Raw genomic sequence first — 123,039 nt, forward strand, 5'->3', positions numbered from 1 at the left:
ACTTGACGAATGAGTCACAGGCTCTACAGTGACCTTGAAAGCACAGGGTATTACATGAACTTACCAACCTTAATGACAACATCCTCTATTATTTCTTCAGGGACCACTTTGGTTTTATCTACCATCTATAACACAACTAAATTGGTCCTTGACTTTCCCAAACCCAATGATTTAAACATGGTAAGGGAATTCAAATTGATTCTTGCCCCTAAATAACTCAAAGCTTAAACAACATCACTTTCACCTATTTGTATGGGGAGGGTAAAACTCCAGGTTCCTTGAGTTTTTTTTCGCATCTTTCTCATAATCATAAAATTGCACTCTTGAATAAGTTATATAGTCTTGATATCATCTAGCATCCTTTTATTCATCACATATCCTTTAGATACTTAGCGTATTTAGGCATTTCCTATGAAATATTTTAAAAAAGAAAGATTAGTATGAAGTTCTTTGAATTTGTCAAAGATATTTTTAAAAGAAGCATCCTCTTTAGCATTTTTATGCTTTGGAGGGAATGGTGTGTGGTCTATTTATAGGTTTCTCAGTTGACATTTCATTTGGATACTCAGACTTCTCTTTTTTGTCATCTTCTTTGGATTCAACTTTCTTTTTAGTTTGCTTAAGTATGAACAACTCTTCTTGCACCACATGATTTTTCTTTGGAAGTGAATCAATCAAATCTAAATCACTCCTCAAGGTGATTTCCATAAATTTCTTTGGATTTTGATTTGTATCACTAGGCAAACCCCCTTGAGGTCTTGTATTTTTTGCTTGAGGTAACTAATCCATTTGTTTCATCTCTACAACCATTTGTTCTAGGTTTTTCAAAAAAAATCAAAGTCTCTTCTATATTTTTAGAGAAAGTGTTATTTTGAATGCCCTGCTAATACTGAAGCTACTGAGGTTAACTCTGATTATTGCCCTGAAAGTAGTTGGACAGACTGTGTCGGTTATGATTATTGGCATTACCATAATTCTGATTCTTTTTGTACATTACCTATAAAATCAATGGACTTCAAATTTGATCCACATAAATCAGTAGAGTGACCAATACTATCACAAATTTCACACCAAGACTAAAATTTTTAAACCACATTTATTTAGGCCTAGGTAGATCCATACTCAACTTATTGAATTAAGTTATTACCTATTTCTAAAAAGTGGCCAATTATGAATCCAATGTTATGCTACTATCTACCTCGATCGTACCTATAGGATTATTCACCATACTTCTAGATACATCTCCTGCCAGTCTGTATTACCTTGTGTGATATGGTTATAGAGAGTATACAACTCATTATAGGTTTTCTATAAAACTTGACCACCTACTGCTGATTCTAGCAAAATCTATGTGTTATGGTTAAGATTTTCAACAAAAATATAAGTTAATACCTTATTTGTCTATTGGTAATGTTGGGAATCTCTAAGATGATACTTGAATCTCTCCCATGCATGATAGAGATTTTTTCATTTGGCTTCTAGATGAAACTTAAAATCTCACTCCTCAAACTTGTAGTTTTTCCATATGGAAAAAATTGAATAAGGAACTTCTTTGCTAAGTGGTCCCAAGTTGTGATTTAATTTGAAGGTTCTACCTTCAACCATTTCTTTGTTGAACCTAAGAGTGAGAATAGGAAAAAGGTGAGCCTCACATTATCTGTGGAGACTGTTGTTGGAATGAATGTGTCACTAATCAATATAAAATTTTTAAAGTGAAAATGCGTAGAATCATGTGGAAGTCTTGTAAATTATCTGCTTAGGTGCAGTAACAGCATCGTGTTTTGTTTAAGCTCAAATCTTCCTCCTGTATTTGATGAACAAATAATGACGGTTACATTAGTTACACGAGGGATTGCCACTTTGTGCACTGTCCTACGGGATAATTGTTCATCACTTATTGATAAAGGAATGATCTCTCCTTATTGAACTTGCAGAATCGGATAGAAAAGCGCTACTGCTTACCATAATTGATGCAAGCGTCGCGTAGGTTCATCTTCTTGTTCAACTAATTCCCTTGCTCTTGCTAGCTTTCTTAATATTCAAACCTATACTAGCAAATTTAGTAGCTAAGATGAAGTTGTTAGCACTTATAAAAAAATAGTAAGACTAAAAATTAGAAAGTTGTCAACTGTTCCATAAACTTATTGCGTCTAACCATACACATTACTGTACGTAGGTGTGCAAGGGATAAAGTGGATCTTGCAAGCCGAATATCTATTCCACAGGGACTTGGTATTTAGTAGACAATCTAATTCAAGTATTACTATTAAAGTTAAATAAGTGTGATCGGTAACCAATGAGAATTTGAATTTTGTTAGATAAAGGTAACAATGAACAATAACGAAAATTAAAAGTGTTTTAAATAATAATTAGGAGAGTTCCAGGGAAAAGTCATCTTGAACAATCATGCTAAGCTATGCAATCTCATTGATTAAGTTATGGTCACGACCCAAACTATCAGATTGTGAGAACCCCTACTCTAATCCATATAGATAGGAGAACTCCTTATCACTCATTCAACATAACTTGAGGAAAACTTTATTAATCAAAACTAATCAACTAACAATACATAAAAAAACTATCTTAGTATCTAGTCTAAAGAGGTACAAGAGCTACTAAGAGAAAAGTATACAAGATAAAACTTCCAATAAGAGTGAGAAAGTAACGCAACGGTAAAGAAACCATCATTGATTCCTAAAAAAGACTATACCTAAAAGAGAGTATAGTAAGCATAGCATCAATATGAATCACACGTACTAGTAAGCCTCATCTATTTACAAACATCAGGTTACCAAAATATAACAAAACTATTAAAAGAAATAAGAATGCTCTTAACTGCATTATCCCACCTCAAAAGGTTACTTTACACCCCCGCACTAACCTCTGTTCATAAATCCTGAGATAACACTTTATTCTTTTTCCATGACAAAAACCACCAAGCCTAGCCTTACACTGATAATTGACATAACTCCTAGAGGATAACTACAACAAGGGAAAAGCCCAGGTCAAAATACTAACAAATCACCAATCCTACCAGGGCAAGGCACACCTGGGCATATGACCTGTCTACTCGACTTCCAAGTTATCAAATTACATTCATCCCATAACTATATATCTTTCCCTCTTATCCCACTAACATAGAACTCTTTAATCCATCCCAAATTCATATGAACTTCCATCACCAAAGGTAACCTAATAAGTCAACCCTAATAAGAATTAAGAATTAAGTGTAGGTGGTTCGTACTTATTAAACTATAATGCCCTAGGTTATCCCATACCCAAGCCGACATACACTCAGCATAAAAGCAACAATCAACAACTAGGATTAGAATCATATGTCGACCAAATATCACCTAGTCATTTTCAATTAAGCCACACCAATACATGTAAACAATTATATAGTTAAATCATAACCAACTCAAAAACCCTGACTGTAACTATATCCAACATATGAATAGTACACAAATAACATAAACTCTTAAATATGTAAACATATATCAAGCATATAAGCATAGTCCTCGATTCACTTATGGAACCATCAAATTCACCTAAACCTCATAGAACCATCAAATTCACCTAAACCTCATACATGCATAATATGAGTGATACATCCACCCTCTATATATGACCTGAAGGGGACAATTATTGTCCATGTACTAAATCCCAAATATGAGCGTCTTCCAGCCTTATTTCACCAAGAACCTATGAGAACATTCTAATTACTGAACATTCTAAATTTAATAAAGAGATAAGTCAAGTAATATTAAAACCATTTACATTAACCAACCAAACAAATAACATATGAAAATTATGTTGCCTAAAACTACACCTCCAAGAAGTATAATGTAATCTCTATAAAATATATCACCCAACAAAGGTTAGAATCAAACCCACAGGGAATAGGCAAAAAAATCTCGCAAGAATTTGTTTAAGTAGCCAAAAAAATACAAAAAGTAAATGGGGGGATTTTGTGAGAACGGTATCAAAAGTAACAAATCTTGGTTTCTTTGGTTAAAATAAATATGAGAAGAATACTAGGATAGTGTTCCCCTATAATGACCCTTCAGGTCATTTTCTATATTTCTGCTTATTTTTATTATTAGAGCTTTTTCATAGCTGCCCCAAGTAATTTATGACTTGCTAGGACTGATAGTTTGGTCACCGTACAGTTCGTTTGGTTTTTACAGCCAATTTCCTATTTAGAAGTCTTTGCTGGTTACCAGGCAAAAACTTTAGTAAAATAGCCTCATATAAAAATTTTGACTATAAAAATACCTCCAAAATATTGATCTTAGGATAGGTAGACCTTTGCTTTGAGTCTCGAGACAGTCAAGCTCATTTTGACATTTTGGTAGGAAAGTTGAGAAATTGAAAATATAGGTTTAGGACCCATATTTGGTTGAAACGACCTCGAATGGAAATTATAAGTTTGTCATAGCATTTAGAGCATTGAATTTAGTATGATTACATAGTTTGTTTGCATATACAGGATTCTGAATGAATATTGAGCACCTAATAGAGCCCAATTTGGATTTGGAAAATTTGATACACCAGGTTTTCTGGTGCACTGGGATAGAGGCACTTTGGACAGCGATCGTGAATCACTTTACAGAGGAGAAGCCATGATTTTGAAGTGATTTCATGAGCAGAAACCACGTGTGCAGTGCCAAAATGGTGTGATCCCAGGTTTAGGTCCACGATAGCAGGACCCGAGTACGTGGTATAGGTATAAATAGGCCCCAAAGTTGAGAATTCAATAATTTCTCACCCCATTCTTGAGAGCATAAAAACTACATAGTGTGATAGATTAAATTTGAGAATTGTGGGTGACTTAGAAGCTTGATTATTATTTATTTTTGTGATTATCTTCCCATTTGAGGTAAGAATTCATCCTTTTCCTTGTGAAACTTCTTGATTTCTTACTCAAAACCCTAAAATATCTACTTTTACCCATTTTGAGGGTAATGATTCCTTGAGCTTTGGAGTATGTTGGGTTGGTTTTGAAAATGCAATTTTTGTAAGTGGGACCCACATGGGGTTTTGATATAATTCTTTGGACCAAAAGAACAACAGTGCAATACGGGTATTGATATTTTTATACTAACGAGTAGAATGTATTTTTGATAGCTTGGAATCTTTAGAAGGCCTCTTAGAAGGGAAAAATGGTGATTTGCTGGTTCATTGAGCTTTCTTCGACATCGTGTTAGGCTAGATATATTCCTTGTTAGATTGAGCTATCTCATAGTATTCTTATGATATTATGTTATATTTGAAATCGTAAAGTTGAAACACTTGACTTGTTCCTCGTGGCTTAGGTGAATTGGACTTCATTACTCATGTTTTGAATGAGAATTCCTTAGATTATTCAAGGTAGATAAGAATGATTTAGATACTCATGATTAGGGTAAATTATCCTTAGTTTCTTGCGATATTAAAGGTTTCCATAGTTTCCATTTGACTTAGTTAAAGAGCTTAAGAAGAATCTCTACCTTAAGGATAATTGTCGCTTGCTATACATCTAAGAGTGCATTTAGATACCACAGCCTAGTTTGGGGCAGTATTTAACTTATAATGTAATTCAGGGATTTAGAAGTGGGCCCTTCGACCCACTTTAAGTCAAGATTGATGATTACTTCTTATACGCTTATTGAATACCTAGAGAATACCTTTTCACAAAATATTGAGGAACCTTAGCACGTGATGGTTATGGTGATGAGGATATTAAAGCTATGCTCATGGACTAGTTAATTTGATTATCGATTATATTATGTTAAGGCATTGATTATGCTATGTTAAGTGGTTGGTTATGCTATGACTAACCTTTGGGTAAGGCCATGATAAACTAGTGTGTATGATTTTAAAAAGGCCTTGATGATGATGAATGTTAAGCCATCACCTATGCCATTGATAAGTTTTGCATATGATATTGCTTATGCTTATGCTAAGAAATTATGCTAGTAATCATGCTAGAAAACATCCCTATTGATGAAATTAGAAATTATTCCATGAATTATGTTAGAGATCATGATTATTGATTATATGGGGAGTTATGCTATTAATTATTCTTGAAACCATGATACTTGATTGTATGATCACTTATGTTATTAATTTTGCCACTAACTATGATGATGTGGCTACTGGTTTGAGTCAGGATATTATGATTATATTTATATTAATACCAGTAACGACCGGGGTATATCGTGATAATATATTGATACCTAGCTAGGTCGGAGGATATCGTGATAATATATTGATACCCGACATGGCCAGTGGATATTATGATGAAATAGTGATACCCAATAAGGTTGGAGGATATTATGATGATATATTGATATTCGATAAGATCAAAGGATGATTATAATGATATATATTTATACCTGACAAGGCCGGATAATAACTATAATAATATATACCTAGCAATGTTGGAGGATGTTTATAATGATGCATTGATACTCGACAAGGCCAGAGGATGACTATATTGAGATACCTATGTGTACATCTACCAATTTGAGTCTGGCTATGACCTATATATGGCAATTATATACATACATATATATATATATATATATATTATTTAGGTATGATATTGATATTAGGGATACTGGTTATTCCCCGCATGCGTTACATATTTATAAAGTGGTATAGTTGATGATTAGATCTAAATATGAAATAGTGATGGATATTGTTTAAGTGACAAATAATGACAAGTTTATAATCAAGGATTAGTTGGTAAATAAGGTTAGTGGATAAATGATGGTTATCTAAGAAATGGTGATTAGTGATTATGTGGTGAATAGTTGTTTAAATGAGGACTAGAAGTTATATAATGACTATTTATTAAATGAATTAGTTAATAAGAAATTGTTAGCCAATAGTTGGTGACTAGTGAGTATCGATGATAAGATTGTTAAATGATGGTAACATTATGAAATCTAGAAACATTATTAAATGTTTGTAATTGATCTAGTGGTGATAGATTATGGAATTCTCTACTTCTACAAAACCCAGAATCTCAAATTAATAATCACTGTAAAATCCAAGATCAAAAGTTGAATCTCAAAATCAATATAGTGTTGTGAATGTAAAGAGTGTGTAAAGTAATACAAAGACATCAAAAGTGTATTTATATACATCAGAACCCTAAAAATCAAAACCAAAACAAATAAGGAAAACTGGGTCGGAGACTGCTTACGAATCTACTTATGGGTTGTAAGTGGTACTATAGACCCCTAGGTGGGTCGTAAGTGTCAGACCAAATTAGAAGGCTACAAAACACCACCTACAACGACACGTTCAGGGGTCGTAAGAGGTACTTATGACCCATAAGTGACCCCATAGTAACCCTCAGATAATTCTTCAAAATTTCGTTTCTCAGAACACGTTTCTTCTAATGCTTACGAGGCCACTTACAGAGACCATAAGTGGTACTCAAGGACCGTAAGTGGGATATTTAGCATACTTCACTTTCTTTTATTTTTTTCATCTCCAGAACCTAGTTTTCTACAAAACAAACATAAAAACACATCATATCTAACAAAATTGACCTAAGCACTTGCATATTTTTTTATTTTAAGCATCGAAAGTGACATGAAATCATGGCACATGAACACCCTCAACTTAGAACGTCTGTATGTCCTCGGGAAACAATCACATAACAAAACAACATAATGCTAAACTAAGAGAAACCTAAGGCACCTATGGCAGTCAACTCAATTTTAGCTTAAAATATTTCCACCTCCTATTTCCAACTTTTCAAAACCAAGTGTGTTGATCTACATAGCTCAATAATGTGACACAAAGGATTCAAACTTATGGCATTATGTTAGAAACAATCAATCACGCAAACCTACAGTATACACTACCCAAACAAATTAGTAACCATCAACACAACCCATGTACCCTCACAAAAAAAAGTTCCGATCTCATAGTGTGATCATACATGTCAATACAGTGACAATATTGAGACACTCACACTCATAAAAGAAGTTCCAATCAATGTGCATAGAATACAATAGGCTTGCCCTTATTTTCTTTACCTTAGCCTTTTAGACTGTTGAGCTAGGATCACTAGAGGAATTTATTTGGCTTGTAACGTAGGCTTGGAGGCTAGTATGGTACATTTGGAAACTAGTGACTCACCCTCCTCGACATGATAATTACACTTAGGGTCCACTTCTCAACTAATTTCTTTTTATTTCTCCGTTATTTCTCTCTTTTCTCTTTTATTGCTTATTAAGGTTAGGTGCAGTTTCATTATTCTCTTCTTTATTTTTTCCCACAGTTCCAGTTTTAATATCAATCTTCAGAAGTCAAGACCGTGTGGTACAGTCGTCTATCTCAATAAGGAACTCAGATAGTTCCATTGATTCATGGAACATCCCGTCAGATAGGCTTAGCCTCATATACGGATGCTTACTATCATATTTAAAGATCTCCCATTAGAGAGGCTTGATCTCAGTCTCAGATCATGTTGAATATTCTTATTATTAGATTTAAAGATCTCCCGTCAGATAGGCTTGGTCTCCTTCTTAGAATTTGTTAAGTATTCTTATTGTCAGATTCAGATATAATTCTATTTTCTTATCATTGATAAAGCTTCCGATATTATCTGTTAGAAAAGTTAAATATCTAATTCTGTCGGTTGAAAGAGGTAATCTCAGAACTCAGTCTTTGATATAAGTATACTCAGATCCTCAGTTATCAGTAGCAGATGAGTCAGTCATTCAGTATCTCAATGATAGTAGTGAGTTTAGCTCGCATTAAAGCGGTATCCAAGGTCAAGCCTCTAGAGTTGTGATGATTATAAGTATGATTTATGCATTCTTGTATGTGTGCCTATTTTCGTACAGGATTCTCATAATCATTTAGGTTATACATATTTTGCATGCATGAGCCTTTGCATTTAGCCTTACCCCATCTACATACTCGGTATATTTTGTGCTGACGCATTTGTGCTATGGTGTCTCATTTGGCACCATAGGTTTAAAGGCACAGGACCCAGAGTATCATCAGCAGATCAGTCCCAGTTAGCAGCAGTAGCAGTAAGTCCTCTTCTTTCGAGGATGAGTTTCAGTTTTCTATTATTGTAACCAAAATTTTATTTACTTTCAATTGACGGAGTTAGTTGGGGACCTATCCCATCAACTCCACAGTTCAGTCAGATTAAAGGCTTTTTAGACGAATGTATTATATATTATTCAGTTTTATATTTTAAGTATTTATGGATGTGTTGAACCTTATGGCCAGTTTCTATATTTATTCTAGATATTATGCAGTGTACAGGTACAGATATCAGTAAAGGGTTATCTTGTGGTCCTTCGGGGTCACAAGCACCGTGTGACATCTCAAGATAGGACCTCAGGGCATTACAGGGACCTAGTTATTTAGATTTTTAGCTTGTTAGAGTAGTTGATTCAGTATATCCAGTCAGTTGAGTCAGCTGGGGGTTTGTCCCAGTGGTTCTCTAGTTGTTAGTAGTAGAGGCTTGTCAGACTGCTAGACATAATTCAGATTTCCAGTATTTATTTTCCAGACTTTTGAGTCTAATAATTTTAGATATTTTGTTTATATAATTTTAGCTTAGATTAGACAGACTTCTGCATTGATTATAAATTTATATTTTTCCATTATGAGTTTCAGAATTAGTATAAAGCTTACATGGTTAGCTTGAGGCTACTCATATTCTTGTACACTGTGTGATGTCTCGGGACCCATTTTTGGGCGTTACAAACTTGGTATCAAAGCCTAAAGTTATAAGAGTCTTAAGGAGTTAGACAAGCCACATTACGTAGAGTCTTGATCATAGGTGTGAAGCGTGCCACATTTATGAGCAAGAGGCTACGGGACATTTTAGGAAATCATTCTTTTCTTTCATGATCTATCGTGCTTACAGTGTATAAATTCCCTCACTGTTTTACTTATGCATTCACCCCCATATGCTCAGTACATTCCAGAAGTACTGATCCACATATATGTCTAAGTGCTACATTATTTAGTAATATAGGTTTAGGTGCTCAATTTCAACAACGTGAGTGATTTCGAGCACCTTCATATACATCCCGATAGTTGGTGAGTCCTTATAGTTTAGGGACCTAGTTATTTAGTTTTTCAGCTAATTAGAATAGTTGATTCAGTATTTCCAGTTAGTTCGAGTCAACTGGGGGTTTGTCCCAGTGGCTCTTTAGTTGTTAGTAGTAGAGGCTTGTCAGAATGCTAGATATAATTCAGATTTCCAATATCGATATTCCAGATTTCTTAGAGTCTAATAATTTTATATATTATGATCAGATAATTTTAGCTTAGATTAGACAGACTTTCGAATTGATTATAAGTTTTTATTTCTCCATTATGAGTTTCAGATTTAGTAGAAGGCTTAAAGAGCTAGCTTGAGGATTCTCATAGTCTTGAGCACTGTGTGAAATTTTGGGACCCATTTTTGGGGCATAAAAACTTGGTATCAGAGACTAAGGTTATAAGAATCCTAGGGAGTCAGACAATCCATGTTATGTAGAGTTTAGATCATGGGTGTGAAGTGCGCCACATTTATAAACAAGAGGCTACGGGAGATTTTAGGAAATCATCCTTTTGTTTAATGATCTATCGTTCTTACAGTGTCTTTATCTGCTTTAAATTTGTGCTTTTACATGTCAGTTGAATATGCCTTCTCGCCGAACTAATGCACGCAGGAATGATAAATAGCCACCCCAGCCTGCTGACCTTTTGAATGAGAATGTATCCCATGCTGAATTTTGGGCTACCTTTCAGGCGTTAGCCCAAGCTATGACTGCCAATATTCAGGGAAACCATCAAGCAGCAGTCCTACTTTAGCAGAATGGTGATTTAGCACCAGCCAGAATTCGTGACTTTATGAGAATGAATCCTCCTGTGTTCTTTGGACAAAAAATAGGTGAGGACCCATAGCTTTACTTAGATGAGGTGAGAAAGATTACCCAGATTATGCATGTTACTGAGGAAGAGAATATAGAGTTGGTATCCTATAGGCTGAAGGATGTGGCGTATGATTGGGTAGTTATATGGAAGAATGGTAGAAGTGAGAATGCAACTCTTATGAGTTGGAAAGTGTTTCAGGATGTGTTTCTAGAGAGTTTCTTTTTGCATGAGATGAGAGAAGCTAAGGTAGATAATTTTATGAACCTGAGGCAGCGCACGATGACAGTAAAGAAGTACTACCTTAAGTTCAACCAATTATCTAAGTATGCCTCTGATACGATGGTTGAACCTAGGCCGAGTATCAGTAAGTTTGTTACTGGAGTATCTAGTTTGGTAGAGAATGAGTGTATGACAGCCATACTTAGAGGGGATATGGATCTTACTAGGCTGATGATTCATGCTCAACAGATTGAAACAGAAAAGTTAAAGGAGAGAGAGGGGAAAAATAAGAAGGCTAGAACTAGGCAGTTTAATTATGGCCAAACAAACTTTGGAGGGGGAAATCGTTTGTAGTTTCAATGTCATTTGTCTATTCCAGTGCCATCTTCATCCAGTACTCCCACCCCAAAGCTAGGCAGGAGCACTGGGGTAAGACTTCTATGTCCATATCTCAGAATAGTATGAGTGGAAAACCCAGTTATCCTTCATGTGCTAAGTGTGGTAAGAATTATCTTGGTGAGTGTTTGTTGGGATAAAAAGGTTGTTATTATTATGGTAAGTTGGGACATACAATCAAAGAGTGTCCTCATGCTTAGCAAGGGAGCAGAGATGTTCGTCCCTAGACTCAGGCTACTAGCGCACCAGCTCCTTGAGGTGATCCAATCCCTCCTCAGGGCGCATCATCTAGTACCGGTGGCTATTAGTGCCAGAATTAATTTTATGCTTTACCATTCTATCAGGAGCAGGAGAGTTCACGAGATGTTGTTACTGGTATGATTCATGTCTTTTATATTGATGTTTATATATTGTTAGACCCAGGGTCAAATCTCTCTTATGTGACCCCACTAGTTGTAATAAATTTTGAAGTAGGTCCTGAAAAGCTCCTAAGCCCTTCTTAGTTTCTACCCCAGTGGGTGAGTCAGTTGTTTCCAAATAGATCTATAGAAAGTGTTCTATCACTGTCCTTTATAACATCATGTTTGTAGACTTAATAGAGCTAGATATGGTTGAATTTGACCTTATTCTGGGCATGGATTGGCTTCATTCCTGGTATGCATCTATATACTGTCGCACCTAAGAGGTGAAGTCTCAATTTCCAGATGAGCCAGTCTTTGAGTGGGAAGGTAATTCAGTGTCTCCCAAGAATCATTTCATATCCTATCTTAAAGCCAAAAAGTTGATATCAAAAGGGTGTATCTATTATCTAGTTTGATTCAAAGACATAAAGTCTGAGGCTCCAACAATTCAATATGTGCGAGTAGTTAATGAGTTTCCTGATATTTTTCTCAAAGATTTGCCAGGGGTACCTCCCAATAGGGAAATAGAATTCGGTATTGACTATTATCTAGATACTCAGTAGATCGTATGCCTCTAGCTGAGCTTAAGGAGTTAAAAGAGCAGCTTAAAGACCTCTTAGATAAAGGTTTCATAAGGCCAAGTGTTCCATGTATCCTTATTGAAGAAGTGTATGGACGATTCAGCTATTGTAGTCTATCTAGAAAGCACAGACATTCAGAATAGCCTTTCATACGAAGAACTTCCTATAGATATTCTTGATCAACAGATCCGTAGACTAAGGAACAAAGAAGTTCCCTTGGTCAAAGTTCTAAGGCAATATCATTCCGTTGAGGGTGCTACTTGGGAAGCAGAAGCAGACATACAAACTAGGTTACCTCACCTCTTCTCCACAAACTCAGATTTATCCTAAGGTAACAGTTTTCCTTATCCCAGTTCATTTCCAATCTCAATATCTAACATATGATTATCTTTATGTCAATTCATGCATTTACAGATTATTTCAATCATATATTATATTTTAGATTCAGTCATACATCTTTGTTTCAGTTGTGAATTCCAGCATATAGTCTCGCTTCCTCAGTATCCTCGATTTAAATAATCTCATTTGAGGATGAATCTTCCCAAAGGGAGATATTGTAATACCCCATACTTTTCTTAGTCTCGTTTAGCTCCTAGTGTGTCAAGGGTCAACTGCAAAAGTATATAACTCTTGATACGTGTACAATTTTCTAGATCTAGACCTACCAAATTGTAGAGGATTAAATCAGCTTCCCAATTATACCAATTTCACCTTAATTCTATACTCGGGTGAGAAGTTATGTCACTTTTTATGAAAGACAATGGGTTAACACTATACCACCGCATCGCGGTGGATGGCAAATTCACAATCATCATCTTTTCAGTAAAGCAACACAATTATGATGCATCGCAGTGAACCCCAAAATCCCCTTCGTCCTTTTTCAGTAGCTCACCACGATTGGCTAGTGTCGCACCTGAAATCGTGGTGGATCCTAGCACCGCATCACAGTGGAGTGCAAAATGGCACTCATTCTTTTCTAGTGATGCAATGCGATTATGCTGCATCGCGCCATGGTGCAGAATGGCACTCGTCCTTTTCTAGTGAGCCACCGCGATTGCATCGCATTGAGCTGAGGCTCAAAATCGAGATTCCAGTTTCGAACTTAAAATTTCAAAGGGAAATTTAGTCTTTTCCCGAGCCCCCAATTCATGAAAAACAAAGAACTAAACCTACTCTAAGCATATTACAATTACTTTTCATCAAATTACTCTCCAAGAAACCCTAGAACATCAAATTTCGAACCTCAAGAAATCTAAATTCCACCATTCTTTTTCCAAGATAACCCAAAAATCAAGATTCCCAGTTCAAGATCTTCAAGAACCAATCTTCCAGAGCACAAATTGGAACTCAAAGTTCAAGCTTCTTCATTCATTCATTAATTAAGGTATGTGGGGTTATGAACAAGAATAATCCTTTCATCCTTGTGCCAAAAATTAGTTTTAAAGTTAAATTTTTCATGAAATTATATGAATTTCAGTTTAGAGTTTATACCCACTCATCACTATTCAAAGATTATGACATTCAAGTGATTTAGATGTTGAATTGCATGTCCACTTTCGTATTTTTATGCGTATGCCATTAATTTCTTGATTTAGAATTGAATTATCAATACTTTCATTACTAAGCATGAACTTTATGATGATTTGATATGAATTTGATGCATGGGTTATTAAGACCTAGTTGAATATTGATATTTCAAGAATGAAAATGCTTTAAGCACCCTGTGATTAGTTATTTTCATATTTTGATAAAAATTTGACCTTTTGATTTCAGCTTAGATATGGAATCCACTTTACAGTTTTAATTACAGTTTACAGTAACCAAATACACAAGTGGTCTTCATTATAGACCCTTATACTAGTTTTAAATATGGATTTCCTTCAGAATGAGCATACATATTAAAGAGAGTAGTATTTAGCACCGAGTTGGGTATGTTCACATGCCCCAGAACTACGAGCCAATGTAGGTTTAGATTATCAGATTTTTCCTATTTCTATATAAATGGCAGTTATAGATGTGATCACTTAGCTTAGGTTATACTCATTGGCAAGAGTATAACACCTCTCCCCAATGTGAGGTTTTCCCATAAGGGAACTAGACGTTGAACACTATGATAGCTCACATAGTGTACGTTGGCTAGAAGAATCTTCCTACAGAAAAGAGTAATTCTAACAGAAAATAATAATAGAATAGCTTTTAGAAACTAAGTGTAAAGACTCACGATTTTATTCAGATGTTGTTTTACATAAGACATTAGCAACTATATTTTAGATTTTAGTTTACAAATACAGAGATGAGTCTTTTTACACTTAGCATATATGATTTAAAAAATAGATTTCAAGTACATATTTAGAACTAAGTATGGTGGCTCACAGCATTCATGTAGTATGTTTTATCATTCATGATTTATGATTTTAGCTTTCAATTACACAAGCCTAAGTTATCCATTATTACATAGCATGCATTGTTTGTGAGAAAAATATATATAGTCCCTCACTATTTTTTTATGCATTCTCCCCATATGCTCAGTACATTCCAGAAGTATTGATCTACATATATATCTATGTGCTATATTTTTTAATAATGTAGATTCAGGTGCTCAGTTTCACTAGCGTGAATAATTTTGAGAATCTCTATCTACATCCTGACAGGTTGTTAGTTCTCATAGTTTTGGGACCTAGTTATTTAGTTTTTCAACTTGTTAGAGTAGTTGATTCAGTATCCCCAGTCATTTCGAGTCAGCTGGGGGCTTGTCCCAGTGGCTCTCTAGTTGTTAGTTGTAGAGGCTTGTCAGACTTCTCGACATAATTTTGATTTCCATTATTAATTTTCCAAACTTTTGAGTCTAATAATTTTAGATACTATGTTCAGATAATTTCAGCTTAGATCTGACAGACTTCTGCATTGATTATAAGTTTATATTTCTCCATTATGAGTTTTAGATTTAGTAGAAGGCTTACAGGGTTAGATTAAGGCTACTCGTAGTCTTGAGAACCATGTGACGTCTCAAGACCCATTTTCGGGGCGTTATAATTTTTTGTTTTCTTTTCTTCTTTTATAAGCCCTACTAGTTTCATTATCCGTCTTTCTCTTCTTCTTGGAACCAGGTCCCTTAGATGTCTGTTAGCTTTTCATAGGATTTCTAGATTTCATTTTGAAGACTTTTGTTTTCAGTCTCTCATATTGTTCTTTGGACCATTCAAACTTTCTTTCACACTGTCAAAGGGGTTATGTGTTTTCAGGGATAAATCTTAATTAGAGAGGTGAGTTAAGAAAGAGGTTTGTCTTTGTATAGTTGAGTTGGACAGGGTCCTTGGAGTCAATTCAAGGATGAATTTGATTTTAATTTTGCATAAGACTAGTTTTCTAACATGGAAAGAGAGAGAGGATGTGGTCTTTTCTAACAGAACAAGAAAAAAAAAACATGCACATTCATAATACTAACCTAAGAGATGGGACCAGGTCCCTCTCTTTCTTTAAGTGATTTCTCAAATTTGTTCTTGTGTCATCTATTTTCTTCCAATATTGATCCCATGGTGTATACCTATACAGGTATGACACTGGGTTAGACTAACAAATACATACTTTACCAAGGATACCTGTCTCCTGATCATAGCCAATTTTGTGGGGAACTACTAATTCACATGGTAGGTTAAGTCATTTTGATCAGTACTAACTTCAACCCATTCTTCACAAATTATTCCTTATGAAGTGTCTTAGTAAAGATATCTGCTATATGATCCTTAATTTTGCAAAACATCATGCAGATTGCGCATTTTCTCAACACTGTCTCTTAGGAAGTGATAGCTCACATAAATGTGCTTAGTTCTCTTATGCGGCACTGGATTATTGGTCATATTTAGTGCATATGTGTTTTCACACATTAGAGGTATAGTGTTTGATACAATACCAAAATCTTTTAATTATTGCTTGATCCATAGCAGTTGTGCCTAATAAGAAGCAACAATAACATATTTAGCCTCAACAGTAGATAGAGCAAATTTGCTTCTTAGATCCCAAGAAGACTAAGGATGAGCCAAGAAAATGTTCTATTCTGGAATTACTTTTTCTATCTACCAAATATCCAGCATAGTCTGTGTAACATCTCGTATTTTTTAGCTCGACTTTAAAATATCATTCTCCCGTCTGGTGACTCTAATCCCATGAATTTCTTTTGAATAAACATGTCATAATACTTATCCTAGTGTGTGAAATGATTTCGACGTGAAAAATGTTCATAAGAATCGCTTGGAATAAAAGTCGAGCTAAGGTCCTTTGATTCGCCTATAGTTTGGCATTCGATTCTATAAGGGTCTAATTGAAATGTGTATAAATTTTTATATACATAGAATTTTGCATCTCAAGACATACCAAATTGTAGATAATTGAATTTGCTTTCCAACGATACCAATTTTACCTTAATTCAACACCCGAGCAAAAAGTTATAGCCATTTTCTTGAGAAAGGCAGTAGATGCGCACGATTAGTGTGCGACGCATACTCCGTCATATGTACCTATTTCCCAGGTTATTTATTTATATTTTTAAGGGCAAAAGGGTCTTTTCCTCCACCCTAACTCATCCATAATAGATAATTAAAGCCATGGGGAGCATTATCTGCCCCTTTATCCATAATTTCTCTCCAAGCCTCCCCCGCGAACAAACCCTAGGTTCATCAAATTCATGTCAAAGCTTTAAGCAATTGCCAACAATTCTCATAAAATCAATAATCAAGGTATGTTACGTGTTCATTCTTAGGTTTCCTTCCACCTTTGGAGTTCAAGAACCCTTTTCAAAATCTCAAGTTAATAGTTTCAAGAATTACTTGTATCAATTGGTTTGTTTTCATATTCATGTTGCTAGTATGGGTTTTCAATTTAAGATTTAATTATAGTTTTTATGAGTATAAGAGATCATGTATGTAATTATTGTAATCCCCATATGAAAACCCTTGAATTGTGAATTGATGATTGTAGTCATGATGCATCAAAATGTTACTCATGCCCAAGTTTAAGATTATGCCTCCTAGGTGTTTGACAAAATGCTTAATTGAGTTAATTGTGCATTTGTGATCCCTTGGTGACCCTACTGTTGAACTCATGCCATTACTACATGTTTAAATATCTATCATGCTAGACCTATGCCTTGAAAGTATTTGTTAGAATGCCTATGTGAATTGAATAGTGTAATTATAAAATATTAGCAAGTGTCCCTTTTCATGTACAAGCTCATGACTTCCAAGTGTTTTGACAAAATGTCTAAGTGATTGCAATGTGAACAATTGACTATTGCCATGTTTTCAAGTATTAACATGTTCTATTAGTATTGATGCTATCGAGTCCTAGGGGTTTTCAATACCTGACAATCTAGTTATTTACCCAAAATTACAGTAGCTACAAGATAGTCTTAGTAATGTCACGAATAGTAAAATTCAGTCAGTTACAGAACTCAGTGAACTCAGTCTAGTTTAGTCAATTATTACGATCAGTAATAGTTTAGTCAAGCCTAGTACAGTCTAGTGATCAGTTCAGTGTCCTTTTAATTGGAAGTAAAATTCAGCACTGAGCGAACCCAGGGATAGGGGCATTCCTGCCAGCATAGGGTTTGACCCTTAGTAGCAGTCCCTGCGTTATAGAACTACGTAGCCAGTGTAGGATAAGATGTCTCCCTGCCAGACTAGGGTTGACGCAACCATACATATAAATTATAGATCTTCCTTCTAGATTAGAGTTTACCCAGCCCTATTAGTATCCCTTGGCAAGGTGCTAACACCCTTCCAACTGGGGTTATAGATTAGACCCCAACTCAGCTTATACCGAGGTATGTTAATTAGATGAACACTACCACAGTAACAGTTTCAGTTCCAGACTTAGTATAGAACTTAGTTTAGTTCTATAGAATCAGCACTGTCAGAAACAGTCACCCAGTTATCAGTAATTCAGTTATCAAAAATCTTAGATATCAGTCACTCAGTTATTAGAATTCAGTATTCAAATTCAGTATGATCCCAAATACAATATATGTGTATAGTATTATATACTCAGTATTTACAGTAGTCTCAGTTATCCACGTACTCCAATTCAGTCATGTTCATATCATTCAGTCAGTCATCATCTCATGTATATAAACCCATGTATATAAGCCTACCTAACTTAGCATACCATTAAATTCAAAGTACTAATGTACACCTTTTATTTTGTGCTATGATGTTTTATATCATAGGTTCAGACGTATGAGCTCCAAATTGTACTTAGCAGTTCAGATTATTAGCAATGAATACAGTGGTGAGTCCTCATATTTTAAGGACTGAGTTATTTTTTTAGTATTTCAGTAGACTTATTTTATTCAGTTGTTGGAGTCAGTTGGGGACTTATCCCATCAACTCCCCATTCAAACTGTTAGAGGTTTTCAGACTAAATTATTTCAGATAGTTGTTTAGATTTCTTTTCAGTTACATAAAAGTTAACTCCCTCGTCCTATCTCAGCCTTATAGGTATTCTCATGTCATTACATGTGCTCAAGAAATCAATTCAGTTCATGAGATTCAGTTCATGTATCATATTTTAGAATCAGTTATACAATCCTATTTTCAGTCATGCATGTTTAGAATATGACCTCAGTTACCTTCATACAGTACTCTCAGTCTAATCAGTCTCATTCAAGGACGAATATTCCTAAGAAAGAGATAATATAACACCCCATATTTTTGTGCTAGAGTTTGAAACATCATTCTAATATGTGGTGACTCTAATCTAATGAATTTCTTTAGAATAAACATGTCATGATCCTTATACTAGTGTGTGAAATAATTTTGAGGTGAAAATGTTCATAAGAGTCGCTTAGAACAAAGTCGAGCTAAGGTCCTTTGATTTGCCCATAGTTTAGTGTTCGATTCTACAAAGGTCTACTTTGAACATGTATAACATTTTATATACATAGAATTTTGTAGCTCAAGACCCACCGAATTGTAGATAATTGAATTAGCTTTCCAACAATACCAATTTTGCCTTAATTCGATACCCGAGCAAAAAGTTATAGCCATTTTCGTAAGAGAGGCAGTAGTTGCGCGTGATTAGCATACGACGCGTGCTCCGTCACACCCACCTATTTTTCAGGTTCTATTTTACCATTTTAAGGGCAAAAGGGTCTTTCCCCCACCCTAACTCGTCCATAGCAGATAATTAAAAGCCTTGGGGGCATTATATTCCCCTTTATCCATAATTTCTCTCCAAGCCTCCCCCAAGAACAAACCCTAGGTTCATCAAATTCAAGTCCAAGCTTCAAGCAATTGCCAAAAATTCTCACAAAATGAACAATCAAGGTATGTTAGGTGTTCATCCTTGGGTTTCCTTCCACCCTTGGAGTTCAAGAACCCTTTTCAAAATCTCATGTTAATAGTTTCATAAATTACATATATCAATTGGGTTGTTTTCATGTTCATGTTGCTAGTGTGGGTTTTCAATTTAAGATTTAATTATAGTTTTCATGAGTATAAGAGATCGTGTATGTAATTGTTGTAATCCCCATATCAAAATCCTTGAATTGTGAATTGATGATTATAGTCATGATGCATCAACATGTTATTCATGCCCAAGTACAAGATTATGCCTCCTAGGTGTTTGACAAAATACTTAATTGAGTTAATTGTGGATTTGTGATCCTTTGGTGACCCTAATGTTGAACTCATGCCATTACTACATGTTTAAATTTCTATCATGCTAAACCTATGCCTTGCGTGTGTTTGTTAGAATGCCTATGTGAATTGAATAGTGTAATTATGACATGTTAGCATGTGTCCCTATTCATGTACAAGCTCATTACTTCCAAGTGTTTTGACAAAATGTCTAAGTAATTACAATGTGAACAATTGACTATTGCCATGTTTTCAAGTATTGCCATGTTCTATTAGTATTGATGTTATCGAGTCCGGGGGTATTCAATACTCGACAATCTAGTTGTTTACCTAGAATTACAGTAGCTACAGGATAGTTTTAGTAACGTCATGAATAGTATAATTCAGTCAGTTATAGAACTCAGTGAACTTAGTCTAGTTCAGTTAGTCATTATGATCAATAACAGTTCAATCAAGCCTAGTACATTCTAGTGATCGGTTCAGTGTCCTTTCAGTTAGGAGTAGAATTCAGCACCGAGCGAACCCAGGGATGGGGTTATTCCTGCCAACATAGGGTTTGAACCTTAGTAGCAGTCCCTGCCTTACAGAACTACATAGCCAGCGTAGGGTAAGATGTCTTCCTGCCAGACAAAGGTTGATGCAACCATACATATAAATTATGGGTCTTTCTGCCAGATTAGGGTTTTCCCAGCCCTGTTAGTATCCCTTGGCAAGGTGCTAACACTCTTCCAACTGGGGTTATAGGTTGGACCCCAACTCAACTTATATCAGGGTATGTCGGTTAGATGAACACTCCCATAGTTACAATTTCAGTTCCAGACTCAGTATAGAACTCGGTTTAGTTCTATAGAATCAAGACGATCAAAAACAGTCACCCAGTTATCAGTAATTCAGTTATCAGAAATCTCAGATATCAGTCATTCAGTTACCAGAACTCAGTATTCAATTTTAGTATGATCCCAAAAATAGTATATATGCACAGTATTGCATACTTAGTATTTACAGTAGTCTCAGTTACCCACATACTCTCATTCAGTCATGTTCATATGATTTAGTCATCATCTCATGCATATAAACCCATGTATATCAGTCTTCCTTACTTAGCAGACCAGTATATTCAAAGTACTGACACATACCTTTTTTTTGCTCTATGATATTTCATATCATAGGTTCGGATGCATGGGCTCCATATCGCACTTAGCAGTTCAGATTATTAGCAGTGACTACACTGGTGAGACCTCATATTTTGAGGACTGAGTTAGTTTTTTAGTATTTCAATAGACTCATTTTATTCAGTTGTTGGTGTTAGTTGGGAACTTATCCCATCAACTCCCCATTCAGACAGTAAGAGGCTTTCAGACTAAATTATTTTAGAAAGTTATTCAGTTTTCTTTTCAGTATTACGTCAGTATTTCAGTATTGGTTTTCAATGTTTTGAACCTTATGGCATTTTAGTTATACTTCCACATATTACAGTATTACTATTCAGTGCTCAAAGCAGGTACCAGTCATGGGTTAGCTTGTGGTCCATCGAGATCGTAAGCATCGTGTGACGTTCGGGGTATAGACTCGGGGTGTTACAGTCAGCATCATCATATCCTACTAAGTCAAAACTGTCTCCTGATGGATAGTATAGGACCAAGTCTTCTATCCCCTTTAGATATCTAAGAATTCTTTTTGCAACTTTCAAATGGGACTCATTTAGGTATGCTTGAAATATGGCACATATTCCTACACTGAAAATAATGTCAGACCTACCTAAAGTGAGATATAGTAAGGATCCAATAATCCCGTTATCTATTATCTCATTCACTGATGGACCTAAACCATCATTGTCCATTTTTGAGCTAGTTCCAATTGGGGTATCAATTGGATTGGCATATCCCATATTATACTTCTTCAGTAGATCCTTGATATACTTCTCTTGACAAATCATTGTCCCTTGAGAAGTTTGCTTAATATGCAGGCCTAGGGAAAAGCTCAATTCACCCATCATACTTATCTCAATTCACTCCCTATTAGCTTAGCAAATTCTTCACATAGTGATTTAGAAATATCTCCAAAGATTATGTCATCAACATATATCTGGACAATCAATAGGCTTCTACCTCTGGTCTTTAAGAATTGAGTATTATCTATTTTTCCTCTTTTGAAGCCATTTTCTAGGAGAAACTTTAAGAGTTCTCATACCAGTCCCTTGGTGCTTGTTTCAAACCATAAGGAGCTTTATCTAATTTTAAGTACATGTTTAGGAAAATCTGCATCTTTCAAAACTGGAGTCTATTTGACATAGACTTCTTCTTTCAAGTTTCCATTCAGGAAGACACTTTTGACATCCATTTGAAAAAGTTTGAATCCCATGTATACAGAAAATGCCACAAGTATTTTGATTGCCTCTATTCTTGCTATAGGGAAAATATCTCATCATAGTCAATCCCTTCTTCCTGGTTATGACCTTGAACAACCATCCTTGCCATATTTCTATTGATAGTTCCATTTTTATGTAGCTTATTTCAATACACTAATTTTGACCCAATAATTATTCTATCAACAGGAATGGGGACCAAATATCATACTTTGCTTCAAAATGATGAAGTTCTTCTTGCATTGCATTAATCCAATCAGCATCTTTCAGGGCCTATTTTACATTCATGGGCTCAATTTGGGACAAAAAGGCTGAAAATGCCATAATTCTTGGCTTGAGCTCTAGTTTGGACTTCTGTTTGCAAAGGTATAGTCAGATTCTCAAAAGGGATGAGAGGACTTGTGTCTCCAATTTTTCCTTCAGAGATTGATACAACTGGGACTAAATCCTTATGAATTTTGACTAGCTTTCTCTAGTTGTTCTTCCACTGGGGTTGGGATCTGTGCCTGATTTTTTGGATCACCATCAGTTTCATCATTCTCATCTGCATTATTTATCGCTTGATTATCATATTTAGCAGTATCACTGTAATTCCCTAAAATATGCAAATCAATATTAGCGTCATATGGCTCTTTGGTAGTTTCATGATAAATTTTGATGTCAATTAAGGTCTCAAATACGTCCTAGCTATTAGGCGAATCAAAACATTCCTTACCGATTGAATTCTTGGGAAGGATATTGGTATAAACACTGAATTCAGCCTCCATTTCACAAAAATACATTCTTTTCTCTCAAATTCTCTCAAGAACAAGAACAGGGGTTTCAAATTCAAGATCTAAATCTCAAGAATTCTTCCATCAGTCTTCCCAAATCAAGTATTAAGGTATGTCATGTGTTGACTCATGGGTCTCTTTCACCCATGAAGCTCAAGAATGTCTTTTCAAAATACAAGATTTGTGTATTTATGAACGTTCATGATTTAAATAGAATTGAAATTCATGTCATGATGTTGTGGGGTTTTGATTCATGTTTTAAATTACATATTCCAATGATTAACCCTAGTATATAAAGATTTGCTTAATAATCATGATAAACCCCCTTCAATTTACAAGTTTATTGATGTATCCATGATTATTAGATGTGTTGATGATGGTATAACCAAAGCATGCTCCCCATGTGTTTAACTAAATGCCTATGTGAAGGAAAAGTGTCATACTAGTATAATAATATTAAATCTTCATTCATGTACAAGTTTATGCACGTCAAGTGTTTGATGAAATGTCTTAGTCAATGAAGTATGGATATATGTATAGCCATTGTGGTGATTTAGAACTTGTACTTCATGAAATATCCAACTTATTATATTATGGATTGTGATGTTGGTCATGTATTCAAGAAAGTCATGCTTTGTCAGTTTCTTCCCATCGAGTCCTGGGGGTACTTATACCCAAAAAATATAGCTGTGTCTAGAGTTAGTGTCATGTTTTCATGATATCCTCAGTCAATCCATGATCCATAGAACTCAGTCAGTCATGTGATTCAGGAAAGCTCAGTAATACAGTAATCTCAGTACTATTTCGTCAGTCAATGAAAACTCAGTTAATTCAGTCCAGTTCAGTTCAGTAATCCATGTTCAGTGTCTATTCAGATGGGAGTAGGAATTAGCACTGAGTGAATCCAAGGATGGGAACACATACTGTCAGATGAGGGTGTGATTCTTAGAAGTCATCCTTGCATCCCAGAACTATGCACTAGCATAGGTTGAGACATCAACACTTTCATATGAGGGTTGTTGAGGTGGATAAACATTGTCAGATGAGGGTCCCACTATTTTCTTTTGGGGCACTGTCAGATGAGCTTGTCCTTACTAGTGGCGCGGTGTTGACACCCTTCCAATTGGGGTTACAGATTGGACCCCAACATAGCTAGATTGCATTATTTATGGCATGTTTGTTAGATAACTACTTCCCATAGTTTAAGTTACAAATCAAGGCTGTCAGATACAGTTATTCAGTCTCAGCAATAGAACTCAGATAATTCTACAGAATTTAGGATTGTCAGATGCAGTTACCTCAGAATAGAACAAAACTCAGCTAGTTTCATCAGAAACTAGACTGTCAAATACAGTCGCTTAGTATTTGTTATTTCAGTTGTACTATTATCAGTATCTTATGTTATCAGTACTCAAATTTAGTAAGTATGTTATTATGAACTTAATTATAATTATTATATATTCACGCATGTATTCTCATATTCATTTTGTTCAGTCAGCTATTATAGTTCATGCATGTGAACCCTTTGCATTCAGCCTATCTCACATGCATACCAGTACATTCAATCATACTGACGCATTTGCGTTATGGTGTTTTATACCATAGGTTCAGAAGCACGAGCTCCAGAGCATCAGTAGCATTCTAGTCCTCAACAGTCAGAGTCAGCAGTGAGTCCTCATCCTTCAAGGACATGAGCATTATCTTATCATTGCGGTACTTAGTTTATTTCAGTAGTTAGAGTTAGTTGAGGACATGTCCCATCATCTCCTTATTCAGACAGTTAGAGGTTTTTCAAACTATCATGTTCAGTTAGTTTATTAGTTTGTTTTAGGTATTTTATACCTCACACAGATGTTATATTTTATTAGATATTGTGTCTCAATTTTGAACCTTACGGTCTTACATCTTTTATTTCCATATTTACACAGTATATTATGCAGTGTTCAGGTACAGATATCAATCATGGGTTAGCTTGTGGTCCTTTGAGGTCATGAGCACCGTGTAGCATTCCGGGTACCAGAGTTATGGCGTTACAAACTTGGTATTAGATCCTAAGGTTCAATAGTGTCCTAGGAAGTCTAAAAGCTGCATCTAGTAGAGTTTTGTACATAGGTGTGTTGCGCGCCATATTTATGTACAGCAGGCTATAAGATATTTGAGGAATAGTTTTCCTTTTTTCAGTATTTATGTCATCCCAGTGAGCATAATCTCAAGATAATATCTTAGTCTAATCTGTTTCTCCATTTCTTCTATAGAACGTGCCTCCTAAAATAAGAAATGAGAATCAGTCAGCCCCTCAGCCCGAAGTTCTTTTGGGCAAACATATTTCTCATGCAGAGTTCAAAGCTGCATTCACTACTCTTGCTCAGTCAGTTGCTGCTTAGAATGAACGACTAGTTATTGTTCTGACCAACCCAGTAGCTAATTCAGTGCAGCCAGGATTTGGGACTTCAGCCGAATAAATCCTCTATCCTTTCTTGGGTTTAAGTCAGATAAGGACCCTCAGGAATTCATCGATCAGGTTCAGAAGATTACAGACATCATGGGGCTTACTCCTAGTAAGAGTGCTAAGCTAGCTACACATCAGTTGCAGGATGTTTCCCATACTTGGTACAAGCAGTGGAAGTCAGAAAGATCAGTTGATACAGGACCTATAGAGTGGGAGGAGTTTGTCACCACATTCTTAGAGAGGTTCTTTCCCCTAAAGCTGAGAGAAGCTAAGGTATTAGAATTCATCAACCTCAGGCGGGGCATGAAAGAGTATTCTCTTAGGTTTACTCAATTAGCCAGATATGCCCCTCATTTGGTTGTAGACAGTAGGTCCAAGATGAGTAAGTTTATTTCTGGGGTGAATGATAGTGTGGTTAATGAGTGTAGGTCTGCGATGTTGAATAGTAATATGAATTTAGCCAGGCTTATGAATCATGCTCAGCAGATAGAGGATCAAAAGATTAAGATGAGGGAGAAGCAGAATAGGTAGTTTCAACTTTGCCCAGCCCAAATCAGAAAGAAGAAACCATTCTCAGTTTCGTCCTAAGTTATCAGTTCTAGCTCCTTTTTTGGCTAGTGCTCCAGCTTCTAAGTTCAGGGATGGTAATAGAGATAGGGTACCAGGCTCTAAGTCTCAGAGCAGTGTCAGCAATACCTGAACTAATCCCCTTTGTTAGACATATGGTAAGAACCACAAGGGTGTTTGCAGAGCTGGCAGCAATGTTTGTTTCGGATGTAGCAAGCAGGCCACAAAGTCAGAGATTGTCCTCAGTCAGATTATCAGGGTCAGTAGAACCGCTCCTCAGCTCAGTCCAATCGTCCAAATTAGTAGGGTGCCACTTCCAGTGCTACTAGTGGGCAACGCCCAAACAGACTTTAACCTCTCAAGTCCTGACAGGATCAGAAAAATTTTTCTGATGTGGTTACTAGTACGTTACAGATCTTTCACTTGCATATTTATATTTTGCTAGATCCAGGTGCTTCCTTATATTTCGTTACTCCATATAAGTAGGCAATTTCGGAATCAATCCTGAAATTATAGAAGAGCCCTTTTCAATCTCTACCCTAGTAGGTAAGACCATCATAGCCCAATGGGTATACAGGAACTGTCCGATTATGATATTTCAGAAAGTCACTTCAGTAGACTTAGTCAAATTAGAGATGACCAATTTTGATGGCATTCTTGGCATGGATTGGCTTCACTCCTGCTATGCCACAGTCGACCGCAGAAATAGAATAGTCCAGCTTCAATTTTTGAATGAACCTATCCTAGAGTGGAGAGATAGTACTTCAGCGTTCAGAGGTCAGCTTATTTCCTATATCTGGGCAAGGAAAATAATGTCTAAAGGATGTTTCTATCATCTTTTTTGAGTTAAGGACACTAGTTATGAAACTCCCAACCTTGATTCAGCTCTAATCATGAATGAATATTCAGATATCTTTTTCAAAGATCTTCCCGAAATTTATCCGAAAAGGGAAATAGACTTTGGCATTAATCTTCTTCCAAATACTCAGCCTATATCTAATCTGCCATACAAAATGGCACCAGCAGAACTCAGAGAATTGAAAGTGCAGTTGGAGGATCTCTTAGATAAAGGGTTCATCAGGTCCAGCATGTCCCCGTGGGGTGCACCAGTCTTATTCATGTGCAACAAAGACGGTTCTCTCAAAATATGTATTGATTACCGTCAGCTTAATAAAGTCATGATCAAGAATAAGTATCCACTTCCCCGTATTGATGACTTATTTGACCAACTTTAGGGTGTCAGCTATTTCTCTAAGATAAACCTCAGATTAGGTTATCATCAGCTCAGCGTCAGGGAATGTGATGTTTTAAAAATAGCTTTTCGAACTCGGTATGGTCACTTTGAATTCCTAGTCATGTCCTTGGTCTTACTAATGTCCCAGCAGCTTTCATAGACTTGATGAACCGGGTGTTCAAGTAGTACTTGGACATGTTTGTCATAGTCTTCATAGATGATATTTTGGTCTATTCCCGCAGTAAGTGTGATCATGTAGACCATCTCAGATTCTTAGAGATCATCAGCTGTTCGCCAAATTCAGTAAGTACAAGTTTTGGATAAGGTCAGTAGCATTCCTTGGTCATATTATTTCTGGTGATGGCATTAAGGTTGATCCTCAAAAGACCGAAGCGGTAAAAAACTACCTCGTCCTTTATCTCTATCAGATATCAATATTTTATTGGGTTTGGCTGGCTATTACAGATGGTTTGTTGAGGGATTTTCTTCTATTGCATCCCCTATGTCCAGATTGACTCAGAAAAAGTTTAAGTTTTAGTGGTCAGATCCTTGCGAGAGGAGTTTTTAGGAGCTGAAGACTCGACTCACCTCAGCTCCAGTCCTAGCTCTTCCAGATGGTTCAGATGGGTTCGTAGTATATTGTGATGCATCCAGAGTAGGTTTGGGTTGTGTCCTCAAGCAGCATGGTAAGGTCATAGCCTATGCCTCTAGACAGCTTAAACCCCATAAGAAGAATTATCTGACTCATGATCTTGAGTTAGCAGCCATAGTATTTGCCTTAAATATTTGGAGGCATTATACATACGGTGTTCATGTAGATGTGTTCACAGACCATAAGAGCCTTCAGTACGTATTCTCTCAAAAAGATCTTAACCTCTACCAAAGAAGGTGGTTAGAGCTCTTGAAAGATTACGACATGAGTGTCCTTTATCATTCAGGCAAAGCCAACGTAGTGGCCGACACTCTCAGTAGACTTTCTATAGGTAGTGTTGCTCATGTTAAGGACAGTAAGAAGAAGTTAGCTCAGGAAGTCCATCAACTTACCAAACCAAGTGTTTACTTAGTCGATACAGAGGAGGGTAATGTATGGGTTCAGAGTAGTTTAGAATCATCTCTAGTTTCTGAGGTGAAATAAAAGCAAGATAGAGATCCCACTCTAGTCAAGTTGAAAGAGTTAGTCAAGGATCAGAAGGTTGAGGTTTTATCTCAGGGGGAGATGGTGTTCTTCATTATCAGGGTTATCTATGTGTTCAAGATGTAGATGACTTGAGGCAGCAAATTCTTGCAGAAGCGCATGGTGTGTACTACTCTATTCATCCAGGGGCCACAAAGAAGTACCATGACTTGTGGGAGATCTATTGGTGGAGTGGGATGAAAAGATATGTTGCAGAGTTTGTAGCAAATTTCTCTACATGTCACAAGGTTAAGATAGAGCATCAGAAGCATAATGGTCACATGCAAGAGTTTATTATTCCCACCTGGAAATGGGAAAAAATAAACATGGACTTTGTGATGGGTTTGCCACGTACTCGCCGTCAGCATGATTCAATTTGGATTATCATAGAAAGGATGATCAAATCATCTCATTTTCTTCCAGTTCATACATCTTATTTAGACGAGGACTACGCCAAACTTTATATTAGGGAGTTTGTCAGATTTCATGGTATTCTATTATCCATTATGTCAGATAGAGGTACCTAGTTCACCTCTCACTTCTGGAAAGCATTCCAAAAGGGTCTTGGTACCCAAATTCATCTCAGTACAGTCTTTCATCCCTAGATAGATGGTCAATCAGAAAGAACCATTTAGACCTTGGAGGATATAATAAGGGCATATGCAATTGATTTCAAGGGAAGTTCGGATGACCACTTTCCTTTGATTAAGTTTTCATACAACAACAACTATCATTCTAGTATTCAGATAGCTCCATTCGAAGCTTTCTATAGTAGGAGATACAGATCTTCAGTCGTTTGGTTCAAAGTTAGTGAGGCCTCAGTCATAGGCCCTAACTTGGTATTTGTTGCCTTAGAAAAAGTTCAGTTGATCAAAGAGAGACTTTGGACTGCTTAGAGCCGACAGAAGTCTTATGCAGATATATGCAGAAAGGATCTCGAGTTTAAAATTGGTGACTTTGTCTATCTAAAGATCTCTCCCATAAAGGAAGTGAAGAGATTCGGCAAGAAGGGAAAGCTTAGTCCCAGATATATTGGTCCCTTCAAAATTCTCAGTCGCTTCGGTAAAGTAGCTTATAAGCTCGCATTACCTTCAGATCTAGCCTCAGTTTATCCAGTCTTCTATGTCTCTTTGCTCAAGAAGTGCATAGGTGACCCAACAGATGTAGTCCCTATTCAGAGTATAGATGTTTAGAAAAGTCTCTCTTATGAAGAAATTCCAATCGAAATCCTTGAATACCAGATTCGTAGACTAAGGAACAAAGAAGTCCCTCTAGTCAAAGTTCTTTGGCAAAATCAGTCCGTTGAGGGAGCTACTTGGGAAGCAGAAGTAGACATGCAAACCAAGTACCCTCACCTCTTCTCCGCAAACTCAGACTCAGCTCAAGGTAATAATTTTCCTTAAGCTTATTCAGCATCATGTTCAGATTTCCATTATAAACTTGGTACCAAATACCATTACATATTCAGTCATGCATTCATGTGTCAGCTCAGTCATGTATTCATGCATCAGATATGCATGTTCAAGATGATAAAACCAGCTTATTAGTTATGTCAATCATGAAATCATTCTTCAGTTGTGCATGTCCAGTATATACTTTCAGTTATCATTTCTCTCAGTCTAATCGGTCTCATTCAAGGATGAATATTCCCAAGGGGGAGATATTGTAATACCACAAAAAATGCAAATCAATATTAGCGCCATATTTAAAGATTATGAATAGTACATAACGGTTCTTTGGTAGTTTCATATCAAGTTTGATGTCAATTAAGGTCTCAAATACGTCCTAGCTATTAGGCGAATCAAAACATTCCTTACCGATTGAATTCTTAGGAAGGATATTGGTATAGTTAACTTCAAACGAGCATATCTCTAGTTAGTTTATGAATTTTTGAGCTCATGAACCATCAACAGATAAATAATTGAATTATCTTTAAAATGATACTAATTTCTCCCAAATCCAATATCAGAGCAAAAAGTTATACCCGTTTTACTCCAGCATGTTAGCCTGGCAACAAAGTGACAACATTAGCTAACGGCTTATCACATATCTGACGACTTATCAGCTAATGTCGTCAGCCTTAGGCAGAAAGTCATAAATTCCAGCATCAAGTGATGACTTGAGCTGACAGCTTATCACATATATGACAACATCAACCCAATGTTGTCAACCGTAGAATTCAACATTTTCCAAACGATTTTGGATGGGTATTTTGGTATTTTCCATTCACCCCAAAGATCCATAAACACTAAATTCAGCCTCTATTTAACCAAAATACATTCTTTTCTATCAATTCTCTCAAGAACAAGAACAGGGGTTTCGAATTCAAGATCCAAATCTCAAGGATTCTTCCATCAATCTTCCTAAATCAAGATCAAGGTATATCATGTGTTGATTCATAGGTCCCTTTCACCCATGAAGCTCAATAATCTCTTTTCAAAATACAAGATTTCTGTATTTATGAACACTCATGATTTAAATAAAATTGAAATTTATGTTCATGATGTTGTAGGGTTTTGATTCATGCTTTAAATTACACATTCCAATGATTGACCCTAGTATATGAAGATTTGCTTAATAATCATGATAAACCCCCTTCAATTTACAAGTTGATTGATGTATCCATGATTTTTAGATGTGTTGATGATGATATAAACAAAGCATGCTCCCCATGTGTTTGACTAAATGCCTATGTGAAGGAAAAGTGATATATTAGTATAATAATATGAAATCTCCATTCATGTACAAGTTTATGCACGTCAACTGTTTGATGAAATGTCTTAGTCAATGAAGTATGGATATATCTGTAGCCATTATGGTGCATTAGAACTTGTACTCCATGAAATCTTCAACTTATTGTATTGTGGATTGTGATGTTAGTCATGTATTCAAGAAAGTCATGCTTTGTCAGTTTTTTCCCATCGAGTCCTGGGGGTACTTGTACCTGAAAAATATAGTTGTGTGCCAAGAGTTAGTGTCATGTTTTCACGATATCCTTAGTCAAGCCATGATCAATAGAACTCAGTCAGTCATATGACTCAGGAAAGCTCAGTAATACAGTAATCTCAGTACTATTTCATCAGTCAATGGAAACTCAGTTAATTCAGTCCAGTTCAGTTTAGTAATCCATGTTCAGTGTCTATTCAGATAGGAATAGGAATTAGTACCAAGTGAACCCAAGGATGGGATCACATACTGTCAGATGAGAGTGTTATTCTTAGAAGTCATCCTTGCATTCAAGAACTATGTAGCCAGCATAGGTTAAGACATCAAAACTTTCAGATGAGGGTTGTTGGGGTGGATAAACACTGTCAGATGAAGGTCCCATCATTCTCTTTTGGGGACACTGTCAGATGAGGGTCACCCATAGCTTGTCCTTACCAGTGGTGCAGTATTGACACCCTTCCAATTGGGGTTACAGATTGGACCCCAACACAGCTATATTGTATTATATGGGGCATGTCAGTTAGATGACTACTTCCCATAGTTTCAGTTATAGATCAGTACTATCAGATACAGTCATTCAGTCTCAGCAATAGAACTCAGATAGTTTTATAGAATTTAGGACTGTCAGATGTAGTCACCTCAAAACAGAACAGAACTCAGCTAGTTCCATCAGAAACTAGACTGTCAGATACAATCGCTCGATATTAGTTATTTTAGTTATACAATGATCAATATCTCATGTTATCAGTACTCAGATTCAGTAATTATGTTATCATGAACTCAGTTACAGTTATTATGTATTCACGCATGTATTATCACGTTCATGTTGTTTAGTTAGTTACTATAGTTCATGCATGTGAACCTTTTGCATTCAGCCTACCTCATATGCATACCAGTACATTCAATCATACTGACGTATTTGCGCTATGGCATTTTATACCATCGGTTCAGAAGCACGAGCTCCAGAGCATCAGTAGTATTCCAGTACTCAGCAGTCAGAGTCATCAGTGAGCCCTCTTCCTTCGAGGAAATGAGCATTATCTTATCATTTCAGTACTTAGTTTATTTTAGTAGTTGGAGTTTGTTGGGGACATATCCCATCAACTCCTTATTTAGACAGTTAGAGAATTTTCAGACTATCATGTTCAGTCAGTTTATTAGTTTGTTTTAGGTATTTTATACCCCACACAGATGTTATATTTTATTAGATATTGTGTCTCAGTTTTGAACCTTATGGCTTTACAACCTTTATTTCCATATTTACACAGTATATTATGTAGTGTTCAGGTACAAATATTAGTCATGGGTTAGCTTGTGGTCCTTCGGGGTCATGAGCACCGTGTAGCATTTCGGGTACCAGATTCGGGGCGTTATAATCACCCCTTTGGAAAGGAATAAGTTCTTCAACTTTTGAATCTTCACCCATCACCTGGGTTTATTTGATTTTCAGACTCATTAAATATCACATGAATACTTTCCTCAACACACAGAGTTCTTTTATTGATGACTCTGAAAGCCTTTCTTGTTGAAGAGTAGCCTACAAACACTGCTTCATCACTCTTAGAATCAAATTTTCCCAATTCTATTCCCATTATTTAGCATAAAGTATTTGCATCCAAATGGTCTGAAATAGTCTAGCCTAGGCTTTCTATTGAATACTAGCTCAAATGGAGACTTATTCAGAAGTGATCTAATTACACACCTATTAGTCACATGACAAACAGTATTTACTACTTCAGCCTAAAAACTCTTAGGAGGTCCACTATCAATTAACATAGTCCTAGAAATCTCTATCAGTGTTCTATTTTTCCTTTAAACAACTCCATTTTGTTGTGGAGTTCTGGGAGTAGAAAAGTTGTGACTTATTCCATGCTCAACACAAAATTCTTCCACTTGAGGATTCTCAAATTTAGTACAATGGTCAGACCTAAATTCAGTAATTTTGCAATTTAGCTTTACTTGGATTTTCTTGGCAAAAGCCACAAGAACCCTATATGTTTCATCCTTGGTTCTTATAAACATTGTACAGGTGAACCTGGAGTAGTCATATATAATAACCAGCACATATTTCTTCCCTCCTCTACTTGGGACTTTAATAGGTCCATATAAATCCATGTGTAGTATTTTAAGAGGTCCGAAAGTACTTACTTATTTCTTCAATTTGAAGGAAGATCTGGTCTTTTTGCCTTGAACATAAGCATCACAAACTTTGTTGTCTGGAAAATTCAGCTTTGGCAAATCACGGACCAGGTCCCTTGAGATAAACTTATTTAGCAAAGAGGAACTTACATGTCCCAGTCTTCTATGCCATAAATCAACATCTTCACTTTGAGCTCTTAAACAAGTTAATTCCCCATCAACCATAAACTCCAGATCGGCTATATACATATTCTTGATCCTTTTGGCTTTAAGAATAATTCTTCTAAATTTCATGCTTGATATAGTACATCCATCAGATGAGAATTTTACCTTATTTACTTTGTCACAGATTTGAGATACACTTACAAAACTATACTCAAGGCCATTCACATAATACACATCTTCTATTGTATGATGAGGTGTTTTCCTAATCTTTCCAACACATTGGATATACCCCTCTTTGTCATTTCCAAAAGACACATCTCACCCTTAAAGTAAGGAAGCGAAAACAATCAACCCTCCCAGTTATGTGTCTTGACCAACAACTATCTATAAACCAGTTTTGGGTGGCATCCCTTTTTTCTAATAGATTTTCTTCTTTATCTTTGGTAGTGGCCATTAGAGAGTAATAGAAACCTGAGATTTTTTACTTCTCACTATGTTTCAACATAAAACTATCTCCATACTCTTTGTCTTTCTCAGATTTATTTAAGGAGTCTTCCCATGCAGCCAACACTTTCTTTATGATACAGTTAGCTGCATTCTTTTCTATTGATTTTTTAGGATTTTATCATTCTTTAGCATTTGGTAGTTTCTCATGAATGCTACAGAGCTTCCACCTTTGTGACAATCTTTAATTTTACCATTTATTTTGCTAAGCTGACCACCTATTTTTATAGCTCTAACAATCCTTGTTGCCAAAATTGCAACATTAGTGTCTTCTTCACCTGGGTCAGACTCTAAAGCCTTTAAAGTCATGAATCTCTTCTTTTTTTCCTTCCTTTTTTCCACCCCTAGTTCAGTTATAGCAGCCATGATGACCAGAGCACTCTAAGTATTAACCTTTTAGACTGAACCTGGCTCTGATAACAATTGTTAGAATGCTTGGGGGTTGCGCCACATAGTCAGGGACAAGTTTTTCAAGGTCAATATCACGCAATAGAATAGTAAATAACCAGGAATTAAAAAAAAGTGTAGGAAATGTAAAGAACACAAGATTTAATGTGGAAACCCTTTTGCTTAGGGGAGGAAAAACCACGGCTTGAACCCACAAGCTCAAAAGAGTCCAGTATAACCAACCTCTTGATTACAGACTCGACTATGAACCTAACTCTAGGTTCCTACTACTTGCAATACCACTATTACAAGCCCACCTTAACACCTATTCCAAGATTCCCTCAAAACTGGTTAACTATAACCAGAAAATAGATGAGGCAACTCTATCTAAATTGTCCTCTCAATAAAAGAAAACACTACTCTTATATCATGAGTAGTTCAATTATAAATCAAGACACACTCAAGATACTTTCTAAATCAACACACACATATGCTAAAAGAGCTTGAGCAATATCAGATATAGAGTTTTTTGTCTTTCTCTTTCTTTAGCACTCTTTTTGTATTTGCAAAAACCATCTGATGAAAAAACCTTTTTTTCCTTATGTAGCTGGGTAATGCTTTGGGCTGAAATCTCATTGGACCAGGGGTCCTATTCAGTACAAGCAACACCTGCACATTTGTTATATAAGAGGATAAAACTATGCAGACAAACTTGCTAGTTGTATTGTACCATGCACATTCAGGGACCTGGTCCTTTGAAGTTAGTTGCTTATCATCAAACCTACATACAGCATAATATATCACATATATTGCAATATCACACCTAGATAGAATATAAGTACGTATTATATCACATATAAGTAGAATAAGAGAGAACATTTATATACAAAATCATCAAATACAAGTAAAGGAAGAATGACAAATACATAGATAACAAGTCAATAAAGCAATACAACAAAACAAAAACACAATAAAGTAAATGTAATGTATATAATGATGATGATGATGATGATGATGCATGAGGTCTCTGCACAACCTTAGGATCATCGCACAATCCCCATATACACCTATGAAACTAAGGCTTCCCGACGTAGGACCTATTAGGGGTTTATCAACCCATCTACAATCCACATATATTATATCTCTTTTTTGGCACATCCCTCGGAGAGGGGTTTAAGAAGATATTGATAGTGTTACTCAGGTGTTGCTATGGTAGTACCAATGTTTCATGAATAAGTATGTAATGCTCACACCCAATCACAATGAGTATTTCCACAACCAACCACATGATATATTTCCATGACCAACCATAATAATATATTTCCACAGTCATGTGAGCCAATATCCGCTCATTGTTTCTATTTCATCCATGAATTTTCACATGTCTCATATGTCAATAAAGTATGACCATAATCATAATACACCAATGGTAACACATTAAATATTTTAACAACATAATAAAATTATTTTCAATGTATTTAAGCCTATCAATATCATATAGGACCCATATAGTCACACATATATCTCAATTTCGATAATTACATCACATATAGGCCCCACACGGGTACAACACATAGATAAATATTTTTTCATAATTATTTCCCACCCATAACATGCATTATATACCATCATTTAATACCCAAGACAGTCTAAAGAGTTAAGCCATAACCTACCTCAAAAGCCGAAATATCGCAGCCAAAACTTTACTCTCAAAGCCTTACTCCTCATGAATGATCCCAAACTCTACTAGAAATATCAAATATAGAATCTACGCATCAAAACAAAACCAATGATACCCATACTGACTATTTTTGGTTCAAGGTCAAAACGGACTCCAAAATGGCTTTTTGAAAAAAAAAACAAAATCATAACTTTACTTCAAAAACCTATTCCCTATATTTTTAGGAACCTGCAGCTAAAAACTCAAAGCAAATCAAGTCAAAGACGAGGTTCAAATTGAATAAAACCTATTTTTAAGCTTTAGTGGGTAAAAATCTTTGAAATTCGAATTAAAATCAAGAATCAAAGTTGTTTTAAAGGTTAAATTGATGAAAAACAAGTAATTATAAGAGAAAAATAATATTCAAGTAAAATTGGAGATCAAAATCAAGCCCTAAGATTTTTAGAGTTTTGAGAAATTAATCAAGAAATTTCTAAGAAATGGAGTAAATTCTTACATTAAATCAGTATTAGAATCAAGAAATAGATGTTAATCTAGCTTCCCAAGTTCCCACAAGCTTCACTTTTAACATCTCACTTTATTTTAGGGTTTAACTCTCAAGGGGCATGACGAAAGAATGAACAAAATGAACCCAAAAAGGGGTAAAAATCTGCTATATATTGTAGACAAATCTGCACTATTATAGATTTTTTTAAGTCCAAACAGACTTCGACGGGGTGTCCGGGATTCGTTTGGAGTCTAATATATAAAAATGAACTAGGTAAACACATAAAATTAGATGCTCCAAACTCAACGGAGATATCAGATTTTTAAAAAACGTTATTTTCACAAAGTTGACCCCCGAAACACAAAATCATAAATTTTTAAATCGAGGGTCGAAATGAGATTTTAAAAGCCGTAAAATCACACCAAATATGTTACCACCCTAAAATTGACATTTCAGGTCTTCTACTAAACTTGGATTTTCCATCCAAGGTCGTTTCGACCAAATATGGGTCCCACACCCATATTTTTAATTTTTTAACTTTTCGACCAATAGGTCGAAAATGAGATTGGGTGCACTGGGACCCGAACCAAGGATATACCTAACCTAAGATAGATATTCTGAAGCTTCTTGCATAGTCCACTCAGCCATCCATTGCACAGATCAAAAGATATCCACATAAGTCCGAAATAAGGCTCTCAAAGCTATCAAAAACCAGAATATCGCATAAATGATATCAAAATGCATTGAAAACTGTGGCAATCACCCCCACACTCTAGAAGTACCATAATGAAACTAGAGGGACGGGTAAAATAATTAAATCACTCAAAATTATAAATTTTACATATTTTATTAAATTTTTAGGTCGTTACATGAATTTCCCTATGTGTTTTTTATAAAGAAAACAACATTAGAGTTTATTGTACTTGCTGTCTATGTCGATGAGATAAACCTTACTAGAACTCCAATAGAGTATTAAAATACAATTGATTATTTAAAGAAACAATTTGAGATAAAAGATCTTGGAAGGATAAAATTATGCCTTGGTTTGCAAATTGAGCATTTGAGAAATGATATCTTTCTCCATCAATCTACTTACACAATAAAAGTGTTGAAAAGATTTTATATTGATGGAGCAAATCCATTAAGTACTCTAATGGTTGCTCAATCACTAGATATGAATAAGGATTCATTCCAACCTTAAGAAAAGAATTAGAAACTTATTGATCCTGAAATACCATATCTTAGTGCAATTAGTGCACTAATGTATCTTGCAAATACTATAAGGCCTGACATAGCCTTTTTGGTCAATTTTTTACCAAGGTATATAAAACATCCCAAAGTTTGGGCCCTTGAAAATTCTTTGAGCTTTGAGCTCACTACCCTGTTACGACTCGCCCTATGAGTCATAGGGTGTCCTGATGAGTCGTTGGGATAAGTAATAACAAAATCATGTAAGTTTGTACCATGATTTTACTCTGAGTATGAGTGTCTTACTATGAGCTATAGGGATTTGCTATGAGTCATGGGGTGTAAATCGTAGGGTGTCCAGTGTATAAGCCAAATAGGTTCTGTATTAATTACGACTGGGCCCTACAAGTCGTAGGGTCCCATTACGAGTCTTGTGGATGAGTAATAAGGTTAGTAGTGTTGGGTTCTTTGGTGGTTCTGCCCTGGTTACGACTCGTGGTGACGAGTCATAAGTAGCGGTTACGAGTCGATGGTTGACTCTTAGTCAAAGACAACCTTTTTTCAACTTTTAAGTTAAGGGCATTCTAGAAATTTTCCTTCTTACCCAACTTGAAAACCACATCTTATAACATCATTAGGGTGTCATTATCACTCAGAAACAAATCAAAGTAAATTATCAACACTCTTAAATTTCCCAAGGTCAAGAACACTTAGGGTTTTCAAGAGGTTGATCGATTAGGGCTTTTAAGGGTGATTTCTCTCTGTACATCTTACTATTTCAGGCATATAACTCTTCCTTCATTTTTAATTTTTTAAAAAGCATATGTATTAAAGTGTTATTCATATGAAATTTTTTTGGTTTTGAAAACAATGGTTGTGAGTTTTGAATATTTATTGTTGAACAATGTTTTCCCATAATTTAATTGTGATTATCATGCTTTTAATATGGTTTTGAACTTGTGGGGGCATGGGTATGGTAGATGAATTAGGGAATTGTGATTTTCTCAAACTGTGACTTTTAAAATGGTTATGACCCCAACTCATAGTGTGAAATTGGTTTTGAGTTATAAGAAAGGTGGGAATTTATAAAATTGAACTAGTCATGAACTATTGCATGATATAAAGAGACATTTGAAAATACAATGGCGTGGTTTAATAAACAAAGAGAATCAGTGTTCCCCCACTTTGTATTAATGAACAAAAGGAGTTATTTTCCCCAAGTTAATGGAAAACTATCTTGACATATTGTTGTTACCTTACAAGTATAGTTGGTATGATGATATAAATAATGTATGCCTTAATGTGAAATATGGTTCATGATTGGAATTGTGTGATAAATGTTTTAGTTGGGCTCTAATAAGGGTTGTGTAGCTGAGTCGTAAAAATGGAGATTTGGGTGACCAACACTGGAAATGCATTTATCGATGTAGGGGTTAAAGTAACCAGGGAGGTTCGAGTCCCCCTTATTATTATTTCATGATTAGGGAGGTTTGAGTCCCCCGTAATCATTACATGATCGGGTTCTTAAGTCACCTTAGTATATGTTGGTAGGTTTGAGTCCCCCGTATGCATATATATGAGATTATTCTCCAGTTTGTGAGGCTACACGCACTGATGCTCGAACAGGGGGTGAGAGTTGGGGCCCATATAGCCTAAGGGTACTATCATATGACAGTTGAAGGTTAAGATTTTAAAGTACATACCAAATCATATTCTCTATCCCGACATGATAAGTATATATGTATTTGCATATGGTTATTGTGTATTGATTGATTTGATTTGAATTGACAACATTATTTTATCTTTATTATTGAGTTACATGCTAGCGTTCACCCTGCTAACTATCTTCGGATATTGTATCCCCATGCAATGCAGAATTTGACCATGTTTCTACTTCTCTTGCTCAGTGATTGTGGAATAATCGAGAGTCGACTTGAAGTGGTGAGCTTCATGCTATAAAAGGCTCTATTTTAGGCTTATGTTTTCCTTTTGAGTTATAGACTATTGGATATTATTTTTGGCTATAGTTGGGGGCATATCCCACAGTTTAGTCATAGTCAGTTTTGGTTCACTCTTTAAAAAGCTTTGTTTGGACTATTATGGTTATTGGATGGTATCGAATGATAATTTGGCTGATCGTCGGTGGTTGTCCATGGACATGCATTGAAATTTTCTTAAGCTATTGCATGCTATCTTATTATATATTTGGAATTCATCCGACTTTGAGGTGTATTGGGTTTGGGTTAGTTAGGTGCAAGGAGTGATCTTCGATTCATGTGGGACTTAAAATACCCGATAAGGCCAGGCACTAGTTTGGGTTACGTCAAGGTGGTATCAGATCCTAGGTTTGGTGTCATTGGGTGTCCAATAAAGTCGTGTCGAGTATAGTATCATTTATGGGTGTGTATCACGTCATACTTATAATGGAGAGGCTACGAGGCATTTAGGAATATTTTCCTTTCTTGTTGTCTTATTTTAAGCTATAGAGTTTGAGGTCTTTAGTCTCTCTAATTCCCATGTGTTTGATTTTCAGATCATGCCCCCAGATGATCTGAAGCTCATGGAAACTCTTTTATCCTACTTAAGGACAATACTGATGGGACACGTACTGCTTATGGGGTCTAGACCTGGTCTAGAGGTATAGTTCCTGATCGCCTTTCTAGAGTTCCACCGATCCCCTCTAGTCATCCTTGATCTCCTTAAGCTGATGTGTCGAATGCAGAATTTTATTAGTCTATTCATATGTTGGCTCAGTTGGTATCTTCTCAATCTGAGTGTGTAGCTTCTATTATTCCATCTTCTGTGGCCACAAGGGTTAGCCAGTTTATGAGGTTGAGTCCTCCAACTTTTACTGGTGTTAATATTGAGGAGGATCCTTAAGGTTTTATAGATGAGATAGAGAAGATCTTTCGGGTTATGCATGCTACTAATGTGGAGGGTATGGAATTCATTATCTATCAATTGAAGGATACAATATACTAATAGTACGAGGAATAGGAATAGTCTAGGGGAGAGGATATTGAATCCGTACTATGGGATGATTTCTCTAGTGCTTTTCTAGACTATTTTGTTCCTTAAGAGTTGAGGGAGGTGAAAGCGGAAGAGTTTGTTGATCTGAAGTAAGGCAGGATGACGGTCAAGGAGTATGCTTTGAAATTCCATCAATTGTCCCGATATAATCCTGAGTTAGTATCTAGTATAAGGGCTAGAATAAGGGAATTTGCTTCTGGATTGTCCCATGATTTGGTTTTAAAGAGTAAGGTTGCCTTGTTGAACAAGGATATGGACATCTTTAAATTGGTTGTGTATATACAGAAGGCTGAGGAAGAGAAGAAAAAATAGGGGAAGATAGGTGAAAGGCAAAATAAAAAGTTTAGATTTTTTATTAAGGTGAAGGTCAGCAACCGATGGTAGAGATAGTAAAAAGTAGTCTAAAAAGAAGTAGGAGAGTTCTGGTTCCTCCTCTATAGATAGTGATCCTTATCTGAAGTCGTCGGGTAATTGTCTTTCTTAATATGATAGTGGGTTTAGGGCATAGGGTGCCCAATCTCAGGCTGGTGGGGCTCAGTTAGCTCCATCATATCCTTCTTATAGATTTTGCGAGCAGGCGCACCGTAGGTTTTGTAAAGAAGGGAGGAACAGGTATTTTAAATATGGTTAAATTGGTCACTTACAGAGGGATTTTCCTTCTAAGGTTGCTTTAGGGGTAAATAAGATTCTTGTTGCTACTTCATCAGCTCTTGTACCAAAGGGTGTTTCTTCTATTTCTAGTACTAGCACTAACTGGAATCGTTTGTATGCTCTTGCTACCCGCATGGACTTTGAGGCATCTCCCAATATCGTCACTAGTATGTTATGACTCTTTTCTCGTGATATGTATTGCTTGCTTGATCTAGGGTCTACTCTTTCTTATGTGACCCCATTTGTGGTTGTATATTTTGGTTTTGATCCTTAGTGTATCCCTGATCCCTTTTCTATTTCTACCCTAGTGGGCGAATCTATGGTTGCTAAGAAGAGTCTATAGGGGTTGTGTAGTATCTATTGGTGGCAGAGAAACTCTGGTAGATCTGATAGAGTTAGACATGGTTGATATTGGTATCATATTAGGGATGGACTGGTTGCACTCGTGCTATGCCTCTTTAGATTGGCGAACTCATAAGATCATGTTAAAATTCCCTAATGAGCCAGACATTGACGGGGAAAGGGGTTCTTTAGTGCCTAAGAGAAGATTATATCGTATCTTAGATCCTGAAAGTCGATTTTCCAAGGGATGTCTTTATCATTTGGTCCAGGTTAAAGATTCTAACTCGGAGGGTCCTTCCTTACAATCCGTTCTATGGTTAATGAATTCCCCAAGGATTTTCCTGACGAACATCCTGGTATCTCTCCCGATAGAGAGATTGATTTTAGGATTGACCTTGTTCAGGACATAGAGAGATTGATTTTAGGATTGACCTTGTTTAGGACACTCGTCCAATCTCTATCCCTCCTTATAAAATGGGCCTGGCTGAGTTGAAGGAGTTTAAAGAATAGTTGAACGACCTCTTTGACGAGGGATTTATCCATCCTAGTGTGTCTCCATGGGGTACTCTTATTTTGTTCGTGTGTAAGAAGGATGGTTTCCTTCAGATATGCATCGATTATCACAAGTTGAATAAGGTTATAGTACAGAATGAGTATCCTCTTTCTTGGATTGATGATTTATTTGACCAGCTTCAGAGTGCTAGATGTTTCTCTAAGATTGATCTTCAGCCAGGTTATTGTCAGTTAAATATTAGGGAGGTGGATATCCCTAAGACTGCTTTACGAAGTTGGTATGGTCACTATGAGTTCCTAGTCATGTCTTTGGTCTGACTAATGCCCCAATGGTATTTATGGATCTCATGAATAAGGTTTTTCATCAATTTTGGGATTTTCTCATCATTATGTTTATAGATGATATTCTGGTGTACTCTAAAAGTGAGGCGGATCACGTCGACTATTTTCGTATCGTGTTGCAAACCTTTAATGATCAGCATTTGTATACTAAGTTTACAAAGTGTGAGTTATGGTTAGAAGTTGTTACTTACCTGGGTCATGTCATTTCTAGTGGAGAGATCATGGTGGATCCACAAAAAGTTATAGTGGTTAAGAAGTGGCCTTGGCCCATGACATCCAATCGATATTTGGAGCTTCTTAGGTTTAGCCGATTACTATAGGAGATTTGTGAAGAGTTTCTTGACTATAGCTGCTCCACTGACTAAGTTGACCCAAAAGAAGGTGAAGTTCTTATGGTTTGATGCCTGTGAGGGTAGTTTTGAAAAGTTGAAAGATAAGTTAATTTCAGCTCCAGTTTTAAACCTACTCGAAGGTAATGATGGGTTCATGGTTTATTACGATGCATCTCATGTGGGACTTGATTGTGTATTGATGCAACATAGTAAGGTGATGGCAGTTGAAAGCTGACGAGAGGAATTATCTGACTTATGACTTGGAGTTATTGTGGAGTTCACATTGAAGATTTGGCATCACTATTTGTATGGGTTCTATCTAGATATCTTTTCTGAACATAAGAGTCTGCAATATGTGTTCACCCATAAGGAGCTGAATCTCAGGCAAAAGAGATAACTTGAGTTGCTAAAAGACTATGACATGAGTCTCCATTACCATCCAGGTAAAGCTAATATGGTTGTTGATGCTCTTAGCAGGTTGTCCATAGGAAGTCTAGCTTATGTGGATGAGTACAAATGGTAATTGGTGAAAGATATTCACTATTTATCTAACCTTGGAGTTCGTCTCTTGGACTTTGAGAATGGAGATATGATTGTGCAAAAGGTGGTGCAGTCCTCTCTTGGCACTGAAATAAAGGAGAAACAAGTATTGGATCCTGTCTTAATAAAGATTAAGGGAGATGTGGGACATCAAAAGGTTGTAGCTTTTGAGATTGGTGGCGATGGTATCTTGAGGTACGAAGGCAGATTATATGTTTTCAATGTAGATGGGTTGTGGAAGAGGATCTTGGTTGAGGTCATGAATTGCGTTATGCCATTCATCATGGTTCGACGAAGATGTATAATGATCTTAAAGAAATTTATTCGTGGAATAATATGAAGCGATATGTGGCCAATTTTATGGCTAAATGCATGGTGTGTCAACAATGGAGGTCGAGTACTATGGCCTGGAGGGTTGTATCAAGAAATTGAGTTGCCTGTGAGAAAATGGGAAGTGATTAACATGGATTTTTTTACCGATATTCCTCTATCTCAGAATCAGTTTGATTCAATTAGGGTCATCATGGATAGGATGACTAAGTCTGCTCAGTTCTTGCTAGTGAGGACTAATTATTTGGTGGAGGATTATGCGAAGTTATTCCTCTAATAGATTGTGAAGTTGAATGGGACACCTGTTTCATAAAGGTTTGGGAACTAAGGCAAGCTTTAGTACTGATTTCCATCTGCAGTTGGATGGGTAAGAGAAAAGGACTATTCAGAAGCTGGAAGACACGATTAGAGCTTGTGTGATTGACTATGGTGGTAGTTGGGTTGATCATTTGCCTCTTGTAGAGTTTGCGTATAATAATAACTACCACTCTAGTATTAGTATGCCTCCTTTGAAGGTCTTGTATGGTAGGAGGTGTAGGCCTCTCATCGGGTGGTTTGAAGTTGGTAAGGCTGAGATGTTTGGCCCGAATTTAGTTCACCAAATGATGAAAAAGGTCAAGGTGATTCAGGATAAGCTTAAAGTTGCACAAAGTCGCCAAAAGTCTTATGCGGATGTGAAGCGAAGGGGGTGGATTTAGTGTTGGTGATTGGGTGTTCTTAAAGGTATCTCCCATGAAGGACTAATGTGATTTGGTAAGAAGGGGAAGCTTAGCCCCCGATATATTGGTCCGTACTTGGTGTTGAATAGGGTTGGTAATGTCGCGTATGAATTGGAGTTTCCTTCTAGTTTGAGCTCTATTCATTCGGTATTTCATGTTTCGATGTTGAGAAAATACGTGGGTGATCCTTTGACAGTTGTTCTTTTAGAGGAGGTAGGTATTTTGGATTCCTTATCTTATGAAGAAGCCTGGTTGAAATTTTGGATCGATAAGTTTATCAATTGCGAATGAAGGACGTAGCTTCAGTAAAGGTTCTATGGAAGAACCACAAGGTTGAAAAGGCTACTGGGGAAGCTGAAAAAGACATAAAGTCCAAGTAACTATTCTTGTTTTTTGTTTCGGATAATCGTGCTTAAGGTATGTGTATTCCTTGACATCTTTGTTTTCTGACTTTGTTAAATAAAGGAGTGATTTCCTTAGCATCTTTATTTTCTGCCTTTGTTAAAGATAAAAGTAGAGGTATGTGGAGTCAATTCATGCTAATAAATGCCTTGTCCCATCATTCAAGGATGAATGATCCAAGTGGGGAAGAATTAAAACACCCTAAATTTTAGGCCCTTAAAAATTCCTTGAGCTTTGAGCTCACTACCCTGGTTACAACTTGCCCTATGAGTCGTAGGGTGTCCTGATGAGTCATTGGGATAAGTCATAACAAAATCATGTAAGTTTGTGGCATGATTCTGCTTTGAGTACGAGTGGCTCACTATGAGCGTAGAGATTTATTATGAGTCGTGGGGGTGTAAATCGTAGGGTGTCCAGTGTATAAGCCAAATGGGTTCTGTATTGATTACGATTGGGCCCTACAAGTCATAGGGTCCTATTATGATTCTTGTGGCTGAGTCATAAGGTCAGTAGTGTCGGGTGCTTTAGTGGTTCTACCCTGGTTACGACTCACGGTGACGAGTCATAAGCATTAGTTACGAGTCGATGGTTGACTCATAGTTAAAGACAACCCTTTTTTAGCTTTTAAGTTAAGGGCATTCTAGAAATTTTCTCTCTTACCCAACTTGAAATTCACGTCTTATAACCGCATTAGGATGTCTTTACCACTCAGAAACACATCAAAGTAACTTTTTAACACTCTCAAATTTCTCAAGGTAAAAAATACTTAGGGTTTTTAAGAGGTTGATCGATTAGGGCTTTCAAGGGTGATTTCTCTCTATACATATTACTATTTCTGGTATGTGACTCTTCCCTCATTGTTAATTTGTTAAAAAACATATTTATTAAAGTGTTATTCATATGGAATTATTTTGGTTTTGAAAACAATGATTGTGGGTTTTGAATGCTTATTGTTGAAGAATGTTTTCAATTATAATTATTCATGCTTTAAATATGGTTTTAAACTTGTAGGGGCATGAGTATGGTGGATGAATTAGGGAATTGTGATTTTCCCAAACTGTGACTTTTGAAATAGTTATGACCCCAACCCATAATGTGAAATTAGTGCCAAGTTATAAAAAATGTGGGAATTTGTAAAATTGAACTAGTCCTAAACTATTGCGTGATATATAGAGGTATTTGAAAACACAATGACATGGTTTAATGAACAAAGGGAATTGGTGTCCCCCCACCTTGTATTAATGAACAAAGAGAGTTGTTTTCCCAAATTAATGAAAAAACTGTCTTGCTATGTTGTTGTTACCTTGCAAGTGTAGTTGGTATGACGATTCCAACAACGTATGCCTTGATGTGAAATATGGTTTATGATTGGGATTGTGTGATAAATATTTTATTTGGGATCTAATAAGGGTTGTGTAGCTGAGTCGTAAAAGCGGAGGTCCAGGTGATCGATACTGAAAATCATGTTTGCCGATGCGGGGGTCAAAGTGACCAGGGAGGTTCAAGTCCCCCTTATTATTATTTCATGATTAGGGAGGTTCAAGTCCCTCATAAATCGTTACATGATCGGGTGGTTAAGTCACCTTAGTATATGTTGGGAGGTTCGAGTCCCCCGTGTGCATATATATGAGATTATTCTTCGATTTGTGAGGCTACACGTACTAGGGCTCGACCAGGGGGTGAGAGTTGGAGCCCATGTAGCCCGTGGGTACTATTATATGATAATTGAGCTACACAATCTAGGTTAAGGTTTTAAAGTGCATGCTAAACCTTAGTTCCTATCCCGGCATGATATGTATATATGTATTTGCATATAGTTATTGTGCATTGGTTGATTTGATTTGAATTGATAGCATTATTTTATCTTTATTCCTGAGTTACATACTAGCTTTCACCCTGCAACTGTCTTTGAACGTTGTATCCCCATGTAATGTAGGATTTGGCCATACTTCTACTTCTTCTGCTCTGTGATTATGGATTGATCGAGAGTCAACTTGAAGTGGTAAGCTTCCATACTTCAGAAGGCTCCATTTCAAGATTGTGTTTTCCTTTTGAGTTATAAACTATTGGATACTGATTTTGGCTATAGTCGGGGGCATGTCCCGACACTTTAGTGTTATTCAGTTTTGGTTCACTATTTAGAAGGCTTTGTTTTGACTACTGTGGTTAGTGGACGGTGTCGGACTATCGTTTGGCTAATCGTCGATAGTTGGTCATGGACATGCATTGAAATTTTCTTAAGTTATTGCATGCTATTTTGTTATATGTTCGAAATTCATCTGACTTTGAGGTGTGTTGGGTTTGGGTTGGTTAGGTGCAGGGGGTGATCTCCGATCTACGTGGCATTTGAGATGCCCGACACGGTCAGGCCCTAGTTCGGGTCGTGTCAGTATAGTTTTGCTCCTATTTGGAGACATTAGAATGGGATCAAATACATATTATGTTATCTAAAAGAAACTATCGATATGAGTTTATTTTATTCTAAAGATTGTAGTTACGATCTTGTTGGTTATGCTGATGCTGGGTACTTATCTGACCCGTATAAAACTCGATCCCAAATAAGTTGTATGTTTATATGTGGGTGTACTGTCATATCTTGGAGATATATAAAGTAGTCTAGCATAGCCATCTCATTAAACCATGCTGAGATTACATCTATTCATAAAGCAAGCCAAGAATATACGTGGTTGAGGTCCATGATACATCAGATTCGAAAAAAATATGGTTTGAACTATGACAAATCCCATAATTTTATATGAAGATAATGCAACATGCATAGCGCAACTTAATACAAGATTCATAAAAGGAGATAGAACAAAACACATTTCACCAAAGCTTTTCTATATACACGAGCTACAAAAGAATAGTGAAATTAACGTGCAACAGATTCGTTCTAGTGACAATATGGTTGATTTATTCACCAAGTCTCTTCCAACTACAACTTTCAAAAAGATGGTGCACAAGATCGGGATGTAAAGGAGTTAATACACGAAGTACTTTTTTTTCCTTACAAGATTTTATCCTACTGAGTTTTTCTTGTAAGGTTTTCAATGAGGCTTCCTAAAGACGTATTGTCTATCAATTACACATTCAAGAGGGAGTGTTATAAATGTATTACTATTTATTGTGAATGTCTATTTTACCATATATAGTAAATGTCTATTTGTGGAATAGTTAGAAATCTAACTTTTGGGACGATGATAGTTTTTTCCTATAAATAAAGGGATTTTCCATTGTTGTTATTCACCCTCAAAGAAATAAGAATCACATTTTTCTCTCGATTCTTCCTTCTTTGCTTTATATTTCATAACAATTGCTTAGGAAACAGAGAGAATAGAAAAGCGGGGACCAAATATACCTTGTGGCCTGTGGGTGGTAAAATTATAACTCCTAAGTCATCGAGCATTCGACCATGAAAATTTTAAAAATTTTCATTTTATTTGAAATTGAAATTTGAGTTGAACTTGTGTTTGACTACAAATTTTAGAATAAGTATTTAAATTTAAATGTATTCTTTAAAAATTGATATATGAAATATAATTTAAATATGAAATATAATTTAAATGAGATTATTTATGAAAAAAAAATTTTAAAATCTTTGAAAAAATTTTGTGTGTTTTCTAAATTTTAAATATAATTTGAAGCTATATTTAAAATTTTCATCGGGAAAATCTTCAAATAAAGTGAACTTTGTTTTGGAAAAAATAGTGAAAGATTTTCATTTAAAATAGCCCTCTCTCTCTTTTTATTTTTAAATAAACAAAAAATAAATCCAACACCTTATCCTCTTCACTCCTAAAAATATCAAAACTTCCATCAAATTTCCGTTAGTGTTCCTCCGTCTTCTCCCCGCTTCCACCGTAATAATTTTCACGTAATGAAGTCTCACAGCCTAACTGGAACTCATACATTTCCTTTTTATCCATCTCTTCTTCCAATTCGCCATACAATCACCAATGTCACCCATTACAATCAGTTTTCCAGACGCTTCACACGGTCTCGTCTCTGCAAAACCCCAAGCTTTCAGGTTGCTATCTCACATGTTGTGTTATAATACTCACTTCGTTCACTTTTACTTGTGCAATATTTCAAAAATTTTAGTTGTCATTTTTAACGTTTCAAAAAAAGATAGATTGTTTTTTTTTTTTTTTCATGTTTTACTCCTAACATTAATTACTTGTTTTCCGAATTATTTCTCAATACCAAAGACACATACATCAATGGATAAGTGGTGTTTTAGCTTTTTTTTTTTCTTTTTGGTTTCTAAATAAGTGGTATTTTAGATTATCAAGAAGATATTAATTGTGTTCTTCCAATTTTATCAGTGTCTTTAAATCAAGAGAGTTTTATATATCAAGAAATTAACATCTTTTTCAAGGTATTAAGGGTAAGTTAGTAAAATTATTTTTTGTTTTCTAGGAATTAGTAGTTTTATATATCAATCCCTTGGTTGGCTTTTTTCCTTTTGAAATGAGTTCTTGATTTTTTGTTTTTTACATTGTGCTACATAAATCTTGTTCTTGGGACCCTTCAGGGTAAGTCCGTAGAGCTGGTGAAGATTCTTAAAAAGAGGAGGATTGATATTACGTGTGTTTAGGAGACTAGGTGGGTAGGATCTAAGGCTAGGGATATGGATGGGTACAAGCTGTGGTACTTAGGGAGTGAACGGCGTCGGAATGGAGTGGGCATCTTGGTGGATGAGGAGCTTAGAGGTCAGGTGGTGGAGGTTAAGAGGGTCAGTGATAGGCTGATGAAGATTAAGTTGGACATTGGGGGTTTTACGCTGCATGTATGTAGTGTTTATGCGCCGCAAGTAGTCTTGGAAGAGGAGATAAAAGCGAGATTTTGGGAGGATTTGGACGAGGTGGTGAGAAACGTGCCTAGCTCGGAGAAAATTGTCATAGCAAGGGGCTTCAATGGGCACATTGGGGTCTTACCGGGAGGCTATGACCTGTGCATGGAGGTTTTGGTTCGGTGACAGAAATGGTGAGGGAGCTGCTCTGTTGGATTTTGCGAGGGCCTTTGGGTTGGTGGTAGTGAAGTCGAGCTTTCCGAAGAAGGAGGATCACCTGATTACCTTCCGAAGCGCGATATCCAAGACTCAGATTGACTTTCTGCTGCTTAGGAAGGGGGATAGGGTGTTATGTAAGGACTGTAAAGTCATTCCGAGTGAGCATCTTTCGACCCAACACAGGCTTCTAGTGATGGACTTGTCTATCAAGAAGAGCAAGACGAGAAGGGCCGGGGAGGGTCGACCTAGAATTAAATAAGGTGGCTTGACGCAAGTTAGTGCTCTGGAGATAGGGGAAAAGGTGGCGGGAATGAGGGTGTGGGAGTGCAAGGGGGACGTGGATGTTATGTGGGATAGGGTGGCCAACTGCATCACAAAGACTGCTAGGGAAGTGTTGGGTGTTTCGAGGGGTCAGGCAGGACGTCATAAGGAGGATTGGTGGTGGAATGCAAAAGTGAAGAAGAAAGTAGAGTTTAAGAAGAGGGCGTATGTTAAGTTGATTGAGAGTAAAGATGAAGAGGAGAAGCGAGAGAATCGGGAGGTTTACAAAGTAGCAAGGAAGGAGGCTAAGTTAGCAGTTATGGCTGCTAAGTCAGCAACGTTCGAGAGATTGTATGTGGGGTTAGAGGAGAAAGGCAGGGAAAAAAAGTTGTATAGGCTTGCTAAGGCTAGGGAGCGGAAGGGTCGTGACCTCGATCAAGTGAAGTGTATTAAGGGGGAGGATGGTAGTGTTTTGGTGGAGGATGTTCACATTAAGAAGAGATGGAAGGAGTACTTTCATAGACTTTTGAACGAGGAGGGGGACAGAGGCATTGAGTTAGGGGAGTTGGAGCACTCGAAGGAGAGTCGTGATTTCAGTTACTGTAGGCGTTTTAAGGTTGAGGAGGTCAGAGAGGCGATTCGTAGGATGCGGAGGGGTAGGGCGACGGGGCCTGATGAGATTTCGATGGATTTTTGGAAGTATGCTGGTGTGGCAGGTTTAAGGTGGTTGAATGATATGTTTAACGGCATTTTCAAGACCGCGAGAACGCCCGAGGCTTGGAGATAGAGTACGATGATTTCGTTATATAAAAAAAGGGGTGACATTCAGAGTTGCAACATCTATAGGGATATTAAGCTGTTGAGTCACACTATGATGATTTGGGAGAAAGTGGTTGAGCGGAGATTGAGGAGGGTTGTGTCCGTTTCGGTGAATCAGTTTGGATTTATGCCTGTTCGCTCGACGACAGAGGCAATCCACCTGGTGAGGAGATTGGTGGAGCAGTATAGAGAAAGGAAGAAGGATTTACACATGGTGTTCATCGACGAGGAAAAGACGTATGATAAAGTCCCGAGGGAGGTTCTTTGGAGATGCTTAGAGGTGAGAGGTGTCACGATGGCGTACATCAGAGCTATTAAGGACATGTACGATGGAGGGAAGAACCGGGTGAAGCCGACAGTAGGAGACTCAGAGCATTTTCCGATCGAGATAGGGTTGCATCAGGGATGACTCTTAGTCCGTTCCTTTTTGTGTTGGTGATGGACGTGTTGACGCGGAGTATTTAGGGCGAGGTGCCTTGGTGTATGCTATTTGCGGATGATGTAGTGCTGATTGATGAGACGCGGGGGTGAGGGGTGTTGTAAACGACAAATTGGAGGATTGGAGGCAAACCCTTGAGTCTAAGGGGTTTAGGTTGAGTAGGTCCAAGACGGAGTATTTGGAATGCAAGTTTAGTGACTTGAGGCAGGAGGACGAAGTGGTGGTGAGGTTGGACTCCCAGGTGTTTGTAATAGTTTTAAGTATCTTGGGTCTATGATTCAGGGGAATGGTGAGATTGGTGAGTCGGGATAGTTTTAAGTATCTTGGGTCTATGATTTAGGGGAATGGTGAGATTGATGAGTCGGGATAGTTTTAAGTATCTTGGGTCTATGATTCAGGGGAATGGTGAGATTGATGAGGATGTCTCTAAACGTATTGGAGCAGGTTGGATGAAGTGGAGGATCGCCTCGGGAGTGTTGTGTTATAAGAAGGTGCTCCTTAAGCTTAAAGGCAAATTCTATAGAGTAGCAGTTCGTCTGGCCATGTTGTATGGAGCGGAGTGTTGGCCAGTCAAGCTCTTCCACATCCAAAAATTGAAGGTAGCAGAAATGAGAATGTTGCGTTGGATGTGTGGGCTTACTAGAGTGGACAGAGTTAGGAATGAGATTATCCGAGAGAAGGTGAGAGTGGCTTCGGTGGAGGACAAAATGCGGGAAGGAAGGCTGAGATGGTTTGGACATGTGATGAGGAGGGGTGTGGATGCCCCAGTTTATAGGTATGAGAGGCTAGCTTTGGATGGCTTCTAGAGGAGTAGAGGTTGGCCAAAGAAATATTGGAGGAAAGTGATTAGACATGACTTGGAGCAACTTCAGCTTACTGAGGACATGACCCTAGATAGGAAGGTGTGGAGGTCGCGGATAAGGATAGAAGGCTAGTGTGAGTGTGTGGGTTGTAGCAAGCAGTCAGGAGAGATCTTGTGTAGCCGGGTTAGTAATTCTAGGACTGTGTACATAGGTGTCTTTGGTGTGTGAGTGTATGTTATTACTAGGTGGGTGTCCTATTTCTTTTTTCTTAGTTCCTATTTTCTCTTTTCGTGTTGCTCTTATTTCTCGTATTTCGTATTTCTCTGATTTCTATTTTGTTATTTCTTATTCCTTATTTCTGTTATGTCATCCATCCCCTTGTTTACTATTCCTTATCTTGAGCCGAGGGTCTATCGGAAACAGCCACTCTACTTCTTCGGAGGTAGCGGTATGGATTGCGTACATCTTACCCTCCCCAGACCCCACTTTTTGGGAATACACTGGGTTTGTTGTTGTTGTTAGGAATTAGTAGTTTGCTAATAATAGCACTTATTTAGGAACAAAGTGGGTACTTGCATTCCAAGTCATTTCTCTATACCAAAGACTTATATGTCAATTAATATGACCTGTGGTAAAATACTTTTATTAATAATTTTTTCTTAAGGGGTACAAAGTGCAAAGTTCAAAGTGCACTAGCAACTTTTTTCGTAATGGGTTTCTTTTTCTAATTCTGGTGTTTTGTAAATGTAAATGTAGGTCGTTCGTTGTTCAATGCAAGAAAACGGAATATTGGAACCAGAGGATGCAGCATTGTTGATTTCGACGTGCATTACTCGCACTTTGTCACCAGCATTGACTTTAAAACAAGGATTGGAAAAGATTAAAGAGGCTGTCGAGGAGCTTAAGGCCAAGCCTCCTTGTTGCTCTAGTGGCATGTTTAGATTCCAGGTACTTCAAAAATAAAAGGGATCCTTACACAAATAGCGAACAGATTTACTGTTTACATTTTCTAGCCGGTATACATATTATATACTGAGTATATCCGATCATACACATATTATACGTGGATTATACAATATATTATATACCCGTCAGCTATTTTTAGTTTAATCAGCGGGTGATTGACTATTTAGGTTAATTCGTCAAAACAAAAGGCTCCTGCTATTTTCGTTCTAGTTATTCCTTTGATTCTAGTGAACTTTGTGTAGCGATTATAAAATGCACCTTAATTTAGGTAATGTGCACCTGTGAAGGAATTTTAGAAATATATGAGGAATAATAGCTGTGATGCTCCTAGGCTGATCTTATTGCATAATTAGTCTTAGATAGCAGCAACTAAACAACTTTACTTATTTAACTGTCCATTCGAGGGCATCCACTTAAATAGGGGATATAATGATGGTTAGCATAGTCGTCACGTCGCTCAAGGATGCCATTAAAATCTAGAAGTGATCCAAAAAGGAAAATAGAAAACTTATTAAATTTCTAATTTATGTTATCATATGAGTTCTTTTAAACTAATAATGTTTATGGGTGCATTATATGCATGTTTTCTTTGTTAACTTTTAGTGTCTAGTTGATGATATGTTGTTTGGGACATATACTGCTATGGGGTTACATAGTAGTGGGACCTATTCCGTACAGACACTCCAACATGCCAACACGAGTGCATTCATGTTTCAATGTTTTTATTTTTTATAGAGTTGGTCTTTTTTCTTGATTAGTGAGAGGATGATTGCTTATATGTAGGTTGGTGTTCCTCCCAGTGCAAAATCTTTGAATTGGTTTTGCTGTCAACCCGAGTCATCAGGGGTATTTCCACAATTTTTCCTTTCCAAGGAGAGGGAAAACCCATCATGTAAATCATTTGTATCGAGTCATGCTCGGGGGATCTTTGGAATTGGTGCATCAATAAACTTGAAGGGATTTTCTTCCACTAAAGAGTATGGTGAATTTGGAAGGTAATTTCTAACCTTCATCATGTCTTCAATTTCAGCTCTGACATAATTGACTAGTTACGTTCCTTTTGCAATTTTGCACTTCTATGCAAATCAGACTCCCATGGGTCGTTTTATATGAATCCAACTTGATGAAGTAAAGCGGAATTAGAATTAATTATTGGTGGGAATGGAGCAACTTGAGGTTCCATTTATTTTTTTTCCTCAAAGAGGTTGTGATATTTTAAAATCAATTATGAAGCGGAAATGGATGCAAACAAGTAAATAACCTCTTCCAAACGGATTACACTTAGTGAAAGTTTAATGGAGGAAATTCTTGTTTCTTCACTGTTTGAGGAACTTGTATGAATGGATGTATGAAGGAGAATGAGTGTTCCCTATAGACAATTGAGGCGACACGTCTTTGCTTGAGAAAATTCCTTGCTTATCATGCGAAAAGGTCTATGTTGATGATATCGTTATTACCGGTGATGATCAACATGATATCACTAATTTAAAGCAACGTCTCTTTTACCCTTTCCAGATCAAAGACCTCGGTTTGCCGAAGTATTTTCTAGGTATTGATGTTGCTCAGTGTAGATCAGATATTGTTATTTCTCAGTGCAAGTATGCCTTAGACATTCTTACGAAGACTAGAATGATAGAATGTAGATCCACTGACACTCCTGTGGATCTGCATGCTTAACTCTTGCTAGGATAGGGGGAGCCACTTAGTGATCCCGGAAGATATAGGTGGTAAGTTGAATTATCTCACAATGACTAGACATGACATTTTTTTTTGGGTGTGTTATAAGTTAATTTATGGAATTGGGATGCAATTGTCCACATTCTGCGGTATATAAAGTTAGCTTCAACCTCCAGGTAAAGGATTAGTCTTCGAGGATTGAGGCCTTGAACAAATTGTTAGATATAGAGGTGCTAATTGGGCAAAATCACCTTCTGATAGACATGCTACATCCGCATATTATGTTTTAGTAGGAGGTAATTTAGTGTTCTGGAAGAGTAAGAAACAAAGTGTTGCTCAATCTAGTGCAAAAGCAGATTATCGAGCAATGACTGTTGCAACTTGTGAGCTAGTTTGGATTAACCATTGCTCAGAGAACTAAAATTTGGAGAAATCATTTAGATGGAACTTATGTGTGATAACCAAGCGGCCTTTCATATAGTATCAAATCCAATATTTCATGAGAGGACTAAGCACATTGAGATTGACTCTCACCTTGTCAGCAAAATAGATACTCCGGAGATATTGCTACAAAATTTGTGAAGTCAAGTAATCAGCTTGTAGATATTTTCGCCAAGTTCCTCACCGGTCCTCGTATTAAGTACATATGGCTTGTATGCACCAGTTTGAGAGGTGTGTTAGATTAGAAATAGGATTTGTATATAGTACCGTATGTAATGACTAAAATATAGTGTCTATAAATAGGACTCAATTGTAACAATGTAGATACACAATTCAATAATATTTTTTACAATCCACTAGAGTGAGTTACTCGATGACCCCTACATGAATAAAAAGCTTTGATTTTTCCCACAGAGCAGAGTAGTTACTCAATAGGATCCTTTGAAGTTGTTCTTTGTATTAACAAAGTGCTCTATTAGATGAAATGCCATAAGAGACGGAGATATTGAGGTGGGGATGGGGGTGGGTAAGGCGTGGGGGGAGCATGCAGTGGTCTCTGACACCCAACTCTCTACATCAGGTGGTTATCACATTCTAATGGCAGAAACTCTGATTATGTCCTTGTAATTCCAGAATTCTGAAAATTCTGATTTGCACTTTGGTGTTGTTAGTAATCAAGTTGAAATCAGTTATAAGGGTTAGTTCTTGACTCATACCCTCAATGAAGTGCGCCGGTTCCTCTCTTACCCCTCTTTCTGTATTTGAGAAGAAAATTGCATGTGATTCAGATATCAATTAAGAAAGAGGATGAGATACAAATATCATGATTCGGCACTTTACAATCATATGAACTGTGTAAATTTTCTGTTCATCTTTAATAGACATCACAGATTAATATTACACTGGTGCTGCTGCAGATGTTGTGCTGTTGAATCAACACCAGTGGTGGCTTATGGGTTTTTGAACCTAAGTTTTGATACAATATCATCCTCCATGATGCAAGAAGCTGGGTTATTCTACTTTTTCGTACCCCAGGTAAGTGAGATCTTCTTGCATAGCCATGGCTTAAGCTTGAACCTTGAATATTCTCTCCGTTCTATGTAATGTTCATTGCTCTTTGTGTGTTGAAATAATATCACCTTAGATTGAACTAGCGGAGTTCGAAGGTGCTTCTATCTTATCTGCAATGGTGGCATGGAATGACTCTTGTATATGTACCTTTGAGGAGGCTCTTCAAGCGTATGAGTCATCACTTTTGCAGGTAAGATTCTATTTCCATGTAGTGTCTGCGACTTTTAGACTTCAGGTTTTTCTTCAGTTCAGCTGTAGCTTGAGAGTTTTTCTTTATCCTGGGATATCATGGTCATCTCTTTTCTACTCAACTATCCTTCCTCTCGAAGTGTAGCAGCCATATTGAACTGGTTCAAAGAAAAGGAGCAATTGTGAAATGCTAAGTTCATGAGTTACTATATGCAGAGGCCACCTTAAAGTAATTTCTCAGTGCTCACACTAACTAAAGGAGAGTTAGGAAAGCAAATATGGATGCTTATGCCACTTGCAACGAGTTTTGTCTCAAGTCAACTTTCCCATTTAAGAACCTTACTTTCATGGGATTAAATGTTCTTTCAATCTGGCCGCACCTTGTGTATTTTGTGTCATAACACGTAATCTAGTTGTGTTCTACTACTACTGAGAAGTCTGTCCTAGTAACAAATAATTTCTTCCATTTTCTTCCTGAGAAGGTAGATAATCTGAAACCCATGTCTCTCCATAACATCTAGATTAGAAACTGTACTTTTGGTTTATTATAAGGAAATAATGTATCATCAAGTAAAAGGAAATAACAAGGTGAAAAAGGAAATTATTACGTAGTACCTGTTGTTGGTGGGAGGTGGTAGGTATCCCGTGGATTTAGTCGAGGTGCGCGCAAGCTGGCCCGGACACCACAGTTATAAAAAAAAAAATAATAATAATAACAAGGTGAAAAAGGAAATTATTATATTTTTAATTCCTCGTCTTATTATCTTATGCCTTGTGTATATTTATTTCAACAACCATAACAGTAAAAGTTTAAAGAGATATCAGATTTCACCTATGTTATTTGTTAAAGGCTTAAAGCATGTTTTTCCTAACTATAAATGACAACTTTCTTAAAGCATGTTTTTCCTAACTATAAATGACAACTTTCTAATATATCAGAACACAAGTCACATCAAGATGAGGGGACCTCCTGCACATCGTTATAGGGGGTATCAATCAATAACTATTACTCAATCCTAAACTAGTGGGATTCAGACATCCGCTCCGCCTTATTCCAGCCAATTTAGTCCTATGCCGGTAAATAATTCATTTTAAACTGAATCAAGGATACTCTAAACCTAAAAGTTCTCTAACTCTCAAACATATCCCTACCTAATATAATTTAAGTGTCAAAACAGTTGAGCCTTAATACCTACTAGGTATCGCATACATTAATCATTTGCTACCCTTGTACTGGTCTTAGTTAAAGTAAGGTCGAAGTTTAGTTTGGCTACAAAAGGTGTGCGTTTGATCTCACACATTTGATGAAGTTTGGGTGAAACTAAGTGGAGGTCCGACCACTATCGACCTGAGGCGCCAATCAGGAAAGTAATAAAGGGACATTAAACATAATTCTAGAAGGGCCTTCTACATTTATTTGGGAAACTTACAGGTCTTTCGAGGTAACTTCCAACACGACAACATACTCAGTGTAATCCCACAAAGTAGGGTTTGGGGCGGGTAGAGTGTACACTGACTGTACCACTACCTTGGATGTAGAGAGTCTGTTTCTAATAGACCCTTGGCTCAAGAAAAAAGATAGTCGAAAGCAGTAGAGAGAAAGAAATAACGGAAATGATAACATCCTGGCAAAATCCTATAGACAAACCGACAAACGTCCTAAACAATAGGCATAACAAGATGCAATGATAATCAAAGTGTGAAAACCACAAACAGAAATAATGCCAAACTCAAAGAACAAGAGATTACAAGAGAAATACAACTCATAGTATAACTAATATTAAAGAAGAATAAGCGAGACAACCTGACAAATCATCCTAACTCCCGTACGTGAGATTTTAATCCACCTTGTCCACCTTTGGCACTTTAGCCATCATAGCATTGCATCTATGAGGTGGTGACTTTGGAGGTCTATGTAAACTATAGCTAAAATTGTCAAGAGATTCATCTGTCTGGTGATCAATTCTAATCTTGTCCAGTTTTGTGTGGCTGTAATATATCTTAAAATATGTTGGACCTCTAGTGTCCTACATTCATTCTCGTATTGGTGGAATCACAACTCTAGCACTTTCCCTGCATTGGGTATCATACCAGGGATATGTTTTTGAAGATAAATCTATGTGACTAAATATGACCCCTGTTGCTCTTGTTATCAGGAATTGTTCATAATAAACAGAACATTGGATGTGTCTGGTTTTTCAAAAGCCCAATAGTATCTCTTGAGTATTGTTATTTTATATCTTATCATGTTATGTGCAACTGATATCTTCAACCTTTCTCAATTTCTTCAGGCCGAACGTAACTTTAGTTCTGTAGAAGATGGATGCTGCAGCAATCACATTGATGCGACTATTAGAAAAATCCATGTAAAGGAGGGACAAGTCCAAATGGTAATAATAAGTTTTAAGATAGCACTATGACAAAGGTGTATTGCCTAGGAAAGGAGAGAGTGGAAATGATGGAAGAACCAGCTAATTGCCCGGACCCCTTTGAGAAAATGCAATAATTTCATGTTGGTTCTTTCCTTCGTAAGGGTTGAAAAGGGAAAACATTTTTTAGATTTTAGAAAGATTGCAAAAATGAGGGAATGTGTGAGTCCACATAACTTCCTTTTAACTAATACTCTCCAACTTCTCTTTTGCTAAACAATGTGAACTCTTTCCTTCCATTTGCTTTCTCTTGCTGCTCCCGTTTCTTCCAATTTCCAGCTGAAGCACACCATAAGGTTCTTGCTCAAAACTCTTCCTTGTTTCTCCATCTTTACAAATTCTTGTCTACTCTTCCTTGATAAAGAACAATTGTGTACATTGCATTACTGCTTTCCAAATGTGCTTTCTAACAGTTAATGTTGCTAGAATTCTTTTCTGCACTGGTAAACTCTTAATTTGAAAAAAAAAAAAAAAAACGATTCTACAGATTGATGGTTATTCCATCATGTGACCGTTGATCATGAATATCAACACTTCCACTCATGTTTTTGCTTTAAAAGATCACTGAGAAGTTCCTTTTATAGGTATATGGGAATCTTCACAAACTTTTTGGAAGATACGTTGAGCCTGCTGCGGTAGAACTGGTATCCCCTTTATCCTGGTAATTGTTCTTTCTTAGTTACTTTTCATGTCTCGTGCTTGAGATTCAACAAGAAATGATCTTTCCCCATATTTGTTCCGTAAAAACTAGAGAACAAAAAATCATGTTCTTTCACTCATGAGCTGTGCTTTGTTTATTTATTAATTATTTTCTCTAATTGTATTTGCTTCACACAGAAAGATGCCTCATGCTATTCCAGCCAGTTCGTTGCGAGACTATCACCTGCTTTTGCAATTTCGAATAACATGGTATGTCAGTTTATGAATATCGTCAGTTAGAGACTTTTGTATGAATATTAGATTGCACGTGCTCTGTTTCTTTTATTTTTTCTACTTCTCTGTGCTAAATATGGTGCTGCTGCATTAGTTGCAGATCATGTGCATAGGTTTGTTGTAACTTGGCAATGATTTGGAATGATGAATCTCTTTAGATGAATGTGCTTCTGACTAAAATTCTAGCGAGATTATTTTTGGAGAATATGAATTTCTTTTACTCTCTGGTTAGTCAAGTAATGTTTATTTATATTATGTTAAATATGTCATAGTACCATTAAAGCCGGGTGGTGGTGGTGGTGGGGGCTTTCGGTAAAGATCGCTACAAGAATTCAAGCATAACGATTCTGGAAGATATATTTCCAGCAGATATGATGCCGATGATGTTGTCTTTGCTTGTTAGCTAATTTGGTGATTTAGCACCGTTGTGATTCCACATCAGTATCCCTCAAATAAGTTAACCTCGGAACAGGTTTACAACAGAAGTACCAAAAAACAGCTAGCTCGAGTTGTCAAAAGAATTTCCATAATTTTAACTTGCCAAAACAGAATAGTTAGCTTTTGGTTTTTTATAAGGTAAAAAAAAAGGCGGTTAGCTATTGTTCTCCTCTTAGTTAGCATGTGTTAGCATCTAAATGTCCTGTTACAACATGTGAGGAAGTAGGTTATATTTTTCGGTATGCTCTCTTTAGATGTCCTTAGTTCGAGGTAAATGAGAAAAAGCTCAGCAGTAGAATCTAATGCTGGGTCTTACTTATCCTTTTGACTTTATCTAATCCTGTATTAACCAAATGAATATTAGTTTGCAAAATATTTATGCCAAAGAGACGATCATTTTGGTGAAACATCTTTGTATTATGTGATAAAATTTTTTTGTTCTAAACTCAATCGGATTACCTACCGAAAATTTTCCCTCGTATCACCCCAAGTTCTTATAGGCTATTGCAGATGATTTTGGCCTGAGCAATTTGACATGAACAAAGATCCCATATTTGAACCCATTGAACATATTTGAACTGGAGCACTCAGAGGAGTGTCGGGATTTTAGCTATTGTAGACGTTTTAAGGTAGAAGAGGTTAGACAGGCCGTTCGCAGGATGCGAAGGGGTAGGGCGACGGGGCCGGATGAGATACCGGTGGAGTTTTGGAAGTTCGTTGGAGAGGCTGGTGTAAGGTGGTTGACTGGATTGTTTAATGAAATCTTCAGGATGGCAAAGATGCCCGAGGCTTGGAGGTAGAGTACCATGATCCCTCTCTATAAGAATAAGGGGGACATTCAGAGTTGCAATAACTATAGGGGGATTAAGTTATTGAGTCACTCTATGAAGATCTGGGAGAGAGTGGTCGAGGTGAGGCTGAGACGGATAGTGTCTATTTCGGAAAACCAGTTTGGATTTATGCCTGGCCGCTTGACGACGGAGGCAATCCACCTGGTACGGAGGTTGGTGGAACAGTATAGGGAAAGGAAGAAGGATCTGCACATGGTGTTTATCGACCTGGAGAAGGCTTACGACAAAGTCCCCAGGGAAGTGCTTTGGAGATGCTTGGAGGTGAGTGGAGTACCGCTGGCATATATCAGAGCAATTAAGGATATGTATGATGGGGCGAAAACCCAGGTGAGGACGGCGGGAGGAGACTCAGAGCATTTCACGGTCCTGACAGGATTGCATCAGGGATCTGCTCTTAGTCCCTTTTTGTTTGCGTTGGTGATGGAGTAGTTCTGATAGATGAGACTCGAGGGGGTGTGAATGACAAATTAGAGGTGTGGAGGCAAACTCTTGAGTCTAAAGGGTTCAGGGTGAGCAGAAGCAAGACAGAGTATGTGGAATGCAAGTTTAATGACGTGAGGCGGGAGAATGACGTAGTAGTGAAGCTGGAAGCACAGGATGTATGTAAGAGGGATAATTTCAAGTATCTTGGGTTCGTGATCCAGAGTAACGGTGAGATTGACGAGGATGTCTCGCACCGGATTGGGGCGGGATGGATGAAGTGGAAGCTCGCGTCGAGGGTGCTGTGTGATAAGAAGGTGCCGCCCAAGCTTAAAGGCAAATTCTACAGGGTGGTAGTCCGTCCGGCTTTGTTGTATGGAGTGGAGTGTTGGCCAGTTAAGAACTCCCACATCCAAAGAATGAAGGTGGCAGAAATGCGGATATTGCGCTGGATGTGTGGGCTGACTAGAGGGGATAGAGTTCGGAATGAGACTATCCGGGAGAAGGTTGGTGTGACTTCAGTGGAGTGCAAGATGCGGGAAGCCCGATTGAGATGGTTCGGACACGTGAAGAGGAGGGGCATGGATGCCCCGGTCCGTAGGTGTGAGAGGCTAGCGTTGGATGGTTTTAGGTGGGGTAGGGGTAGGCCGAAGAAGTACTGGGGTGAGGTGATTAGGCGGGACATGGAGCAGTTATAGCTCACCGAGGACATGACCCTAGATAGGAAGGTCTGGGGGACGCGAATTAGGGCAGAGGACTAGGGCCAGTTTGGGTCGCTAGTGTAGAGAATTATTTGGTGGGGGTTTTATTCCTGTTATGATTCCGTGTTCCGTGTTCCATGTTTTATCACGAATCTGTGTGCTTTCCTCTGCTTTCCTCTGTTTTATATTACTTATGGGTGCCGTATTTATGTTATGTAATCTGCTTCTGTGCTTTACTATGTGTTTGTGTGGTATCTCGTGCCTTGAGCCGGGGGTCTATCGGAAACAGCCTTTCTACTTCTTTAGAGGTAGAGGTATGGACTGCGTACATCTTACCCCCCCAGACTCCACTAGGTGGGAATACACTGAGTTTGTTGTTGTTGTTGTTGTTGATTACTGAAATCCGTTGATTCAAAGATTCCATACATATTTTTTCAAAAAAATAAAATAAAATATGTTGATTCAAAATTTCTCTATCTTGTAGTGACCCAAATAATTTTTCATATAGAAAGCTTCTTTTGTATCTTCCATCTTTTATGTTTTGTGATTTTCAAGTTCGAAACGGAGATGATTTTGCCATTTTCCTTGTGTCGTTCTTCTAGTCCATTTGGTTACTTCTGTATTCCCCTTTCATTTGAAGGCCACTCTCATCCGTCAATTGAGGTAGTCTTTGATTCATCGGAATGCTCAGGACTGATACACTATTACAATTAAAACCTCTAAAGGACCTATTTTTCAGTTGTCAGTCATTAGTTTGTGAGTCTCTCCTTTATTTCTATATTGTTCCTTTAAAGCTAATGTTGACGGAGCTTTTCTGATATTTGGTTAAGTTTTCTGCTTTTTTCAGCATCATGAGAGTTGTCACAATTATTCTAAATGTTTGCTTTGGCGATACTTTTCATGGACCTGATTTTAATGTTATGTTTCCCCACTTTGTGGGAATACAATGGGTATAATGTTGTTGTTGATTTTAATGTTACGTTTTCCATTTCAAAATATGTTTGTGTGCACTATGAACAATATGGACCCTTTTGATAGGTGACATTTCTGTCTGTATCCATGTAATTGGGTGAATTCATGACTAGTAAAATTATATGCAACCTCTATTGGTGGGGTCTTCCTTCTCTAGAAGTTGATGCTTTATGTCTAGTTGGTCTTTTTGATGTTATGTTCATCTGAAAACCTTCGAGATACTATTTTGGGCCGTTACTGTTTTTCAGCATGGACAGAATGATTACACACAATTTATTTGCCGCTTGAAAGATTGTGCAAACATCAATATCTTGTGGGCATCTCTGATAATTGAGGAATGCACTCGACTTGGTCTGACGGTGAGACTATCTGTAACTTCATAAATTTTATTTAATTGGACTACAAGTATCTGATTCTTCCACATGTAGTATTTTTGTATAGCTCCAGGATCACGGTCATCTCCTCTTGCTATTGCTGCTTCTACTCATCCTACGACAAGTTGTATTGCATGCATCGATGAACGCTCACTTGCATTTCATGCCGTTGGTTACGCCAAAAGTTCCTATAAACCTGCTGTTGTCATCACGTCATCAGGCACAGCAGTTTCAAATCTTCATCCTGCTGTGAGTACTAAGACTTAATATTCATATTCATTTCAGCAGTTTTCAATACTATTTTGTTTCCTCGTTGTTCATATGTTGATTCAAATTTTAATTGATGACAGCTATATTCAACAAGTAGCTTATATAAAACAGCCTGAGAAAGTTAAGTGTCCTAGTTATGCATCATTTTACGTTCCTCTTTAAAGAATCAACTTATATTTGAGGAAAAAGTTCAATGCTCTTTAGAGATTGCTTGCCCTTCTTGAAGGTAGTACTCTATTTAGTTGCAATGTTGCTTCGAGTCATTTTAAAGCTGTTCAATGGATATGCATAGGTCGTGGAAGCCAGCCAAGAATTTGTTCCGCTGCTGTTACTTACAGCAGATCGACCTCCAGAGCTGCAAGATGTTGGAGCAAACCAAGCCATCAATCAGGTCAATCATTTCGGTCCATTTGTGAGGCACTTCTTCAGTCTTCCTGTGCCCAGTGGTGATATTTCTGCAAGAATGGTGCTTACCTCCATCGACTCTGCTGTTCATATTGCAACTTCTTCACCATGTGGTCCAGTTCATATCAACTGCCCTTTTCGAGAACCATTGGAAAATAGTCCAAGAACGTGGAACCCTATTTGTTTAAGAGGGTTAGACTCTTGGATGTCAACCAGTGTACCTTTTACCAGCTATATCCAAGTTCAACATTCTTATAGATGCAATTACAATACCTTTACGGATGACGCTCTGGAAGTGATAAAAAAGTCAAATAGAGGCCTTTTATTGCTTGGTGCTATACACCGGGAGGATGACATATGGGCTGCTCTTCTCCTTGCTAAACACCTTTCATGGCCTGTTGTAGTTGACATTCTGTCAGGTCTCCGATTGAGAAAATATTTTGTTCCTTTTCCTGAATTTGAAGATACAATTCTTTTTATCGATCATCTAGATCATATGCTGCTTTCAGACTCCATCAAGGGTTGGATGAAGGCAGACGTGATAATCCAGGTATGTGCTTAAGTAGGTTTCTCTGATCTAGCTCCATGCACTATGTTTGGGATGAACTTGTTTCCGTCATTGGTTCTTGACTCCTTAAGACATATTATATACTGTTTTGGTAATGAAATGTGCTCACAGAAAGCGGAATGGATATAAGTTATAACATGATTTGTGACTATGCTAACTTTTGTGGGCTTGGGCCTGTTTCTCCAAACCCACCTCCTGCCATGCTCCCCTGACTTTCTTAAGTGAATATATGAGCATTTGCTGTGGTGTAGTTGATTTGCAGATAACTTTCCTGCATTGCTTGAAAACCTCCCCTTTGTTCATGAGTGATTCTGTGTTTTTTTGTAGGAAACTTAATTTTGGTTGTATTATGTCCCAGAGATGAAATTAGTATTGCTAAAGTTGGATTTCAATGAGTAGGCGCAATATATTCTGTTAAATTATATGTATATGAAATTATGCTTCATGTTACATGTATTTAGTCAATTATGGCCAAACAAGGTACTTCATTCAGTTGGTATATATAACAGATTGGAAGTCGCATAACAAGCAAGCGTGTGGCTCAACTGCTAGAGAGCTGCTTTCCATGTTCATATATAATGGTTGACAGTCATCCAAATCGTCATGATCCTTTACATATTGTGACACATAGAATCCAGTGTGCGATTCCTCAATTTGCAGATTATTTGATCACAACTTGTACGCCACATGCTAGGAGAAAATGGGAATGTTTTTTACAAGCATTGAACAATGTGGTATGTAATTTAATTGACCTTGTGTCATCTTCCATACTGCAAATCATGAATCTGCGTATAATATAATGTCTATTTTTCCTGTGACATATTTCCTTGAACTTCTACTCTGCCTCTTCCTCCAAGCACAAGTAAAAGATAGAAAAGGATCTCTCTCTCTCTCTCTCTCTCTCTCTCTCTCTCTCTCAAGTGTATGCTCTGTCTGCAAGCGTGTGTGATATCAAGTATGTATATATCTCTATAGATATGTACCTCTAAATCTATTACCAGTGTTTGTAGTGCATCTTATTTTCCACACATTTTCCAGATATTGCCTGCATGGAATTGCAAAGCATCGAACAAAGCTATGAGCAACTTAGTTAAGACTGAGGAGTTTAACTGAACACTTCCTCCTACTAAGTGTCTGCCTGGAATTTTATTAGAATGCGATAATATGAGGCTTGCCGCATAAAATTCTCAATTTCGATGCACCCAAGGGTATCCTCTAGTGGCACCCAAGGTTGTTGCCTGGTGGTGAATGAAGTGGGAAGAGAACCATGAGGTCTCCTGTTCAAATCCCGTTGGAGACAAAAAACACTAGGTGATTTTTCCCATTAGTCCAATTCTTGGTGGACAGAGTATCTTGGTATCTATTGCCAGTGAGAGGTAGCAGTTATCCCATAGAATTAGTCGAGCTGCTCACAAGTTGGCCCGGACACCACAGTTATAAAAAAGGGTATGGTCTGATAAAGAATGGATCTTCGGCCTAACTCAACCTCAAAAGCTATTTCATGAGGGGAGGATTGTCCAAGTCTATATAAGGAGACCAATTGCCCTTCCCTTTTTCGATGTGGGATACTAAACACTCCCCCGCACGGCCAGACCTCGTTAACTGGAGCGTGGAAAATATAATATGGGGCCCAACATGGGTGAACAAAGATTTGGAATGGGCTTGACTCTGATACCATGATAAAGAATGGATCTTCGGCCTAACTCAACCTCAAAAGCTAGCTCATGAGGGGAGGATTGCCCAAGTCCATATAAGGTGACCAATTACCCATCCCTTTTTCGATGTGGGATACTTAACATGGTCTATGGTCAATGCCACTAGGTGATTTTTTTCCCATTTGCCTAAACTGGTGGGAGATGGCAGGTATTGGTGTAATAGTCAAGGAGTGTGCAAACTGGACTGGACATCACTGTCATAAAATGAATCCTCAATTATGAAGTGGTTAGTTTTGAAAGCTTCTTGAGGGAGAGCAAGTACATGTTTGTTTCTTGTTAAGTCAGCTAGTAATTAATGGCTTGTGTGTATCTGCTTGTGTGATTTTACTGGGTATGTTGTTGTTGTTGTTGTTGTTGTTGTTGTGTATTGTTCATCCTATTCTCATAACTATTCCTTGCCACAATCTTATTTATTTTATTCACCTTCATTCCTGTTATGTAGGCTGCATGGGACATCTCATTTCTAATCAATTCTGAGTACTCCTTGACTGAGCCTTGTGTTGCACAAATGACTCTGGAAGCTATTCACTGCGAGTCTGCTGTATTTTTGGGTAACAGCATGCCAATACGTGATGCAGACATGTACGCATGTAACGGTAACTGGGTAGAGCGTACCAGGGATGCAGCCGTATTCAGCTCAGAATTACCTTGCCACTTTATTCAGGTCGCTGCTAATAGAGGAGCTAGTGGTATTGATGGTTTGCTTAGCACAGCTGCTGGTTTTGCAGTTGGATGCAACAAACGAGTGAGTGGATTAAACTTTGATCTAAAAACAATATTTGGTTAATAATCACTGCGTTCATAGGAATCTAATTACAGAATCACGTTCCTCTTACCGAGAATGTAGTGTAATAAGAACTGCCATTGTGTTGGCCTTTTCTTTTTTTTTTTTCATTGTATGTGATCACTGAAGTTGACCTTTGTTTACTTTCTTGTAACTGCTTCTCTCTACAATTCTTAGGCTGGTTTATTCCATAGCCTTTTGTGTCAAGAACAATCTTGGAGCAAATATTTTCCCTCACTGGCTAAGGTGTGATGTAAGATATAGAATCGGCTGGCACCATTGAAAAGTGGTATAAAGTATTAATATCACACTCCACTATGGCTGGCAAAGATACCTCATATAGTTTTTAAGGCTGCGCAAAACCTCATTTAGTTTCTTAAACTTGTACACTTCTTAGCAATTAGATTATCACTCAGTTCAATTAGTTCTAGAGTCCAGTCCATGTAAAATGTTCGACCTTCAAAATTATTAGCAATGAAGTATCATTTTCCTTTTTCTGTGGTTCACTTCTGTTCTGGAGTTTTTTCTTCTGTAATTGCATTATGCACAGATGATTTAGTGGAATTTAACATTGTGCTTCGTTTTAGGTACTTTGTGTAGTTGGAGACGTTTCTTTTCTGCATGACACAAATGGGTTGGCCCTTTTGAGCAAGCAGTGAGTAGTGTTATTTTTCTTTTCTCTTTCCATTTTGTTTAACATCCTTCAATGCTGCTTTAGTGCTGGTCCAATTAGTGACATGTATTATCATCGGCAAATGAAGTTTCAACAACAACAACATACCCAATGTATTCCCACATAGTGGAGTTTGGGAAGAATAGTGTGTACGCAGACCATACCACTACCTCAGGTGAAGTAGAGAGGCTGTTTTCGATAAACCCCCAGCTTAGGACTGATAACAGTATAACAAACATAAAACATAAATGCATATAAACTAGTACAGTATGCAAAATAAACTAACACCACTAGCCACAAGATAATACTACAGCCACAAGATAATACTAAAAACTATCTATCCGAAGCCATAGACATCTCTCAACACCACGAACAAGAAACTTCAGACACAAATAAAGAACGCTCCCCTACTGTTACCAACGCACTCCCACCCCTTAACCCTCTACCTTAATCCGCGTCCTCCATACCTTTCTATCAAGGGTCATGTCCTCCGTAAGCTGTAACTGCTCCATATCATGCCTAATCACTTCCCTCCAATATTTCGTCGGCCTACCTTTACCCCGCCTAAAATCATCCATAGCCAGTGTCTCACACCTCCGCATTGGAGCATCAGAGCCCCTCCTTATCACTTGCCCAAATCAACGTAACCTCATTTGTCACATTTTGTCCCCCACCGAAGCCACTCCCTCCTTCTCCCGAATAATTTCATTCCTCACCCTATCTTTCCTGATATGACCATACATCCATCGCAACATCCTCATCTCCGCCACCTTCAACTTTTGGATGTGGGAGTTCTTAACTGGCAACACTCCGCTCTATACAACATAGCCTGTCAGACTATCACTCTGTAGAACTTTCCTTAAGCTTGGGGGGCACCTTTTTATCACATAAAACTCCAGCCTCCATTTCAACCACCCTGCCCCAATACAATGCGTGACATCCTCGTCAGTCTCACTATTGCCCTGAATCATAGACCCCAGATACTTAAAACTCTCCCTCTTCTGAATGATCGGAGAGTTCAGCTTCACAACCACGCCAGCCTCTTGCGACACATCACTAAACTCATATTTCAAGTACTCCGTCTTGGTCTTGCTCAACCGAAATCCTTTAGACTCGAGGGTCTGTCTCCAAATCTCTAACTTATTATTAGCTCCTCCCTGAGTCTCGTCAATCAGTACCACATCATCAGTAAATAATATACACCAAGGCACCTCCCCTTGAATATATCGCGTCAAAATATCCATCACCAAGGCAAATAAAAAAGGGCTAAGAGTCGATCCCTGGTGCAACTCTATCAAAATCAGAAAGTGCTCCGAATCTCCACCATCGTCCTCACACGAGTCTTCGCACCATCATACATGTCCTGAATCAACCTAGTGTACGCCACGGGTACCCCTCTAGCCTCCAAGCACCTCCACAGAATCTCCCTGGGAACTCTGGCATAAGCCTTCTCAAGATCAATAAATACCATGTGCAAGTCCTTCTTCCTTTCCTGAATCTGCTCCACTAATCTCCTCATAAAGTGGATGACCTCAGTAGTCGAGCGACCTGACATGAAATCGAACTGATTCTCTGAGATAGTCATGATCCTTCACAACCTCAACTCTACCACCCTTTCCCAAACCTTCATGGTATGTCTCAACAACTTAATACCTCTATAGTTGTTGCAACTTTGGATGTCTCCCTTGTTCTTATATAATGGAATCATCGTACTCCACCTCCACGCTTTAGGCATCTTCGCCGTCGTAAAAATGATGTTAAACAACCTTGTCAGCCACTCAAAAATCCACTGGAATCTTGTCTGGCCTCGTCGCCCTATCCCGTCGCATCCTGCAAATAGCCCCTCTGACCTCCTTAACCTTGATACACCTACAATAACCATAATTGCGACACTCCTCAGATTTCTCCAAGTCCCCCAACATGAAACCTTTGTTCCCCTCGTTCAAAAGTTTATGAAAATAGGACTGCCACCTCTTCCTAATGAGGACATCCTCAACCAACACTGTACCATCCTCTCCCTTGATGTACTTCACTTGGTCAAGGTCACGGGCCCTCCGCTCCCAGCCTTGGCAAGCCTATACAATTTCTTATCCCCGCCTTTCTCCTCTAAAGCTGCATACAAGCTCTCAAAAACTGCTGTCTTAGCCGGTGTAACCGCTAACTTAGCCTCTCTTCTAGCTACCTTATACTCCTCCTTGTTCGTCTCCCTTTCATCATCATCGTTGCTCTCAACCAACTTAGCATAAGCCACCTTCTTAGACTCCACTTTCCTCTTAACCTCTTCGTTCCACCACCAGTCCCCTCGATGCTTGCCAGATCAACCTCTCGAGACACCTAACACCTCTCTAACGATCTCCCTAATGCAACTAGCAGTCGTCTCCCACATACTATCCACATCCCCTCTACTCTTTAAGCCCCTCTACTCTTCAACTTCTCCCCCATCTCCAAAGCACTAGCCAAAGGCAAGCTACCCCACTTAATCCTGGGTCGTGCCTCCACACTCCTCTTCTTTCTGGCCTTATTGATTACCAAGTCCAGCATCAATAACCTATGTTGAGTCGAAAGATTCTCGCTAGGTATGAATTTACAGTCTTTACATAGCGCTCTATCACCCTTCCTAAGGAGCATAAAGTCTATCTGAGTCTTGGCCGCTAACTACGAAACGTAATATGGTGTTCCTCCTTCGGAAAACTCGAATTCGCAAATGAAGTTATGGTATGAAATTACTGTTCTTAGTTTTCTTTTTAATTATCCTTATTTGCTTTTTATATTTGCCTTTCGGTTTTAGGGTAAAACATGTCAGCAAGCAACACCGCCTCCCCTCTCCGCCCACTTTGTTGCTACTTTTTCAATTTGCTCTTTCTTTTGTGTTAATTGATGCTTCAGAATTTCCTTTTTCATGTTTTTGCTCTTCTGCCTTGTATTTGTGTTCCAAAGTTCAATTCAAAATGATTGGTTTCTTCAATATCTTTACTGGACTTCTTGTTTTTGATAGAATGGAAGTCTTTTATCCCAAGTTCCTACTGATTATGCATGCTCCTTAAATACTGTTATGCTTTTTATCCATTGCTCGTTATGCTAGGTAGTCGATAGTTTTGGTTCCTAGTTCAGATCCTATGTATCATGCTTGAATTTTTCATGTGGTAAACAAATGTTATGATTTTGACTTCCAACATAACATATGATTTAGATGATATATTATTATGTTAAAGATCTTTGTGCTTCACGTATGGAAAATTTCATGAAAAGTTATACTCACCAAATGACATAGATTTCTTTATGTTTGAAGGATGTTGCGGAAGCCCATGACTATAGTTGTTATTAACAACCGTGGTGGCGCCATATTCAGTTTTCTTCCTCTTATGAATATGACTGCAAGAAGCATTTTAGACCAGTATTTCTACACATCTCATAATGTTTCAATTCACAACCTATGCATGGCACATGGGTAAGAAACGTTTGATGTTTAATGGAAGTGGCAACATTTTTTTTTTGGTTTGCGTTAGGTATACATTGCTGATAATATATGATTTTAATTTTGTATTAATGTCACAATTTCACTTCCAGTTTTCAGCTCTAAAGTTGCATCTTGATTTTTTGCTGCCTCTCCCAACATTGACCTTCTTATCTTCTTATTCCTGATAAGATATTCCTCTGTGGTAACTGGTAAGAAAATGGACCTTGGCCCTAACTCAACTCCAAATGAGCTTTGAGGATTGCCCAAGACCATATAAAGAGACTAAATTGCACTTCCTACTTGATTTGGGACTCAACGGTGGACAATATCAAACTAGGTACCAAAGTTGTGACACCCTAGCTCAAGGAAGATGTCTCACATTGACAAAACACGCGAGATATTGGATCTATAAGTAAGCATGTCTTGCACCCTAGTGACACATTTTAATGCCGTGTGGACCTAGGCCCAAAGCGAACAATACTATTAGTGTGTTAGGCCATCATGAATGGCATCAGAGTCACTCTTTGATCTTTTATCAACCTTGTCGATGGTGGGCCGGAGTTTTACTGAGTTAAGGCAAATCCTGGGAAGACGGGGTAAACCTCAGTACTGAGTTTAGGCAAATCCCATGTGGTGGGGCAAATTTCAGCGAGGATGCTGAGTCCATAAGAGGGGGTGTATGTGACGCTCTAGCTTTGGGAAGAGTCCCACATCAACAAAAGACATGAGAGATATTGGGTATACTATTAAGCAGGCCTTACACCCTAGTGGCACGTTTTAAAGCTGTGTGGGCCTAAACACATAGTGGACAATATCATTAGCGGGCTAAGCCGTATGTGACACCCTAGCCGAGGGAGGTGTCGCACATCGACAAAACATAAGAGAGATATTGGGTATATAGGTAAGCAAGCCTTACTCCTTATCCACACGTTTTAAAGCTGGGCATGTCTATATCCAGAACGGACAATATCATTAGCGCGATGGGCCATTACAAGAGTATCATGGACAACTTGTACAAACACCCTTGAGATGTCTCCATGTACAATAATCTATTCTCCTCATTGTCTTCTTTGGTTGCTACTCTTTCATGATGTATGTTGTTCCATTTTGGACTTGTGGCCTTCCAGTGCTTCGTTATTGAGCATGGCATATGCATGACTCAAATTTCTTGAAGAACACACATTTCTGTGGTTCACTCAAACTGCTTGCTTTGTCTCCTACTTGGGTTCTGGGATCTTCATTTTTAACTTCTAGAGAACCAATATATCTACATTTTTTTCTTCTGTCAGTTGCTCCATTAGATCTCTTATTCTTTTCTTTTTTCCTCATTATCAGTTGCTCTTGAAACATCTATTACAGGTCCTTCTCAAGTGTAATGAAGAACCTATTGCTCCTCTTCAACTTGATTTCCCTGAACACGTGTCTTAGGGTGTAAGGGAGTTTTATTGAAGCAAGCAGGTTCGCAGCTTCTTAGCATTGGATTCAGGGTTGCATCAGGATATCTCCCCCCTTTATGATATTTAGTTCTTTACGTACTTACAAGGACTCAAGATATATATTTGAATATCTCTTCATAGAGATTATAGGACTTCCTACGGTAGCAGCAACCTTATTATGAAGTTCACCTTTTAGCCAGTAGTTCACTTGTACAAACACCCTTCGATGGGGAACTTCTTTCCTTGTAGATTACAGTTAGTTTCATTTTCTCATTCCCTTAGTTTCATTTTCTCATTCCCCTATATCCATCCGTCATCAAGCTGTTTAAAAGCCATAAAGGACAAGCATTTTGCAGTGAAAGTAATATGCTTCTTGTATGTTGTTTTGTTAAAATGTCAATATAATATGTATATTGCACCTTTAAAGATGGATGCATGAATTTTCTGGTTTTGACCCAAGTATGTTACATCTTTAAAGATGAATATATCACGTCTTGTTTCAGAGTTCATAGTTTTAGTATAGACTTAGTAGCTTTTGCCTATCGGCAGGGGCCTGCTTGACCCAACTTTTGTTTCTCTTATGGTGAGATAATTAGAGATTGAATGAAGACGTTTGATGAATACTAGACAGCTACAGGTGTCAAACATAATACAACATGTAATTTTGTCCAATGTGAGACGGTATCCAACTTAAGTACTTAACTCTTCGAGTATTCTTACGCTAAAATTACAAGACTAACACAACATACTGACATGCCTTCTAAAACTCAAGGTGCCAAATCCGACTTGGATTTACTTATTTTTGAAAAATATAAATCAGGTGGTTGATGGAAAGGTTGTTTGAAAAACATATGAAAAAGGTAATGGTCACCGAATATAGATGAAAAAGTTATAGTGGCAGGCTTCCTGAGAATGGCTGAAAGAGGTATCAAAATTGTCACTGAAAAAAGGGGCAATGTGCTGCCAGAACAGTCGCCCGGAAAGAGGTGTGATGCTTCTAGAATGGTCATCAAGAAGAGATGTCTAGCCATTTAGAGCAATCATAGAAAAGAGGCTCTAGCCAAAATGATGGCTAGAAAGAAAAGTGGTGCAGCTAGAACAGTCATTAAAAAAAGGTTTGATGCGGCCAGAATGTTCAGATGAAATAAAACTTTTAACACTATAATGGTTGTCGAAAATAGAAAAGAATAGTAATGTGAGGGTTGGTTAGAATGTTAGGTTGCCAGATTATATTATCCCACTGTAATGGCTTGTCTCTCGCACCATAATTATGTATGTTTTATCTTACAAAGTTGCATTGCATTCTTCTAGAACTTATTTCTTTAGTAAGAAATTAGTTTTATTAAATTGAGACAAGTTCCTTCAAATAGTTTGATACAGATATTGGTGTTAAGTTGATATTACCTTTTCACAGCCCATATTAGCCAAACTTGGTGCCTTGTTAAATTTGTTATACTTTGTTTGCAGTGTGAAGCATTTGAAAGTACAGAGCAAAATGGAGCTTCAAGATGCTCTGTTAGCATCACAAATGGACAAGGAAGATTTTGTTATAGAGGTTGATAGCACCATTGATGCCAACGCTGCCTTTCATAGGTAGTCATGTTAAAATCCAATGTCTTACTAAATTGACTAATGAGAACATTCTCAACTAAGATATTTTCCTCTTTCAGTATGCTGAGAAAAGTTTCACAGCAAGGATTGGATCATGCTATCAACAGCCTTTCAAAACTAACTGTTTTGAATTCCACGAATGATGGGTTGATACCCAGCAAAGTTGGTAAAATGCAGTACTCAAAATATAGGTTAGCATATATATACTGCACACATTTCTGTCTGGGGTTCTGAAAAGTTGACATGACTTTTTATACTTTTTATGGTAGAATTCAGCTGTCCTCTCCTCCTACTTCAACTTCTGCCTGTCATATATCCACCTACCACCGAGAAGGCTTCGTTATAAGTTTGTATCTTGAAGATGGTAGTACTGGATATGGAGAGGTAATTCACCATCATTTCTTGATTCTCACCCTTCTCGGGAGGATCACATGTTTGGTAGATAGTCCGGCAACTAAGCAGCTTATTGATGCATGGTTAATTGTTCTTGAAATTTTCCTAGGTAGCATTTAGCTATGTTACATGGATCCTTTGTTTGCTTTGACTTATCAATGTTGAGTGGTTATGAAATAGGTACGAGTACCTCACATGGATTCTCCAAACTGTACAAAAAATTTAACCAACTAAAATAAAATAAATTGAATTGAAAGCAAGTACCTGTACATTACCCTTATCAGAAACATAACATCAGCTGAATTCATGCTATTGTGACAGTCCTGATGGAAGGTAGGCTAATGAGGATGGGTCAATAGGAATGAATGGCAAGTTTTTGGGAAAAGGGTTACACATGACACCTTAGGCAATCTCAAATCAAAAAAGGGAGAGAAAAGCGAACTGCTACATAATATGGATCACTTCACATGGTATGTGTGTTTCTTGGCTTGATGCCCGCGAGCTCATGGGACAAATCCATGATGTTTGTTGGGCCAAAGATGACAGTATATGCCAGGGATTTGGATTGTGACAAATTAAGTATCAGAGTCTGATCCTCATAGTAAGATTCTCGGACAAACCTCAGTGAGAAAATTTAGTCCCTAAAAGGGGGTGTATGTGAGCCCCTTGACAGAGGGCGGACTGATGAGAGCATGTCAGGAAGAAGGGGTAGACATCTAGTATGACAAGCTTATGAGGTAGAGTTACACATTACACCTTAGGCAAATCCCACATCTGAAAAGAGGGAAAATGCTATACAAAACACAGCACAAGTTGTCATGGTACCCACGCTTTGGGATTCAATGATGACGTAGCCCAAGGGACAATTTTGTGAGGTCTGTTGGGCCAAGGCAGACAATATGTGCCATGGTCTTGCACTGTGATAGTGACATACCTGCTTAAAGTGCATAGTTACAGCTAAATGTAAAACCTCGTTATATATATACATGTATATATCATGTAATCCCCACTTGGTGGGAATATACTAGGTATGTTGTTGTTGTTGTTGTTGTGTATGTATATCATCCAACTCCCTAGTTATTTGTGAATGCTTTCCGATCCTGGGATTGCCACATCATCTTAATGTTTCTTTGTATATGTATTTCTCTTGCATATAGATGATTGAATGTGTCAATCTAATGAACCGGTCAGTGGTCATGGAAAAGTTTGACCTTAAATATTAAGTTCTCACCATGGGCTTCTCACAACAGATGTTGGATGGCATGGTAATTGTCATCTTTGGCCTTGCCTCTAAGCATCATTAGTCTTTTTCTTTTGGAACTGGTAACATTTGTATTAAAGCAGTACTTAGGTAGTACTTAGGTAGTACTGAAGAAAATCATATTTACAAACAAACAAAAGGGAGTATGAACTTCCCCTAAGCTAAACCTACTCTAGATGGATCCTAAAACATCTAGAATTGACTCAGTCTCATTAGAGTAGACATTTGTACACCAAAAATAGAACAACAAAATACATTTAAGTTTGACCTCCTGTAAGTTGTTGCTCCTATTCTCAAAACATCTCTCATTTCTTTCTCTCCATGTAGTCCACCAAATACAGGCCGGAATCATCCTCCATCTGCTTCTGTCTCTAGCTCCGAAACTAGCCTCATCCCAACTGAACAGAGTATCATCAATCTTGCTAGGCATAGTCCAAGAAATGCCTTTGAGATTTAGGAAAATCTGCCACAACTGGTTAGTGAATCTACAATGCAGGAAAAGATGTCTAATAGTCTCTGCATCTTTTCCACATAAAGAACACCTATTGCATAAAGAGATTCCCCTCTTGGAGACATTGTCCAAGGTCAGGACTGCCTCATTGGCCAGAAGCCAAGTGAAACATGCCACTTTGTGTTGCACTTTGGTTTTTCAGATATGCTTCCATGACCATTTGAGGCGCTGATGATCATCTTTTACCTTGTATGTGCCTTTACTGTACCCTTGCCACCATAAATAATCTTCTCCTTTTCTCAAACCTTGAAAGTTCTCCAAAAGTTTATAAAGTTCAATCATTCTGGGAATTTCCCAGTCGTTAAGATGTCTTCTTAAAATCAGATCCCACCCCTATTATGTCCACATTTCCGCAACCGTCTTTTGTTGGTCTTGAGCCAAGGGAAAAATATCTGGAAAAAGATCTTTTAGGTTCTCAGGACCCAATCATTTGTCAATCCAGAAGCTAGTTTTGCTCCCATTTTGCACCTTAATAGTTTAATGGCTACTTAAGAATGGCCAAAAAACTTTGATAAACCTCCAGAGGCTAACACCATATGGAGTGTGTACCTCTTTTGTTACCCATTTATTGAGCTCCTCATACTTACTCTTGATGACTTTACACCACAAAGCTTGATTCTCCTGCTAGTATCTTCATAGCCACTTAACCTTAAGAGCTTTACTTCGAATCTTAAGGATTTTGATTCCTAAACCTCCATGTTTTTTACTTCTAATGATATTCTTTGATTTGACCAGATGAAAGCATTTAGATGAAAACATTTTCTTTCCTTGTTCCCCTGCCATAAAAAGTTCCTTCTGATTTTGTTCAACCTCTGAGCAACTGATTGAGGTATATGAAAGATGGAAAACATATGTAGGTAGGGCATCTAGCACAGAGTTTATCAAAGTCAATCTCCCTCTCATTGATAAGTATTGTGTTCTCTATCTAGCTAGCTTTTTCACATTTTTCCAGAATTGGTTTCCAAATGTGTATGGATCTAGACTTTGTACCCAATGGCATTCCCAAGTAGATTGAAGGTAGTGTGCCTACCACTCCTAGGATCAAAGACAGGTGCTCCATATCAGGAACCACATTAATTGGATATAAGTGACTTTTGTTCCAGTTAATGTGGAGACCAGATATAGCCTCAAAATAGACTAGGATTAGTCTTAGGATTAACAATTATTCCTCTTTAGCACCACAAAAAGTTAAGGTGTCATCCGCATACTGCAAATGCGTGATCTCTATGCTTCTACCAACTACATTGCTAGCTTCAAAACCGTGTATACTTCCGTTTGCCTTAGCAATATTCAACATGTTGTTGAGTCCTTCCATTGCTATGATGAAGAGAAAAGGTGATAGAGGATCCCCTTGTCTTATTCCTCTATTTGCATTGAAAAAACCTTCAGGAGACCCATTAATGAGAATAGAAAATTTCACAGTAGATATGCAAAACTTGATCCAGTTGATCCATTTCTCCGCAAAGCCCATTTGTCTCAGCATACTAAGGATGAATTCCCAATTCACATGATCATAGGCTTTTTCTATATCAAGTTTGCATAGTATACCGGATCTTCCTTGTGCAGTTCTAGAGTCAATTTCTTCATTAGCTATAAGCACTGCATCCATTATTTGTCTGCCTTGGATAAATGCCATCTGTTGTTTGTCCACCAATTTATCTACCACTCTCTTCAACCTTTTTGTTAACACCTTAGATATTAGCTTGTAAAAGCTACCAATCAAACTTATGGGTCTGAAATCTTTGAGTTCCTTAGCTCCTGTCTTCTTAGAAATCAAAGCAATGTAAGTTGCATTGGAACTTTTTTCAAAAATTTCACTTGAGTAAAAGTTGTGAAAAGCCTCCATATTGTCTTTTTTAATAACCTCCCAGCACTTTAGATAGAATCCCATTGTAAAATCATCAAATCATTAGGAACAGGCGCTTTGTCTATAGCACATAACTTTAGACACTCAAACACTTCTTGTTCCTCAAAAACTGTTTGCAAGGCTTCCTTTTCAGCTTCTGTAATGGTTGGATGGTTGTTGATTTTCTCAGAAGGTCTTCAATCTTCAGGTTCTGTATATAGCTTCTTGTAGAAGGATATGATCTCTTCCTTGATTCTATTTTGCTCAGAAATAGTCTCTCCCTGAATTTCCAATTGATCAATATGGTTGTACCTCTTATGAGCATTAGCAGTTTGGTGGAAGAATTTGGTATTTCTATCCCCTTCCTTAGGCCATAGGGCCCTTGATCTCTGTCTATAGGCCACCTCTTCATTCTTTCGACAACCTTCATATTCCATAAAGAACGTTGCTTTTCTGGCAGTTTCCTCTTCAATTAGAGCTCTATTGTTCAAAAGGGACTCTATCTCAGCCATCTAATTCAAAATATTGTTCTTCTTTAGTTTCAAATTCCCCTGTTCCATCCTACTCCAATCTTTCAACTTACCTTTGAGTGCTTTGAATTTACATGCCAAAACAGTCTGGTTTCCCATAGAACTCAAAACCACTCCATCATTCCTTCACTTTGTTAACAAATCCTTCAGAATTCAGCCATCAATTTTCGAACTTAAAGTATGACTTAGATTGTTCCCATTGGCCACCAAGGAGTGCAATTGACACATGGTCAGAGGTCACTCTTTGTAAGGTGGTTTGTTTTAAGCTGCTGAAGAGGTTGTTCCATTCTGTGGATATTAGTATCCTATCAATCCTAGAAGCAGTGGTATGATTATCCCCTTTGAACCAGGTGTAGCTGCCACCAGTTAGATGCAGGTCAATGAGTTCCATGTTTCTATGCAATCTCAGAATTTTTTCATGGCTGAAGTATTCCTATTACAATCCCTTTTTTCAGATGGAAATCTGCATATATTGAAATCGCTACTTATGGCCCATGGTCCATCCATTAGTCCTCTTATATCAGCTAGTTCCTCCCATGCTAGTCTCCTCTCTACTTTACTTTTAGGAGCATATACTCCTGTTATGTTGCAGTCAAAATCACAAAGTTGCGCCTTAAACTTGCAGGATAGCGTGTAAGCACCAACTTGTACTATTTCCCCTTCCCAAGCTCTTGAATCCCATAAATTAGAATTCCTCTTCTAGTTCCACTAGCCTCTGAGCATGCATGTTTGATCCATCTTCCTGCCTAAATTTGTTTGATAAGTTCCTGCACATTCCCTTCTAGTTTTGTTTCTTGGAGGCAGTCTATGTCTGCTTTCCATTCCTGAATCAAATTATGTACTATTATCCTTTTCCCCTGTCCCTTTAACCCTCTAACAATCCATGATATTAATTTGATCTTCATGAGGCAGATTGAAGACGTCCTTCCCCTTTGTTCTATCACCAGTACTCTTGAACTTGACATCAAAATTTATAAGATTCTTCAGTTCTTGCGCACCTTTGTGTCTATTTCTTTTAACTTTCGTTGTTTGTTCCATTCTTCTTGCCTGTCTGCTTGCATCTACCTGCTTTAGAAGCTCTAGTGCCTCCTCTTCAAGTCCCTGAAAATTTACTCCAAACATCTTATGAAGTTTGAGGAAATTCTGTTGTACCCATGCTGTAGCCCTTCTTTCTGATTCAATTAATGCTTCTTGTTGTTGGATTGTTAGGAACCTGAAATTTCCTTAACAAGAATCTGTACACTTCCAGAAATAATGTAAAAGTAGAAACAACAACTTCAACTATTATTAATTGTTACCAACAAGTAGAATGAGTTTTACAAGCGACAACTAGAGAGAGTACTTCAACAACCAAGGTATTTCGAGAAACCTTAACCTCCTAATTTGCAGAAGCATCCTACAGAATGTTCTTCCCCCTTTTATTCTTTTCTTCCTGCTACAATATATCACAAAATACTGCCTAATCTGTTAAGTATCTGCTAGTTAACTGGTAGAAACTACTAGAAATACATCCACGTAATAATTAATAAATAAAATAGATACATTTATGCTTTATTTTCACCCTTTTTCTTGCGCTTATAGACCTTAGTAACAACAGGTCTAACATGGATGCATAGGGGTTCGATCTCCTGTACATCCCAAATTTCCCCAGAATCAACTATCTCCAATTGTTTTTGTTGTGATTTGAGGTCACTTGTGACGACTTCCCCTTGTTTCTCGGATGCAGGTACTTTGTTGCTGGTTTCACAGTCAATTTCTGCTCCCTTATCTTCTTCGAGACGTTCCTCTCGCGACTGGACTCCATTAACTTCTCCGACCTCTGCAGATGTTATGTTTCTGGATTGCATGCGCTGAACTGAAGAGTAATCTTCCTGAGATTCATCAATTACCACTTCAAATAAGTCGATTTTGGGCTGTGGATTTAAATTATTAAAAATAGCTATCGCTTGATCCGGCCCAGATGTTTTGAAGCCCAAATCTTTTTAAAAATTCTGCACATGCTCCGCAAGTGTCCCTTCAGAAATTTTAAAAACTTGGTCAGCTGTCCTCATGTGTTCACCCTCTGCTCTGTCAACATCGGTCAGCCCTATATACTTGGATATAGAGGTTTGAAACTCTATTATCCGCTGGGTCTTCCCATGATCCTCCTTCTCTTCTCCGGTGACTTCTCCACCGTTTTCCGGCGACAACTCAAATTGAGTTTTTCTCTCTGCCCAGATTGGGATGAGGAATTTGATTCCATCTCTAGAGATAGATACTTCACTTGGGATGCTCCGGCCATCGCCTTGTATCTCGATCCTTGCCCACTTGAGATGATTTCTCAATTTTGTTTCCTCCTCTGTCGCCGGCTAACCACCACAAAGTTCACCGATCTCATGGAAAATATCATCCGTCTATAAATGCATAGGCAGACCCATAGCCCTAATCCAAGTGGATTTAGGCTTATATGTAGATGGTTCACAGGCTGCATAAGGATTTCGCCATTCTAATTTTATTCTGATTCCCTTCCATAGCCAATCTCCCCGGAGGATCTGCTCCGCCATGTATCTATTGGGGAACTCGAATAGAAAGCAACCATCCATCATCTCGTATATATTGACTCCAAGGACCTTCCACACTGTTGAAGTCCAGCGTCTAACATCAGATAGAGTAGGGTTTTCTGCTTTGTTCATACCAAAAGACCCAAATATGCACCTTCCAAGCACTCCTTGTTCTCTGTTCTTAACAGCTTCATCTGTTTCAGTCAATTTCCCTTTAGATGTGGAAGTCTCTGAATTGTTGCTCTGCCATTTACTGTCTGAGACTACCTTTGCAAAAGGCACCTTTTTATCAGATGTCCCGTACTGGATCTTCATCACCTTTTGTGGAGTGCATTTAATAAAACTTTGTACCTTAAATGCCACACTCCTCCACCCAGCATAAATGTCTGTTTCAGGTACAATGATGACTGATCTGTCCTGTCCCTTTAGTGATAAAATGCTCACGTATCTCCCATGAGCATTATATTTCCTGTTACCAAAGAATTCTGCTGCCTGGTCCTTGTATCTCCATCTTCTCACCCGATCTTTTTTTATCAGATGAGGCGGCTACTGGCGGCTACTCTGAGAATGAAGCAAATCCATTCCATCACCTTTTCGCTAAGTGTGACCCTCCTTAACATGTTCCTGCTTCTTTCCACCCAGTCATACCAAGAAGTATTGTCGGAAATCCATCTGGTGATGTCGTACGACTTGAAAACTTGGTTGAAGTATATCCTATTATCTCCCATGATAGAATAATGAATAAAGGCCTAAAGAAGAAAGGAGGCTAGGTGAGCTACCATAGAAGGTGATAGCTCGTGGTTGATGAAGTTGTTGGTGATTCCGGCGAGAGTAACTAATGCAAACCTTTTGAGAAGAGAGAAATAGGACATAAATTTATTGTACCAAGTATGTTATGAGTTGCACATATTGGTAATCATCATTAGTCTTATTTTCTAATAATCCCATTATATCTGTTAGAGTGGGTGAAAGTCCCACATTGGTTAGGGAATGGACAGGCGGTCTACTTATATGGACTTGGACAATCCTCACCTCATGAGCTAGCTTTTGGGGTTGAGTTAGGCCTAGTGCCATATCTTTACAACATCATAGAAATAAGAGAAACTGTTAGCGTAGAGCAGGGTTACATGCAATCCAAAGTCGATAACAATGTCTTGAGCATGTCATAAATTAGCTGCTCTAGAACTGTGATAGCCGGTCATCTTGCAACAAAAAATGATGAAGTGAGATAAGCTAGGATGAAGGTGACTGCTAATACCTTTTTTTAAGGCGTTGAGGATAGTTTTTCCTTTCATACTATGATACTCCTGCTTGACACAGATGGTGCAGCTGTTCAGTAGTTGAAGCCTCAGTTAAACATTCCTTTCTGTACATAGATGCAATACATTATCTTGCCATAACAGGCATGATTGTTTTTGAAGTTGAATCAGAACAGGCATAATTCACGAGTCATTAAAAGGAAACCTGGTCGGCCTGATAATTAGGTCAGGAGAAAGTATGATACTCTAAACCTAACAAAATTGGATATAGTACATTGATGAACTTTTCCTTGTATATTCAGAAACATTAATTGGAGATATTCATCTTGCTGTTTGTCCTTTTTCACTTGAGAGAAATGAAGTGCATATAAGATATTCAACTTGTAACCTGAATTTCTTGACCAACCAAATCTTCAAGAATAAGCTTTAAAATTATTAACAATGTATTGCTTTGCTCGTCCCTCTCCCTCTCTTGATCCCCTTGCCTTCCTCTCTCCAATTCCTCGACAGAACTCTGGAAAGCTGAAATTTTCGGTTGTCATCTATTATAAACAGGTTGCACCGCTTGAGGTCCACCAAGAAAACCTACTTGATGTGGAAGAGCAGCTTCAATTCCTTATTTATGTTTTGGAAGGAGTTACTATTGACCACTCCCTTCCTTTGCTGAAGGGTTCATTTTCTCGTTGGTTGTGGCAAAGCTTAGGTATCCAGGTAGGTTGATGCATCTTTTTTTTTTTTTTTTTGAGGGATAGTGATAGGCACATCTAGAAATGCTGCAGTTGAAGGGGATTCTTGGCGTAATTGGTAAAGTTGTTTCCATGTGACCAGGAGGTCACTGGTTCAAGCTGTGGAAACAGCCTCTTGCAGAAATGTAGGGCAAGGCTGCGTACAATAGACCCTTGTGGTCCGGCCCTTCCCTGGACCCTGCGCATAGTACGAGCTTAGTGCCTCGGGCTGTCCCTTATATCTCTTCAAATTTACTAGTTCTGAATTATGTTCTCTTCATTTCTAGCCCACTTCAATGTTCCCTAGTGTGAGATTTGGCCTGGAGATGGCTGTCCTCAATGCTATTGCAGCTAGAGAAGGTTCAAGCTTGTTGAATGTACTCTGCGGACAAACAGAAGAAGCAACTGGGAGTTCTTTAGATGTCAAAGTTTGTGCACTGCTTGAGTCTAATGGTGGTCCCAATGAAATGGCTCTTGTTGCAACCACACTTGTCAAAGAAGGATTTACTGTTATAAAGCTGAAGGTGGGAATATCATTTACAAAATGTGGAACTTGGTCGTAATTTTGTTACTTTCAGTGGAAGCTTTTATGATCCCAATTTGTTAAAAAAGTTTAACAACTAAATTTTTGTCCTACACAGGTAGCACGTCAAGCAGATCCCACCGTGGACATTGCAATTATAAAGGAGGTAAGAAAGAAAGTTGGTTGGGAGGTTGAGCTGCGTGCTGATGCAAATCGACGTTGGAACTATGATGAAGCTGTTAAATTTGGCCTTTCTGTAAAAGATAGTGGCCTGCAGTATATTGAGGTAATGCACCAAATCACTTGGTAGAAATTTGTAAGCTGGTCATAATTTCCCCAGCAGTTAGGGGATGAAATGCCTATTTTCTAAGTAGGGGCAGAACCACCGAGAACACTTCCATGATGGAGGGAGTAAAATTTTGTAGAATTTGACAAAAGAAGAAAAAGATTCTTTATATTTCAGTATATTCTTATGTCCACCTATTGTAGGAAAGAAAATAATAAGAGACTATTTACTTAAACCTAATTAGGATACAATCTTCTTACAATCAAACTAGTAATTAACTGGGACCAAACTTCCCCTCGAATTGGTGCATAGATGTTGCACATGCCCAACTGCAAACCAGTGTATGAAAAATTTGTTTGTTGAGACCTTTGGTAAACACATCAGCTAACTGTTTTCTGATGACACATGAAACTAACTCAAGATGCCACTTGTAACCTTTTCTTTAATGAAGCGTAGATCAATTTCAATATGTTTTGTTCGATCATGCTGTACAGGATTACGAGCTATACTAATGGCAACCATGTTGTGACAGAACAAGAAAAACGTCCCTATTCCAGAGAGTCTTCAATTCCTCTAGAAAATTTTGTAGCTAAAGTTCACAAATACCTTGGCCATAACTCATATTCTGCTTTTGCACTTGATCTAGCAACTACACTTAGCTTCTTGTTTCTCCAAGTAGCTGAATTTACTCCTTCACGTGTACAATACCCAGATGTAGATCTTCTGTCATCTAGAGATCCAGCCCGATCCCGTCTGTAAAGGCCTTTATTTGGAGGTTATAATCTTTGGAGAAAAACGAACATTTTTCCTTGGAGCAGACTTCAAACATTGCAAAATGTGAAAGATGCCTTACATATGAGGATCTCGGGGACCTGCATTAATTGAATCACCAAGCTGGCTAAATAGGCTATGACTGGTCTGGCATGGTAGAGAAAAATGGGTCTTCCAACCAATTTGTGATATCTCTTAATCAACCGACTTCCAACCCTTGTTTGTAAATTGTGATTGCTATCTATGAGCAATTTTGTTGGTTTGTAGCCTGTCATACCAACTTCTTTCAAGAGATGTGTCTGGTGTTGTTTCTGGCAACGGCTAGGGCCTGTGGTGGTATGCATTTTCTTACAACTTTGCCAGGAGCAGAGTTTAGTTACGAATAGCTTCAAGAAGGGATAAAACTCAACCTTCTTCTGGAAAAAAGATAACCTTATTGCTGTGAGGGAGAAATACTCAGACTAACCTTAAAAGGCATCAATGACTCTGATACCATGTAGAATTTAAGTGAGAAGTTCTTTTTATTTCAGTATATCCTTGCATCTCATGAGTATGGGTATTTATACAAAGAGTTCTACGACTTTTCTAGGAAAGAAAATAATAAGAGAATATTTAGTTACACCTAATTGGGAAACAAAGTTCCTACAATCAAGCTAGTAATTAAGATTCATCTCGTACAATTAAGCTTGTCAACAGATTTAGACGCATTTTATCATCTGTTTCTTCAGAAGCCATTGACCTTTCCTCTTTCCTTTTTTGCTTCCTTTGATGTTGTAGATTCAACTAATATTTGTGCTGAAGCTCAACATATCTTGGTCTTTACATCAGAATATGCAGCTTTGCTTGCATATCAGAATATTTATTCGATGACCTTTATGTTTCTACACCACACAAATAGAGCAATACAGTGATAAAATGAGTTACTAGGTTACATTACTGAAGTGGTATGAAAGAGATTTTGGTCTTGAATTGAATATAAGTTAAGATAGTTGCAAAAGGCAATAATAAGACATGATTGTGAAGATATCCATTAACGAAATAACATCCTGAGGCATTAAATTACCGTAACTATGAGGCAGCATTATAATCTTTAAGTTGCAAAGGTTCAATCTACTGGATACCTAATTTCAGGGATTGGTGGTTTAGAAAAGGGTAAATTGCTTGTGTCCTGTCACTCGGCCATTGTTTTAATGTTCAGACAATTCGACATCATAATTTGGCTAAATGTTAGGCATTCATTTCTCGACATTATTTCTCTGTTCCATTATTAGATGCTTCAATTAAATGTTGGTTATTTCAGGAGCCTGTTAATGATGAAGATGATATAATCAAGTTCTGCGAGGAGACTGGCTTACCAGTAGCTCTGGATGAAACTATCAACAGTATAAGAAAAAATCACCTTATTGTGCTTGCAAAGTACACTCACCCAATGATAGTTGCTTTCGTAAGTCTGCAGGGTATTATGGTCTATCATTACTTAGAATGTGGCATGTTTTTAATTGTTGCACACAGATATTATATATGGAAATTGTTCCCTATCAGATACTTATTTAAAAAAGGAATTCTTTCCTATTAGATTTGTATATATGAGTTGATCTGCATAAAAAATTCGATCTTATTGGTCCAAAGTAATTTCGTGAATGAATCATCCGGTCTCTTGTAACCCATTTACTTGCAAAGGACAGGGAGCAAGATCACCCCCCCTCTATCTTAACAAAAAAATAAAAACAAAAATAATGACTACAGCTGCAGTCATTAGAGACTCTTTTCATCCTATTCATATGAAGTGAATCCTCTACTTTATCTTATGTACCTATGCTTGCATCACTTTCTATGTTTGGAAGGATGTCACCGTATGTAAACTGAAAATAAGAGACTGAACTTCATGATTGCTGCATCTAATGAAGTTTCAAAGGCAAAGTCAATTATTATCAAAATTGGGATCGTGATCAAAGTAGGCTTACAGTTGCAGTAACTAGGTAGCTGGATTTGACTTTGTTACTACAAATAAAAGCAGTTTCCAAATCATGTCAGGTTATCAAACCAAGCGTTGTTGGAGGTTTTGAAAATGCAGCATTGCTTGCGCGATGGGCTCACCAGCAGGGAAAGATGGCTGTTATCAGTGCCACATTTGAAAGTTCCTTGGGTTTGTCAGCTTTAATTCTGTTCTCACGGTATGTTGACCTGCTGAAGTTAGATACAGGTAGAATTCTTAACAAGGAAGAAAACTCTTGCGTAGCCCACGGTCTTGGAACTTATCAATGGCTTAGGGAAGATGTTAGCAGAAGGCCTTTAATGTTTGGCTATAATCCTTCCAATGGTGTTGTAGAGGCATCTGTTACTGACGCTGGACAAATCCTGCAGCGCTTTCAATTCAACCAAGATGCAGTTGGTGGTGATTTTACTTTCAGAGAAGTTCATGCATATGAATTTGTGGCTGATCTTGAAGGCACCTCCATCTGTCTTAACGTGCAAGAAATTGGAAAGAACGATGATGTACGTAGTCAAATTTTAATGTATTCTGGGAATGGTAATAGCTAGTTGAAGAAGTTTCCTGCAATATATTGTTGCTGAATTTGTCTGGGCAAAAAAATAAGGAAAAATCATGACAAAGGAAACCAGATGTCATCTTATTTTTCCTGCTTGGTTGCTTTCATGATAAGTCTATTTCTATCAATTATGGTTGTAAAATATTGTTATTTAACATGGTGACAAATTTTTATATTTCTCATTAACCTTGAACTACCCAATGATATACTTTTATGCACAATCTGAGGTATGCAGAGTAGTGTAGTAGTGTTTCTTCATGGATTCCTTGGAACTGGAGAAGATTGGATCTCTATTATGGAGGCTATATCAGGCTCAGCTAGATGCATTGCAGTGGACCTACCTGGACATGGTAGATCAAATTTGCTAGGCCAGGATTATGGTTTAGAGGAACCAGGGTTGTCAATTATGGCCTTTGCAAAAATATTACAGCAGTTGTTTGACAGCCTACAATGTCGAAAAGTTGTTCTTGTTGGTTATTCTATGGGAGCAAGGATTTCACTCTACATGGCTCTAAGATACAATGACAAGGTATACTAAATGAATATTTTCTATGGTATTTTGCAGAAAATTTCTCCGTTGATATGATTGTTCAATATCTTTGATGGAAGGTTTCTGGAGCTGTTATAATATCTGGAAGTCCTGGATTGATAGATGAAGCAGCAAGAAAAGTACGTAGGGCCAAGGATGATTTTGCTGCCTGCTCTCTTGCTTCTTCTGGCTTAGAGCCCTTTTTAGATGCTTGGTATTCTGGAGATCTCTGGAATAGGTATTGATGAGATCCTCTCTATAGGATTTTGCCATCTACTCTTGCTTTGTGCTACATGAGATATTTGTGCCATACCAATTGCTAACATGTTAAGTATGTTTACATCGTGCAGTTTAAGAACTCATCCACATTTCAATAAAATACTTGCAAGCCGATTGCAGCATTGTGATCTGAAAAATCTTGCGAGAGTATTATCAGATCTGAGTGTTGGGAGACAGCCGTAAGTTGATGAAACATCTTTTGCCTTTTCCAATTTGTGGTGTAAATTCTCTTTTTTTTTCCCCTTCCTAACTTTCATGCAAATTCAGACATAAATTATTTGAGTTTTTTAAAGAAAGAAAAAAGGGAATGATAAAGGGAAAAAGAAAAGAAAATAAGAAAGAGAAGAATGAAAAATAGATATCTTATATTTGCTGGAAAGTGATACAGGTAATTGAGAGATCAAGTCCATATCAGCAAAGTTAGTTATGAATGTTAGGCTCACAGTTAGTCACTGTTAGTCGGTTATAGTTAGCTAGACGAGCAACTGAAATTGTGAACGTGCAATTGATATAAATCCTGTATATGTTCATTTTGGGAATCAATAAGAAAGTATTACCCGTGTCTCTGTCCTATCTTCTTATTTTTCCCTCTCTTTTTCATCCCCATTTTTAAGCTTCATTCTCAAGCTCCCTCCGAAGGGCTCCTGGCCTAGCTTTAGATTTTCTCGGATTTCTTGATCCCTGGAAATCTGTTAACATTGGTATCAGAGGCAAGTGAATCCTTGGCGTTGTTGGAAAAAGGAATTAAGACAGTCGGTGAAACATCCATGGAGAATTCCCCAGTAGAAATGGGGGAATTGCAACAATTGATGCAGAAGGTGATTGCTGAAATGAGAACTTTAGCATGAGAGGTTTCTAATCCGAAAAGGTTGGATCAAACGGTAATTGACTTGCGTGATCAGATCTCAGCTGCGCATGGTCCTTGAAGGGATAAAACTCCAGTTGAGCAGTAAGATGAACCCTCGGCAGGAGGGGGGTTCTGGGGAAAGACTACAGAGGGGTAGAAGCAGAAGTCCTGCAAGTTTTACTAACCACCACAATTCTGTTTTTTCCAGATGGTCTAGGATGGAGCTCTTGAGGTTTACCTCTGAGGATTTAAAATCTTTGTTATTCAAGATTGACCAGTTCTTTTTGATGGAAAATGTACGAAATGAAGAGAAAATTGGAGTAGCTGCATTGCAATCAGTGGGGGGAGGCCATTCAATGGCACTTATCCTTCATGAGATATCGGCAATACTTTCATCCAGCCACATGGAATGAATATGTGATAGCCCTAGACCCTAGTAGAGAGGTTTGGGAATGACTTTCATGATCCCATGGAAGAGATTTAAGAAGATGAAACAGCTAGGAAGTGTGAAGGGGGAGTACCAGGCATTCTTTGAAAGAAACTTGACTAGTGTGAATCTCTCTTAAGAAAATGCATAAGCTATTTCATTGGTGGGTTAAGACTAGAGTTGAATATTGCACTAAAGATTTTCAATCACAACTCTATCACTGGTGTTTAAAGCTGCTAGGATGCAGGAGGCTTATCTCCATGCCATTAGACAGACTCCTACTATTCCATTAAGAAGATTCATGGAGCAGAAGGGTCAAAACAAAACCAATTCTACCAACTGCCACCAATGGGAAATCTTCAATTCAAAAGAGGTTCAGTAGAAGGAGGTTGAATCCAAAAGAAATGAATGAGGAGAGCAAAAAGCTTGTGCTTGGGCATAACTGCAAAAGGCATAGGCAACTGTATATATTGGAAATTGAGGAGCAGCAGATGGGAGAACAGTAGTTACAACTGGAAGAGCCACCAGAAGAGATGGCAAGTCAGGATCTTTAAGGTTAGTAAGCAAATGAACAAACGAAGATTTCATTTCATGCTCTCAATGGGTCTTTGGGTTACAGGACACTGAAGGTGATTGGTTATCTTGCAAAGAAACCATTACATATTCTAGTGGGCACTGGAAGCTCCTACAATTTCATTTGATCCCATTGTGGTAGAACAATTGGGGTGTTCTATTACTCAGACTAGACCTCAAGCAGTAGCTGTAGCTAATGGCATTATGTGCGTGGACAAGATGTGCAAAATTTCTTGGTTTCTAGAAGGAACAGAATTCTCTGCTGACTTATTATTACCTCTAGGATATGGTCTTAGGGGTGCAGTGGCTTCTCACTTTGGGAGACGTAAAAATTAACTTTAGGGAGTTGACAATGGAATTTGTATACATGGGGAAGAGACGTGTTGAGAGGAGCTAGCACACAAATACTGAGCTCCGGCCGGAGGTAGCAATTTGGCAAGAATTTCAGGTAACCATTCAGAACTCTGCATGATTCAGTTAATCCCCATTCCCCTCCATGTGTAATAAGGTACAGCTGTATGCTTTGGAAGCTAAGGGGAAACTGAGCACAACCCTAGTTTAGCTGGTCTATTGTTGAAGTTCAAAACCTTGTTTGAGGAGCCTACATAACAGCTACCATCTAGGGGTGTTTGATCATAGAGTGGTACTGCACAGGACACTGAGCCAATCAAGCCAATCAACAAGACCCTATAGATATCCCTCTGTTAAGAAGGATATCATTGAGTCATTGGTGAAGCAAATGTTAGAATAAGGCATTATTCAACCAAGTAGCAATCTCTTTGCTGCTCCTGTAGTCTTGGTAGGGAAGAAAGATGGGACTTGGAAACTATGTGTTGACTATAGGGATTTGAATAAAGCCACCGTGAAGAACAAATTTTCCATCTCCATTGTAGAAGATTTGTTGGACAAATTAAGAGGATCTAAGATTTTTTCCAAAATAGATCTTAGGTCTGGATACCATCTGTGTGAGAAATAATAGAGGAAAAATATTATTGAATTGTGTGTTTACATAATTACATCAAGACCCTATTTATTGACACTATAGTACAATCCTTTTCCAAGTAGAATTTTATATACTATTCCTATTTCTGTTCATATTCTAACACTCCCCCTCAAGTTAGTGCATACAAATCATAAGTAACTAACTTGTTACAAATGTAATTAATACGAGGACCGGTGAGAGACTTGATGAAGATATCTGCGAGTTGATCACTTGACTTCACAAATTTTGTAACAATATCTCCTGAGAGTATTTTTCCTCTGACAAAGTGGCAATTAATCTTTATGTGTTTAGTCCTCTCATGAAACACTGGATTTGATGCGATATGAAGGGTTGCTTGATTATCACACACGAGTTTCATCTTATCGATTTCTCCAAATTTTAGCTCTGTCAGCAACTGTTTGATCCAAATTAGCTCAGAAGTTGCTACAATCATTGCTCGATATTTTGCTTCCACACTAGACCGAGCAACCATACTATGTTTCGTACGTTTCCAAGACACCAAATTACCTCCTACTAAAACATAATATCCAGAGGTAGAACGTCTATCAGAGGGTGATACTGCCCAATTAGCATCTGTGTATCCAATGATATGTTCGTGACCTCAATCCTCTAAAAGTAGTCCTTTACCTGGAGCTACCTTTATATATCGCAGAATACGAACAACTGTACCCCAATGACTATCAAGGGGAAGTCATAAACTGACTTACAACACTCATAGAAAATGATATGTCAGGTCTAATCACGGTGAGATAATTCAATTTTCTAACCAACTGTTTATACCTTTCAGGATCACTGAGTGGCTCCCCCTATCCTGGCAGAAGTTTAACATTTAGATCCATAGGAGTGTCAATGGGTCTACATCCCATCATTCCTCTCTCCTTAAGAATGTCTAAGGCATACTTGCGTTAAGAAATAACAATACCTGATCTGGACTGAGCAACCTCAATACCTAGAAAATGTTTTAGTCTGCCGAGGTCTTTAGTTTGGAAATGCTAAAAGAGATGTTACTTCAATTTAGTGATACGATCTTCATCGTTGCTAGTGATAACGATATCATCAACATTAACCACCAAATAAATATACAGATTTGGTTGAGAATGTCGATAAAACACTGAGTGATTAGCTCCACTACGATTCATGCCAAACTGCTGTATTATTGTGCTAAACTTTTCAAACCAAGCTCGAGGGGACTGTTTCAGATCATAGAGTGACCTGCGCAATCGACATACAAGACTACTTGACTCCCCCAAGCAACAAAACCAGGCGGTTGCTCTATATAGACTTCTTCCTCTAGATCACCATGCAGAAAAGCATTCTTAATATCCAACTGATAAAGAGGCCAATGACAAACGACCACAATGGGTAGGAAAAGATGGACAATTGCTATTTTAGCCACGGGAGAGAAAGTGTCACTATAATCAAGCCCAAATATTTGCGTGCATCCTTTGGCAACAAGACGAGCCTTAAGCCGATCAACTTTATCGTCTGGACCAACTTTGACTGCATAAACCCAACGACAACCAACAATAGATTTACCTGCAGGGAAACAAACTCCCAAGTACCACTCACGTGTAAAGAAAACATCTCATCTATCACAACCTGTTTCCATCCTGAATGAGAAATAGAGGAAAGATGATACAAAAACATAATGGGGTGGTGATAAACGATGATAACTCAAGAACATATAATGTGGGTTAGCATTACGAGTGGAACGCATACCTTTTTGTAGTGCAACTGATTGGCTAGGAGAAGGCAAGTCCGCAGTAGGAGCAGCGTCCGACGCATGACATGAATCTCTTGGGACTGATGGTGGACGTGGACGACGATGATAAGTTAGAAGTGGCACTACAACTGGAGATGTAGAAGTAACCATTGATACTTCAAAGGTTGGTTCAGGTAAGTCTGGAGATACGGGTAAAATCTCAGAGATATCAGGATGATCAGAAGATGTATAGTAAGGTCGAGATTCAAAAAAGGTGACATCGGTAGACATAAAGTAAGGATGAAAATTCGGTGAACTAATAACGATACCCTTTTTGAACTCGAGAGTAACCAAGGAAGACACACTTGAGAGCACGATGGGCTAATTTATCTTTTTCAGGGGCTAAGTTATGAACAAAGCATGTGCTCCCAAAGACACGAGGGGGGATAGGGTATAAATGTGACTGTGGAAACAATATAGAATGGGGAACCTGATTCTGAATGGAAGATGATGTCTTTTTATTAATTAGATATTAAGATGCGAGGACTGCATCACCCCAAAAATGCAGCGAAAAGGATTTAATGAGAAGAGTGCGAGCAGTCTTAAGAAGATGTCTATTTTTTCTTTCTGCTATACCGTTCTGCTGAGAGGTGTACACTTGTCTGGTGAATTATTCCTTGATTCCTTGATGACTAATAAACTCCTGAAATTGAGAAGATAAGTATTCTAAGGTATATCACTACGAAAAGTATGAATATAAACACCAAATTAAGTTTGTATTTCAGGACAAAAACTTTTGAATATAGATATTTTTCATTAAGAAAACCTAAGTACATCTTGAAAAATCATAAATGGAACTAACAAAATAACGAAAACCTAAGGGTGAACTGACTCTAATAGGACCCCAAACATCAGAATGAACTAATGAGAAAATAGACTTTGAACAACTCTCAATACTACATGAAAAAGTAGCACGGGTGTGTTTCCCAAGTTGACATGACTCACAATCTAATGTGGATAAACTAGACAAACTAGGCACCATCTTTTGTAGCTTGGATAGACTTGGATGTCCTAAACGTTTGTGAATTAGGTCTGGAGGGTCTGTAATGGAGCATGTTGTGAAGGAATTTGAAGAGGTAAGATAGTAAGTGCTCTGTGATTCATGCCCCGTGCTAATCGTCTGTCCCGTACCGCGGTCCTACATTAGAAAAGAATTATCAAAAAAAGTTATGCTACAATGAAGGGCACGTTTCAAATGACTAACAAATGCACGATTAAAAGGACAACCAGGGACATAAAGAACAAAGTCTAGAGTGACAGAAGATAGGGATTTGGCTTGTCCAACTCCGTTTGGTTTTGTTCGGATCCCATTGGCTAAAGTAATAGCAGGAAAAGATTGTGATTAAACAATATCAGACAGATGTGATTTGTTACTAGAAATATGATTAGAAGCACCTGAGTCCAAAAGTACTAGACTATGAAACACAAGCAAAAGGATTACGAACAACAGAAGTATCAAGCTAGGCAACTGAGGCTACTTGTGGAGATGTCTGCTTGTTCGATACTGAAGGAACTCATCATATTCTGTCTGGGCAATATGAGCATTATTGGATGGTCGATTAGGCGATGGAGATGTTTGCTTACTTGCTCAGTTTTGAAGGAACTCATTATATTCCTTACAACAATAGGATCATAACTGGGTGGTGGACCATGCAAAATATGACATATCCTGAGTGTGTCCCACTTTATGACAATAACTGCACTTTGATCGAGATTTTTCATAACGACCTCTTCCTTGTCGATTCTCCATAGGCTGATATATTTATTTTTCTATGGTTTGAGGTGCAAGAATAGAGGAGTCAACGATGGGTGATGAAATTATTTTGTGACTGGGAGGCGCGACAAGATGTAGCAGACGAGAGAATAGCTCATCAATTGTAGGAACCGTAGGACTAGCTAAAATCTGATCACGTACTGAATCATGGTCAGTAGAAAGTCCAGTAAGTGTAAGAACTAAAAACAATATCTGTCTGTGCTCTTGTTGTTTTTCCACATCTACAGTAACGGGCATCAATGCATCAAATTCTTCCATGACTGCTTGTACTTGTCCCAAGGAAGTAGACATATCGGATTCCTATTTCTTCAAGTTGGTCATTCAAGATATCACATCATAAAAACGAGATGTGTCATTAGTGTATAAAGCACAAGCCTTTTTCCAAACTAGATAACATGTCTGGAATGGACGAAACAAGGGCATCAACTTGGAATCAATAGATCGCCATAAGAGACTATAATTAAGCGTCAACTTTCTCCCATTGTTCTTTGGCTTTCGCATCTTCCGCACTAGATTTTGCCTTTTCATCTACCACTCTAGCCTTGTTCTTTAAGTGATCGTAGACGCCTTGACCTTTGCACCACAACTCAACCGAGGAAGCCTAGGCTAAATAATTTAAACTTCCCATGAATGGTCCGGAAGTAATCATAGGACTTGAACTTCCAATTCCAATATTTTTGGAGCCAAAAATATCATATTCAAAAGATATCTTGGGAATTTTAACTTGAAAATACCAAGAAACAAAATCTGAATCTCTGAAAATTTGTCGAGAAAATATAAAGTCGCCGAAATTAGGGTTTCGGTGATCGAAATCTGGAAAAACTTGACGGAATTGCAAAAAAAGTAACTGGTCGGAGTCAGATTATCTGGGCGACCCAACAATAAAGGAACAACTGAAAAAAGTGGACCAGAGAAGTCTCACACGCCGATGCGTGGTACAGATCTCATCGGAATTACAAATTTTCGGCAAGCGCGTGGCGGCGCGTGGACTGTATTTTTTCGGCGACTTTGGTTGGGTTTTTTTGGCACTTGAACTTTCCTATCCTCTTGGGGGTGGTGTATTTGGCACACAACCCAGAAAACAGATAATGACACAAATCAGTCACCGAAAATTGACTCACGGTGACTTAGTGTTTTTTTTTTGAAATTTCTACCATTTGAGAAATAATAGAGGAAAAAGTATTATCGAATTGTGTGTTTACCTAATTACATCAAGATCCTATTTATAGACACTAGTATAATTCTTTTCCAAGTAGGATTTTTATATATTAGTCCTATTTCTATTCATATTCTAGCACCATCAATTGAGGATGGCCATTGAGGATATTCCCAAAACTGCTTTTAGGGCCCATTTTGGCCACTTTGAATAATATGTCATGCCATTTGGTTTATCTAATGCCCCTGCCACATTCCAAAGGTTGATTAATCAGTGTTTCGTGCATTTTTGAGGAAGTTTGTGCTGGCTTTTACTTTGATAATATTCTAATCTATAGTAGCTGCTAGAAAGATCATCTACACCATTTGAAGGTTGTGTTTCAAGAGATGCTTAAACAACACCTATTTGCTAAGGGAAGTAAATGTTCTTTTTGTTTTTCAAGATTGAGTATCTGGGACATTTCAAGACTGAATAAGGGGTCTCAATTTATCTGCAGAAGATGGAAGCTGTGAGGGATTGGTGTCACGACCCAAAACTAAAGGTCAATTTATCTGCAGAAGATGGAAGCTGTGAGGGATTGGTGTCACGACCCAAAACTAAAGGTCATGACACTTATAGCGGCTAAGCCTTGACAAGTAAGCCAATCACCCAAACTGATATGAAATAAGAAAACACCAAAATTCCAAGGCTAGACTTCTAGAGTGAAGTCGAACCATACATACACGATAGTAGTGGAAATTTGAATATCAAAACAATACCATAACCATCCCAAAACCCGGTGCCACAGTGTAAGAACAATCATACAACTCGAAGTCTGAAAATACATTTGATAATCCAAAAGGAACCGCAATCTGTCTCTGAATACAAGACAAGACATAAACTAGATAGGATGAGGTCGGAGGTCGACTCTGGAAGCATAGAGTGGCCCTTACCTCGAATGTATCAAATTATCGCTCGAACTCAGCTGTCGCGCAGCGCACTCGAACCTGAATCTGAACCGAAAGGGCACAGTAGGGCTGAGTACGGTCCACTTATACTCAGTAGGTATCATAGGCCGACTGAGTAAAGTAGAAAAAAGGTATATAAAATACACACTATGAGCATGTCACCTGCAATCAGAAAATGTCCCAAACGGTAGCTCACACAGTCTCCACTAACAGTTATAAATACATCACATAAACCAGATTCAAAAACAAAAAGAATACAAAATAGATGTACATCAAATCAAACACGAAAGCACAACAGTGAAGATGCATAATGTATGAAATGCAATGAGGATGATGTGATATGTCCAAAGTTATCACATAACCTCTGTATACACCTATTGAGCATTGCTCCCAAGTAGGACCCATGAGGGGTTCACAACCCATGTAAATAATGTATGAAATGCAATGAGGATGATGTGATATGTCCAAGGTTATCACATTACCTCTGTATACACCTATTGAGCATTGCTCCCAGGTAGGACCCATGAGGGGTTCACAACCCATGTACATAATGTATGAAATGCAATGAGGATGATGTGATATGTCCAAGGTTATCACATTACCTCTATACACCTATTGAGCATTGCTCCCAGGTAGGACCCATGAGGGGTTCACAACCCATGTACAATCTTAATACTCAATCCAATCTCAATATCCATATCTCTTCTTCGACTCATGGGCTACGGTAGAAGGGGTTTTATGAAGGTGTCACATTTTCTATCAAAAATCAATATTTCCACAATGATACAATGTCTCATGAATGTATGTATGATATGAGGATGTAATGCTCACAACTAAACCAGAATGAGAATCTCAAATCCAACCAATATACATGCATGTGAGCTAAAAATCCACTCAATAGGTCTACTATCCATGATCCAATATAAGTCATGTACCATTAGAGTGAAATATGCAAGTAATATATCGTTGATACCACATAAACCCCAACTTAGGCATTTCTACTAGGAAGCAAACAACCAAATATATACACAAAGACAACAATATCAGATAAGACCTCATACGAGCCACACATAACAATTAGTCTTAAACCACCAATAACAACAACATAAGCCCCCACACGGGCACACAACAGTAATAAAACTATTTCCATGATTCATTTCCATACTCATAGCATGCTTTTATATTTGATATTAACTACCCAACCCATTCTGAAGAAAGTTAAGCCATAACCCACCTCGAACAATGAAATCCCAGTCCCAAGCCTCCAATCACGGAGCCTTCGCCTCGAATAACCTCAAAACCAACTAAAACATACAAATATAGAATCGGCGCGTTAAAAGAAAGCCAACGATACCCATATTGCCTAGTAGCTCTCTAGTTGGACGGCATGGTATGATGTGATCCTTTAGCTAGTCAATATGTGTATCTCAGTAACCTAGTATATCTTCCAACTGATACACTTAAATTCCAAAACATGTAGATGCATGTTCCTTCTAATTTTTTCCTTTTCCAAGTCCCCCGTTCTAATTGTCCTCTTCATGTATGACAGGCCATTATGGGAAGATCTGAAGAGGTGCAGAGTACCTCTTCAATTCATCGTTGGAGAGAAAGATGTTAAATTTAAGAACATTTCTCAAAAGATGTATGACACAATGTGCCAGAGCACAGAGACTATGATAATTCCAGAAATAGTTGAAATTCCATATTCTGGTCATGCTGCACATATAGAGAATCCTCTCCCTGTGATCAGTGCAATAAGTCAGTTTATCAGAGAGGTCGAATTAAAATCATAATAAATTTCATTTTCAAAATCAATCACTCTGTTGAGAGAACAAACATCAGTAGATGGAAGGAATAACTTCCGTAGTTGCTATGATTTCGGTTGGAGTTTGGTTCTTTCTCCTGTCATTTCTATCTATAATATATACTAGATATCATTGCCCATGCTAGCACGGGTGAACAATTAAGCATTTTCTATTAAATTTGCAGAATTGTTTTAAGAGTGCAATATTAATCTGTATCTTTAGTTTTAATTGTTTTTACTTTGCTAATTATATATGTGGTGTTTGATTTGAGACTCATTTTCTTGCTCCTTTTTATTAATGTAATTTTTTGGTACATAGATAGAAGTATGCTTTCAACTGTAAATAATTTCAACTCCTAAGGGGCGTTTGGCTTTGGCATGCGAGTAGCATGAGTAAGGATATTATATGAATCAAGATATTTGATGAGATTATTTTATCTCATTTTTTTATGTCGAGTAGTAATTCTATCATTTTAGTATGCATGAGGGATAAAACAATATCAAAATTATCTAATATCTAAGATCCAATCTAGAATAAAAGTTACTCTTAAATTTTATTTAGAAATTATCATTTTTGTCCAATGCATCAAAAGCCCCCCTGAAAATTATTTTATTTTAAATTATATTTTCTATAAAAAACTAAAAATTAATAGCTAATTAAACTAGAACTTTCACTTAAGCTCTGAAATCCAAAAGACATGAAGACAATTCAGAAAAAATGCATAGAAGAGGAGTATAAAATGATTGGGCGAGTAGGCCCTACATTTAGAGAAACAAAAGGACACATTTCAAGGAGCAAAATTTTCTGGGAGATGTAAGGTTCAAATTATAAAGCGGCGAGGATAAGACTTTTTAAGCAAGTTAATCTTGCAAGAGCATTAAAATCTCAAAATTATTCTTATATTTGAATTTATTGACATTTAACTGTTGATATCAATATATATTTAAGCTCACTCTTCTAATATAGTAAAAAAAAAAAAGGGAAACTTTCAAAAATAGCAGCATTTTGCTATAAAACCCACCTTCTCTAGCTACATTTTACATAATTATCATTTATAGCCGTTGTATTCGATTTATACCCGCTGTATTCAGTTTTACCGATACTATGTATTCATATAAAATATGAATACAGTTGCGCCAAAAATGGAAATAAATCTTTTAAACAAGAAAAAAAAATTCAATCACGCTTTTTCTGTTAAATGACTATCTCTTGTCTAATTAAACACGATTCTCTCAAAGATAATTCTACATTTTTATCAACAAATAGAGCTAAACACGATTCTCTCAAATGCAATTCTCCGTTTTTATGAACAAATAGAGCTAAATTCATACCTAAACAAAACGCAAAATTTCAAAAAAAATTGATTGATCCTTCTTCGGAACGTATACAGGTATGTCATAATGTATTTTCTTCTCTGTTTTTTCAATTTGAAACAAATACTGAAGAATTCAAAATCATCAAAATCCCCAAAATTTTGATTGATCCTTCTTCTTCAAAACAATGTATGTCGTAATGTAGATTTTTCATTGTTTTGTACTTTGAGTTTGAAACAAATATTGAGAAATTCAAAATTCCCAAAATTTTGATTGATCCTTCTTCTTCGGAACAAATATTGTATGTCGTAATGTAGTTTTTTCACTGTTTTGTACTTTAAGTTTGAAACAAATACTGAGAAATTCAAAATCATCAAAATTTTCAAAATTTTGATTCATCCTTCTTCAGAACAAGTATTGTATGTCGTAATGTTTTTTTCATTGTTCTGTACTTCGAGTTTGAAACAAATACTAAAGAATTCAAAATCATCAAAATCCTCAAAATTTTGGTTGATCGTCCTTTGAAGCAAATACAAAATGTTGTAATGTAGTTTTATTCACTGTTATACGAGCTTGAAATAAATACAGAATAATTTAAAATCATCAAAATATTGAAAATTTTGATTCATCCTTGGAATCAAATATGGCATGTCGTAATGTAGTTCTTAATCCGTTCCTTGACCTTGATACAAATACACTAGGTTAAATGATATGATTCAGTGAATTGTAGTTTTGTGTATAATTGTTTGTACTGCTTGTAGAGTTTTCAATTGATCGATACTTTAATTTCAATGACTGTATTAACTTTGTATGTTTGAATTATCGAATTAACTTTGTAATATACTACTGTATTCACTTTGTGCTACTGTATTTCTGATTTTTAACAGTTGCATCAACGTTAACAGAAACAAAATGACAAGCATAATGATCATGATTTGGCATTAGGGAAAGTGGACTGAAGACAATAAATACAATTGTTATGAGACTGAAGGAATAGTCTTAAATGAATATGCCTCTCACAGAGACTTGGTTGAGTTTATTGGTAGCCAGCTGATGATAGACTTGAGAGTGAAAATTGTGAAGATTAAATACAGTGTTGAGGGTGCCAATAAACCAATGGAGATACACAACGACATGGGAGTCAAGGTGTATGTTCAATTGAAGAAATTAAACAATGTGTTTGCCAAGTATCCTCTGTGTGTTAATTTTTCTGATAATGAAATCAGCAAGGATGTATCAGCAGAAAATCTTATTGGAAATGAACTTATGTTTGCAAATGATTGTGAACTTGATACAACGCTTCAATTAATCCACTTCAAATGATGATGACAAACTATGGCAAGCCAATAACATTGCAAAATTTTATTTTTGATACTAATAAAAAAATAGTTGTTGGCCAGAAATACAAAGACAAGGCTACACTTCAGGCTGTAATGCATAACTATTCGATTAATCACCGATTTACTACCAAAGTACCTAGGTCTAATGCTAGCAGGTATGTTTATTCTTTATACATTTGATTTCACTGAATGTTATTACTATCATAATGTATACAATTTTGTAATGGCTTGTGCATTCACTATATATGTAGTATGCAGCTATTGACTTAAATGTAAATCTAAAGAATGCAAGTGGTTTTTCAAGTCGTCAAGCATGAATGATTCTAAGCAGTTTGTAGTTCGGACTTTTGTAAGCGAACATACATATTCACTGAAGGATAAGATCTACAAAGACTCTTATGCTACTAGCAAATTGATAGCAGGGATTATTAAATCAAAATAGTCAATTTAAAGAGAAAATATACACCAACTGATATTAGAGATGATATAAAGAAAGACATTGGACTGGATGTGACATACATGGTGGCTTGGCGTGCTAAAGAGAAGGCAGTAGATTCTATAATGGGGAAACCGGCTCGATCTTACCAGAAGTTACCTGCATACTTATACATCATGGAAAAAACTTACCCTGGATCACATATACGAATGAATAAAACGCCTGAAAATTGATTTTTGTATCTGTTTATATCTCTTTATGCTTTTATCAAGGGATTTGAGCATTTTAGACCAATCATTGTAGTTTATGGAAGCCAGCTCAAATCAACATACATAGGGACATTTGTCTGTGCTAGTATTTTAGATGGTGCAGGTAAGTACACTACATTATTTAAATAAAAACTTAGAGATTATTTTGACATCTATCATGTATTTGTATTTATATTTTTGTACAGGTAACATATTACCATTAGCATATGGAGTGGTTGATTCAGAAAATGATGCTTCATGGACTTAGTTTTTTGAGCAATTTAAGGAAGCTTATGGTCAAAGACCAGAGATGTGCATTGTTTTTTTTTATATATAGAAATGAGAGTATCATAAAAGCTGTTTACAAAGTGTACCCTGATGTAACACATTATGCATGCATATGGAACTTATGGTAAAATGTACACAAAAGATACAGGAAGTCACATGACCAGTTAAGCAAGGTGTACTATACCATGGCTAAAGCATACAGACAATCTGATTTTAACAGCTTGATGGAAATAGTTCAAAATGTAGATGTGAGAGTTAAGGAATATTTGGAGTTGGCAGGATATGACAAGTGGTCAAGGGTGTATGCACCTGTTCACAGAGGATGGACAATAACATCAAATATTGAGTCTATTAATTCAGCACTGGTAATAGCAAGAGAGAAGCCAATTTATAATTTTTTTGAAGAAGTGAGAAAGATGTTTGGACGATGGAATTGCACTAATAGGCAAAATACTTCCTTCACATCCACAACACTTAGCATGAAATTTCAGGAGATTCTTACAATGAATGATACCCTATCAGCATGTATAACAGTATGTTAGGATACATATGTATTTAATATATAGTATTCTAGATTTAGATTTGTGTTGTCTTTATGTATTCATTGCAGGTTACACCGTCAACAGACTACTTATATGCAGTAAATGACAAAGGAAAATCCTTTATTGTTTGCCTTGAAAACAAAAAATGCAGTTGTAGACAGTTTCAATATGATGAAATACCATGCCCGGATGCTTTGGCTATTTTAAAAAAGAAGAAATTCAAAGCAGGTCCATATTGCTCAGATTATTACAAGCCAGAAATTGTGTTGAAAACATATGAGATTCTAGTGTATCCTTTTCCAGATGTGATTGACTGACAGATACCTGAAGAAGTTACAAAAGAAGTGGTACTACCACTTAAGTTTAAAAGTCCTCCTGGAAGACCAAAGAAAAAACGAAAAAAGTCATTCACTGAGCTGTATAAAAAGAAGAAAAAAATCTGTAGCACATGTGGATTTCGTGGTCATAACAGGCGTTTATGTGGTAATGCACCACATGAGGAGATACATTGAAGTTGGGATTAGCTAAAAGCTACTGTAATAAATAGCTAGTTAATTTTTTTTATACAATCAATTTGGAACACAGTTTAAAAACTGCTTTAGTTGTTGCTGTATTAAAAATCTGCTTTAGTTACTGCAATCTAAGTGTTTTTTACTATATTCTTGTTTGAACAAATTTAATGATCATAATGAATTTGCTGAATATAGCTATTTGTATTCATGAATGTAGTGATAACTGTTGATCTTTATAGTTGATATTCTATGTGTTTTCATATATCAGGTAATTAGCAATACACAAATGTATTGACATATATTTTCAGTAGAATGACACTATCAAATACATATGATTTTTCATTTGTTAAATACTTGTGCATAAAAATGTAATCCTATTATGTTGAGATAGAATACATGTCAATTGACATTGTAAATCATGTACGAAACTCATATCAATACCTTTACATTGAGACTATTTAATACACACGAAAGATCGAGGGAAAAACAAATGCAAATAAAATGTTATATATCGAAATAGAACCACATACACTACGGTTCAAACACAATGAAATTGCTATCATATAAATTGCATACACTAATTTGTTCATCCAAAACCACAAAAAATAAAGTGTATTCAAAACATAAATATAATGAAATTACTATCATATAAACCGCATACACTGATTTATTCATCCAAAACCACAAAAGATAAAGTGTATTCAAAACATAAACATAGAGTATAGTTCAAAAGAAAGGAGACTAGTATCACATAAAACACATACACTATTGCTGTGTTTATAAAAACTACATAATCCCAGAAACTTTCTAGAACATAAACTAGCATTACAATATAGTAACATCCTTGCTACTGTCCCAATCAGTGAAGTATCTATGCATCTTTGCAGGTGCCTCATCGTCACTTGTAGCGCCACTTTTTTTTTCCTATCATAATCCCAAAGCAAAGCAGCATATTAGGTGTGGAGTAGCACAATATCAAATTCCTGATTTGGCACACCTTGACCACCAGTGAGAAACTCCGCATAAGCAGCAACATAAATACCACATCCCTAAAAACATAAATACAAAAATATGTTACTATATTTACCAGCATAAGCACTACAAGTAAAATATTGATGCATTATATACATACATGCTGTCAGATCTTTGTTGAGGTATATCATTGACAAAAATCACCTTAAATGGCTCAGTTTCATCTTTATTTCTGTACTTGGGGTGACACTGCCAATCAATGTCTATTTTCTTCTTATAGAAGTCGACGTTCAAAAGGGAAGAAGGTATAACCTCTGCAAACTTTTGGACCACTGTTTTGACATACACATCATGGATTGTAGAGTTGTACGAGTCGTAAATATATAAACTCCGATCTAAGAACGACACTACAACAAGTACCCAGTGAAGTTGTTCTTTCACATGCAAAGAAATTAGAACATGATCTACTGTATGCCATAGGACACCAGCCATCAACCTATATTCATTTATGTATTCACATACAACATATTCTTCACGCACAGAAGATGTACAACTTTATGGGTCCACATACTTTTCCCATAATTCTGCTACTTTAATCTTGAATACACAATCAGCAGTTGTGTAAGTGTAGTTACTTGGAGGACTGTACTTGTCTTTCTTGTGCTAGTAATAGAATATGACATTAATGTGCTGTAAACATTAAATTGTATGTCAATACATAAAATCGAATACATAATAAAATAAAGTCAATGTACTATGTACCACATTATTCAATAATTACCCTGAAAAAGATAGTTTGTAGAACCAATTCTTATCATTGACAACTTCTACACCAAATTGCAACAGAATCAAAATGTCTGATTTATGCTTCCTGAAATGGTCTTTATTGTTCTTCCTGCCATAAGTATTGTGAAACGGATTCAATATGATAAAAAGCTAATCAGTTGAAACATAGTAAAAGTAACGTACTTTCACTTATGTGTAGTAAGAAGCCCTTCTTTAATCCATTTCAAATACTTGTTCTCAATAGACGAATCATATGAACAGTCAATAAAAGGTGTAAATAGATGTTTTTTGTTCAATATGGGTGAATCACATGATGCACTCGCAGAAGTACCTGAAAGTTGTATGCATAATTATTTAAGATATATTTATAGTGTGATGAATAATCAATACAAATACAGTGAGACAAATATAATAGAGTACTAGATGATGATCCAAACTTTGTTGTAAAAGGAGAAAAGTTTCAGCGACTAATTTTTCTGTTCCTTTGTTTTGGTGCAGGTGTTGTATCATTTATACATCTAGTTGGATGTATGATGATACTTTTCACCAAGTTTAAGCTTGGAAGGAGCTTATCAGGGATCTCATATTGTGATTCAGTCTCCGGCCCCAATGTAGCAACACCATCATCCTCAATCACTTGTATGCATTTGATGTGGATTTTCTTCAAGTATCTAAAAATACTAAATACACCATGTCAAATAAAAATACAAACACAGTTTGTCTATAAAAGTTATGCACAAATATAAATATATCTTTTTTTTCTGTGGTACCTCATTAAATTGTATGTCATCATCCGGCTCAACAATAAAATATGATGGACTAATATATGCGTCACATATTTCCTTAGATACGTAAATACATAAATATTAATGCATATCAAAGATATACAGTTATACAATTTAAAATACAGTTATACATTGCTACCTGTTGTAGCTCAACGCTACAAGTATCACCCTGCTTTGGAGTACTAGAACTGTCAGTGCCAATATGTTGAGATGACGATTGAGAAACAATAGGTATATCTTCCACAGCTTCAATATTGTGACCCTATAAAAGTTGGATAAATATGATGGACTAATATATTGTTCATATACTTCTATATTGTAAGAAAACATAAATGCAAACGTACTTGAAAAAAATTAATACATTGCATATATATACAAATTATTAAATTTATTAATTTGATACCCGTTGTAGCTCAACTGTAGATGTATTAGACTGATTTGGAACACTGAAATGAGCAGCATTAATATTTTAGGGTGAAAATTGGGGAACAGTAGGTATATCAGCTGCAGCTTCAACATTAGGACCCTATAAATGAAATTTGTTATACTATTAGTGTATGCACTAGATTTACATATATAGAATAATGAAAGTATATAGTATTATAACTACTTTTTCAGCATTTTTGATTGATTTGATAGCTTCCATAATACTCTTGAAGTTGTCAGTTATCAACTTGCACAAATCACCAATCTCACCCTTCACCTTTTAACAAAAAAATTAAGAAGAAACTTGTGAAAAAAAATACAAAAGATTTCAAGAAAATTAAAATTGTATTTACCGATTTCTAAAAAATGGCAAATTGTTTAGCCAAAATGGATTCTTCATCCGACTTGCTTCTGGAAGGTACATCAGTAGGAACATTGGATGGTTTGGGTTTAACTGGAGGCTTGACAACAGATTTTCTTTTCTCTAGGATAGGCGGCTTCTTAGGAAGTATCCTTCGAGGAACAGTCTTTTGAGTCACAACTTTCTTTGTCTTATATTTTGCAACAGGAGACAATGATATCTTCGATGCTTTTGAAACAAAAATGGAAGGGCTTGTTGTATTCCTCGAGGATGATCTGCTAGGAATGTTTGAAGATGAAGGTACTAACTTCACTTGTTTCTATTTCTTATGTGGTGGAGAAAATGCAGTACCAACTTTTTTCTTTCCTTTATTTTTTTCAGTAGCTGGTGGAGCATCTTAAAAATCATCATTAGAAGAAACATCATTTGAGGTTGTATCTTCTACTGCATCTACAGAAGTCAAAATTGCCATTTCTCTTGAAGTAGCCGTTATATTTCTGTATACAACCTGCAAATAATAGATACATTAGTATACTATTTTGAATACATGTAAATAACTCAATTCTAAATGTAATAATGTAAGAATAATGTCATAGTTACTGGATTGTCAATATCAGCTAACATCCTTTCAATGAAAGCCTCAAAATAAGGACGTCTATCAGTGGTCTCCCAATTGAGTAATCTCAAAATTCTACTACCATGTTTGACAGCAATTTTTGGATTAATAGCAGAGCAACACTCATAAAGCCAAACTTGCATAGCAAGTGGCATACCATGAATTCTATATTATTGTTTCTGTGTATCTATCTTTTTGGAAATAGACTTCACTAAGTCCTTAAAAGCTTTTTTACCCCATGGTAATCCTTGTATTTACCATTCTCAACCAAATGAATGTGAATCTTAGGGACAGATACACAATGCTTCTTACCAGAAAAATAAAGGTATTAATGAAATACAATATAGCAATCTTGACAGCATCATCGTCATTACCCTCACCCCATTCTCGATTTTCAAAATATTTAATCAAAGCTGATTTTTTAACGGTCTTTTGACCTCCAAAATATCGGGAAACAATCTGATTAGGCTCTTTATTTTCAATGATAAAATCATCTTCATTAGTAACACAATTTAATCCTATTATGATTGCAAATTCCTTAAGCGTAAATCGAAGTGTCGATCCATTTATACATATCACCAGAGCATCTTTTGAACTTTCTTCCAACTTCAAAGACATAAAGCTCCTAACTAGTTGTGCTTGAACAAAACAATCATATATTTGCATAGACACCCCAAAACAAGTCTTGTTAAACATCTGAAAATGCGTACCAGAAAGTTTTTCCTTCAAATCTGCTATTATGTTACTGTTGGAATAACAACACATATGTGATGATTCTGAAGGAAGTTCCTTAACATAATATCTCACATTCTGCATATAAACATACAGTAGCATATGAATATCATATAATGAATATAAATATAAATACAGTAGCATATGAATACAAAGAATATGCATACAGTAGAGATAACTATAACACCCCACTTTTCGGGCTATAATGTAAACCGTTATTTCTACGTGTAGGTGTTCCAAAATCTATAAATCCTATGCAAATTTGGTATGTTAATCAATTATATAGTGTGGTAACCTATTTTGGCATGAATTAAGATCATAGAGATTCCCTAACTCAAGGTCAAGTTGAAAGCTTTCCTATCGTTCGAGTTTTAGTGAGCAACAAAACTTGAATCGATTTTAATCGACCATAACTCCTTGTATATGACAAACTGTGTATCCTACTATATATTAAATGAAAGCTCTTTGAATTATATTTCCAACGATACTAATTTTGCCAAAATTCGTTATCGGTGCAAAGAGTTATGCCTATTTTACTCCAGCATATCAGCCTAGAAATTTTGTGACGACATCTTGTGACGACTTATCACAGGCCTGACGGCTTGTCACAAAATATCGTCACCATAAGTAGAAAGTCACAAAATCCAACATTTTGTGATGATATTTTCTGATGACTTGTCACAAGTTTGACGGCTTAATACAAAATATCGTCAACCTTAAGCCAAAAATCATAAAATTCACCCTTTTGTGATGCGATTCGTGACGACTTATCACAAGTCTGACGACTTGTCACGAATGTCATCAGCTATTTTTTTCAGGGATTTAATGAAATTTGTGAAAGGGTATTTTGGTCCTTTTCCTGCAATTCCCATGACTTATAACCCTCAGAGAACGTATTTTCTTCTATTTCTCTTTAGTTAAATATCTCAAAATTCTCTGCACACCTTCAACCACAAGGTTAGGGTTTCAACATAAAAACTCAATTATCTAGAGATTCAACTGTGAGAATTCAATAATTCTTGCATATTTGAATTCCCCGTTAAGAGGGCTACGAGGGACACCTAATAGTTCGTGAATAACCTTCCGAAATTTTTGAAGTCATCCAAAAGCTCTAAGTTTAAGGTATGTGGGTTTTGAACAAGAACACCCTTTCGTTCTTGTGCCCAAAAGTTTTAGTTTTCTTAAAGAATTTCATATTTCCAAGATGAATTCATATTATTTTGCTATATTTCAAGCTTATGAGATTATGAAATTGTTCAAGTCTTGAATTGCATGCTTATCTTGTTTAATTATGAGATAAATTGAGAGTTCATGATATAAATTGCAAATTCCTATATTGATTTCAAATTTTCAAGTATTCCCAAGACCTATTGTTATGAGTTGAGCCTTATTGTTAAATTATGAGTTTTGAGAATGAGTTGTTGATGACTTTTAAAGAATTGCAAGAAACATGTTTATATTTCCATTATTATGAGATCTTTAAAGCTTTAATAATAAGTCTATCAAGATTTTAAGAAAGAAGTGAGTTTTGAGCTTAAGTTAAGAAAGAAATCCACATTATTGATTTTGAGATAAAGTGGATGTGTTTTGGCTCCCATTGCATATTATTGAAATATTTTAAAGTGGATTTTCTAAAGTTCTGAGCTAAGTAAGGGAGTTGCATTTAGCACCGAGTTGGGCGTGATTCCGAGGTCTTATGCCCCAGAACTACGTGCCTCCGTAGGTTTCTAATATACCCCAAATGGGTTAAGATAGTGATCACTAAAGTTAAGGTTCTATCCGATGGCAAGGATAGAACAGCTCTCCCTAATATGGGTAAGGTATTGGACTCCATGTAGCTCACATGGGTTATGTCGGTTCGAAGAAACTCCCAAAATAGTCCCCCACTCTATCTAAGATACAAGTATATGTATTTTGAAAGCTATGAGTCCAAGATTTCTAAGGCTCTTAAGTGTCAAAATCTTTAAGTTTCCAAAGAAGTCCCTAGTTTTCATGAGATTTAAGTGTATGCTTTTAAAGATGTTGTTTTCAGACTTTATCTATCTTACAAGTTTGAGAATAAAGAAAGAATGCAAATTTAGAATGAAGTGCAATGACTCACGTGATTTACATTACCTGTCTTTTTATTCATGATTATGATGATTTTAGTTGAACCTATGTGAGTTAACTATACTAGCATGTATGTTTTCTATAAGGATTTATGATATTGACTGTTTAATTACATACACCCTCATATACTCAGTACATTCCCAAAGTGCTGATCCACATATACGTCTATGTGCTACATTGTATCATAATGTAGGTACAAGACTTAGTGTGCACATTCAGATTCAGTCAGCTCACAGCTTCCAGTCTGTAGGTGATGAATTTTTTTAATTCAAGGGTTTGAGCCAGATAGATGATTTTAGCAGTTTATTATTTTCCTATTTCATTCATATTAAGTTGGGATAGTTGGGAGTCATGATCCGGCTATCTAAAGTCAGTACTAGTAGAGGCTTTATAGATAGTTAGTAGAGTTAATGTATTCAGTTTCTATTTTATTTTGGTAAAAGCAGAGTTGCAATCTTGTAAAGTTCAGATTTGTATTGATCAAGTTTAGAAAAGTTTTATGTTTTCACTGATTTTATACAGATTTAAGTATTTTATTCAGTTGCTTATGAGTTATGCCAGTAGAAGGGTTAGCTTGGGGTCACTTGTGATCCTAAGCACCGTGTGACATCTCGGGACCCAATTTTGGAGCGTTACAAACTTGGTATCAGAGCACAGAGTTCAAGAGTCCTAGGGTGTCTATGAAGCCGTGTCTAGTAGAGTCTTGCGGAACGGTATGAAAATGTCTGTACTTTTCTTTGAGAGGCTACAAGGCATTTAAGAAATGTCTCTATTCTTTCAAGTTTTAGATCGTGCTATAGAAATGTTCTTTAAGAAACTTATACAAATTCTCATCTTACTCTATCCGAGCCATCTCTGTCTTATTTTCAAGGTATCAGAAATAGTCAAGCTTAAATCTTTACAGATAGTACTTTCTGAGATAGTCTCTACAGATAGTTATCAGATTGTAAGTAAGCTAGAAAGTATCCCATCAGTGCTTTTGAGTTCTGATGATTGAAGTGCTCTATTCATGATTCATAAAAGTCGTGCTTAAGCCCAAGTCAGATGTACTTCCAGATTCCTCCTCAGAATCTATAATGTAAGGCTATACTTCCCTATCTATGTATTATTCTTGAGATAGCATGATTAGTGAGTTCCAGTTCCTCCCCAGATAACGCTCTCAGATTGGATAGCAAGAAGCTTCAGAAGTCACACAAAGCATCTTGAGAGGAGCCTTCTAGTGTGTTATAAGTCCCTCAAATTTAAAGTTATACCCTCGTTCTTTTGAGTTATTTTGTTTAGACAGAGCAAGATGTGTATTCTTAGATCATTTAATATGATGTGTCAAGTTTTTATATCTTGTAATATGTAATCTTATTATCATGGTATTTTTGAAACTCAAAGTCTAGTGAAGCCGTGTGAGGCTCTTTCGATTCACTAGCATAGTTGCTTTGTTATTTATCTTATTTTCTTATTCAAAACACAAAATCGAAGTTTAGTGAAACCGTGTGAGGCCTATTTCGATTCACTAGCAACTTGTTGGTTATCTTGTTGTTCTTGTATTAGTTGAAAGTGTGAGTTTAGAAGTGTGGTGACAATAAAGATAGTAAGGGAGATTTCTTGAATAGGTATAGCTGAATTTTTGCTTATGATTGAATTAGTAATGAAGTGATATACCCTTGTTTGTTAGGTTAGTAAAAGTTAGAGAAGTAGATTATTAGTTAAGATGGATTGCTGTTTGCTTGAGGTAAGAAAAGAGTTGTTGATGGTATTTGTTATGCTAGAAAAGTATAGGTTTTGATTGAAGTACTTGGTGGGTGACTGTTGTTAATTTAGGCTTTGTTGAGATTGCAAGAGAAAGTTTAGTTGAAACTTATAAAGCTATGAAGGAGTTTAGATGTATAAGAAGGGTAAATAGTAATGATGTGTAGAAGGAGGATGTGTTAGTAGCTATAAATAAGATAGGCCATATAATTTTGCTCAATTATTGTTCTTATGAAGTTCTAGTGTACTAGTGTAAATTTTTATGCTTTATTTTATAGTTTCTAAGTGCGAATAGTATATAAGGTTTTACTGTTAATCATGTTTAGCACTAGACATTAAGTTTGAAAAGCTGATGGTCATCAAGGTGATGTAATAATTGTCTGGTTAGTGATGCTAGTTATAGGGAAATGATATAATAGGCTTGAACAGTGTATGGAAAAGCATAAGTTTACTTGATTTATAATCAAGTTTGACGTTGTATGTATGATGCAGAAGTACGCCCAAGGTGCTATGAGGCTGCATTATTTTTTTTTTTTAGGATTATTGCATGTTGTGTGGTCAGTAGTACCGTTGAGATGTTAGGTGGAGAAAGACTAGTTAGATAATAAGTAATGTTCTTGATAGCTAAGTTAAGGAGTTATGATTGAAGATGTTGAGTTTTTTTAAGTATGACTGTGATTCTCATGGTTTAGAAACATAAGTTTACGAGCGTAATATTGGTAGACTATGAAAGAAGTTGTATGGTCCATCAAAGGTTTGGAGATACCCATGTTAAGTGTTAGAATCTGAGTTTGAAATTTCAAAGATTTAGCTAATAAGAATAAGAGTTGAAGCACTAGATTGTGTGCACTCCAACTATGGGGATGCTCGTGCAGATTCAAAGTTAGTAAGTGATCAAGTGTTAAATGATGGCTATTGGGGCTGTAAAAAGATAGGGTGTAGCTCAGAAGTGAGTATTAGAAGTTAGTTTTACGCTTTCAGGTGTAGTAATTTGGGTTAAGTTCTTTTGTTCATGTGCATCTATATCCCAGACTCTAGAGTAACGTGATTGTAGTTAGACGAGTTTATATAATGGTTCACAGCCTCAGAGTGATGGCTTACATCTAAGGGGGAGATGAGAGAACAAGTAACCAAGTCAAGCCTTCAGATTCTAGTAGATGTACTAGTAAGTTGTAGAATAGCTGTAAGAAAGATTAATGCTTGACCCAATCTTATTTCAGTATTTTCAGTTGTCCCAATACATACTCATGCCTTACGTTCAGTTCCATGATCCTAATTCGTGTTTATATATATGATGGAGAATTATGTACTCTCCTAGTTCCCAAAAATGAGGAGTTCCAGTTATTTTAGCAGTTGGAATCACATTCCATAAGTTATGAACTCCCAATTCAGGTCATGCAGCTCATGACGCATGTACTCAAGCTTTACAGTATGATCAGTCCAAGTACTCAAGCAATACTTTTAATGATCAGTGAAATTCGGATTAATATCTTACATGTCCTTAGATTAAACTTCTTTGATAAGTCGATGATGCTATATATTCTATTCCTTAAGCCTCAGTTAAGTGTCAAGTTTCATAGTATCCCCTCATATTTTGGGCCCTCATGTTCTAACCTTATATTACCTTTTCCTCGGTCAAGATAGTGAGGATGATCAGTTGTCTGGATGGGAGAGAGTAAACATTTCTTGTTACTGGAAGATCATTGTATGCTTATTTTAGCTAAGGTAGTAAAGTGTAAAGTAAGATTGAAGCCAAGTCTTTAATACCCATCATGGTTAGTCGAAGTTTTGTATAAGATGTTTGGGTAGTTGAAATCTTATGTATGTCTTCTTAGGAGTAGTGCATGGAAGTTGTTCTTGATAGAGGTTTGTAAGTTGTGACAAAGGTATTTTAGGGGAGAGTGTTTAGAAGTGCATATGTGGTTATAGAAGTGAGGATTAAACATCATGTTTGTATATTTAGATGAATGCACTACACACTAGTAAGATGTCTAGTACGAGGTTGAATGTAGTTGTTAGAGTAGTAGTAAGGATTTTCATGAGATGAGAAGTTGTGAAGTGTAGGGTGTGTTGAATTACGGTTCAGACTAGTAGTACAGTGTTATGTGGTGTACCCTATGATTGTGGGTTAGTCTTGAAGATGGTAAGGGAATTTAGTTCAGTTTAGACCTGAGTAGAAGGAAATATCAGCGGCCTTGTTAAAACTAGAAGATGAAACAATAAGTATGGTTTTTAAGGTAAAGGAATAGTTGATAGAATATTTTAGAAGTGTGTCTAAGTTTCAAGTAAGGTGTTGCATTGCCTAAAGCCTAGTAAATTCTACCCCAGTCTACGATTCAAAGGCCTATGATTCCAAGCTATGGAATTGTAGCAATATTGTAATCCCTTATTCAGATGTCTTGTTCAGATCTTGACCAAAATTCTTGGCTCCATCAAATCGTTAGAAATCCCTAGAGGTGTGTTGAAGAAACCCTCCACTTGAGAATGAGTATCTAGTATGATTCAGTTTGGATAGACAACAGTTCTGTTTAACAATCAGGCACATAAATTTCTATGGATTTCCATTTTTCGAACTAGCCTAGTTTTACTACCTGAAGTTTCATAAGTACGATCACACCATGAGCACATCAAGCAAATTCTAAACTCTCAGCATGATTTAGCTCTTTGTAAATAAGTAAAAAGGACAAGTTAGCTCAGATTCAGATAAGTGTAACAACCTTCCTTCATTCAGCTCCTTTCTAATCAAAGATTCAGTTAGATAGCTATTCTTATCATGAGTATATGCATTCATCGAAGTATGCCAAAGTTTAGAAAGATATTAATTCAATTTAATAAGTTATTTCAACTGTGTATCCTCAGTTTTCTCTGTATTCTTAACCTAAAGAGCAACATTCGGGGATGAATGATTCCAAGGGGGAAATAATGTAACACCCCGCATTTCGGGCTAGAACGCAAACCGTCATTTCTACGTGTAGATGTTCCAAAATCCATAAATCCTATGCAAATTTGGTATGTTAATCAATTATGTAGTGTGGGAACCTATTTTGGCATGAATTGAGATCATAGAGATCCCCTAACTCAAAGTCAAGTTGAAAGATTTTCTATCGTTCAAGTTTTAGTGAGCGTCGAAACTTGAGTCGACTTCAATCGAGCATAACTCCTTGTATATGATGAACTGGGTGGCCTACTTTATATCAAATGAAATCTCTTAGAATTTTCATTCCAACTGTACCAATTTTTCCAAAATTCATTATCGGAGCAAAGAGTTATGCCCATTTTACTCCAGCGTATCAGCCTAGAAATTTCGTGATGACATTTTGTGACGACTTGTCACAAGCCTGATGGCTTGTCACAAAATGTCATCACCATAAGCAGAAAGTCACAAAATCCAACATTTTATGACGACTTGTCACAAGTTTGACGGCTTGTCACAAAATGCCGTCAACCTTAAGCCAAAAATCATAAAATCCACCCTTTTGTGACGACATTTCGTGACGACTTGTCACAAGTCTGACGACTTGTCATGAATGTCGTCAGCTACTTGTTTTGGCGATTTAATGACATTTTTGGAAGGGTATTTTGGTATTTTTCCTGCACTTCCCATGACTTATAACCCTCAGAGAACGTATTTTCTTCTATTTCTCTTTAGTTAAACATTTCAAAATTCTCTGCACACCTTTAACCACAAGGTTAGGGTTTCAACATAAAAACTCAATTATCTAGAGATTCAACTGTGAGAATTCAATAATTCTTGCATATTTGAATTCCCCGTTAAGAGGGCTACGAGGGACACCTAATAGTTCGTGAATAACCTTTCAAAATTTTTGAAGTCATCCAAAAGCTCTAAGTTTAAGGTATGTGGGTTTTGAACAAGAACACCCTTTCGTTCTTGTGCCCAAAAGTTTTAGTTTTCTTAAAGAATTTCGTATTTCCAAGATGAATTCATATTATTTTGCTATATTTCAAGCTTATGAGATTATGAAATTGTTCAAGTCTTGAATTGCATGCTTATCTTGTTTAATTATGAGATAAATTGAGAGTTCATGATATAAATTGCAAATTCCTATATTGATTTCAAATTTTCAAGTATTCCCAAGACCTGTTGTTATGAGTTGAGCTTTATTGTTAAATTATGAGTTTTGAGAATGAGTTGTTGATGACTTTTAAAGAATTGCAAGAAACATGTTTATATTTCCATTATTATGAGATCTTTAAAGCTTTAATGATAAGTCTATCAAGATTTTAAGAAAGAAGTGAGTTTTGACCTTAAGTTAAGAAAGAAATCCATATTCTTGATTTTGAGATAAAAGGGATGCATTTTGACTCCCATTGCATATTATTGAAATATTTTAAGGTGGATTTTCTAAAGTTCTGAGCTAAGTAAGGGAGTAGTATTTTGCACTGAGTTGGGCTTGATTTCGAGGTCTCATGCCCCAAAACTACGTGCCCCCATAGATTTCTGATATACCCCAAGTGAGTTAAGATAGTGATCACTAAAGTTAAGGTTCTATTCAATGGCAAGGATTGAACAACTCTCTCCAATATGGGTAAGACGTTGGACTCCATATAGCTCACATAGTTTATGTTAGTTAGAAGAAAATCTCAAAGTAGTCCCCCACTCTATCTAAGATACAAGTATATGTATTTTGAAAATTATGAGTCCAAGATTTCTAAGGCTTTTAAGTGTCAAAATTTTTAAGTTTCCAAAGAAGTCCCTAGTTTTCATGAGATTTAAGTGTATGCTTTGAAAGGTGTTGTTTTAAGAGTTTATCTATCTTACAAGTTTGAGAATAAAGAAAGAATGCAGATTTAGAATGAAGTGCAATGACTCACGTGATTTACATTACCTGTTTTTTTATTCATGATTATGATGGTTTTAATTCAAGCTATGTGTCATCTATACTAGCATGTATGTTTCCTATACGGATTTATGATATTGATTATTTAATTGCATACACCCCCATATACTAGTACATTCCCAAAGTGCTGATGCACATATACGTCTATGTGCTACATTGTATCATAATGTAGGTACAAGACTTAGTGTGCACATTCAGATTCAGTCAGCTCGCAGCTTCTAGTCAGCAGGTAATAAATCCTTTTTATTCAAGGGTTTGATCCAGATAGACGATTTGAGCAGTTTTTTATTTTCCTATTTCATTCGTATTGAGTTGGGATAGTTGGAAGTCATGATCTGGCTATCTAAAGTCAGTACTAGTGGAGGCTTCATAGACAGTCAGTAGAGTTAATGTATTCAGTTTCTATTTTATTTTGGTAAAAGCGGAGTTGTAATCTTGTAAAGTTTAGATTTGTATTGATTAAGTTCAGAAAAGTTTTATGTTCCCGCTGATTTTATACAAATTTAAGCATTTTATTCAGTTGCTTATGAGTTATGCCAGTAGAAGGGTTAGCTTGGGGTCACTTGTGACCCTAAGCATCGTGTGACATCTTGGGACCTAATTTTGGAGCGTTACAATAACCATCATCCAGTACACATTAATGGAATAAATACACATACATAAATACATAAATACAGTACCACATATGCATACAACAGAGAACCATCATTCAGTACATATTAATGGGACAAATACACATACATAAATACATGCATACAGTACCACATATGCATACAACAGAGAACCATCATTCAGTACACATTAATGGGACAAATACACATACATAAATACATGCATACAATACCAAATATACATACAACAAATAACCATCATTCAGTACACATTAATAGGACAAATACACATACATAAATACATGCATACACTACAAATAACAATCATTCAGTACAATGTAAGAAATTAAAAAACAAAGTAAAAAATTGAAAAATAAAATACCTCTTTCACCAATTCCTCATCATCATTGTCCGAACTCGAAACTTCATCTCTAACTTTTCTTTTATGCCCAATACCTCTAACTTCTTTCGAAGGCAATGCATCTTCTTCGGATTGAGAAATTCCTACGTTAAATGTTGGAACCGTATGTACATCAGGGTCACTACGTGATATACTTCTAGTAACCATCTTCGTAAGAGTATAATCCGCCATTGCTAAATCAAAATGAAGAATCTGCTAAAAAAACTAACTATTCAAATTATAAATTAATCAAATACACACACAAGTAGGTTAAAACTAACCTAAAATATGAATATCAATTGATAGATTATGAGGATTTATTGATTATTATCATGAGAGAGATGTGGATTGAAGAAGAAACCGCTTCTAAGATTGAGATTTTAGGCGTAAAGAGAGACTGATTTAGGGGTAAAAGGAGAGTTTGAGTAAAGTGAAAAAAGTGTTGTTGGTTTATTGGTTTAAAACAAGCATGTGTCAGGATCCGTAATTATGTTAAACTTATTCACACTTCCGACTACAAAATGTAATTATGGTAAAATTAGTCTTCAAGTGGTAATAAAAGCCCAGTAGTGGCTAATTTGAGTAATTTCTCATAAAAAAATGATTCTTATAGCATTATTATTTTTTTTAGCGTAGTGAATCAAAATATGAGAGAGGCTACTGTGTATCATATTCTTTTTTTGGTGAATATATTCATGTCTTTTATTTAGATTCTATTTGTGGAATTTCACATATTCATATTCTATATCCACTTATGTATAAAGATTTATGCTACATGGTATATAGTTATATCCGTCGCGACTGTGATTAGCTAAATTTTTTTATTTATTTTTTTAAAATCAAATTCCTTTTAAGTTTGTTAGGTCTTAAAATATATCAAACAATTGTATTTTTTTCTATGTGCGTGAAAGAGAGATCATAAATTTGTACAATTGCTTTTCTTCTTGTCAGTTATTTGTGCCTTTGAGTTGTCTTTATACCGCTCTTGCGCTGGTACTTAAAGGCATTTGAGAAAATTTTTGTTAAACAAAAAGTACAAAAGGAATGACTCTATTGTAGCACCTTCACATAAAAAGATTAGTTATTTTATGTTTTTTTCATTTTAATTTATTTTATTATAAAATATAAGCAATATATGAATAATATAAAACAAAAATAAAGACGAGATATGAAAGATATTTCTTTTTTCCTTACTGTGGTGTGTGTTTTACAAAAGTAAAAAATATCGTTTTATATGAATATAAATCATCCGTTAGTTTTACAAACTTCAAGAGATACATTAATTAGATTTATCTATTCCAAAAGTTCACTGAATGAAACATTCATTATTAAATGAATCTATAATATTTTTCTTAAATATTTATAGATAATGTGTCTCGTTAAAATATTATTTGGAATCTTGTAACAACCCTTGAGTGTTGCCTCATTAAAATCCTTGCTATGAAAATTTATTGGAACGACTTTGATTAAGGGAAAAAATTACAATGTACATTTTAATTCCCCTAATGAAAACTTTACTTGATATCATAGAGACAATGCAACGATGCATTCCAATTTTATATCTTAGTTTCACAAATGTTGATGTTGGAAATATCTAAGTGAATAAATCTTCGAGATAATTAATAGAACATTTACTTCAACATTTTGATGAAGATTATGTGTGAAAAATATCTTCGTTGAAATATACTTTATTCATTCTCGTTTGATGTATCATTCCTTCAATTGAGCTATGCATGCAACATTATCTTCATAATATATTATTGAAATCTTTAGTTGCAAAGAAAGGCTACATAATAGTAAAATATATCGATCCATTGATCTCAATCATACCCACTCTCGGCTGGCTTAATGAATGGCAATTATTTCTGTAATGATTTGAATAAATGACAATTATTTTTTCTTTATTGAATACCATGATATAGTTATACCTCCATGTGTGAATAAATAGTCTGTTTAAGATCAAGATTTATGTTGATTAGATAAATATCCTCCATCTACACAAGATCATGTCTAACTTAGATGTATTAGAATAAAATAATCTCATATCAATTGTTACCTCAAGATATTTGAATTTATGTTATAACATATTTTCAATGTCTTTTTGTTGGAGAGAAGCTAGATTTCACCAATAAATTTATTACAAAATAAATATTTAATCGGATATTGTTGGCATGATACATTAGTTCCTAATAGCACTATGATGTGAAGCTTAATCATCAAGAAACTTTTAGGTCAAAACAGATTTTTGTTTAAATCGAGCAATCTCACAATCATTGGGACACTCAAATATGGATGTGATTTATATCTATGTAAAACTGCTTTAAACTCTTATTAGCGTATGTTGATTGATGGATAAACACTTCATCTGTTAAATAGAAGACATGTTTAGTAATACATATTGTTAGTTGCCTCATTAAAAACCTTGTCAAGAAATTTAATGGGACAAAATCTCATCAAAGACAAAAACTACAACGCGTATAATACTCACACTGATTAAAACATCACTTTATTCTTGTAATAATATTCCCTAATACATAAGTGCAGCAACTACACTAATATGTTATAATTTTTTTAATCATTTTCATCAGATCGAATTTGATCTTTCTTTATATTAAGTGATCTCATCGTCAGTGGGTACTCAATGAAATCACTTCCCTTTTAAATCTTTCAAAGATTTCTGTATAACCTTTATCATCAAGCTAGAAATGATAGTCATTCATTGTACGTATTCAAACTTTTCATGTATTGCTATTGAAAAAAACATGGTGAATGCATTTTCATAAAATAATGCAGGAATTTTATGAAAAGCGTTTATGTCCCAAGGCATAAATCATATTTATATCAACAATTTTACTTATAATTTTATTTTCGCACAAAAAATCATTTATACACCACTGACATTATTCCTAGTTTTTGAATATAAGTTAAAATATTCACTCTTTTATGTGAAACAATAATACTTGAATTACGTAATTTATATATGGAAAATCATGTATCTGTCCACACTGTTTGATAGATTCGAATTCAAGATTGTCACTATCATTTATAATAATAAGCACTATATTATATCAAAGGTAGGATTGACGTTCATTTGATATCGATTTTTAGTCAGATATCATTTATCAAGATCTTTTCATATTCATCATTTTCAGGTAAGTAGATTTTTGCTAAGATTTTATAAAGTGTTATATCGTGATGCTCTTCCAAAACACTTTTCTCATTATCATCATCATCTTGATCATTTGCTTCTCTCCTTCTCCAAGAAATTTTATCTTTGAAATCAATTAATCTATCACACTTCAGGCGTGTGATAGACTTGATTCTTTAAAGACTTCTGATTGAAGAATTTATAATTGAGTTATAAAATACGACCAGTAAAACATCTTACATTAGTTTGCAATACCTTTAAAATGAATTATCTCTTGAACTTTGAGTTCATATTTTCTACAAGAATCTAGATAATTCATTCCACATATCAGTTTTAGTTGTTAATCATTCCTTTCCCTAATGTTAAGAAATCTAATATTTACCCCAACCTCAGTTGGGATCCATATTTGCGCGATGTGATGGAGTAAATGAATTCATAAATGTCATGATCCAGAAATCATAAGGTTTGTGACAGAACCTACCTCAATATATCCATGGTAGTTAAGTCCGACTCACCAATTCAATACACTTGAAGTAAAGGCGCCAGTAAGCACATACATACACATTAATAATGATCATAATAACTCAAAGATAAATTCAAGTGCAGCTAAACAAGAAATTCAAAATCGCCAAGATTCAACTGTCATAAGTACAAAAGCGACTCTAATGCAGAATAACGAATCAAAATACAAATGTCTAAGAAAGAAAATAAGAAAAAAATAAAAAATAGATGAAACTGAGATTATATTTGATCAGATAAGCTCACCACACCCTTAGGTACTATTGGAATACATAATAATAAACCACGAAGATCAGTCATACCAGGATCTACATTAGAAGATTGTAGAAAATTAGGATTGTGTACAACTACTAGTACTCAATTGGTATCATAAGCTGACTAAGCTTAAGCAAATACTATATCGAATAAAGAATATTAAAATAATCATGCACATTGAAAACCCTAGTAACTTTATATCAATAATTTTGCAGAATCATCTCAAATATAATAATAATTCAAAATTGATTAAATGCAATGATATGAATGATATTCAATGGACAATGTCTACCTCTGTACACCCCCTCTAATGGTGTGTGTAAGGTGGGACCTATTTGAAACCTATTGTGTGTGCAAGGTGGGACCTATTTGAAACTTGTGAGGTTTATATACCTCATTCAAAATATGTCTCGTACTAAATCACTCAAGAGTATCATATCTCACCATTCATAATACATATCAGACTGAATCAATAAGTAGTATCATATCTTACCATTTGAAATACGAATCAAACCTAATCAATAAAAGGTGGTTCATTTTTCTAAAAAAATAAAATAATATTTTCTCAATAGTTTCATACAGTGATCTATGAGATAAATGAATATGCATGTTCAATAATAGGCCAACCCATCGACCGGTACCTCAACTTG

General features: G+C 36.6%; 2 protein-coding genes and 1 non-coding gene across 11 annotated transcripts; all 3 read left to right on the forward strand.

The window, feature by feature from the left end:
- The first annotated feature begins 1,402 nt into the window (after positions 1 to 1,402).
- LOC124899085 lies at positions 1,403 to 1,511 on the forward strand. The gene has a single exon (XR_007056223.1). It is a non-coding gene; the product is annotated as a small nucleolar RNA R71 (small nucleolar RNA).
- A 47,612-nt stretch (positions 1,512 to 49,123) lies between these two features.
- On the forward strand, positions 49,124 to 102,245 carry LOC107870618 (protein PHYLLO, chloroplastic). 9 transcript variants are annotated; one of them, XM_016717206.2, is made up of 27 exons: positions 49,124 to 49,405; positions 53,468 to 53,659; positions 54,461 to 54,672; positions 56,713 to 56,830; positions 56,940 to 57,056; positions 59,347 to 59,445; positions 60,069 to 60,128; positions 60,322 to 60,393; positions 64,048 to 64,158; positions 64,228 to 64,422; positions 64,736 to 65,398; positions 65,926 to 66,150; positions 67,574 to 67,876; positions 68,503 to 68,570; positions 71,878 to 72,036; positions 74,949 to 75,074; positions 75,152 to 75,283; positions 75,362 to 75,476; positions 83,988 to 84,143; positions 84,445 to 84,681; positions 84,799 to 84,966; positions 87,038 to 87,181; positions 87,772 to 88,233; positions 88,522 to 88,815; positions 88,896 to 89,053; positions 89,166 to 89,273; positions 101,589 to 102,245. In XM_016717206.2, the coding sequence occupies exons 1-27, from the start codon at positions 49,256 to 49,258 to the stop codon at positions 101,644 to 101,646; spliced, it is 4,902 nt and encodes a 1,633-aa protein (XP_016572692.2). In that variant the 5' UTR covers positions 49,124 to 49,255; the 3' UTR covers positions 101,647 to 102,245. The 9 variants fall into 9 exon arrangements, with proteins under 9 accessions (XP_016572692.2, XP_047269085.1, XP_016572690.2 ...); XM_047413129.1 differs by having other exon boundaries at positions 101,607 to 102,245; XM_016717204.2 differs by lacking the exon at positions 101,589 to 102,245 and adding an exon at positions 99,133 to 99,664.
- Positions 102,246 to 103,198: 953 nt separating this feature from the next.
- LOC107871782 lies at positions 103,199 to 103,872 on the forward strand. Its single transcript, XM_016718667.2, has 2 exons — positions 103,199 to 103,378; positions 103,624 to 103,872. The coding sequence occupies exons 1-2, from the start codon at positions 103,199 to 103,201 to the stop codon at positions 103,870 to 103,872; spliced, it is 429 nt and encodes a 142-aa protein (XP_016574153.2).
- The last annotated feature ends 19,167 nt before the right edge of the window (positions 103,873 to 123,039 follow it).

Source organism: Capsicum annuum, chromosome 5, assembly GCF_002878395.1.
Source record: "Capsicum annuum cultivar UCD-10X-F1 chromosome 5, UCD10Xv1.1, whole genome shotgun sequence".
Lineage (NCBI taxonomy): Eukaryota > Viridiplantae > Streptophyta > Magnoliopsida > Solanales > Solanaceae > Capsicum > Capsicum annuum.

What these genes read in the sequence shown, in the direction of transcription:
- LOC107870618 (XM_016717204.2), top strand. Translation starts at nt 49,256, where the DNA reads ATGAAGTCTCACAGCCTAACTGGAACTCATACATTTCCTTTTTATCCA. An exon ending in AACCTATGCATGGCACATGG is followed by an intron (nt 72,037 to 74,948) that starts GTAAGAAACGTT and finishes CTTTGTTTGCAG; the next exon opens with TGTGAAGCATTTGAAAGTAC. An exon ending in GTAGTACTGGATATGGAGAG is followed by an intron (nt 75,477 to 83,987) that starts GTAATTCACCAT and finishes TATTATAAACAG; the next exon opens with GTTGCACCGCTTGAGGTCCA.
- LOC107871782 (XM_016718667.2), top strand. Translation starts at nt 103,199, where the DNA reads ATGGCTAAAGCATACAGACAATCTGATTTTAACAGCTTGATGGAAATA. An exon ending in AGTCTATTAATTCAGCACTG is followed by an intron (nt 103,379 to 103,623) that starts GTAATAGCAAGA and finishes TATTCATTGCAG; the next exon opens with GTTACACCGTCAACAGACTA.